The 115,663-nt window shown below is 34.8% G+C and overlaps 19 protein-coding genes and 1 long non-coding RNA gene across 52 annotated transcripts; 12 read left to right on the top strand and 8 right to left on the bottom strand.

The window, feature by feature from the left end:
- Nucleotides 1–3,589: 3,589 nt before the first annotated feature.
- Nucleotides 3,590–4,636, top strand: LOC126866679 (uncharacterized). The gene is made up of 2 exons (XM_050620594.1): nt 3,590–3,814; nt 3,917–4,636. Exons 1-2 carry the CDS (start codon nt 3,798–3,800, stop codon nt 4,254–4,256), a joined length of 357 nt encoding a protein of 118 aa, XP_050476551.1. The 5' UTR covers nt 3,590–3,797; the 3' UTR covers nt 4,257–4,636.
- A 263-nt stretch (nt 4,637–4,899) lies between these two features.
- On the top strand, nt 4,900–12,791 carry LOC126863968 (zinc finger protein 384-like). Of its 6 annotated transcripts, none has more exons than XM_050614990.1 (4): nt 4,900–6,050; nt 8,661–8,838; nt 9,237–9,724; nt 9,874–12,791. In XM_050614990.1, the coding sequence occupies exons 3-4, from the start codon at nt 9,255–9,257 to the stop codon at nt 11,192–11,194; spliced, it is 1,791 nt and encodes a 596-aa protein (XP_050470947.1). In that variant the 5' UTR covers nt 4,900–6,050; nt 8,661–8,838; nt 9,237–9,254; the 3' UTR covers nt 11,195–12,791. The 6 variants fall into 6 exon arrangements, with proteins under 6 accessions (XP_050470947.1, XP_050470860.1, XP_050470763.1 ...); XM_050614806.1 differs by having other exon boundaries at nt 4,910–7,238; XM_050615062.1 differs by lacking the exon at nt 4,900–6,050 and adding an exon at nt 7,245–7,438.
- A 344-nt stretch (nt 12,792–13,135) lies between these two features.
- Nucleotides 13,136–24,265, top strand: LOC126865190 (zinc finger and BTB domain-containing protein 49-like). 4 transcript variants are annotated; one of them, XM_050617546.1, is made up of 4 exons: nt 13,136–13,661; nt 14,785–15,132; nt 15,215–16,064; nt 16,153–24,265. In XM_050617546.1, exons 2-4 carry the CDS (start codon nt 14,806–14,808, stop codon nt 16,257–16,259), a joined length of 1,284 nt encoding a protein of 427 aa, XP_050473503.1. In that variant the 5' UTR covers nt 13,136–13,661; nt 14,785–14,805; the 3' UTR covers nt 16,260–24,265. The 4 variants fall into 4 exon arrangements, with proteins under 4 accessions (XP_050473503.1, XP_050473683.1, XP_050473411.1 ...); XM_050617726.1 differs by lacking the exon at nt 13,136–13,661 and adding an exon at nt 13,673–14,378 and having other exon boundaries at nt 15,263–16,064; XM_050617454.1 differs by lacking the exon at nt 13,136–13,661 and adding an exon at nt 13,676–14,378.
- On the bottom strand, nt 24,050–27,707 carry LOC126866273 (zinc finger protein 880-like). 2 transcript variants are annotated; one of them, XM_050619774.1, is made up of 3 exons: nt 27,418–27,707; nt 26,519–26,978; nt 24,050–26,444 (listed from the first exon to the last, which is right to left on the bottom strand). In XM_050619774.1, exons 2-3 carry the CDS (start codon nt 26,919–26,921, stop codon nt 25,978–25,980), a joined length of 870 nt encoding a protein of 289 aa, XP_050475731.1. In that variant the 5' UTR covers nt 26,922–26,978; nt 27,418–27,707; the 3' UTR covers nt 24,050–25,977. The 2 variants fall into 2 exon arrangements, with proteins under 2 accessions (XP_050475731.1, XP_050475646.1); XM_050619689.1 differs by having other exon boundaries at nt 26,519–26,961; nt 27,418–27,706.
- Nucleotides 27,708–27,968: 261 nt separating this feature from the next.
- LOC126865470 (uncharacterized) lies at nt 27,969–42,686 on the top strand. Its single transcript, XM_050618032.1, has 8 exons — nt 27,969–28,666; nt 40,769–40,985; nt 41,053–41,215; nt 41,270–41,591; nt 41,655–41,860; nt 41,947–42,128; nt 42,184–42,339; nt 42,416–42,686. Exons 2-8 carry the CDS (start codon nt 40,939–40,941, stop codon nt 42,585–42,587), a joined length of 1,248 nt encoding a protein of 415 aa, XP_050473989.1. The 5' UTR covers nt 27,969–28,666; nt 40,769–40,938; the 3' UTR covers nt 42,588–42,686.
- LOC126875165 (epidermal growth factor receptor substrate 15-like 1) lies at nt 28,697–44,973 on the bottom strand. Of its 4 annotated transcripts, none has more exons than XM_050638786.1 (14): nt 44,713–44,973; nt 44,171–44,215; nt 43,829–44,062; nt 43,490–43,762; nt 43,169–43,381; nt 42,940–43,085; nt 42,697–42,856; nt 39,489–39,734; nt 38,858–38,920; nt 37,589–37,932; nt 37,340–37,511; nt 37,121–37,264; nt 36,736–37,041; nt 28,697–35,740 (listed from the first exon to the last, which is right to left on the bottom strand). In XM_050638786.1, the coding sequence occupies exons 1-14, from the start codon at nt 44,737–44,739 to the stop codon at nt 35,012–35,014; spliced, it is 3,102 nt and encodes a 1,033-aa protein (XP_050494743.1). In that variant the 5' UTR covers nt 44,740–44,973; the 3' UTR covers nt 28,697–35,011. The 4 variants fall into 4 exon arrangements, with proteins under 4 accessions (XP_050494743.1, XP_050494207.1, XP_050495207.1 ...); XM_050638250.1 differs by having other exon boundaries at nt 42,940–43,097; nt 44,713–44,971; XM_050639752.1 differs by having other exon boundaries at nt 35,632–35,777; nt 42,940–43,097; nt 44,713–44,971.
- Nucleotides 44,974–45,117: 144 nt separating this feature from the next.
- LOC126864305 (alpha-1,3-mannosyl-glycoprotein 4-beta-N-acetylglucosaminyltransferase B) lies at nt 45,118–49,277 on the top strand. Of its 5 annotated transcripts, XM_050615597.1 has the most exons (11): nt 45,260–45,543; nt 45,656–45,832; nt 46,188–46,819; nt 46,910–46,956; nt 47,035–47,345; nt 47,420–47,550; nt 47,654–47,761; nt 47,850–48,043; nt 48,108–48,244; nt 48,328–48,443; nt 49,004–49,277. In XM_050615597.1, the coding sequence occupies exons 3-11, from the start codon at nt 46,286–46,288 to the stop codon at nt 49,100–49,102; spliced, it is 1,677 nt and encodes a 558-aa protein (XP_050471554.1). In that variant the 5' UTR covers nt 45,260–45,543; nt 45,656–45,832; nt 46,188–46,285; the 3' UTR covers nt 49,103–49,277. The 5 variants fall into 5 exon arrangements, with proteins under 5 accessions (XP_050471788.1, XP_050471554.1, XP_050471703.1 ...); XM_050615831.1 differs by lacking the exons at nt 45,260–45,543; nt 45,656–45,832 and adding an exon at nt 45,118–45,253; XM_050615746.1 differs by lacking the exon at nt 45,656–45,832.
- Nucleotides 49,278–49,425: 148 nt separating this feature from the next.
- LOC126864217 (probable cytochrome P450 303a1) lies at nt 49,426–55,116 on the bottom strand. 2 transcript variants are annotated; one of them, XM_050615456.1, is made up of 11 exons: nt 54,722–55,116; nt 54,403–54,579; nt 52,124–52,209; nt 51,698–51,949; nt 51,130–51,571; nt 50,826–51,006; nt 50,652–50,760; nt 50,393–50,573; nt 50,163–50,280; nt 49,942–50,080; nt 49,426–49,855 (listed from the first exon to the last, which is right to left on the bottom strand). In XM_050615456.1, exons 2-11 carry the CDS (start codon nt 54,429–54,431, stop codon nt 49,674–49,676), a joined length of 1,719 nt encoding a protein of 572 aa, XP_050471413.1. In that variant the 5' UTR covers nt 54,432–54,579; nt 54,722–55,116; the 3' UTR covers nt 49,426–49,673. The 2 variants fall into 2 exon arrangements, with proteins under 2 accessions (XP_050471413.1, XP_050471327.1); XM_050615370.1 differs by having other exon boundaries at nt 54,403–55,116.
- Nucleotides 55,117–55,252: 136 nt separating this feature from the next.
- On the bottom strand, nt 55,253–57,618 carry LOC126864707 (methyltransferase-like protein 17, mitochondrial). Its single transcript, XM_050616338.1, has 9 exons — nt 57,470–57,618; nt 57,137–57,290; nt 56,656–57,040; nt 56,406–56,565; nt 56,194–56,337; nt 56,003–56,071; nt 55,798–55,936; nt 55,544–55,682; nt 55,253–55,466 (listed from the first exon to the last, which is right to left on the bottom strand). Exons 1-9 carry the CDS (start codon nt 57,512–57,514, stop codon nt 55,304–55,306), a joined length of 1,398 nt encoding a protein of 465 aa, XP_050472295.1. The 5' UTR covers nt 57,515–57,618; the 3' UTR covers nt 55,253–55,303.
- A 207-nt stretch (nt 57,619–57,825) lies between these two features.
- On the top strand, nt 57,826–61,924 carry LOC126863831 (xenotropic and polytropic retrovirus receptor 1-like). 3 transcript variants are annotated; one of them, XR_007688997.1, is made up of 12 exons: nt 57,826–57,944; nt 58,056–58,209; nt 58,294–58,553; nt 58,623–58,884; nt 58,945–59,120; nt 59,180–59,281; nt 59,337–59,574; nt 59,656–59,850; nt 59,922–60,091; nt 60,165–60,298; nt 60,744–60,952; nt 61,264–61,411. XR_007688997.1 is itself a non-coding variant. In XM_050614465.1 (11 exons), the coding sequence occupies exons 1-11, from the start codon at nt 57,876–57,878 to the stop codon at nt 61,502–61,504; spliced, it is 2,001 nt and encodes a 666-aa protein (XP_050470422.1). In that variant the 5' UTR covers nt 57,826–57,875; the 3' UTR covers nt 61,505–61,924. The 3 variants fall into 3 exon arrangements, 1 of the variants encoding a protein (XP_050470422.1); XR_007688993.1 differs by having other exon boundaries at nt 60,165–60,952; XM_050614465.1 differs by lacking the exon at nt 60,744–60,952 and having other exon boundaries at nt 61,264–61,924.
- Nucleotides 61,925–62,362: 438 nt separating this feature from the next.
- Nucleotides 62,363–67,670, top strand: LOC126864754 (uncharacterized). Of its 2 annotated transcripts, none has more exons than XM_050616563.1 (7): nt 62,363–63,182; nt 64,110–64,745; nt 64,861–65,094; nt 65,164–65,230; nt 65,321–65,482; nt 65,695–65,782; nt 65,858–67,670. In XM_050616563.1, the coding sequence occupies exons 1-7, from the start codon at nt 63,089–63,091 to the stop codon at nt 65,948–65,950; spliced, it is 1,374 nt and encodes a 457-aa protein (XP_050472520.1). In that variant the 5' UTR covers nt 62,363–63,088; the 3' UTR covers nt 65,951–67,670. The 2 variants fall into 2 exon arrangements, with proteins under 2 accessions (XP_050472520.1, XP_050472430.1); XM_050616473.1 differs by having other exon boundaries at nt 65,677–65,782.
- A 135-nt stretch (nt 67,671–67,805) lies between these two features.
- Nucleotides 67,806–73,223, bottom strand: LOC126863586 (peptide transporter family 1). Of its 5 annotated transcripts, XR_007688934.1 has the most exons (10): nt 72,907–73,223; nt 71,587–71,665; nt 71,206–71,434; nt 70,706–70,980; nt 70,537–70,619; nt 70,034–70,447; nt 69,648–69,879; nt 68,999–69,585; nt 68,476–68,711; nt 67,806–68,403 (listed from the first exon to the last, which is right to left on the bottom strand). XR_007688934.1 is itself a non-coding variant. In XM_050613899.1 (9 exons), exons 1-9 carry the CDS (start codon nt 72,934–72,936, stop codon nt 68,541–68,543), a joined length of 2,100 nt encoding a protein of 699 aa, XP_050469856.1. In that variant the 5' UTR covers nt 72,937–73,223; the 3' UTR covers nt 67,806–68,540. The 5 variants fall into 5 exon arrangements, 4 of the variants coding, with proteins under 4 accessions (XP_050469856.1, XP_050470070.1, XP_050469995.1 ...); XM_050613899.1 differs by having other exon boundaries at nt 67,806–68,711; XM_050614113.1 differs by having other exon boundaries at nt 67,806–68,711; nt 73,044–73,223.
- Nucleotides 73,224–76,908: 3,685 nt separating this feature from the next.
- Nucleotides 76,909–79,622, top strand: LOC126865772 (E3 ubiquitin-protein ligase NRDP1). Of its 4 annotated transcripts, XM_050618755.1 has the most exons (4): nt 76,909–77,310; nt 77,760–78,365; nt 78,436–78,719; nt 78,795–79,622. In XM_050618755.1, exons 1-3 carry the CDS (start codon nt 77,221–77,223, stop codon nt 78,703–78,705), a joined length of 966 nt encoding a protein of 321 aa, XP_050474712.1. In that variant the 5' UTR covers nt 76,909–77,220; the 3' UTR covers nt 78,706–78,719; nt 78,795–79,622. The 4 variants fall into 4 exon arrangements, with proteins under 4 accessions (XP_050474712.1, XP_050474649.1, XP_050474798.1 ...); XM_050618692.1 differs by having other exon boundaries at nt 76,913–77,310; nt 78,436–79,622; XM_050618841.1 differs by having other exon boundaries at nt 76,915–77,310; nt 77,778–78,365; nt 78,436–79,622.
- Nucleotides 79,623–80,368: 746 nt separating this feature from the next.
- LOC126866491 (laminin subunit alpha) lies at nt 80,369–97,548 on the bottom strand. The gene is made up of 20 exons (XM_050620515.1): nt 97,145–97,548; nt 94,857–95,003; nt 93,475–93,882; nt 93,183–93,396; nt 92,864–93,073; nt 92,504–92,776; nt 92,281–92,418; nt 91,899–92,171; nt 91,206–91,505; nt 90,958–91,116; nt 87,795–90,877; nt 83,962–87,639; nt 83,237–83,774; nt 83,049–83,144; nt 82,752–82,952; nt 82,511–82,677; nt 82,050–82,292; nt 81,802–81,961; nt 81,487–81,714; nt 80,369–81,412 (listed from the first exon to the last, which is right to left on the bottom strand). The coding sequence occupies exons 1-20, from the start codon at nt 97,358–97,360 to the stop codon at nt 81,144–81,146; spliced, it is 11,001 nt and encodes a 3,666-aa protein (XP_050476472.1). The 5' UTR covers nt 97,361–97,548; the 3' UTR covers nt 80,369–81,143.
- A 476-nt stretch (nt 97,549–98,024) lies between these two features.
- Nucleotides 98,025–100,587, bottom strand: LOC126870431 (mannose-P-dolichol utilization defect 1 protein homolog). 2 transcript variants are annotated; one of them, XM_050628156.1, is made up of 6 exons: nt 100,254–100,587; nt 99,725–99,895; nt 99,382–99,604; nt 99,177–99,297; nt 98,892–99,071; nt 98,025–98,821 (listed from the first exon to the last, which is right to left on the bottom strand). In XM_050628156.1, the coding sequence occupies exons 2-5, from the start codon at nt 99,868–99,870 to the stop codon at nt 98,938–98,940; spliced, it is 624 nt and encodes a 207-aa protein (XP_050484113.1). In that variant the 5' UTR covers nt 99,871–99,895; nt 100,254–100,587; the 3' UTR covers nt 98,025–98,821; nt 98,892–98,937. The 2 variants fall into 2 exon arrangements, with proteins under 2 accessions (XP_050484113.1, XP_050484103.1); XM_050628146.1 differs by having other exon boundaries at nt 98,025–99,071.
- A 358-nt stretch (nt 100,588–100,945) lies between these two features.
- LOC126870416 (putative uncharacterized protein DDB_G0277255) lies at nt 100,946–105,659 on the top strand. Of its 2 annotated transcripts, none has more exons than XM_050628110.1 (6): nt 100,946–101,265; nt 101,913–102,009; nt 102,130–102,320; nt 102,427–104,232; nt 104,327–104,495; nt 104,586–105,659. In XM_050628110.1, exons 3-6 carry the CDS (start codon nt 102,204–102,206, stop codon nt 104,978–104,980), a joined length of 2,487 nt encoding a protein of 828 aa, XP_050484067.1. In that variant the 5' UTR covers nt 100,946–101,265; nt 101,913–102,009; nt 102,130–102,203; the 3' UTR covers nt 104,981–105,659. The 2 variants fall into 2 exon arrangements, with proteins under 2 accessions (XP_050484067.1, XP_050484077.1); XM_050628120.1 differs by lacking the exon at nt 100,946–101,265 and adding an exon at nt 101,273–101,470.
- Nucleotides 105,660–109,235: 3,576 nt separating this feature from the next.
- On the bottom strand, nt 109,236–111,701 carry LOC126870442 (ubiquitin-conjugating enzyme E2 G2). 3 transcript variants are annotated; one of them, XM_050628172.1, is made up of 4 exons: nt 111,602–111,701; nt 109,983–110,064; nt 109,688–109,843; nt 109,236–109,601 (listed from the first exon to the last, which is right to left on the bottom strand). In XM_050628172.1, exons 3-4 carry the CDS (start codon nt 109,818–109,820, stop codon nt 109,342–109,344), a joined length of 393 nt encoding a protein of 130 aa, XP_050484129.1. In that variant the 5' UTR covers nt 109,821–109,843; nt 109,983–110,064; nt 111,602–111,701; the 3' UTR covers nt 109,236–109,341. The 3 variants fall into 3 exon arrangements, with proteins under 3 accessions (XP_050484129.1, XP_050484141.1, XP_050484123.1); XM_050628184.1 differs by having other exon boundaries at nt 109,688–109,806; XM_050628166.1 differs by lacking the exon at nt 111,602–111,701 and adding an exon at nt 110,190–110,338 and having other exon boundaries at nt 109,688–109,806.
- On the top strand, nt 110,443–112,278 carry LOC126870421 (S-adenosylmethionine sensor upstream of mTORC1). 2 transcript variants are annotated; one of them, XR_007691326.1, is made up of 4 exons: nt 110,443–110,593; nt 110,686–111,635; nt 111,754–111,792; nt 112,181–112,278. XR_007691326.1 is itself a non-coding variant. In XM_050628133.1 (2 exons), the coding sequence occupies exons 1-2, from the start codon at nt 110,462–110,464 to the stop codon at nt 111,616–111,618; spliced, it is 1,065 nt and encodes a 354-aa protein (XP_050484090.1). In that variant the 5' UTR covers nt 110,443–110,461; the 3' UTR covers nt 111,619–111,724. The 2 variants fall into 2 exon arrangements, 1 of the variants encoding a protein (XP_050484090.1); XM_050628133.1 differs by lacking the exons at nt 111,754–111,792; nt 112,181–112,278 and having other exon boundaries at nt 110,686–111,724.
- Nucleotides 112,181–112,823, top strand: LOC126870452 (60S ribosomal protein L28). The gene is made up of 3 exons (XM_050628199.1): nt 112,181–112,277; nt 112,380–112,622; nt 112,701–112,823. The coding sequence occupies exons 1-3, from the start codon at nt 112,191–112,193 to the stop codon at nt 112,785–112,787; spliced, it is 417 nt and encodes a 138-aa protein (XP_050484156.1). The 5' UTR covers nt 112,181–112,190; the 3' UTR covers nt 112,788–112,823.
- Nucleotides 112,824–113,892: 1,069 nt separating this feature from the next.
- Nucleotides 113,893–115,118, top strand: LOC126870460 (uncharacterized). The gene is made up of 5 exons (XR_007691342.1): nt 113,893–114,038; nt 114,264–114,307; nt 114,489–114,532; nt 114,728–114,777; nt 114,978–115,118. It is a non-coding gene; the product is annotated as an uncharacterized LOC126870460 (long non-coding RNA).
- The last annotated feature ends 545 nt before the right edge of the window (nt 115,119–115,663 follow it).

Here is a 115,663-nt window from a genome sequence, read left to right as displayed (position 1 = left end):
GATGGAAATAAAAGTGATACGATATAGCAAGAAATTTCGTTATCGTAGAAATCTTGGCAATTGCATACGAGCCTGGGTGCTCCTCCTTCGTTAAGGGAGTGGCTTCATTTCCTGTTGTATCTCGTTGACGTGTGTAGCTTTGACGAATAAACGTGCCAAATAAACCGAAATCTTACTCACCCGCTGAATAATCGTTTTCTCTCGTACGTGAATGACCATAAATGGAATTGGTGATTTTTCGCTTCGTATCTTCTCAACCTACTATATATCGTAGTAAGCTACTACAACCCTGCCTATGATAAAACGCGATTAGATTACGATCGCGATTTATCGTCGATCATCGTACCAACAAAATAGGCAGTGACAAACATTTCCGATATTTTAATAATTCGATATTTTAATAAAAATTGAAAATGAAATAACTGGAAGACATTAATTAGCATGAAATGGAAAGATTTTTATTCGTTCGCGGTTGTCTTGTTTATTATCCGTTTATTATCTTGTTTATTAATTGAATATAGCATATATTCATGGGAAAATTAATGCGAGCGTTAATTAAATCGACTTATCGTTCGTTCGAGCGTATTGTTGCCATATAGCTTCATTGGAATAATCGGTATTCGAGAAGATAGCCGAAAATAACCGAGTATATATTCTACGAGCGCAAGGTTGCTCTGGGATTATTCTTGACGCGAAGCTTTTTGGGACGCGCTATATTACGGACTGTCGAAGAGAAATTGGCCGTGCACCCAAAGTCAATGACTTCGTGGCTTGGTTTAATTGACCCGACGACGGGATCTTTTCACGGCTTTAGGAATCAAGGCCACCGCGTATACGTATTTAACGAAGCTCGACGTGTGCGTCTCGTAGGTGTTGGACGTCTTTTTGCAGACGCATCGGATGTACGCGTAAAAGAAACACCAGAATACATTGAACGTGTCTAATTTAGTGCTGCCACAAAATGAACGTTACAATTATGAAAATTAGACTAAAATAACGGTTCGCCTAAAATCGCATACGTTCCAACGATTAATAGCGAATCGCACGATGTATCGACTATGCGTCCTCTTTTTAGAAAGTATTCTGACCCACTATCGATCAAGGAATTTCGTGAATCTTTCAAATGCAAAATTTCACGGTCCAAGCTCTTCCGTAATATCCCGAGAATTGCCACGTTTTCAATTTTTACCATGTTAACGTAACTCTGACTCGTTAATCACGATAAGGGACGATCGATTGTCTCGTTAATCACACGAAAGCTGACAAGAATCAAAAACCGAGATGATTCGATCGTCTTCGAGAAAATATATCTACAGCCCGACATTTTTAGAAAATTTTACTTAATCGCCAACCGAGGAGAAGAAAGATTTTATTAATTTGTTAGTTTATTAATTCACTATATATCCTACACTAACGCTATAATAATAATACGCTACACCGGTACATAATAAATTTAACTTAGGCGAGAAAATTTTCAGAAACGGAAAGCAGATGCGAAGAGAACAGAACGGTAGGCAACGCAAGGAGGCGTTTTCCTTTCCTGTGGTAGAATCCTCGTTATCCTACGGATGCCGGTATCTTACGAGATAAACGTTTCCCAGACGACAAATGTGTTTCCCATTTCCTAATAATAACGGCGAGTATTCCGCGACTCTCTTTCTCGGCAGGTCTTCTGAAATTAATTAAGCTCATCAACATGCGTATCACGGTGTAATTGGAGCGACTCGTTCGGAGTAACAACTAACGAGGGTCCGCGTTCACACCCACGTATCAAGCGGAGCATGTGTAAAAGCGCCAAATATGGATCGTTTATACGGCTCTTTAAATCTTTTACTATAAACAGCCCCGATACGATTACAAGTACACGTACTTCGCTTCTCCTCATCTTTCGCAAATTATTTTCTATGAAAAAAATCTCACACGAGAAACGATATTTTTCTATGCTCTTAATTTGTTCTCGTACTTGTACTTAACCGCGTTAAGTGGTATAAGAACGAAGCGTAGGATAAAAATTATTCGATAATTTTAACTCAAATTGTCTTTATGTCCTTGACACCATGATACATGTATTTAGCACGTAATATTAAAATGTACAATTATTTACCTTTTTATTTCATTTCTCGATATTGTTCGTCATTATGTTGCAAACTATAATAATTTCTTATTGTACATATACGATTATGTGTCAGGATTTTGAAATAAGATATCGTTTTAATAACTGTGTTTCATTAATACGTGGATTATCAAGAAAAATATTTGAGAAATTCGATATCAGATAAGAAACATGTCCGAAAATCTTTTGAAATTTCAATGTGAAATCGGTATTGATGAGGAATGCGAAAGTGTTTTTTTAAATATTACATTTCTCGTGTAATTAAGTCGTTTGAATTTTTTTTCTTTGCTTTGCGAGCAAGATTTTATGGTGTCTAAGTAGATATGTGTTAATGAAACTGTCATGAATATTCTCCTAAGTACGTAATTTAAATATTTGAATTACGAATTCAAACTTAAATACAAATTTAAATATCAATGTATCATACTCAGGAGGATTAAACAATTGATTGTAAAAGATTCTATATGATAAATAAAAATTTAGTATCTATTATTAAATGTTACTCGATCATGTTGTCATATCAACAGAAATATTACAAGTTTAAAAGGTTAAAACGTCGGAACAAATAACACGTGCATTACGTACACACGTACCGACCGATCTTGAAATTAGCTCTGCCGCGAAGGAAAATAAGTTTGAAATTCACTGACTATGTTGAAAACTATACCTCTAGGAAGAATATTTAATTCAGTGGAATCTAATGCGCTCTAATTATGGAAATATAATACTCGTTATCAAATAATTTCAGTTGACTAATTTATTGCAAAAAGACGCACCAAGGTAATTACATTAAATTGGTTAAAATTTAGGTATATAGGCCACAATATCTTACAATGAATGATATGTTAATGTCATACGCATAGTCAGTTTTAACAAGAGTAACTTATATTATTTTCTTATGTGCACTGATATATGTTTCGCTTCCGGTCGGTAACTAAATGATCGATGGTTATATCGTGGGTCGTAAGTCACGAAATTCTGCCAATACCAATTAGAAATTGTAGGTAATAGATTCGAGATATCAGGAATCTAATAGACATGCTCTATGGGAAAAACGAATCACAACTATGTGTAATATCTGAATACAAGATATTCTTACTCGTTACAATAAAAAAATTTTCTGCGCATTTTTTATTTTTTATTTTATTTATTCCCTTCCTTATCGCTCGACTTATAGATTCGTGTGACTAATGCATTTTAAATAAAAAGATAGCGATATCGAAGCTTTCAAATTATTTAAACTATAAATTAAGATGGTTCATCTTTTTTTGCTATTAGATAATATATCTAACATTTTTCATACAGATAAATATATTGTATATTATAGTATAAAAAAATGTATAGTTGTCTTAATATAAAATATTCTTTCTCATACCTGTTTTATTTATCTTTCTCGATCGTTTTATTTTTATCTAAAGTTTAGAACATTTTGCTTAAAAACATGTCACTTACGCACTCTACCATCTGGAGGTTGAACTATAGAGCAATAAAAATATCGCAGTGCACTGCTGATTTGTATAATCAAGCTTTGTTTTTTTCACAAACGTATATGACTTACACGTAAGCTCAACAGTATACGACGTTAATTGTTTCGACGAAAAAAAGTTATAAATATCATAATATGCAGTGGTTAAGAATATATTTGTATTAAAATCTTCTGCTAAAAGTTTAGATTAGTTCAAGGATGACTCGGGCTAACAGGTTAGTTTTTGTTGATGTATGTGTGCATTGACACTCTACCATTTAACATATATAAATGGTTGGATCTCATTCTGCTAATTCATCCTCTCTTCTGATATTTAGAAAAAGGGGTCGTGATGCGGAAGAAGAATTTAGTGAATTTATGCCATTAAGTAAAAGAATAAATAATCTTCATATTAATGGTTTATCGGGCATGCATGAGAATGTTACTGAAAATATGGATACAGACTGCTGCGGCAGAACCTTTATGCCATCGCCAAATTATTCAGAGCTTTCTCAAGAATCGCCGTTATACGACGGATGCAGTTCTAGCCAAAGTAGTTACATAACAGAATATAAACCTGATCTGGATGCAGCTGAAAATCCATTTTATTACGAAAGTAACAAGCTGCTATTTTCCTTGTATATGGAACGTGTTCAGAGAGCATCTGATTCATTTTGATATCGCTATTTTCAAATTATAATTCCTAATCATTAAGCATTTCTTGCATATCATTTTCTTCATTCCTTTTCAATGTATTTCTACTCGAATTTGAATTTTCTTAAATCGAATCAATGGAAATCTTGAAAAATTTAATGTTCGGAGCATTGTAAACAACAATCTATTATTTATTATCAAGATATTATATCTATATTAATGTAATTGTATATATCAAAAGAGTATTTAAAATTTTTTGTCAAGCGACAGTTTGCTTGGAAAGACAAAATTAAAATTTGCATAATTATGAATAACGAATTTAGAATTTGAATGATCTGTATTTTGTTATTATTATAATATAATATAGCAATAGCAATTGAATTAAATTGATGTTTCTATATTAATGACGTGTCGATCAATTGTATTTTTCTTATAAATATATATTAGATCGTAAAGTATTTTGAGATTGTGAAAGTATGAAATAGCATGTTTGTAATAAAAATATCTATAAAAGAAAAAAGAAAAAGACATTAGGCTTTTAATTTACTTTTATTATGTACCTATATCGTGTTGCCAGTGCATATACATACCAGTATATATATATATATATTTATTTATTTATTTATTTATTTATTTATTTATTTACAATAAAGGATTAGACGATCGAATAGTTGTATCAGAAAAGAATTTCCTCTCTGGCTATATCGAGTGATTCATATAACGCGCGCAATAATATAGAAATATGGCGGCCATCGAAGTATCTTCGTAATATCGATTCTCGACCTAACCTCACTTCAGTCTCCGCTAGGTGCGCACAGAGTTAGTGTCGCTTTGTAGTGGTAGAGGAAACGAAGTAACTGAGAGTAAGACAGAGCGACGGACAGGTGTTTTTTGCGCTGTTAAAAATTTCTTTTTCGAAAGTTCGGGACTCCTGTAAAACTACAAAGATCATCTGTAATATCTGTAAATAGAACGGTTCTATTACGAGTTGACTTGTTTAATCTAGAAGCGCGCACGCGCCGCTTTCCCCTCGCTCTCACAATATACTCCGCGCGTAACCGCCGCCATAGTTGATATTTCTCCGATAGAATATTAATAGCAGCAGTAAGTTTTCGCGGTTAAACGTATTTTTATTTACTTGACTGAGGAAAACAAGAATGCGTTCGACGAGGGCGGTGAGACGAGGTCGTTCAAGATAAAGCCTGGGATCCGTAGGAAGAAGGAGGGTGTCTACTTTCACAGCTCGTGGTTTTTAGGAGAGTGGCCTGGCATCACGGCGCTTCGAGTTAACGTGTGGCCACCGTCGGGTGGCTATGTACCGTTAGCTCGAATTCATTCCCCGTTGGCCGGCCCAAGACCCACGCTTACCTACCGACCGGGGGCCATACTCGATCGAGCTCGACTGTCGTATACCCGGAAATGAGTGCGCGTCGTGGCTTGTGCCGTTAACGCAGGAAGACTGCCAGTAGTGCGCGAATTTATCACGAGTCACGACTCGTCACGATCATCTTGAAAGACCCACGTACAATTTCGACGTACGTCTCTCTTTTTCTCTCTTTCTGTCTCTTTCTCTCTTTCTCTTTCGTATGACGTGTGCACCGTAAGCAAAGTAGCCGTGGCTAGCCAAGAGAGCCGTGGCACAGCGGCGAATGTATACGTAGAAATGAGAAAGTTGCTGCCGCCACGGTGAAGATTGAGAACGACGCAGGCGAGCCAGCCAGGCGGACGGTCTCTGTACTACGCGAAGCTTCCGACGCGGCGACAGTAGTAGCAGTACAACGTTTGGAGTGCACAAGGGAGAGACACAGCTGCTTGTGGGTGAGTAGGACACGCATTTTCCTCGTGGATGATGATCGTCTTGTTCTACCCAGGTAACTCGCGTGCACCTATATACGTGTGTTTCCGTACGGTAAACTAAAGGTACGAGTCGGAGGAATCCGCGGACGGATGCCGCCCCACGAATCTTTACGCGTTTTACTCCTAATGCGAAACGTGCACGAGAAACCGCGAAACGGTGGCCACAGAGCACCCACCCCAAGACACTAAAATCGTCGCGGGGCCCTCGTCGTGGCTCACGGCTTGGCTCGAGCTGGCTTTGGTGGGGTGGTTGGAGGTGCGGACAGTGGTTGAGAGGCTGGTGGGGTTGGAAATTGCGTGGTGGTGGGTGCCCACCGAGGTCTCGGAGGCCCCTCCGTGGCATCTCGCTGCCTCTAACCCGTCGAGGTGGGGGTGTAAACAACAGCCCTGCCTGTGCCTCTGTTGGCTCTACTCTGTCCTCCGTTTCGCCTCTGCCCTGCTCTCGCCTCTGCCAACTCGCCCGATCTTTTTCCTACTTCCTCTCCACGTAACGTCTCCCGATGCGCGATCGAAAGAGCACTGAAGGGAGGGAGAGACGCAGGGCGAAAGGGAGAAGAGAGGGAATAACCATCGAGAGAACAAAGCATCGGGCTTCGCGGACCTGTGCTATTTTCTCGCGTCACCGTGTACTCAATTCCATCATGGCCGATGTATCACCGAATCTGCTGACGTGGTAACCTTGTCCATCAGTTTACCTAACAGCCGCGGCGCCGTCTATATGCGCGCGCGCGCACTTGCCTTCGATGTTTACACAACTGCGATGTTGCCTTAACTACACCCGTTCAACGTTAGATATAGAGTACCCGTCGTAATCTGTATCGTATATAGCGTATCTTTCTCTCTCTCTCTATTACAGTTTTACCCTATCTTATTACTTGTGTGCGAAATTTACGTATTTTCCTTAGCCTGGGTGCTAGTAAGAAAGCATATCTGATTGCACAATGCCCGAGAGCCGTTCCATTCAACGTACGCTGCCCCCGATATCATACGAGACACTAGAATTCCTCTAGAAACCGCGAATGCTCAGACATGCTCTCTTCGATACGTGTACGCGAGGGAGACGGTTATGTAGTGTGAGAGAGATATGTTGAACCTTAAGAGAATCGGCGCCATTACGACATGCGCGTCTTGCAAAAGCGTCCAACAACGGTACGTCGGCGAGGCTGACCGGTCAGTCGCACACGCCATTCCGCGAAAGTCGAAAAACGCATCCCGCGGTGCGTCCTGTTTATGCGTGTGTGTTCACGTTTACGGTAGTTTCTTCTTGTTTCTCTAACTAAGCCGTGCAACCACCCGCAACGACTTGCTGGCACGAAATAATCGTCCATTCGACACGGCACCCTCCTCGGGTACGTCGAAAGGAGGAGAGGTGCACGGGTAACCTAACCTCTTCTCTCTCTTTCTCTATCCCTCACCCGTTTTCTACTACTCCTTCCCTACCCACCGGGTGGATCAAGGGCGAGAGTCATCGGTGTGTCCCACTTCGTCTGCCGCGATGTCTGCTTCGTATGTTCTCTCCCGATATTTCGCGTTCCCCTCCCCGGGGAGTTCCCGGTATGTCGAGGATCGTCTCCCTTCTTTCTTGACATGCCCCTACCCTTTCGAGCTTGCGGCACACGCTTACGCACCTACACACCGATCTATCCGTTCCTTCCCGTCCTATTCTCGCGATATTCCGTGTGTTAGTACGAGAAAGAGAGTGAGTCTCGGGCTCTATTTCGCGGTGGGTTCCCGTTTTCCCACCTATGGGTTCCCCCCTACCCTCTGTCGAGTGCTCCTAACCCCTACCCCCGTGGGGGGCACCATCATGGTGGAGTGGGGTGCAATCCTGGGCCACTTCGACGACTATCCTCCCTGCTCCCGGATCCCTTTGAGGTGGGGAAGGGGGTGAAGTGGGGGATCTTTCACCCCACCCCCACATACCAACACATGGTCAAGAGGTTCGAAGTTAAGACTACGACGGTAGGAGGTAGCGCGGGACACTCTCGACGTTTAACTTCTCACCACTTTCGCGGTTAAATGCTTCGGGTGCTGTTACCAAATGCACCGCGTTTCAAACGCAGGAAGAACAAGGGTAGCGGTGGTAACGGTGGTGTGAAAGCCCGATCCAAATTGCTAAACACCGTATCTTTAGAGCAAATAGATTTGCTGTTTACCTTCGTCCGATGCATGCTATTCCACTCAACCTTGATCTTGATTTAATACGATACGAACATTACGAACGAATAGGGTAACGTACACATACATTGCTCGGGGAGGCGGCTTCTTTTTTTTTTTTTTTTTTTCTTTGTGGTAATCGTACTCTACTGTATGAACACATATAGCGCGGAACTTTTCAACAGCGGGTCGTGTACAAGTTCTCCAACCACCTGTAGCTAGTATCGAGTACGGGACACGAACATAGAAAATGGAATACAATAGAGTTAATAGTATTGACACCGAACGATGGATAAAATTAAACGAGAAATAAAATATCTTTAGATTCGATGTTTGCGATATATGACAACTGATGTTCAGATTAATTGGTTTTTATGCATGTTTATTGACTTGCAATTTGTTTTTCGTATTTAGCAACATGATCGATGTACAGACATGATGTATTCTTGACTTTACTTCGGAATATGTCTGCTGAAGGAACGTTACGGGATTAGAGAATATCTGTGAATTCTATGAAAACACGGAATATGTTTTGAAACAGTTTCAAGTATCGAAGGTCGATGAACTTCGACAGCAATACTCATACGTCAAAGTGAGTGTAGTTGTGTAATACGATATGTAAATACGTATCTGTTATCAAGTGTTTGATACTCTGTTTGTTTCGTAACACGCAAATACGTTTCATTTGAGCAAAGAAACGATAATTTAAAAAAACACGTATATTTTCAACTTTGTAAGACGTTATAGCGATATAATATGATTTTTTATATGTTTATAGAATTTGATAATTAACAAACAAATAACGCAATATCTTCAGTTTTGACAATTTTCATAGTTTATTATTATTATTAACATTTTGACTGCTTTATTCAGTGTTAAAATTTGCATAGCTGAAAAAATATTATATTTCGTTTCGGACGTTCAATAACCGATCAATTTCATGCTCATTATTTATATCCTAATGCTAACAACGTTCTGTTTGGTTTTCAGATTTAATTATCGTGAAAGATGAATTTCACGCCCTTCCCTGGGTTCACAACAGGCTCGCTACCGACGGGCACAGTTCATCAGTTCGCAACCGCTAAATTCGCGCAAAACCTACCCACTGGTGGTCAGGTGGTTGGCGTTTTATCCGGTGGCGAAGGTGGGGTTCATTATCTGAGGCCGGTCGATCCGAACGGGTTCGCGGTGGCTCAAGGGGGCAACAATCAGCAGCAGCAAATTATCACGCTGCCAATTACCGTACCTGGAAAAGATGGCACGCAACAGCAGCAAACCGTCCAAATCCAGGTGGTCAATCCCAGCGTTTCGCAAAGTGGAAACAGCGGTGATCAGCCCAAATATCATTTGGCTCCAATATCTTTGGGACAGTTCCCCCAAGGTGCCGCAACAGTTCTTACCGTTGCATATAGTCAACAAGGCGCAGATGGGGTACAAATTCAAGTTCAACCACAAAACACCGTGGCTACGACGCAAACGTAAGAACCATCGTTTTGTCTAAATTACTTTTAGCACATTTTACATAGGATTGTTTATAGTAAATGTATCCTATTTCGTATTTTTTTAAATTGTATGTTTATGTTAGAATATAAACAATTAACACGAATATATATTGCCCTTATTTTAGGTCTGATCAAACAACCCAAAGTACATCCACAGCAGTCACTACTACATCCCAACAAACCATTCAACAGACAGTGCAGCTACCAGGGGCACCTGAAGGATTAACCGTCGTCGCACAGATTCCACAAGATTTAATTTTACGCGAAGGTATGGAAGAGTCGAAGGAAGATGTGAAGGAAGGTACGACACCGGTCGCTCTCATTAAGAGAGGTAACATTAAGAATCAAGGGAATCAGAGCGGAGAGGAATATATTACATCTATGCCTGCGAGTTGGCAAAGTCTGGCAACCCCAGGGTCAACTGTGGCTGATTATCTCTCTAGATTGCCTGCTAGTACCTTGCCTCTTAGTTTGCAGCACTTCTTGAAATTTTCGGCAGAAACGATAAAGAGAGAAGCCACTATCGAGTCGAGTCCTCTAGGAGCTGATGGCTTAGACGCATCTGGAAGCACTGCGTCCGGTGAACAAGCAGTACAGATTACCGTGGCAAGCGGTGAAACCGCTATTATTCCCGATGTCGTTGAGGAACAAGAATCTGGTACAAAACCTAAGAGAAAAAAGAAATATAAGAAAAAGCCTCCAAAGCCAAAAAAGCCAAAACCAGGTCAAGTGAGCATAGTTACTGCTCTTGATGGGACAACACTGTTCTGTTGTCCTCAATGTAACATGGCTTATCCTGAAAAGGAACTCTTGGAACAGCATCTTATCGGGCATAAAATAGAAAGAAGGTTTATTTGTGACATTTGTGGTGCAGGTTTGAAACGTAAAGAACATTTAGAACGGCACAAATTGGGTCATAATCCGGATAGACCTTTTATTTGTTCAGTTTGCATGAAAGGCTTCAAACGAAAAGAGCACTTGAATCTTCATTTTGTTATACATTCTGGACAGAAAACAGAGGTTTGCAGTGAATGCGGTAAAGCATTCTATCGCAAAGATCACTTGAGAAAACATGCCAGATCCCATTTGGCAAAACGTATCAAAGAAGATCCTTCGAATATTGCTGATACTTCCCAAAATTCACAACAGCAAACGGATCAACAACAACAGGCGGAACAATTGCAACAGCAAGCAGATCAATTACAGCAACAATCTTCGGTATCTGAGTTGCAGCAGATTCAAATACAAGTAGGTCAAGGATCTCAGGCACAGATCCACCAGATAGCTGTTAGTGAGCAGTCTACGGTTGTTCTTCCAACTGCTGCGGAAACTGGTGCAATGGCCATGCTCCATCATCAACAACAACAGCAGCAGCAACAGCAGCAGCAGCAGCAGCAACAACAGCAGCAGCAGCCGCAGCAACAGCAGCAGCAGCAGCAGCATTAGCAGCAGCATACCGCCCCGAGTCAGCCTGGGCGGTTCTTCCGATTTAATCATCAACAAGCTAGAGGTCGTGCAAGGCAAGGTGTTCTTGCCGATTGAATTCTATAATCTCATAGTCAAATTGGTATTGTGTTAAAAAAAATTCGTTGATGGTGGTTATCGTTGCCTAGTAGTGGTGTTACAAAATTGAGACATTCGCTGTATCTTTAAATAAAGATACTTTTACTGACGAGCCGTCGCATTTCGAAGTTTGTACACCATCAGCTTCTTAAGGAAGTTGTAGGCCAGATTAATCTATGATTATAATTACACTGCTGAGCTGACTGACAAATGATGTTCATACGTATGATTTTTCATTTTTGCGTACACGTTATAGCGTACGTGTAGAAAAGCAAAAAAGAAAAAAAAGAATTATGAAGGACGAGTTAATTTGCTCGTTTAATTCAAAATGTTTTTGTCGCTAATCCAGTTCCATGACGCAAGTTAGAATTAAATAAAGAAGTTTATATATACATATATTATATATATATATAAATATATAAATATGAAAATATATTTTTGAAAGCGCGAACTGGATTCGTCACACAGAATGCAATCGAGTTTTCGGCTAAAGTTAATTTTTTTTCTTTTTTTTTTTCACAATAAATATAGGACGAGAAAAATACGTAATGCGTAAGAAACTAAACTAAAATAATACACAAGGCAGGGCTGTAAATACAACCAATTTACTGTTCACAAAAAGGGAAGAAACTGTCGCGCAGATATAAAATGAATCCATTTATTTATTCCACTTGTTCTTTACGTGATTATAAAGACACGAAACAAGAGTGTATCGTAAAAACTGTTGGACGATGATTAAAAGAAAACTACGTTTTGCGATATAAATTGTAAAGTTTTATATTTGTATCTGCATCTACACATTGATTAGCTAATGTTTGCTTTTATGAAAATAGATACATTTTTTACTTTATCAATATAAATCAGTCTGAGAAAAATACATTTATTATTACAAAAATTTCAAAATAACTAAATGTAAGTACATCTGTTATTTTTGAATTAATTTAAGATTATCACAAAATACGAGTGGCTAACTAAAACCGTGTATTTAAATTCAGCAAAAAGTAGTTTTACAGCCACTAATACATCTAGAGATTCTAAGCTAGTGTAATTTATTTTGTATAGTATTTAAATCGTTTTATTTACTAAACTAATAGTTTTTATGAGAAAACTTTTTAATTCTCTTCTTTCAGTTGAATATACATATTTGAAAAAAAGATTTTGTATTATCATAAAATGCACATTTCAGAGCTACAGCAAATAATTGTTGGGAATGAACCATCATCCAATTTATTAATCAATCATGATACACTCTCAAGATCATTTGAGAAAAAGATGTATGTATACAAAAAGAATAATTTTTATTGCAAGTATCATTATCAAAGGCAATGGGTATAACTGTACAAGAAATATAATTATTATTTTATTATCATATTATTATAGCTATTATCATAATCAGTATGGATAGTCTATAAGTCATTTTCATTGTTACTTACATAAATATTGGAGAAAATAGCTAAAATAAAACATTTAATATAAACAATTTTCTATTGATTAACCAATTATAAAAATTTTTGTATTATTGATTCGCGTACTTTTAATTTATCAACTACCGAGCATGAGATGTTAATGTCTAAAAGATATTGATGCATTTTAAATAAACAAACTATTAACCGATAATCTATATACAGGAGAATCTATTAATCTTTGAAATCATTTGTATATTTGTATTGTTATTATTCTATTAATGGATGTAAGGATTATATATTTTTTTATGTTACTATATATATAAGTACACGCACACACACACACACACACACACACACACACACACACACACACACACAATTTTAATTTTTATTAATTTTAATAAAATATTCATTTGCAAATAAATTATTCGTTACAACAATTTTCATACACATTAGCTACAAATTCTTATATTATTAAATTCTATTTCACATTCTGCAATAATAAAGATTATTAATTAACTGTTAATTACAAAAATATAACATTATAAGACACAAGATATTCCTCGTCAAGTTTCGCTCCGTACTTTTCTCTTTCTGATTGGTGGTATTCCTCGACGACCGTGGAGTATATATCTCGAACTTGTTCCTACTCCCATGGACGGAGAGAAAGAGAGAGAAAATAATGGCAGGTCGCCGGGAGCAATTCGAAGTTAAAACCCCGATGGATTCGGGCATTTTCGCCGGCGCGGTCGCGAGGAGGGTCGGGAGAGAGAAAAAATAGTTAAGAGGCTGGCACAGTAGAGGGCGGACGGATGGGGTGGGGGCACCGACTTGAGGGACAGGTGTCAACGGCACACACATAGAGCGGGGGATCTTTTTTCGGAGATTCTCGGCTTCGTGAAAATTTTTGTACCAGGCGAGCGCAAGCTGCTAAGTACTAAATGGTAAGGTGGATTTTCTACTAAATTTTTTCGAATTAAGTTAGAGCTTAACGTTCGTGATGTTCCGTATTCGGTACGGCCATTTTCTGCTGAATTTCGTGCGAATTCGGCCCCCGCGTATCGACTAGGTGCCGAGAGGGGGAAGTCTCCGGGTCTCTCCCCTCACACTTCATCCCACTGCACGCATACTGTACCCATCCCTCTGCCACCAGATCATCCCCCCTGCGTCCTCCCCCGTTCTCCTTCATTCTTCCCGTCCTCTGATTCCCGTTCTCCGCGCCGCCGTCCCTCTACGGCCACCCTTCCCCCGCATCGCGACGATCCTCCGCCGCTTACAATATTCGTTTTTTAACGTCTTTTTCCGTCTTCTACCCTTTTCTATAATCAGTGTATATCCTTCGTAATCCTTATTAAAAGAACGCGTGCAATATCCTAGTATATGCACCAGTGAAGATTTACGTGTTTTTTTTTTTTTTTGTACAACAATCGTGCGGTTTAAGAAGGGAAACGCGACTGTTTCCCCTGTGTGTATTTCCTCGTGACAGAAGGCTGACGCAGCAGCGGCGGTGGCGGTGGCGTGCTGTGTTCTCTTGCTTCTTATGCTTGTGTCTCTCGTGTTGTAAAAATCTGCCCCTACGCTCGCTCTCACCTCTCGGAGACCCCCCTCCGAGGAAAGGATTCGATTCCACGGCGAAGAAACATGGGGAGAGGGACGTTGCTGTGAGTAAATACTCGGGCGTCATTTAAGTTGGACGTACCAGATATCTTCGTCTCGGTGTGTCATGTACCCGCGAAACGTCTCTCCCGTTGTTATCGCCGATGTCGCTGACAACTTATTTTCCGAGTTTTCTCTCCCCGAGTTTTTCCCACGGACGATGGCATAATTTTTGTTTAAGGCGGTTGCAATGTATTTCATAGGCACATATCATTGTCTAATGTCGACGAGTTGTTCAATGTTTATTAGTATGTTAATGATAACGCGTCGTGATTGTAAATTTTGGGAAAATGTTGAAAGATGTTGGTTGACCGACGAACTTCTTCCGCGAAACCATCCTGTAACTCGTAGTATGTAAAGTGTCGATAAGTATCATTTTATATCGGTTCTAATTCGTTTACAATTTTTCAGGTATTTGATTGACGGTTTGCAATGAATTTCCCGCCGTTCGGAAGCCATTTTCCCGGTACTATTCCTAGTATTCATCAGTTCGCAACCGACGGCTCCGGCGGTGCGGGCGGACGTTACGCCAATCATTTTCCCAACCAGCCTCCGATTGGAGTGCCGGTTATGGGAAAGTACCGTCCTGAAAGCAACGGCGTGCAATCTGCTCAGTCACAAGTGATGATGAACAATAAAGCAAGTTATCCTAACAGCAATGTTCATCATTACCCAAACGTACCATATTCCCAAGCTCAACCAGTTCAGCAGCGGCCCTCTAATTCGCCTGGAATGCCAGAAAAGCGTTCTTATCATCAGGTCAGCTACTTTGTCTTTCTGTATTAAAATTTAAAGCATAGGATAATATAGAAGTACTTAATAGAGAATGGAAACTTTTCAGCAAGCGACCGAAACTATAAATCAACAAGATGTTTGCAATCTCCTGCAGGATAAAGATAAAAATAAAGAAAAGAAGGGAGACGAGCAACAGCGCAATGGAGAAACTACGACAAATGGTAGCCAACAAGATTATACGATGCATCAACATCATCAGCAGCACGCTCATACTCAAACTCCTGCAACTATGCCTGCTACGTGGCAGTCTTTGGCTACTCCTGGATCCACAGTGGCAGATTACCTCAGTCATTTACCAGCTAGTACTTTACCGTTAAGTTTACATCATTTCTTAAAATATTCTGCAGAAAGTATTAAGAAAGAATCAGAAATGGCACAAACCACTTCTGTAGCTGTAGCAACTACAACAACGCCTAACATAATGATGTCCCCGAATAATAAAAAGAAGAAAAAGAAGAAGGCTCCCAAGGAGAAAAAGCCACGTCCAAAACCTGGAGAAATTCGCTTAACAACGGCTCTAGATGGCTCTACATTGTATTGCTGTCCAGAATGTCATATGGCATACCCAGAACGTGAATTGTTGGAACAACATCTTCTGGGACATACTTTAGAACGAAGATTCGTGTGCGATATTTGTGGGGCGGGCCTGAAAAGAAAGGATCATCTTACACGTCACAAACAGAGTCACAACCCCGAACGTCCATACGTTTGTACCGTTTGTTTAAAAGCTTTCAAAAGGAAAGAGCAATTGACATTACACTTTGTTATACATTCTGGCGAGAAACGACACGTATGCACAGAGTGTGGAAAAGGATTTTATCGTAAAGATCATTTAAGAAAGCATACCAGAAGCCACATTGCAAGAAGGGTAAAAGCTGAGCTCAGTCAAAATGCTGGTAAGGAGATAGAAGTATTTTTTGTCTGTGTAATGATAAACACAAATAAAGCATTTTTGTTATGGTAACGAGATTCTTTTATCTCTAGGTACACAGCAAAATCAACAACAAAATAATGTTTCAAACATGCAGACAACAGCTGTTACAGCATCGTCTGTTCTTTCTGGTGGACATCCGGGACCTCTCCTGTCCTGAGCCCCGCCACCAGGGAACTTCCAAGTTCCCCATCCTAATAATATTCTTCACTCGCATACTTCTCATCATTCGTTGCATCATCATCATTTGACGGCCGTTAACGTGGCGCACCAATCGAGTGTCACGCCACTTGCTACATCCAGCCACTATCAAACGCACGACCTCAGTTTTTTGGGACACGTTAAAGATTTCTGAGAGCAGGGGAAGACCTCGATCAAGAGGTAACAAAACTGACAAATTATACGAGTACTCTTAGCCAGTGAGAGTTAATTCGACCGCTTTTCTTCGTTTCGACTTTAGTAAGTTTTCTACGATAACAAACAATTATCCGTGATTCTGCTGACTCTCTATGTCCTAGTACAATAACGCAAAAGCTGTGACAGTTGCATAAGTTTTTCAACGGTATGCACAGTTTTTATCACCTGTGTGTCGGGTATTGTTTTTGAGATATGTACGCATAGATCTTATCTTGAAAAAGTGTGCCATATGTGTATGTACATGATCAAAAAAAAAAAAAAAAAAAAAAAGAAAAAATGAAGAAAGAGACATAGAGAGTGTTTCCATGCACACGGAAAAGAGACACCATAATTTTCTCTAGGAGCGTTAGATTAGAGCCTGATATAAAAGTCTTGCCATACTACTGTATGTATGAGAAAAAAAACATATTTTTATGAAGGCTTGATGTAAAACACAAAGAAGCTACTTATTATCAAGCTAAGCTTATTATCAAGAGAGAGAAATATTATAAATTTTTTCCAAATGAGTTGAACCGAACGATTCAATTTAGTTTACAAATTTATTTTCAATTAGTCAACCGAAAATCGTTGAACACAAACAAAAGTTTGGAATTTGTGCGAATGAAGACATGTATATAAGGATGCAAACGAGTCATCCCACCGATTAATATGTAACGTCTTTCAATTTCTTAATAACCTGAAAAGTATGTTTCTTTTAATCATCGACTCAGTGATACTTTGATCGTATCTTGATCTAAAGAATTAAATATGTTTACAATCTTTTCGACGAAGTTAGAAAATATTTTATTTTTAGAGTCGAGTTATTTAATGTTTTAACGAAACATTACAAAGCAGTAGCTAAAAGAACACGTGGCAATACTTTAGTCGATAAAGGAACGAAAGAACATTATTTCGCTTTTGTTTTTATAAATTTATTTCGTATATATACAAAGTTGACAGTATTTTATATTTTACAATATATAGTTCCAAATTTTTGCTTGTATGTATACATTTATACATAATTGCGTATATATACATATGTATGTATTTATGTACACGTATATATTTTGCGATATCGCCGAGAATCGTACTATATCTCACTTTTTTTATATACGTAAGTTCTTTAGGAGTTTACATCGTTTTTTATATCGTTTTTACATTGTTTTTTATACATATTTTTTTCGTTAAATCCCTTTAACTTTCGTTGAATACTGATCGTGTTAGTGAACGTTTTTCGTTAGACTTCATGTACTTTTGATTTTCTTTGTTTATTATTATTATTATAATTTTTATACGTATATATTATAGTAAATATTCAAGTAATCGTCGTTAAAAAGAATGCTAGTTTTATAATCTTTTTTTATGTCTTATTTATCCGCATCGTGGAAGTGAAATACCCTCGCGGACTGTGATCGTTTCGGACAAAACTGACATTTGTTCCAATTGTCTCACTTTGTCTGATATGTTTTTTTCAACCATTTCTTCCTCGTTTTAGTATTATTCAGTGTGCCATTTTCTTCGAACTCTCTACGCCGATACTTTCTTGCCACAGGCATTAATTCAGTCTACCAGATCGTCGACGCTATCCTTTCGTCCTGTTTTTTTTTTTTTTTTTTTTTTTTTTTTTTAATTCTTAAAAGTAAACGTCCCATATCCTTGAACATTACACGCAACAGCTGCTTAATACGTTTACGTTCTGATGTAAACCGTATGAGGAAAACAAAATGCAAGAATATAACGTATGAAAAAAGTAGTTAGGAATGTGATGCGCTATTATAAAAAGGAAAGAGAGGAAGGAAAGGGAAAATATTGAAAGCATCGTATTCGTTGGGAGGACGACGCGTTTCGGCGATCCATTACTGCTTACGAGAATGAACTATAAAGTATTTTGTAAAGAACTTAGGGTATGCAAATAGAATAGACGTACAAATTCATCGTTGATATACATATATTTTAATTATTTCCTACGTTTGACCGTAAATATACACACAGTTATTTTCTAACGTTCTCTTAAGTTTTGTTCCAGTAATCATAAATTTTTGGTCTTCTTCCAATCGATCCTCACCGACTGTTTTGCATCATATTTCTAGCAAAAGTCGTATATACGTTCTATAGCAGGTAATATGAAAAATTCAGGATTCGTCAGACCTCAAATATAAGGATGTACTAAAAATATTATATACAAATATATATGTATATATATATATATATATATATATATACTAAAAGTTATATATATATATACATTTAAAAAAAGTATAAAAGAACGAGCTGTATTAAAATACTCCACCGCCATGTACTTGTAATCATGAAAAAAAGAGAAGAGAAGAAAGAGAACAGAGAGTACACTTTAGGTTATATGTTTTAGCGAGTAAGTTTGTATACAAGATGAAGAAAAAAAAAATAAGATTACTACGATATGTAAGTGAAAGACGAGAGGAGAAAAGTATAAAAGATGCGTATGCCTGCGTGTGTTGTATGCGTGTACATGCACGCGCGCGCCGAATCGGAGAGAAAAATATGTCGGGACGTGTGTGCTTGTTTGCGTGCGTTTTATGCGTGCATATAATAATCCGAAAAGTATAAGGGAAAGAGAGAAAGAGCCTGTGAAAGAATTAAACAAAAGGAAAGAGAGGAAAGAAGAAAGAACGTTGACATGTGGGTAGTTATATATATAAAAGTATATAATATAATATAAAAATATATATAATGTGTGTGTGAGAGAGAGAGAGAGAAAGAGAGAGAGAGAGAGAGAGAGAGAGTCAGAGAGAGAGATCAAATTTTTCCGGAACAGGAAGTCGGTGGACTAAATGAAGAGGAAAAGTGAGATGAAAATAATGACAAATAGCTTTACGATTTATAAAAAGAAAAAATAAAACAGCGAGCGCGCGCGAAAAAGAGCGAGCGAGAGAGAGAGAGAGAGAGAGGGAGAGAAACATTTTTCAGAAGTTCGACGTATGATTTTTTTTTTGAGAGATTAAACAAATGAGAGGCTCAAGAAGCGGTCTATTTTCAAGGGTAGCCAAAAAGAAAAATGAATAAAAAAATGGAGAAAGAACCTGATATTTCCGCGCTCGACGAGGCGGACAGTTTGTCTTTGATATTTCAGAAAACCGACCACTTCGTCGAGGTATAATAGGCATAGTTGGTGTTCCTAGAGAAAAAAAAGATGAGAAGGAGAGAAAGGAAAGGGAGGAATAAGAATAGTTAACGCGTCTGTAAAAACGGAAGAGAAGAAAGAAAAATAACAATTCTCCGGTGCCTTTGCATAGCGCTGGACTTTAACCGCACCTGCATACTTTTTCCACCTTATGAGTAAAAGTCCATGGATATGGCCTCGTGCATAGCTCTTTTTCGGGACACCCTGTGTATGCTCCTTTCCTCTTTCGTCCCCCGTTCGCAACTTTTTTGTCGTTTTCGTCGCCATCCGACACTCTTTTTGCGCCGCGAGCAAGCTAACAAAAAAGATATGAACAAAAAGCGGTTCAACGGGCGATCGAGAGAGGAAGAAGATGAAATATTTTTTAATAATGTGAAAATGATTATTGAAAGAGAAGAAAAAGTAAGATGTGTGTTTTTTAGAAAAAAAGAAAAAAAAAAGAGGATCCAGAGACGAGAGTTATTGACGAAAGGGGAGCGAACAGAACGAAGAAACACGTTTTTTCTGTACTTTTCAATTATGATTTCTTCAATTTTCCTTTTTAGCAATCTTTTTTGTGTTTCGTTAAATGGCAAAAGCCAAGTATAAAAGAACGTGGAAAATTTGTTACTCGGATGGGATGGGAAATATTTATTTGCATTTTTCAAGATTAGAATTTCGCTGGTAGAGCTATGTATACGTTTTGTACTTATTCCTTCCTGTGTATCAAGCGTATAGATATTTTACTTTATACCATGAATCGAACGAAGCGAAACTACAGCTTCGTTACAGAAGATACCGAGGGACTCTGTTTCGCGAACTCAGCGGTTGGAAATGATTTAATTTGTCTTGTGCCCCTAGATACATACGTTTTCCGTTCTTGTAATCGATATAGTAGTGTCTAATGATTAAACGAGCATAAGTATCGCGTTTTATAGAGCATAAGTAGTAATAAGGTATAGGCCTTTATTGCCTAAGTTGCACGAGCTAAGAGAGTGAAAGGGAGAGACTGCGAGTGAAACCGAGAGCGAGAGAATGGGAAAAATGACAAAATGATAATAACAGATTGAATTTGCGTACATCTGGTTTTACAGTTTTACTAGAAACTGTAAGGAAGAAGACATAAGAAAGAAAGATCTTAAATCTTGAGAAAACAAATTCACGGAAACTCGTAGAATTCCTTTTTTCGTATGGTAAAAGCGTTTCGTACTGGTGTTTACTTAATCCTCTATGAACTATTCGTAGTAATGCGCGTGAGTATGTAATGGCTTTTAACTTAAAGCATTAAACATTTTCTCTTGGAACAAGAAACAAATTTATAAAAAGGTCTCCAAAATTTTTGAAAATGGGAACTTTTCCTCAAAGCATCGAATGCTTTGTTTAGATTATAGAGGATTAATATCACGAAATACCGTTATTGTTATTACTATTACATTTTTGCGTTATTCGTATACTATCATTTACAGCGATACGATTAGACATTTGAATGCTATTTCTGTAGTAAGTTCGAAAGTAATCGTTGCTCGAAACGGGACATCGTGTTCGGTAACGACGAGTCTTCGCGTCTATCGATCTCAACCTCGTCGAAACGAGTAAGGAGAAAAATTGAATAACCAGAAAGAACGACGACGATGGAAAACACAGTTTCGAGCATTGATTTCTCGTTAATTTACCGTGTAGTTATTGTAAAACCGATTGTTTTCGACGAGCGATCAGACGTAAAGGTAATTGATCGAACAGGGAAGAAGAAAAAAAACTAAAAGTTTAAAAGGTAACAGTTTGTTGTAAATCAAACGCAATTCACTGAGAGATATGAGGGTGACAATGAAAACCATATTTTTCTACGCAGTGTCGAAAAAAAAAAAACTCTTAATCGTACTAATGCAGAATAGAGCCGAAAATGAATTCGATTTAAAAAAAATGGCTTCGTCGCGTGAAGCGTAATAATTTGCTTCGCGCGCGAGCTACGGATTTTAGTTGGTTCATGCAAAAATGAAAGAAAAGAAGAACGCAAAAGGGAGGGGAGAAAGTACAATAACGAAACTTGAGATTCGCGCTAATATATTTAGAGACACCGAAGCGTTCTCCCGCGCACTTTTTTCCTTGTAAATAGAACGAAACCGAAGAAGAGAGAAAGAAGGGATAGACTTAAGACGAACACCAAGTAAAAATGCATCGTTTTCGAATGGAGCAAGATAATGATTTCTCGATCGAGAGGCGAATAATTTTTTATAAAGTTCATCGGATAGCTGTTGGTTTTTTAAGTAACCTTAGACGTAAGACGCAGTTAGTACACGTGTACTTACACGATCCTTTACAGTCTAACTTTATCAGTTTTTCCACACACAAACAAACGAAAGAAGAATAGAAATTTTTAGCAAAGGAAAGAAAAATTAATTTCTGCAACTTAAATTACCGTTACATTTCGATATCTTGTTTTATCTATTTTGGGAATTAGTTAAAAAACCAAAAAGTCCGGTTAACCGATTCTTCTATCGTAATAAGTCCTTTGGAAAAAGTTATAGATTAAAATGAAATTAGTAGAGGAGCTAGACCGTAAAGGATTCGAATGAAAGAGGAGAAGTTTTGCATGAACCAACGGGCGCTGTTCTTACGTGTATATTTTATCGGAGTATCCAGCTGCCGCGGTTCAGTTTCTCGGCTTGTCCAGTCGGCGTGGTATGTGTGCTTGCGTTTTTTGCGTGCGTCCTCTGTGCGCGTGTGCGTAAATGTGATTACCGGTTTTTCAAACAGAGACGTCAGCACAACAGGCGAGTAACGACGGAAGGGAAATATGGAAAGATATACAAATTCCTCGACATAGTACAAAGCATTTAAACTCCTCTTTTTCCAATAGCCTAGGGAATATGATAAGTACGCATTGCACATAAGTCATTACGCGTAAAATAGACATCTACCGAGTAGCCGGAGAGTCCGCGACGCAACGAGGCAATTTATTTTCTTTTTTCTGTTCTTCTCTCTTCCATTAGTTTTGTCTCGATAATATAGTAGAAAAGTTACGACAGTGATTTTATTTGAACCCTTTGCACTCATGAATCGCTTCTTCCACGCGACAAAAGAAACTCACATTCGATTCATAACTTTGGAGAACATTTTTGGAAATTAAAAAGAATATGTAGTAAAAACATAAAAATATGAAAACTTTGATAGTTTGGTAATTTATTTCGTTTTCTTGTTGTTCATTTTGCTTTTTAATACGGTAGCATTTTACTCGAAAACGTAAGTGCAGAGGGTGCCAACAAATCGTACATGCAATTTGTCTAAATAGATCTGTAAAAGATTTTTTAAGGAACTCTTCTTATTGGACACACAAACGCAATACTAAAGATCCGTAAGAAAGATATTCTTACAAACTTTTTACGAGACTGCAAAGGCTGACGTTTTATAGATTACTCGAAATAGCGCGAAGGTACTTACATTGCGACCGATCAAATGTTTAGCAAGGTATATACTTTTGTAATAGACTAGCCAAATTGTGAATGGTGAATATTTTATATAAACCGTATAGAACTCTCTGAGAATTAATTTCGACGCACCGCTGAATGCACACAATAGGATATATCGTTTAGAAAACTTGAAGTTTCGGTAGCTATATCTCGAGTTGAATCGTATTTGTCTTGTCTCGAAAAACTGTATTTCTTGAACTTCTCGATTTGTTCACCACCGTTTAGTGTATCACGATAAACCGTATGCCTAAAGAGCGCATAGATACTGCCATAATTGCGATTATTAGTAGCTTCGGATTAAAAAGAAAAAAAAAAAAAAAAGAAATACGAAAAAGAAGTATTAAACATCGATAAACGATGTACTTCCTTCGAAAAAGAAATTTACTCATTACTCATTTTTCGAATCTAAGATTGCGTTTCCGGTTGTGGATTTTCCGGACATCCGATAGATAATAAAGGAGAAAGAAAGGGAAATAGTGAAATTTTCAAGCTCGGAATATAGGAAATACGAGCCTTTTGTTTGAATCCACCATGTTTTCATTTTCTTCATTTCCGTTTGTTCCTCACCGAAACATTTGTACCACAGTCTTCCAGGGTACAAAGGAAAGAGTAAAATAATACCGTTCGTTCGTCATGGTGCGTAAATCAAAAAGGGAAAGAACAGACGAGTAGTAAAAAGGGATGAAGAAGAAAGAGAGAGAGAGAGAGAGAGAGAGAGCAGAAAGCGGGAAAAGAGAGAAGAAGAAAAGGAAGAAAGATAAGGTGAAACAAAAAAAAAAAGAAAGAAAGGACTAATAAGAGAAATTGTGTATAACTATGCGAACCCTCTGATGATCTCAGCGTTTTATTTTTGTATAGAGTGCATAAAAAACATGTAATCTTCAGGAATGTAAGGACGAGGAAAGAGGTACGCAGTTTGAGACAAACAAAAAAGCAAGACTTATGTAGTAGATGAGAAGACGAAACGTATAAAAGGGAGATGTAGGTATAAAAAAAAAAAAAAAAATACAGACAGACGAATTTAGGTTGCGAGGATAGAAGTTTAAAGTTTGTGAACGTTTTTTCGGACATTTCCCAGTGCTGCTTTATGTAATACCCTATATATATAATATATATATCTATATATATATATATAAAAATTGTATGAAAAGTCATCTAAGAAAATATGCTAATTTTTATTATTCATAATTCCTTCGTTCTCCATATCCTGATGCTAAAACAAACAAACAAACAAACACACACACACACAAATGGGTTATAAAATATGATTTAATTTAAAACGACTTATAATTTTATGTAATAATGATTTATTAGTTTAATTGTAACTACTACAACCGATAACAAAACGTTGATCTTTTTTTAACCATATTTCACGTAATATGTCCGATTATGTACACTTTGGAAGCGTTATATAGTAAAGCCGATATATGGTCGGTTCTTCTTAATAAATATAAATACATAATTTACAGGGGTAATTTGACGTAACATTTCACGTGTAAATACGCGTATAACATATAACATATTAATATAATACAATACATATTACTACATATTATACGCGTATCTATATATTTCTATATAGCACACGTACAAACATACTGACACGCTCGCACAATGTAAACTGCAGTATTGAATTATTTAACATGACATATCCTTACATTCATCGCTGTTTCAACTTTAAACATTAAGGAACATTGCTCTTACTCTAACATGGATCAAAGTTTCTTTAATCCTACATATTTACAATGTACAACATGAAAGAAGGTAAAGGCATATAAATAAAAAGTAACGGAGAAATTAATATCGATAAAAACCGTACTTTGTGCAATGTTCCTTTCCAGTTAGGGCTACAAAATGTATTCCATTGATTACAGACTATTCTTAACGTTGATTTTATATTCCTTTTTCATAATTACGTGCAAAGATAGGTGTTATTATGCTGTTTCTTTTAGGCACATGATCCAAGATGATTGATACCGTTATCTTAGCAGAAAACAAAATCATGTATTTTCGTTCCACTTTTACACATCATATATAACAAATACGCATCTTCTTTCAGTATCTTGAGCATAACAAGAATCGTTTGTGCACGGTATTATAGAGTATTTGCATCTCTATTTGCTTAAAGATGAAAGTATTTAAAAGCTGGTCTTACAAAGGCTGCTTTAATTTAGAATACACAGTAAGATACATCTAATTAATATATTAACATTTTTTTATTAAATTTGAAACTAAAAATTTTATTGCTAAGCTAGCATTATTCTTGTTCTTTCCATACATTTCGAACATCATATCAAATGTAAGATTTAAAGAAAAAAATTCAACGATACTAGGGCTTATACCCAGTTGTAATTTATATAAAAGCTTGAATAATTTATATAAATATCTTTCCTAAATAAAATTATTTAAAGTATCTAAATATATATATTACATCTCAAAAAACTGCCCTTAACAGGTACGTTCTTACTTTAAGAATATTGTGCATATTAGAGGCATATTAAAAAGAGAAATATAAAATTTGCAGAATTAATTTAGAGCCTGTTTGTTTTTCAGCTACGTTATAAGTAGCATTTCCAGACTAATACATATATATATAATATATATATATATATATGTCGGAGATGAAAGAACACCGGAGCCTTTGGAATTTTGGATAATCCCGCAATTGTAACCTAGAGTCTACTATAGCTGTAATTGAACAATTGTAGTTATTCAATCCGATTGTAATTGGTTCGAAACTGCAAAATTTGGAACCATCAACAACTATTCTGTTACTTCATGAAAGTGTCTCTGATAAAGCTCGCTGTATCAATCTCTCAAATTTAAATTGCCTAAATTACAAAACAACTTTGTTTTAAGATTAAGATAAAAATGTATTAAGTTCTCAAAATAGAAAATGGAGGTGGCCCAGTCTGCCTCATCATCATTGCAAAACTACTTAATCCTTCTTCGCCGTTATTATGGCTATTCTGATTATTCTGCGAACTGTTTAGATTTTTGCTTCTGCTACTATTATGACTTTGCAAATGTTTTTTTAAGTGATCCTTTCTATAAAAAGCTTTGCCACATTCTGTACAAACTTGATTTTTGCTACCTGAGTGTATAATCATGTGACGTGCAAGATGTTCATTGCGTTTAAATGCTTTGCAGCACATATTACACTGATAAGGCCTATCTTTATTGTGTCCTTGTTTGTGACGATCTAGATGTTCCTTGCGTTTTAAACTTGCGCCACAAATATCACAAATGTGAGGTCGTTGCCTGTGATCTTCCAGATGTTCGTGTAACGCCTCTCTGTCTTCAAATCTGAATGCACATTCTGGACAACGATATATTAACATACCTGAAACAATAAAGTTTATCATTTACAAAAAAGAACATTCTCAATTTCTGTTATATCTTTTTTCATGTGTTTACCATTGATATGTTGTGGCTCAACTTCAAATTCAATTTTTGGTCTAATTTCTTGGCAATTATGCGTCGAATTGTTGCTATTTTCTTCATACTTAGTTACATATGGTAAACCTAATGTACTAGAACATCGTGCTAAGTACTCTGAAGTAAGTCTAAAGTCTATTTGTAACGGATCGGTCATAGTTGCTGCATCTACTTTTTGAATAGTCTGTGTACCCGAAGATTGATGAGATATCTGAGGGCATGTCTCCTTATTTCCACAATTATTCTCATTTCTATTTTCATCCGTTTGTTGAACATGAGTTACCGGATGCCCAGAGTATGTATATCCAGTGATATTAGGCTGATTATGTTGATGGTTGTGCATATCAGATGGATATTTTATATTACGTGGATCATAAGCCATCTTTCAACGTATGATAAAAGTAAGTATCCTTATCGTTTGTCTATAAATATAAAAATACTGTAATAAAAAGTTAACGAGACTTAAAAGATTACACATAATTACAAATACAAAAATTATCAATCGAGACTAACAACCGAAGATCATTTTTAGAAAAGTTGCATTAATAATTTAAGAGATTGAATTTCAATTTTTATGTTAAAAAAGCGAAACTAAAAAATACTTTACTTTTTACATTTTATCAACAATAAAAAAAAAACTTGATAAAACTGTGAACGACACATCAGTTCGAATACAAGGATTAGTTAGCAAAAATTTACATATGAAGACAACGCTGTCGTAAATTTGACGTAAATGAGAAGTTTTATTGAGCAGGTCAGGAAAGATGTCATTTGCTATTCAATATTTTTGAAAATTCGAAATATTCTTAGAAAATATCGCAGTTACTGCAGAATAAAACTATTTATCTACATTATTCGCGTGAATCAAATTTACTCACCCCTTAGTGCACAGTCAGTTGTGAAATCAGCACATAACTGATCACTATTTGTTTGTATTGAGCTTGGCCATCTTTACACATCAGCTGCTGTAGAAATTCCGAGTCCTTCTTCTAACAGGCTATTTATTTTACAAAACTATACACTCTGATTATGTATTAATGATTCGTTTATTAACAAGATATTATTAAACAAACTAAGTACTCGATTAATCTCTCTCAATCATGATCACTTTTGTACAGTGCAGTTTCGTTTCGAAATACGTAACGATGCGATGATCACACAATAGAAAAGGTATAACGCATTTAAAAGAGGCGGCTATTTAAGGCATTCGTCGAAAAAAAATAACGATTTGTATCAATATATATTCCGATGAAATCAATAAATATTAGACAAATATGTTATAATTTTAGTAATATTTTTAACGATTCTAATCAATGTCTTCCAATGATTTCAAATTTATTATATATTCCTATCATAAAAATATTGCATTTATTTAGTTAGCATTGTTTCTGTATCTTAAAATATATATCGTACTCTTGTACTTTATAATCATTTTCTAATAACGTTAAGAATATAATATTCATTCATCTTTATGTATTTATGTGTGTGTATTATTAATTAATATTTTATTTATTGATATGTCATACATATTTCATATATATGACGAAATTTTATTTTAACTTTTTCTTTTATTTGCTAGAAAAGCTCGTAATATTCAATGGGTACTGGTTATAATGCATATCTACGATAATAACGCTATTTTTATTTAAATTTAAAACCGGTATGACTAGATAAGAATGCATTTTCGCAATGATGACATCTTGCGGTAAATAAATCCACGTTTCAGGACCGTAACTTCTTCTTTGTGTGACAATTGAATATATTTATATTATTATCTTAGTGAAAATAGCTTCGATATTTCGATCAAATTTAAATAAACCTATTAATCCGATTTATTAAATTCTGTTTTTTTTTATACTGGATTTTACACTGATAGGAAAGTATAAACAGTTTACGAAATGTAAATTCAAGAAATTAACAATGAGATTAAATATTTTTTCTTAACGAGGGTGTAGTTTTAACAAATCGTAAAAAGTAACTTAATCAAAATAAATTCCAATGTTACTATCGATATAATTGTACGGTTCCTTAAAAGCAGAATGTTGAAAGTAGTAAAAATTAACAAAAAAAATAAGTTTAAAATTCATTTCCTCTTCGAAGAATATCGAAAATAAAAAATGGAGAGAAGTAAGTATACGTAGGTTAATGTACACATAGTGAACCAGATGTTTGTATATTTAAACTTATTATGTACAAGGGGTTATATTATATTAAACAACGATTTGCTATATAGGTATTTGCCTATAAGAACTCGTAACATCGGTACAATATATTTGTTAATCACATGACCACGGAGTGGACACGTAACAAAACTTGATTATAAACTTGGTATTTTTTTATCAAGAAAAATGAGACGAAGGATATAAGCGTGTATATCGAATTCGTAAAAGTTAATTGGCTTGAGTATTCTTTTGTCCAGTTGCAAATACATGTTTATAATCGATTAAAAAGATACCATTGAAGTTCTCCGATATTTGCAAAAATATAGAAACGATGTGTTATAAATTAATAAGAATCGATAATGTGAAAGAAGTTTGGAAAATACGACTGAATACGAATGAACAGCCGTTTCCTTGCGTTTCAGGAAACTTCTTTGATATAATTATCGAAATATGTATACTCCCACTCAAAAGTCTTAGGGCATTCACCGTTTTTAATAAAACCTTGGTATCCGATGTAAATTATAAATTTTAAATCGCATGCATGTTTCAATAACATTTACTTTCTTTATCATATAACTAACAATTTTTGATATCTTTATTGTATACATAGTGTTATCCAATTTTTAACCTAATATAATAATAATTGTCTTAAGATTTTTGAGCGAGGAAGTAGTTTCTACGATACTCGTGAAATATTCATGTTTGTAATGATTCGATGAAAGATCATCAATTACGTCCACTTGAGAATCACGACGAGCGTTGTACGATGTCTATTTAACGCGAGTTCCAACGAGCGATAATAATAAATTACTATTCGCATGCACTTTTGGCAGACGCTTGGCGAACAACAGATTATCTTTGTTACCAGCTAAATAGCGAGCATTCAGGAATATTTAGAGCGTACAACAGCGTGTCTCGAACGATCAGACTTCTAATTGATTTTTCAACTTGTAGCACAAAAACCGATAAATCATATCTTTCTTGATACATTTTACGAAATAGAAATAGATATCTTACGAGATACTTAGACGTTGAGCAAAGATACTTAACACGTACGACACCGTAAGAAATGTAACATTTCGAATGACATCGTCGAATCGTATTAACATATTAAATTACAATATCTAATTATATAGATATTGCGAATATATAATAAAATGTTTTTTTTTTTTTATTTTAGTTTAATATTAAACAGAAGAACATTTCTATTAAACAAACGTTTTCGATCGATGTTTATATTATTAACATCATCTCATACGGCATGGGACATGTCAGTGAAATTATTTAAAATCAGGTAGGACATAAGCAACGAAGAAGGAACATAATACCTCTCGTACAGGTTGCAATTCGCCAACGAATAATTTCAACAAGAAGAGTTTATGATTTCGTTACGTTGGTTGTATCAAAGAATACTACACTGTTCTATCATTTTTCTTTCGAAGAGTATTGTTTCATACAACAGAATCTCGCTCTTACTCAAATTTTAGAGACACTGGAATGCACGTGGGTAGCAATAAAGTATATCAGTAATACAGTCTCAACATCTTCTACTTTCGCGATACATGAAAAATTGAGAAAATTGTCGGCGTGCGTTTCACCTACATGTACACATGTGCAACAGCATTCTTTCGATGTTAAACAAATAGCAAACAAATTTCGATAACTCTTACGCAATTACGTATACATGTGGATCTCGTTTGTCCATGATAGACACTTTCGAGGTCCCACTAACTGTTTTTCGGTCTCGTGGAGAAATTTGAAGTTGACGAATATTTGTTTCTAATTTCTAGAATACTTTTCAATCACGTCCTTGACAGCGAAGATTTCTCCGGTGAGCTTTCAAACGCTGCCTCGAGAGTAACTCTTACTTCTTTCTTTATTTTCATTTTTTCTTTTCTTTTTTTTTCTTTTTTTTTTTTTTTGTTACTTCTTCTGATTGATCGATAGAGCAACATTTTTTCAGGCTTTTTGCATCTTGCCGCATTTTGTTATTTTATGATTCGAAAATAATGTCGACAAGATTAATTGCCATGTGGTAAGATACCTAACAGAGGCAACACCTAAAACGAGAACCTTGTTCTCGGAAATATAAAAGTCGCGCGCGAAGAAACCTCTAATCGAAATTCCTGTCTTTCGAAGGACGATCTTCTACGATGTTCAGTCTCTCGGAGAAATTTGTTTACCGAAAATACATACATTTATGTATATTTGTATATAGTCAATGTAACATCGTGAGTATCTTTTTGCTGATTACACACAAAGAACAAAAGTGATATACGCGACATCTTTCTCTTATTTATTACTACGCGAGGGAGTCGCGGACATAAAATTAACAAAGCATCGCTACAACTCCCTTTTCTTTCTTTTACGTCGCTTTTATGTTTCTCGAATCGCTAAATGTATGTATATATTTATATATATATATATATATATATGTATGTAAAAAAAACCAGCATTCTTTGTGCACAGTACACCGTATATAGTCGACTTTCGTTACCGCGCACCAGTTGAAGGATTAATAACTTGAATTAGTTAATTATACATAGTTCAAGTACATTTACATACACATCTTTATCACATACTATTCGAAAACTCATGTTATTTGCACGTGAACTATAACAATTTCGATATGGATTGTACATATATTAATGTTCTTTAGTCAGGTATGCCTGTGTGACCCCCTGAACGATGTTATCCTCATTCTCGACGCAATGATACTGAAATCTCTTTGAAATTTTTTTTCGTGTTATTTTTATAAGATATATATTTCGATAATAGTATAGAAATATATTTTTTCACGGACAAAGGTGTAGAAAAGATTAAATTTCATTTTATAGAAGATACGAAGATGACAAAAGAAAGGAAAACATATTCAGAGAGAACATTTGTTGCTGAAATAATGTTCAAATACCGAAATAATAAAATATAGAAAATGAATGAGAAAATAACGCTTCTAACGATACGTAATATAATAATTTATGTTATTTCGATCGTTTTGACTATGTTAGAGATAAAGGATATCGTCGAGAATATTGAAACACCGTACAGGAGCACGATGATATCGATAAATAAACTCATATTCGACATTTATATTTTGCAACTTTCCACGGGTGGTGTCCTGTTGCATCGAATAAATTAGCAATAAACAAATGTAGCATGAACGAAAGAGATTTTAACAATTTCGCACATCTGTTCACTTAGCACACCTGCACATTGGTAACAACGATATCAACGTCTTTTCTTATCAATAACGATATTAATAATTTCATCCTACTTGTATCATTGTAACGTAACTTTATTGTTAAAACTTAATGGACAAGTACGTTCATCATTCCAATTTCACTAACAATTCTCTGTATAATTTAAGTATCATTACAAAGTATAATTTAATTGAAACGAGGCATAGAATAATTTTTTAGATACCTTTTTTAAATTTGCCAATGAAAAGAAAATTACAGACGTTTTTCGCATTTAAATACAAATTTCTATAGATATTGAATCACTGAAATCAAATGTATTGTTACAATGTTCGTTCTAACTTAGTAGCACTTGTATATGCTCATCGTCCTTTAAGTATTAACAAAAACAAAATGGAATAAAGCGTTTTCTATTTATACATAGTCTAAACATGTCGCAGTCAGGTTTCCTAAACGCATTTTAAATACGCTATTCAGTAGTGCTTGCGTATATGTATATACTTCGATTTATCTCATGTATACATATGTATGCTCTTCATTGAAGTGTATTATTTTTTCTTCCAGTACATTCATCTTGTGGTATATGCAACAGAATGTGTTAAACAGATCTGCGGAAAAAATACAAAGTTCATCGAATTTTATTTCTTCTATTGTTCCAACTTTCTTGCATTGTAATTATCAAATAAATATCTTGTAGAAATCTAAAGGCTACACAATTTACACATGAGATTTACAGAAGGAATAGGAATTACTTTTAAAAAATAAATCATTTTAAACGATATAATAAATTGAAAGCATTCTAGAATAATATTCGTATTTTGAATGAAAATCACAAATTCATACATGGAAAATCTAATCATTCAATTAATAGCAAGAAAAGAATAATATCATCTTGTAAAATAATTATAGAAATATCGTTGTTAAATATTAAACATGGAAATAGATGGAAATAGATATAACGAAATTTCGTCAAACGATGTATCATTCGTTATTGCTAGTAAAATATGGTTCGTACAACTGAATATTAATCCGACTCTTTGGACGAGGCCCTCTAAATTATTGCGTGGAATTAAGCGTGGCATTAGGTCATTTGGTTTATTCCGATAAATATTCATTCTGGCACACACGTCTTCAATTCCCGCGAGTTACTACTTATTTGCCACCGTGTGATGTATGTATGTATACTCTCGAAGCATCCAAAACAGCAACGATATTGATACACAATAATACCATATTTATGTTAGTAACACATAATATAATACGATTTTACAGTCATTTACTTCTTCTTCTTCTTCCTTTCTTGTTTACTGGTAAATGATATATTGACAACGCTTGGTATTTTTATGATATAGTTATTACACTATCAATGATGATGATGATGATAATAATGATGATGATGATGATGATGATGATGATAATAATAATAATAATAATAATAATAATAATAATAATAATAATAATAATAATAATAATAATAGTAATCATAATAATAATCGTAATAGCGGTATAACAATAACATAATTATTATAATAATTACCATGAAATAATACAGATAGAAATATATACAGCATGCGTAATACATTGTCGTTGTAAAGTTATACGATTATAATAGTAAAAGTAAAGATACACGCGGCTCTTTGTGTTTGATTCGAACGATTCCTTGCTACGCGAGATTATTCGGGGACAAACACGGAGCTACGCTTTATCTGAACACCTTATTTCTTTGGGACGTACTAAGACCGAAGGCTGAATCAGACGGCATTCTCACAAACATTATTGGAACGGTTCACTTACACTACTACAACATAACAAATACCATTGTTTACTATTCGCACCTTCTATTCGCATCATCTGTTCGTTAAGTCCAGAGTCTATTAAAAAAAAAAAAAAAATAAAAATTTCATTTGGATTTTATTACAGTTTTAGTATATAGTATTTAGAGCGAAACACAAAATTTTTATGTTAATCAGTAACTGATCTTTCTTATACAGAATAATAACACGTCGAAAAGGATACTAATATGTAATAGTATTTTTTTAATGATCTTTATATATCGTATGTTTTGTGTATTTCTACCTAGTAACGTTTATATAGCCAGAATGATTTTTTTATGTCGTTTATTCAATGCCTTCGGGTAAATATTGACGAAGACATGTACCGAGTTAGAGTATCATGCATAAGACATCATTAATAGTGCAGATCAAACAAACAAAAATGTTACACTCTGCTGTTATTCGCAAATGTACAGATGTATATTATATATATTAAAGTGTACTTCGTATAACGATGTTGAGAATCTTTTATCTGCTCAAATGCGGATAACCATTTATATTACTAATCCGCTCACTTTGAACTCACTGAATACGTGTACATAACATTTTTTTTTTTTTTATTGTCAATCCAATAATCTGCCATTATATTTTGCCTTTATACATGCTAATTTAACGTTAGCGATAGTGTACAACCAACTACGAGTATATAAGTGTCATTATCTTAGAATTCGATATTGCAAGGCAATGATTAATCTTTCCTTTCCTTTTACTTTTTTACAAAATCGATCGATTCCTCTGTGGTAAACCAGAGTATCGAAAAGAGCGCGCGGTTCGATATAATTTTTTTTATGTTCAAATAGTATTCAATGCATCAAGAGATTTGTTTGTAACTATATAGTTGAATACTTAAATGTATCCTGTATCGGACGAAAACCAAGAAGATCACATCCAAAACTGACTTCATACGCAGTGAAATGTTTCTTGATGTTACATAATTAATGTTTCTATAAATTGTTGGATGCATGTATGCTTGATTCAATTTCTGTTTTCGTGCCACCGTGATTATGATATGCTAAGTAGTATTAAAAATAAGCATTACGCGATTATCCTTCATAGCCTTTCATTAGCACAGATCTCATAGTCATTAATAATAAGTTAACACATCATATATCTTTCAGTTCTGATTTCATTATGAAGATTCGTAAAGTCGTTGTGCCCGAAAATATATGTATATATATATGTGTATATATATATATATATATATATATATATATATATATATATGTATATGTTTCAATTCAATCAAATAAATCAAACAGAAAGTGCTTTTACCGATAAAATTTACAATTTCCCGGATTTTTCTTGTTTACTTAGTTCAAGGGCTAAAGCTAATTCAGCCTCTTCTTGCTGTTTACGCTTACGCCTTTCCTCCTCGGTCTTTAAGCTTTGCTGAGATGCCCAAACAAATTGCTCTTCTTCGCTTAACGAGAGAGGTGGTGCTGCATTGTTACCGTTCCAAATTTTACCCATGTCATTTTTCGATTTTTTATCGTTAAAAGTAGTTTTAGATCTATTGTGTGCTAAATCTTGTCCGTGCCTTCTGGCAGATTTTTCATTCTTGGTGGAAAATGCTTCATCTATGTCTACCGTTTTTATCTTGAAGTTTGAAAACGCAGAGTCGATGGCCTTTATATTTCTGTTGTCGTCAGAGAATGCTTTCACGAAATCAGTATCGAATTTAGCATTGTCTTTCTCAAACTTGCTTTTAGTCAGAGGAAAAGTATTTGAGAAATCAATATCGAAGCTTTTGGTGAACGAATTTTTACGAGAGAGTACCGAGGTTGTTCCGTAACTAAATGGATCCACGTTGCCAGCCGTTGTTTCACTCTTATTCGCGTTATGATCTTCTGCATCATCGGCGAAAGGATCTGGTATGTTAAAGGGATCTTCGTATCGATAGTCTCTGAAGGGATCTTCCGTGAAATCCGGCAGCTTTGGAGTTACCGTTGATACTGTATGTGTTCTGCTGGTTGGTCTGGGTGGTGCCGTTCGAGTCAGTGTTGGTTCCGGCTGAAGCAGGTTTTTTTCAGTGGTCAATTTTCGTTTACTGAAAAGGTAGAAAGAATAGCGCAAGAACCGCTGGTTATCGTCAGGCTGCTGGACCATACGTGGCTGTTGTTGAATACTAGAATATACTCAATTGCAAGCGAGTCAAAATATTCGAGTTCGTTCGTTTTGATTCTGTTACAAATAAAAAACTCTAACACGCAGTAATCTGTAGTATGTTACTAAATTAATCAATTAGTAGTCAACTGATAATCAACTTTCAGCGAAATATAAAAGAAACAACAAATGATAGATAAAAATGATAAGTGAACGCTTTTTAAAACATTCACGAATAAATAAACATGTGTTTAAAGATTCTATGACGTTAAATTGGTCGAATTAACTCGAACATTTTATTTAAATAATGTAAAAATTTCCATGCAATATTATAAAAAGAAAATAGAATACTGGAACAAAGAGAACAAATTAATTAATTTGTAGACAGCATGCTCCAGGAGTCGGATCAATGAATAAACTGAAAATTGTGCAGCTTCTACCTAAATATAAAACAAAAAATATAATTAATCTTTTTTTTAATATAAATATATTTTACAAAATAATATTGTAATATATTAAAATGACGTATTATATAGCAATATTAAGTAACTCGTAGTTTAGAAATGTGAGTTAAGAATCGTATTTATGTAAAATAGCTACTATTTATGTAAAATAGCATTGTACTTTAAGTAATGTTTAAGTCATTATCAATATATTACACCTTCGTTAAAAATAACTGTACTTAAAACGTGAAGTAACAGCATACGACGTACTGGACATTGATAAAAATGAGGAAGGAAGGGATATGCCCAGGAAGATATATTGGAACACTTAAACAGAACGAAAGGAGATTGGTTAATACAATTCAGAGTGCCAAGAAAATAATTGTTCTACCAACTGATAAAATAGGAGCATAATTTTCAACGATATTATATGACACTTAAAAACGTGAAAGTACATACCTTAGAATCAAAATTAGCAAAATCTGCAAATCCAGTAGACGTATTAAAATTATTACTGTTGTTGTTATCTATTATGCCTTGTTGAGCAGAGAAAGCATTTGCAAAGGGATCAGGTGTAGGAGAAGGTGTAGGCGGTGCCGGTGCTGCTCGTAGAGGACCGGTAGGTCCTTGAGACGGTCGAGGAGGTGCTGGTCGTGGTGGAGGTTGTTTTGCTTTTTTAGGAGGGAGAGCAGGACTAGGACTTTCTGGTCGAGGTGGTGCATGAAGATTTGCGAATGGATCATCTCCAAATGGATCTTTTGTCGCCTAGGAGAAAAAGAACTAATAAATAAACCAAATAACAGCTGTATTCTTGAAAGAATTTATTATTCCTATAATGACTTACCGATGTTGTAGTGGTAGCTTTAGTATCATTTCTTTTTCCATCTCCAAATGGATCAAATGGATCTTGTTTCACAACAGCATTGCTATCATCAAATACACTAAATGGGTCAGATGTGAATCCCCCTGCTCCTCCTCCTCCTCCTCCCTGTAATTGTAAATATATTGCTACGTTAGGAATTATATAATAATATAAGTAATTATTTCAATTGAAAGATCTTACAGTAGTATTTGGAGATGAAAATGCACTTCCAAATGGATCCGGTGTTGATGCATTATTAAATGGTTCTGCAAAAGGATCTTGTTCAAACCCATCCATTGTTGCTCCATTTGTATTAGAAAATTGAACGTTTTTCTTATTTTGAATCTTATCTTCTTCGCTTGTTTTCTCGTATCTATAGATTTTTACACAGAAATAATAAAGTAATATTATTATAAAGACAATTAAGGAATGTACATATTAAATACTTACTCTAAGTTTTCAATTTCGGGATTAAATTGCAGACTAGTATCAGGTACAAGTGTGGCATCCCCAGTTGCAAGTGCAGAGTCATAAAGTGCAATTGCATCACTCATTTGCCGTTGTTGTTCTTGTAAATGAGTGATTTTTGCTTTTGCTTGACAAATTTGCAACTGTGTATCCTGCAAATTTTTAGTGAGTTCATTTAATTGGTCCCTGCTTTTATTTTGTTGCTGTTCTAACTGCTGTTCTTCTTGTCTCAAGCCTTCCAATTCTTGTCGTTTAAAATTCAGTTCTTCTTCTTGAGCACGCAACACCGATTCTTGCTCTTCTGCTTGTTGACGCAATTTATCAACCTATTATTAATGGTAATAAAGTATTATATATAATAATTCATCTATTATGACATAAGTATAAAAGTATATTTCTGTAATATGTTAAGTATATTTGTAGATACACATATACATATATATGTAACTTATAGACTATATACACAGACTAAATATGTAATTTAATAAAGTTTATAGTCACTCAATAATATATTAATTACGTCACTCAATAATATATACAATAATTAATTAATTATATTGTTAATAACGTATGGTGTTATATCTACACTTAATTATTTGCAATTATCAACGTATATTTTTAAATACAGAAAAATATTATATACAATTATACAAATTTAAGACTCAAATCCAGATTAAAAATACTTGTATTTTTATCAATCTTGAAAAAAATTAAATTTAGCATATAGATTTATATGAAATGCTTTTATAAAGTTAAAACATGATTTCATAATTTTTACTAGACTGGAGTCTCAAACACAAAGTTGTAAGCAAATATAATTCTTTTGATGGCAATCTATGCTACAACCAGTTTATCATGCAATGCAGCAGCAAAGCACTAGCATTAACTATGCAGATGTAACGGAAACAAATAAAGCTTTTTCTAAAATAATGTGTGGTGTATATATATTAAAACGTTAGTTTATATATTTATATCTTATACATATGCTTATATAGATATAAATAAAGTCCCATATAATTATTTTCTGAATATAATTAATACGCAAAATGAAATCATAAATGTTTCTATTTTTAAATTTTTGTAGGTTTATCATTATTCTTGTAAAAAGCTATCCCGATTTTTATCATTTTATAGTATTATACTTGACGAAGTACTAAAGAATTGTAGCCAGTATCTCATAGTAGTGAGAAATAGAATCTGTATTTCGCAACCGTACCTGCCCTTCATTAAAAGTAGAAATTTTTGATGTACCTTTTTCTGTTCTTCACGTATCTTCTGCTCGACCTCACTCAAATCTTTATCTACTTCTGTCTTCTATAAGCCAAACATAATAAAACATAATAAAACTAAATCATAATGAAGGATCTAAACACATTGTAAAATAAAACAATAAAATGAATTGATAAATATTCTATTATATAAAGTATAAATTATATTCATTGAAAAAAAAGTAATCAGAGAAAGATCATAAATAAATAAATCAGTCAATATATATGTATAAAAATGATTTTAAGTATCGTATAACTTATACTATGAAATATGCGAAAATGTTAAAAAAGATAATATTAAATACAGGAAAAGACTCTTACACTTTATACCTCTTTCCTTCATTGATAACTATTTTGTACGCAAAAAAATAATTTGTGAAACATATAATAGTGTAATAATACAATATGCAGTGTTAAATTATATTATTAAAACTTAATTTGTATCAAATAATAATTTCTAAATTGTAGAAATTGTAGTACACTTAATTATTTACATATCTTAACAAAAGCATTATATACAATTCACAAATCCATGTTTGTAATTTCATATGTAAGCAAAGCTGTACATTCAACAAGCAAATCATCCAAATATATCAAATTAAAATGTTATTTACCTGAGCTTTTAAATCATTCAATCGCTTTTGTGCTTCACCTTTCTGATTTTCTAATTGTTTTAATGTAGCAGCAAGTGTATCCAGTTCGCTCTGTAAACTTTTAATTTCACCATTCTTTATCTTAATATCAGCTTCCTTTTGTGCTATATCTTGTTCCATACTTTGCCTCTCTTTTACAAGTTCCGCTATGTCTTTACTTATCATGTCCAATTCTGGGTTTGAATAACCAGAGACATTATTGTTTTCCTAAAAATGAAAATACATTTTATTGAAAATAGAAAAGGGAAATAAGTTATATGAAATGATGATTTAATTATATAGTGACAGTACAAATATTTTGTGTGTGCGTATAATAATATATAAAAACATATGTCAAGTTAGAACTTAAATATCATATTTAATTTGAAAATATATTTCCCTTTGGATAATCATATTCCATGTAACAAAATTAATACATTCTATACTTCAACTATCTAAATATTTTAAATAACTTTAAACAGTTCTAAAATATTTTTTATTGGGATATAATTCTTTATAATAAGTAAAATTTCATATCATTTACAGAAAACTACCAAATAATTTAACAATTTTTATACAATTCAATTCAACACATTTTTTTGTCAGTACAGGGTATAAAAAATTAATTCCTTCTTGCTACCGCTATCCATTGGAGAAAGCATTGCAATTTTTCAATGAATTATATACCTCATATTAAATCAGTTTATAGAAATAAAGGTGCTGTCATTTATTGTGTTAATTATGAATTCTTCTATGTATTCACGACGAGTTTTAGGTTTGATTTTTTCCGGATCATTTGTATCATACAAAGATATTAATTTTGCTTTTCTCGCTTCTATTTGTAACTGTTTTGCAAACATAACATTTCTCGCCTTTTCTCTTTTCAAGGTAACTATTGGTGTTTTATTATGTATTAAGACAGGCACAATTGTTATACAACTTGCCATATCCAAATTGTTTCCCTTTTTACATAATGAACATATTTCCAATGCATTTAAATTACATTTACTACATTTTGACATGTTTGTTGATTTCAATGTAAAGAAATAAATTTCCAATGGATAAAAAATTGAAAAACGTATGTCAAGTTTCGTAAAACTATAAGATGCGGTTAAAATTGTTGCTATATCTTTATTTCTTATTAAATATAGTTTCTAATTTTATAATAGGAATAAATTTATGGAAAAAATATAATGAACTTCGTAAGAAAATAAACGAAAAATTGAATAAACAAAAAGGTAATAATTTTTGCCATTTTTCAGCAAAAATATAGTAGCTTTTTATTTTCCATTAAGAGAGTGAACTTCTTCTTGATATTAATGAATATGAATATCCAAGAGCAAATGAAACACTTAGAAAGATACACAAAGAGTTATGGCAGGAATATTATGAATGTTTAAAAAAGACATATAACGAAATTGGATCAGAGAAGATGATGTATCCAATAGCGTTTCAAGCCTTAGAAGGAACACTTGTCACGTATGATGAAAGGAATACTCTTATTACTTATTTTATAATAATAATATTACTAATACACCAATTTCAGATTAAAATGTCAAATATGTATCTCTCCAATAGAAATATATGTTAGTGATGATGTAGAATGGTATTTCAATAATACAGTTAGCAATGATACAAGTAGGCTTATAGAATCAGATAATGTGTTCATTTCCCCAGAAGACAGATCATTAATAATACATAACATTAAGGTACAATTTAGTAAATAAATATTTTTTGCCATAATAATACAGCAGTCTTTACAGTCTGAACAAGCTGGTCAATATTGGTGTAAATTTGGGGATACATTATCAATATATTACTATATATCCATTGACACTGATCTTGAAGGAGTAAAAACTGTATATCCTACAACAGCACCCAATATGCCTCATGCAATACCACAAAATATTGTATCAGAATATAATTTAAATATCTATACAACATGGACTAAATGGTCCTTATGTTCTAACTGTAATGTAGTTGGCAAGAAAGTTCGGTATGGATATTGTACTGTTTCTTCACGTGCAGATATCAACAAGAAAAGTATAATAGAAGAAAAACTACTTGCAAATTATAAACGGCAAAGTATACTTTTTTTTTTGTGCTATGCATTATCTATCTTAAAATTTCAAAATGTGTAACATTTAGCTGCAGAGAATGAACAAAATGGAACAATAGAAACTACAACCACAATTCAGGATCAAATTATAGATAAAAGTATGAATGATAAAATCAAAATGGTTTTACGTTTATTTAGAAACAAAATACCTTGTAAAAGTAAATATTTGCCAAAAGCTTTGGACATTTTGAATATTAAAGATAGAAAAACAGAAATTATGGTGCGCTATTGTAAGGTATTATTAAATATTATGCAAATAAGAATATTTCGTGTAGTGCTTAATATTCAATATACAATTAAATTTACATAACTTCCTTGTAGATAAAGTGTCCAGAAAATATAATATTCGAAGTACGAGATAAGAAGGGAAATGTACTTGAAAGTGCAAATAATAGTGCTGGTATATATTCTATGGTTCAAGGAATGCCTGCTCCATCACCGCCAGTTATACGCACAACAATTTATCAAAAACATGATAAAAAAGCAGTTCTTGTGTGTCCAGGGTAAAATAACATTGAAAATTGAAGAAATACGTTCAAACTTTTTTTACTTTTCCAGAAATTTAAATACAGATGTACCAATTAATTGGAAAATAGATGACAAAATCTTAAATCCGTCTATTGTAAAAGACCAATCTGAAGGAAGAATTTATTTTAATTCGCAAATGCATATAATCTTCAAATCATTAAAATTTCAAGATGCAAATATATATAGGTAAATAGTTATTTAGTTATTAAATCGAATTAAACAATAATACTTGAAATACAATTCATAATGACTCTGTTTATAGTTGCTGGCAAAGAAATGAAATCGTTGGTGTAATAAAATTGAATGTAACTGGAGAAATGGAACTACAAACAAATTACAGTGTTATTATGATTGGTGGAATGTTAATAATTGTTGTATTCATGATTGTGTTTTGGAGGGCATTTCAAACTCGTAAACGTTTTACGATACATTGACTGTATCATGCATTATTTCTTTGAAATAAAACAACATACGATGTTGCAAAAAAGGTATAAATAACTAAGAAAGAAGGAAAGAGTTATTTTGATACAATGAGATATTTACCACAACAGATTCAGTTGGTTTCCGCATGGATGGTGGTATCATATCAGGGCTCAAAGCTGTGGGTGGTTCAACACCCCTCAGTTTTTGTTTAATAAGCCACATAGCTAGAGCAAATTGTTCTTTATTTAACTTTCCACTTTGACATGTGTCGCAAAGACTCCTGAAAAATAAATAAGAAATTTCTTTCATTTTTTCCTTATTTTCTATTAACCAGTAAACAGTATAATTAAAATATATATGTACCATATATGAGCTAAGACAGTCTGTGGAAGTCCACTTTGAAGGAAGACATCTTTGATTTCAATACCTGAGACATACCCATCCATATCTAGATCAGCTTGCAAAAATAGTTTGTCTGCTACTATTTGATCCTCAGATGAAACTACCCACTGTACATTCGTCTATATTATATATTTTTATATTAGGATTAGAATATTTAATTTTTATTTTTATTTAACAATCGAAATATTACCTTTACTGTATCCAAACCAACCATGCTCTTCACTGGAGGTACATTAGGTAGAGGTGGAATAGATGGTGGAACTGTTGTAATTACAGCAATTGGCGCAGGAGATTTTGGTACTGGTGTTGTAGAATCTTTCCTTTTTGCCGGTGGCATTAATTCTGGTGGAAGTACACTTGGTATAGCATATTTCTCTAAAGCTTTATACACTAAATGCACAGCCTGTATTAAATAAATAATACATCAAATTATATTATAGAAATAAAACATTAATTTGTATATTATATATTACATATTTGTATATTGTATATTATAGAGTAAGCTACTTACAACAACAAATTCATGTCTATCCAGCATACCATCTTTATCCATATCTGCAAGATCCCAAATTTTTCCAAGTGTATCTAAAGGAAGTTTACTATCCATAAGAACATCCTTTACTTTATTCCCAGGTATATATCCATTTGAAGGTTGCAAGCTGTCAAAAAGTTGATCATATTTGGCTCTTTCTGAAGGTTTAATAGACCAATCTCCGTTACTGACAGATGTTATTACTGGTACAGTATTTACTATATTTTTTTGAGATATTACAGGAATATCACCCTAAAAATATATAATGGCGATAAGTAAAATAATTTATTTCGTGTATTAAATAATGTAACAGTTTACCATTTTTGGAGGTGGCAATTCTATATTTAAATTTGACATACTAAGGTCTCTTCCTGCTTGGGCTAATGCACAAAGTTTGAGAGCAACAAAAAGACCAGATTTGTCTAATGATCCACGTGATTGTGGATCTGCCATATCCCATATCTTACTTAGTACAACATCACTCAGCTGGGATTTCTTAAGAAATCTTGCAGCTTCCATTGCACCAATTCGTCCATATCCATTTGGATCCACCTTCATATGTCATGCGTCATATAACATATTAATCAAATATTTAATTTTAAACCATCTAGATACATAAACATATAAGATATTACTATATGAAAATACATAAAACTATACCTGGTTATAATAAGCTTCATATATAGCAGTATGGCTTCCAGCCACCTGTATAAAAACAAATTTGTTAAATGTATGTATATATATATATATATATATATGTATATCTTCACTCCTATTATATCATAAATTGTATCATATGACAAACTGTTAATAGTATTATGCATAAATAACTCACATAAATTACCGCAAATATAATTGCCGCAAATGTATAATGTATTAACATTAACAAATATATGAATAAAAGCTTCAAATTATTAAGTTTTATGATATGTAAGTTATAACTATTTTATCAAGAAGTTTATCAAGAAGTACATAGAGGAGATAATGTATTTAATGTAGATTTATCGAAAGATTATTTGTATGTACTGTCAAAGAAGTTTAAGTAACTGACGACACAAGTATGGTTGTATTTATAATGTGTATGGCAAAAGGTGGTATCCCTTTACACGGAAGAAAGATGAATCTTTCAAAAAATCTAATTAATAATAGATCTAGTATATTGAATATTATAGCCTGATAAAATTATAAAAATTATAATATACCTGCGTGGGTGATGGCAGGGCGGCCATACTTGCATTGAACACTGGCTTAACCAATCAGACTATGAATCGATAGTATGTCATATTAACTATTTTACTTAACATTTTGTAGAACAATTGTTATTGTCAGATACATTAACGAAACGCAGAACAGCGATTATATTTCTCCTGTCAAATTATTTGGACGAACGAAAGAAAGTAAATGAAATTTATCAACAATATGAAACACTTCTGCCGCTTGTAGCGCTCGATTGCCGTCTTATATCACCCGTGCCTTATATTCTCATATTCCACCCTCTTTTCATCAACCGATAATCATGCAAACTAGACTTCATGCGCACGATGTAAACTTACGATTCAAATTGAGTATCTATGTAACTTGAATATCTATATATCTATATTATTTTATAGATAATTTGTATCGAAATGAATTATTTCAAATTTGAATACAATTTTCGATTAACTGTTCTGTAGTGTATTGAAAATTATTCATGTATTGTTTTCTAAAATTATAAACAAGTTTGTTTTCCCAATCAATTGAAAAGTATGCTGTAAAAAGAGTACATTTTAATTTACATTTTTAGTCGTTTTATCATTTTATTAAAAATTTACAAGTATCACTACTATTGGTGCAGCTACTCTCCAATTTGTATTGTTGTAGTAAAATAGGTTATGCTATAATTTGCCATAATATATAATTTATACGATTTTTATATAAAAATACGTGATATACATTAGAAAGAGAATGAAAAAATCGAATGTCGCGTTAGTGATAAAATGAATCAGAACGAATTGAAACGATCGACCAAAATTTTTTCCCCTGAGCAATTTCGAGTAAGAAAATTGTCTTTATCGAGATTATATTGGACATCAATTGAAAATAGCACAATATAATCAAATCTCTGATCAAATAAAGTATAATATTTAGAAAAAGTCAAGTTTACAGGTTATTAACAAAATGCTACTGTCGATTAAAAGAAAATAATACTGGTTTTCATCGAAGAAAACTGCCGGTCTAAAATGAACACTTTATAATCGATAATGATATTCGTTAAATCTAGTAAGTCTCATAAGTTTTGCTTTGTCATTATCCGAAGAATTCAAGACTATATGATGTTTCATGGTAAATATTAATTTTCGGAAAACAAAACACTAAACGCATAGTAGATATATTCCTGTCATGATCTTTTCTTTCCTGTTTTTGGTGCAGATGATGCTTTCCTTTTCAATGTACAATTTTGGAAATGATCGTATATCTGTAAACAATTTGTTTACCTTTTGCATATTTCATACATAATTTTTATAGATAATAATAAATATATAATTTTTAATTTATTATCTGCTCTTTTGTGTTATCTGAAATTTGATGTTACTTTAATCTTTCATTTCTAATGTCATTTACATTTTCATGATTTTCTATTTTTTCAGTTTTCATGTTGTTTAATTACAATGCATTTACATATATCAATATATTTTAGGTTCCCCATGGTGTGAACTTATAATGTGATATCATTGAGAATTTGTTTTTATTCCACAAGATAATGACTATAACCATGTAGAATTTAGTATCAAGAAGATGACGCCTCATTTTGTAGCTCTGACACCCATAAGAAGACGATGTTTGATCATACTCTCAATAGTATTAATACCATGCGCCATTCTAAACCTTTTATCACCATCAGAGTTGCATGAAGAAACAGTCTTGCAAAATAGTATCGCAGAATTACAAGCTAAATTGGAACATTTACATGCTAAATATATTACAAGTCAAGAAGAGATAAATTTATTGTCACATCAGTTATTGCAATTAATAGAGAACAATCACATTTTGCCAGATCTTCAATTTTTACTTAACAATACCACATCAAATGTGACCAACATAAAATTGCCATCTATATATAATTTTCTTCCTCATTTTTTGAATGATCCTACTAGTCTACGTCCAGCATTTGTACAGAGTAAAGGTCGCACTGGAGTTAGCATGGTACTTGGTGTACCAACAGTTAAAAGAGAAGTACAAAGTTATTTAATGGCAACACTTAAAAATTTATTAGATCGCATGAATTCTGTGGAGACAGCAGATACTTTAATCATCGTGTTAATTGCAGAAGTAAGTGTTTGTAAGATAATAACAAAGTTGCCTTGAAATATTGCACTATAGCTATTTTTATCTATATATCATTCATATATATTTTTACAGACAGATTTGGAATATGTAACATATGTTGCAAAACAAATTGAAGTTCAGTAAGTTATATGTAAAAAATAGCAATGTTTGATGCTATCCATTTCTTAATATGTCTAATTTATTTGTTTATATCTCAGGTTCCCAACTGAATTTGAAGCTGGTGTAATCGATGTAATATCTCCATCTGCATCTTATTACCCAGATTTATCCAAATTGCATGATACTTTAGGTGATGACCACCAAAGAGTTGTTTGGAGGTCAAAGCAAAATTTAGATTTTGCATTTCTTATGTCATACGCTCAGACAAAAGGAACATTTTACGTACAACTGGAAGATGATATTTTAGCTAAAAAGAATTTTATAACAACAATGAAATCTTTTGCACTACAAAAGATAGCAACTAAAGAAAATTGGTTTGTTTTGGACTTTTGTCAATTAGGATTTATTGGTATGTTATATTGATATCGATATGTTAATTGCTAAAATTAATTGCTTTGTTTTATATTCATAATTTTTTATCAGGAAAGTTATTTAAATGTGCAGAACTGCCATGGTTGATACAATTTTTTTTAATGTTTCATAACGATAAACCAGTCGACTGGTTATTAGATCATTTGGTATCGACTAAAGTTTGTAGTCTTGACAAAGATAGTGTAAGTGTATACACTTAATAGCGAATTAGGAAAAAATATATTTTAAAGACACTTATGTTCGTATGTAATATATTTATGTTAATCAATGTTTTGTATATTTTAGAAACATTGTAAAATGGCTAAAGCAGAATTATGGGTTCACTACAAACCTTCGCTTTTTCAACATATAGGAACGCACTCCTCGCTGAAAGGGAAAGTACAGAAATTGAAGGTACATATATTAAAAGGAAAACAATTACACATATGGTATTTCTGTTTTTCTTTCCATATTCTATAGTTATTATAAATGTTATGTTTAGGATAAACAATTTGGAAAAATAACATTATATTACGCGCACGAAAATCCAGAAGCGATAGTAGAAACACAAATTAAACCTTACAAACAATATACATTACAAAAGGCCTATAAAGGTGAATCATTCTTTTGGGGTCTTTTGCCGCAACCTGGAGACCATTTAAAATTCAAATTCTCCCATCCTATTTTTATAAAAAGGTATTTTAAACATGTATCATATTTTATGCAACAAGTAATTATGACGTTAACTTTTGTAATGCAGGTACTTATTTAGAAGTGGAAATCCTGAGCATCCATCTGATAGATTTTATAACACTACAGTAGAGGTCTTTACAAAGATATCTGCATCCATGAATAGAAACAGTAATGACATTACCGAGGATGGTTATGTTATTATAGGTATTGTACAATATTATATGAATAGGCATATGTAATTAATAATATATATATATATATATATATATAACGTTGTTTATAATTAGGAAAGTTTGATGCACTTGGGATTGCTCAAGGAACGGTAGATCCAAAATTAGGGAAAATATTGATACTTCGTTTGACAGTACACAGCGAAAGTGAAAATTGGGCTATCTTATCTGAGGTAACATTTGTCAGTAAAGAATGTCGTTATATTTATAAATGTTATATAAGTAAAATTTACACAGATTTTCACATTTATTTTTCATTTTTTATATTAACAGATTCATATAGTCGAAGATCATCCTAGTTGACCTTCGGAAAAAATATTTCGAAAATTTTTTCGGCATCATTTACAGGGATAATATAAGTTAATTATTAAATTATTTTTAATTTTATTTTCGTGTCATCATATCTTGATAGATAATAGATTAAAGATTATTTTCCACCGTCCACCATGAGAGATAGCTTATACGATATTTTAGTAGATCTGATTTTAATTTAGAAAGTGAGTTTAACAAAATTTTATTTTTAAAAGATGAATCATCATTACGTATAACGGGACGATATAAATATAAGTCCTTTATTAGCAAAAATATTTAATTCTTTTTCTGAGATACGTTTTCGAGCAACTTGCGAAATTTTTGACCAATTTTACCAATTCTCTAATCGAAACAGTACCTGCGTAGTCAATATGTTATTTCATTTATCAAAGATCGAAACACCACTTATAATTTTATGTAGGTATTTCTAGTATGTGAGCAAGGAAGTTTCTGTGACTTGAATCTCTCGCACAATACTATTAATGCGAATAGGAATGTCATATACTTAACATCGCGATAAAAATAAGTGCCAGACTATTTTAAGAAATGTTAAGGTCAGTGGAACAAACAAGTAATTTATCTTTTCGTAAAACAAGGAAAAACCGTTGAACAAATATACATTTGTAATATGTGTAATTATGTGCAATTTATATTCTTTCTGTAATATATTATTAAAGAAATATTATTAATGTCTAGAGATTCGAATACTTGTTATATATTAAAAAGTGAACGGTGATTTGAAGTTTGTATGGTTCTCGCATATGTATTATTTATTTCGTATAGCTTCTTATATAAATATATATTATTATAAAAAAAATATATATATATACATACATACATAAATATATACATACACATGTATTTTCATATAAAATAAAATATATTTTTTTGAACATTAAAATATACGCTTACTTAGAACTATTGTAATTACTGTACGCTATTTGCTACATATACTGCATTATAAGTTTACATTAACAAAGATATTATTTTCATAATAATCTTTTGATATCAATTAAACCGTATAAGGATTAAGTCGATTAAAAATTGCCATTACTTTTGAGTGAAATTATTTTAAACGCTTTCGTACTTAATTACGTCCTTAAAGAAACCATTACCCTGAATGGTTTAGGACTAATGGTGACTCCATCGACAAAATCTTCTGTCGATGGTTCTTCTCCAGGTACTGTGGAAAATGTGAATGCTTGTAACAGAGTAGTAGCTATAATAAATGTATTGCTTCTAGCTAAATTCTCCCCCATACAACGACGTCTGCCTATTGTAAAAAAAATAACAGTGTTAAACGTATGATTATTAAAAAAAAAAGAAAATGATTACGTCTCTTAATGTTGAAATACGTACCCAAGCCAAATGGCAAGTACGTGGGTGGCGTAATGATATTACCACTTTCGTCTATAAATCTTTCTGGTCGGAAGTTTTCGGGATCGCCCCATGATTCATCCATTAATACTCTATTGAAATTTACCAAAAGCATCGTATTCTAAAATAGCGTTAGCTATATTATTTGCTTAAAGATTTTAATCGCTTCGTACTCGATACCCTTCGTCGCATCAGATACTTACTTTTGGTATCGTATGACCCAATATCGTAGTATCTCTTTGTGCTCTATGTGGAACATTTAACGTTCGTCCTGCGAAGAATCTCAGTGATTCCAAGACGATGGCGTTCATATATGTCATTCTAAAGTGAGATAATTAATTACATTTTATACAGACGATCAATAAAAAATATTAAATTTTCTAATAGCAATCTTAGAATCGAATTTTTGTCAAATTTTGTCTTTCTGAATCACCTCGTCCGATCTTCTAGAGTTGGAAGTCTGTTACGTCCAATTACTCTATCTATTTCTTCGTGTGCCTTTTTCTGTACTTTCGGGAATAGCACTAAATATAAAAAACAAAAGCAAAGACCTTTGGACGTAGTTTCTGAACCTGCTGTAAATAAATCCATACAAATGGCAAGCAATTGAGATTCTGAAACATAATTCGGTATAATTACGATCGATTTAAATGAAATATTACTCTTAAGGCGTATATCTAATATTCAAATACCTGAAAACGTGTTGTTATAATTTTTAGAGTTCAAAACAGTTAGATATACGTCCATTAAATCTCGCGGCGAGTCTGGTGCAAAGTCGTTCTTATGAGTATCCAGTTCATCCTATAATTATATTACTTAGCTTCTCCTATAATTGACATTCGATATTCAAATGGTATTTTGTTTACCTTCAAGTACTCCCAAAGTTGTCGATGAACCTCCACGAACGATTTGTAACCGGACATTTCTGGCGCGATAAATCTCAGTAGCGGAAAATGACCAAACGGTGCTCCTAACATATCGATTTTCGTTAAAGCCTGTGTCAGAATCCGTTGGAAATAAGTTAGCTCCTCGTCACCGATATTAAACCTGAATTAGATATCTCGAATATAAATTTTGTTATTGAAAAACTGTTTGATCTTTCAATGAGACCAGATTGATATTTCAACTATCAAATAAGATAATACGTGGAAGTAACAGAGAATGAACAACCTTTTACCAGCTATCATTCTCCACAAAGTATTGAGTACTGTAATTCCAAACACGTCGTTCATTGGAATTATCGTTCCAGGATGGGATTGAGCCATCTTGATCTCCACGTATTCGTAAGCATTTACGTACAAATCCGAGGCTTTTACTTGCTTTTCACTCGTTGTATGCTTCTCCATTAATTCTGACTCGTTCGCCTTATCTTTTTCAATTAATCGATATATCTGTCCATTGTCATACTCGTTATTGTTGCAATACATTTTAGATTCGTTAATTCGATTATTATGTTCGTCGCTGATTAACTTTTTGATGTGTTCAACGAGCGATCGGCACTCTTCTTGTATTATTACAGCCATGTCTTGCCGACCGAAGCCGAGGTCACGGAGATGTTTCAACACGAATCTTCTTTGCTCGATCCACAAATTTCCATCCACGAGAATTAATCCTTGAATCGAAAAGATCCAAATTCATGAATAAAAGATAAATAAAAAAACGGATCGAATAAGATTAAACGTTTAAAATGAATCTTTAATTAGATAACTAAAGAAAAAGTTGATGCTGATGAAGTTACCTCTCCTACAACCGGAAGTTCGCACATCGTAAAGTAGACCAAGCGGTCTTCCATCGCAATCTTCATTAGCGAACATTGTCCGAATGCTCTCATAATCATTTAGTATGACGATACGGTCCACGCCGACTTTCAGACCGACCACCGGCCCATATTTCTTACATAAAGTGAAACAGGTCTTGAACATGTAACCAGTTTTCTTGCGAAGACGAGTCAGTTCGATGGCGCAGCCCAAAATTGGCCACCATTTTGGACCTAAAATCCTCAAAAATTAGACATACACCGACCGCGTTTTTCTTAATATTTATCAAATTGTTAAAAATAATTTTTTTATTCCATTTCTTTTTTTACTAATTGATAATCGGTTTGGGGGAGGAAGTTAAAAATGTATAAATTAAGGGAAATATAAGCTAGAGAATATAACAGCACCTGGTGGGTATCCTTTCGGTTTCCGCGATCCTAGATATAGTAGCAGTAAGAGTAGTATTATACATAACACCACCGTGGAAAACATACTGCGAACACAATAAATACCGTTATAAGTTTACTTTACGCGGTACTCGATATTTTAACGCGAATGTATTTGTTCATTTATTTAGAAAATCCCTACCCCAAGCCTAAGAAAAGCCCAAACCCTACGGCACAAGGAAGAAAAGTAGTTGGAATAATGAATAATGAATGTACAACAAAGGAAGTAAAGATGAAAAAGGAATATAAATATATGAGAGAAAAGATGTAGAAGAAAAGACGGGCAAAGGAAGTTACGTTATAAGAACAACGCTGATTGCCTTAACTTGTGAAACCAGCTCCTTTGGAGATATTATTTGCGTAGTAAGTTGCCTATTCTAGTAACGGGGCAACAAAATCTAAGATCACTCGAGAACAAAAAGAAATCAACCCGAAAGACCAAAGTATTGCATAAATAAATTCTAGACTGGATATACTATATCGATAATATGGTATCTTAAGCGGAATATAATCTTTCATATCGATACGTTCTCATGAAAAAAACTTTTAGAAATACACGCTTGCAACAGTTTCGGTAAGGGAAAGTGATTAAACGAGATGCGGAATTCGACTCTCACCTCGATTGCCGTTTTCGACTATTTTGAAACGTGGGTTTGCGCCGCGCTTTTGAGGAAGAAAGTGGACATACACGCGGACTCGTGAGAGAAAGTTACACGGAAGGGCCGAAACATGCTCTCACTTTCATTATTTCATAACTCTTTGCGTAATCGGTGTATACGCTTAAGCGTTTTTTATTCTTTTTCCAAACGTGTCATCTTTTTCGATATATTCCAATTGCATCTTCGATCACTGATCCCATGTCTACGATACACAATACTATCAACAATATTATCGCGATCAGTTGTACTTTTTGTCCTCTTCCTCTCTTATTAAAGCAGCCTTTTTATCTTCACTATTTAAGTATTTCGTGAATCATACGACAATTAAATTTTCATTATTGTAAACTACATTCTAAAGTTTCCTATACAACTGTCTCCCTTTTCGACGTATTTTCTCGCGTCTTGTATTTTCTTCATAAATAATATTTTGCGAATGAATCAAAAAAATACAATCAAAACCTATGAATAATAAATTTATAGCGTTCAAATATTAGCGCAATAATTTATCAACGACTAATTTAGAAAATTTGTTTTAAAGTTAGATAAAATGCAAATCGATATAGAAACAATTTTTATTATTGGATTATTAAATTTAGAATTTGGATTATTAAAAATTACTAAAGCGATAATCTGTCTGATACATCTATCCGTATCCTTAAATCAATCTTACCTTACATCTGGAGAAATTTGCTGTTCTGTTGTGCACGCAAAACTGGCCGTGGTCCAGCCTGCAAACGGCTTTTAAATACCCCTCTTCGTATCCAACGATTTTTCATTTTGCGTACAGAAGATAACAGCCTTAAGTTGTATCTTCGGTTAAAACTTGTTGAATAACAGTTTTACGATACAGCTTAATACGGTTATCTTCTGTCCGCAAAATGAAAGATCGTTGGATACGAAGAGGGGTATTTAAAAGCAATCTTATACAATTTAAATACAGCTCAACCATTATACGCGCATCATGAGCAGAATAATTTATTAATATTAGTGAAAGTTATACATATTAACGATATCTAGCTGTAAATAATAAAATTAATTTTTAGAAGCACACTGAAGAAGCGGAAGTTGCTGGCATTTTTGTTTTCTTTTTATTTAAAATCGTTAATAATTACATTGACAGTCCTTCAGTTACTTCGACTTAGTAATTCCAATGCTTGTTCTTTATACCGCGGTCTTCCGAGTTGACTCCTTTTTTCCAACGATCTCAGAGTTCCCGAACTATGCAGGTATTGAAGTATTTTTGAACGAGTCGATATCTTCTCTAGATCTTACTATAAGTTCAGGCGATCAGCGTTGCAATTATTTGACTCTTAACGTGTTACTATAGTATAACTTGCTTTGTTCGTCTTTTTTCTTATATATTTATATTTCTTTTTTTTGTTTTCTTTGTCGTATATCTGTCATTCTTTATTACAAGTACTTCTCTTCATTGTACAAATATAGAGCTTGTGCCCGCGATTTATAAATAAATAAATTAACTAATCTTATCGGAATATTTTTTTTTTAGAAGTAAATTTTATTGCAATAAATAAAAGGAGCATCGAGCATGAAACTGAAAAGATCAAATAAATTGTTCCGTACCACGATCCAGTCATTAAACACTCGGCCATTTCTTCAGTCACAACACCGTTCGAGAATAACCGTTTCTAATTTTCTAAAGATGCCATGTATCTTCTCCAGTCTTATTTCTCCGTCTATGTTTCCCTTGACATATTCACTCGGACCAGCAATAATCCCCAAAAAATCGTTACTGCCGTGCTGAAAATTAGTCTTTATTACCACTAATTCTGCCTGTTCTGCCTAAAATCTGCCTGAAATAAGGTTTAATGTTTGCCGTCGAATCCCTTATTTTTACGATGCATTATCGAGGCGCTCCCCGGTTTTATTAACTGTAACTAACGATTAAATGTTGGGACACGCGCGATTTCCGCGTGCGTCGCTCGATGGTACGCTCCGTATCTACGTTTGGGGGCTTCAGTTTGGGGCGGTCAGTTCTCTTCTTTTCTTATCAGTTCTTCTAACCAATTAACAGCGATCACCGTTACCCTTACTTCTTCACCGAAATTTTTAATTGACTAATCCGCTTGTCCCATGTTCTAGGCTCGTCCATCTCAAGTTTTCATCTTTTCCACATATATCACTTACACTCAGCTTTCCGCGCAAGGTACGCAATAAAACAGTACCGTTCCGTATACACTGAACGAACATTCATTCGCACATTCAGTCTCCGAAGGTGTTCTCTGTGAAATATACAGTTATATTTAAACTTTAAAACCCTGTGTCAGATTCCATCTAAATATTCCTATAATTGTAATCGAAGTAGGGAATCGGCTTATTCGTAGTGTCGATACTAATCAAGACGAGAATTTATGATCCTCGTTGACGAGTCATGCCGCAGACGTGTCTCCCTGCGAACACAGTCAAACATAAATATAATAAAATATTTTTTATTGTGCAGTGACTAAATTACACATAAATTATTTTATATATGTTCTTTCTCTTTTTCTATTCCTTCTTCTTGCTCTACTTTTTCTTCTTCCTTTACTTTTTCTTCTTCCTCTACCTTTTCTTCTTCCTCTACTTCTACGAATTCGAAAGGTAGACGATCACCCCATTCGCTACTCCTTGCACAACGATATGTATTTCTAAAAATGCAAAACATTACATTAACGTCACTGAAATTCTTTTATAATACATTTTTTAAAACTTAGATAATACACACTTTCCATTTTTCCATGTGGTAAAAATTTGTTCTTCTAATTTTCCCGAAGATGTACACATACGGCATATAACATGTTTGGAACGTTTCAATACTTCTCTGACAATTCGAGGCCATTTACAATCATTTTCGGGACGGTTACCTAAAAAATTATACATTTTTAAAAAAGAAATATATACTGGGAAATTTATTTATTGTTCCTAGATTATTTTCATTACATATAACTGACATTACTATGTAATATCGTGCTAAAGTACCTTTTTTGAGTACCACATACGAGTAACGTTCACGTTTATACATCGAGGTTCCACCAATAGGTAATGTTGGATAAGTAATTTCAAAATTACAAGGAGTGTCATCCGTCGTATATCTAGGACACACTGTATCGTGAGGGCACTAAAATGTTAATATTATATGTTAAATTAATGTCTACCATAAGATGATGATTATATTAACACTTACAGGTGAAAATACATGAGCACCATGGGCTTTTTTAGAATTCAGTATAAATTCTCGTGCTTCGTTAACTAGCTATTTAAAATAAAGTGATTAGTTATAAATACATCATTTAAAATCAATTAATTAATCAATATATTAAATATCATTATTTAAAATACAATAAAAATCAATTTTTAAGAGTGTGTATAGCTTACTCTGAATCCAACATTCGTTCCTTGTTCTATAATAATCAAATATTGTTCTGTTTTACGCCATAATTTTGAAATTGTTTCAAGACGAGACATTTGATGTGGTAATTCCAATAAAGAGTAAGCACTCACTACAATATCGTAAGTTGGCTACGATAGAAACAACATCTTTAAACTCTGTTTTAGATACTTTAATACGATATAAGTTATATTCTTACAATTGGAGACGCAGGAAAAAATTGTCGATAGAAAATATGCATTGGTTTAACTTGTGGTATAGCTCTTTTCATAAGGTATTCAGATAATTCATGCATATCTTTAGAAATATCAACACAATAATACTCCTTAATAGAATTAACCCAGAATTTTGAGGCTGCCCTAGTGAAATTAGATTTATATTCCCCTAATATTTTTACTTCAATACCTTTAGAAGAAAGAAAAATAATTTTTATGTATATTATATCTTACCACATAACTGTTCCAGTACCCGAACCAAAATCAAATAATGTCTTCGGCGTGAAATTTTTATCGTTATTAACAATTTCGTTGAAAATTTTATACAAAACAGAATATTCAGGCATACTTCTATTAACTAAATATGATAAGCTTGTGTAGGTATCATAATGAATTGGCGCCCAATTATAAAGAATAGTTTTAAGAAGCCTTTTAGCTTCTGGGTTTTCAAATTTATCATCGTTATTTAAATCTTGCATTTCATGTTGGTTAAGTCTTGACTGAACTTCTTTCATTTTCAAACGAACATCTTTCTTTTCTGGTGGAGGCTGTCGATTATATAGATGCGCTGCTAATTTTTGACTGCTTGCACATATGCCTTGTAATGAAATGGTTCTATCTGTAAAAATATAAAATTAATACTTGAAATATTTAAACATAACAATCATGAAATCTCATATTAATGATATACAACATATTTTTTTAAGCTTGTTACCATATAGAATGTCTCGAACTGCATCTGCAAGCCAACTTGGTTGCTCTACTTGTCTAGGTTTTAATATACCTGGATGTTGTTTATGTTTAAGTCTATCATTTGAAATTAATTCATTCACAGCATCTATAACTTTCATTCTTTGTTTTGTTGAGAACTAATAAAACGAAAGCAATGTCTAAATTTGTGCTTTCATATATATTCTTAGTAATATAAAATGATAATTAATATAAAATAAAAAAATAAGGCATAAACTTATATTACTTAGTAATAGAAAATAATAAGCTATGATTATTCCTATAAGAACAATCTATTAATATAAATGTTCTTAATTACCCATCGCATTTGTTTATATCCCGAAAAAGCTAGTCTTGTTGACATGATGATAATCTTATTTCTTAATTTTGGTTTTTTATCAGTTAAAGAACTGTATATAAAATATTAACATTTATAATATAAGGACGTACTAACTTTAATGCCATTAATTAAAACAACAATATGAATGTTCAAAATTCGATGAGGCGTATAAAATATAATAATATTATTATAATATAATGCAGTATATGTGTATTCTATAACCTCAAAGAAATTCTGCGTAAAGGTATCTATCATATGCTTAACATGTTTTTTCTAAGATAATTTATGAATCTCCTTCATATACAATTAATCGTGATATATGTGTACTGGTACAGTCGGTGAAATTCGAACACTACAGTTGTCGAATTAATTAATTCATAAAAAAATGAAATTCACAGAGCACTTAAGTGCTCATATTACACCAGAATGGAGAAAACAATATATAAATTACGAGGTAAAAGAATTAGAAATATTTATTTTCGATCTAATGTCAACTTTACAAGTTTGTAGTTAATGATCAAACGTTTTAAGAAATGTATATTAAAATAAAAATACTATTTTATAGGAAATGAAAGCATTGCTCTATGCTGCGGTAGAACAAGCACCAGCTGCAGACATAACGGAATCCCACATATTAGAACGTTATTTTAGCAAATTTGACGAACAATTTTTTCACTATTGTGATAAGGAATTGGCAAAGATAAATACGTTTTATTCAGGTAAATTTTTCATCTTACAATAATTATTTAATTTACTTACAATATTAATTAAAAAGTATATTAATTATTTGCCTATTTCATTAGAAAAATTAGCAGAAGCAACACGTAGATTTGCAACCCTCAACAATGAATTAAGTGAAATTCTGTCAGTTTCTGAGCAGGTACAGGGAAGTCGTAAAATCCGTTACCGTAACAATATTCTGCACAAAAAGCCAGTCTCAGCACGAAAACTTCAAGAACTGAAATTAGCTTTTTCTGAATTTTATCTTTTTCTCATTTTACTTCAAAATTACCAGAATCTTAATTTTACTGGATTTAGAAAGATATTAAAAAAACACGATAAAGTGAGTAAAAACAATTAATGTATATAAAAGTTTGTATTTACAATAACTAATAGAAAATTGTTACGTTAGCTTTTAAATATAGATCTTGGAGCAAAATGGAGAGCGGAGCATGTAGATACAGCGTTATTTCACACGCACAAAGACATAGACAGACTTATTGCAGAAACAGAAGCATTGGTTACCAGAGATTTAGAACATGGAGACAGACAACGTGCTATGAAACGTTTAAGAGTCCCTCCACTTGGAGAACAGCTTTCTCCATGGATTACATTCAAAGTGGGACTTTTTTCAGGAGCCTTTGTGGTTCTTCTTATAGCAGTGGTACTTTCAGGTAGCTAAACACATGCAATGCACGTATAAAGAAGTTTTTAATATTTGTATCATTTGATAGGTGCACGTTATAGCGACAACAATAATTGGCGAGTTTTGTGTAGATTATATCGTGGACCACTTCTTATGATTCAGTTCCTTTTTCTCATGGGAATTAATGTATATGGATGGAGATCTTCTGGCGTAAATCACGTTTTAATATTTGAACTGGATCCCCGTAATCACTTATCGGAACAGGTTGTATACTTTGTAAATGTTATGTATGTAAGTCACTGACATGTATAATGTATTTTTAGCACATTATTGAAATGGCTAGTGTATTTGGATTGGTTTGGTCTCTATCAATTTTGGGATTTTTATACAGTGAAACGTTAGGAATACCACCATTTGTTCAGCCTGTAAGTCTTTGTAATATATAAAGTTATTAAAAGATATATGTAAGTTATGTTTCAGATGTTGTTGTATATATTACTGGTTTTGTTTTTGTTCAATCCAACAAAAACATTACGTTATGAAGCTAGATTTTGGGCACTCCGTGTCTTGGGTAGAATATTTTGCGCTCCATTTTTCTATGTCGGATTTGCTGACTTCTGGCTTGCCGATCAACTTAATTCGCTAAATACTGTTTTCTTAGATTTTCAATATTTCGTTTGCTTTTATGTGCAAAATTCTTCGTGGACCGACGTCACTGGTTCGTAATTAGATATTGTAAATTATAGCTTTGCAGCTCAACAGAAGTTAGTAATTACCTAATTGATGTATTTTTTGGTAGATGCAGAAACTTGTATAATGCGCGAATTATCAATGAGATTATTTGTAGCTTGTTTGCCAGCATGGTTTCGATTTGCACAGTGTCTACGACGATATAGAGATACAAAGGAAGCCTTTCCTCACCTTGTAAATGCTGGGAAATATGCTACTAGTTTCTTCGTTGTAGTATTTTCTTATTTATATTTAACTAATGCTAGTAAGTATCTTTAAGAATAGTTAACATAACGAAAGAATTATAATACGTCTAGAGTAATTACTACCTTGCAGAGTATTACGTGATGTCTACCGAAAATCCCTATTTTTATTTATGGATAATCGTAAGTATTATGAGTTCTTGTTTCACGTACACATGGGATATAAAATTAGATTGGGGATTGTTTGACAATAATGCAGGAGAAAATAAATTTTTAAGGGAAGAAATTGTTTATTCTTCTCCGGTAAGATTGATTGTTTATATAAATTAAGATAGTAATTTTATATCTATGCAGTAATATTTATATTATGTTGTAGTACTATTATTATTTTGCAATAATCGAAGATTTTATACTCCGTTTTGGTTGGGCATTTTCGTTGTCTCTCACCGAAATGGGATACGTACATGCAGATTTAATGGTTTCTATAATTGCGCCATTGGAAGTGTTCAGGTAAGTTAGAAGTAAGTTGATATCGTTAGCAACATAGGTATATTTTTAGAAATTGTGATTTTGGCTGTACATCCATGTATGATCTATTTCATACTGCACATCGTTATGTAGTCTCATTTTTAGACAAGCTTGATGACATTTTTCGTTTGCATGAAATTTAAAATTATTTTATATTTCAGTCACGCAAAATTTATAAAGCGATGTTGACTAAGTGAAACAACTAATAAATCATAATAAACAACAAAATAAAATTTTTGTTTATTTTTCATTTTTATCCTTGTTTTATTTATTCCATCGTGTATTTCATTAATCGCATTAATCTTTTCTTCCGTCTTCGTTAAATGTTTAAGTAATATTTTATTATTGTCGATTTATCATCAGTAACTACGTAAACGTTTTTATTTACCATAAGAAATATTATGTATCAATTCGCCTTACTAATCAGTTGATAGAAGGTACATATGGAATTATTTTCGTCTGGAAAACGAACACCTATACAATGTAGGCAAATTTCGAGCTGTCCGAGATATCTCCATAGGGCCTTACAGACGCAATGAACACGATGAACCGAAGGCTGCTATACATCTTATGGATCGTACGAACAGCGACGATGATGAAAGGACGGCGTTTCGTGATAATTGAAATTGTCATCTTGTAATTGCATCTTTTATTCTTGTATACTTTAATTTGTAAACATAATCATTTTCATGTATATATATATATATATATATGTATATATATATACAATGTATAGCCTCCATTTATCAATGAAATGAATTCTTTTTTCCTTATTTGTATATTGTATACTAACTTGCATGTTTCGCATGTTAAGTTAACCAATGGTTTAATTTATGCTTTCAAGCTCGTATTTATCCATCATTTTATTACATTCGAAATTGTCACGTATAAAGATTGATTACACGTACAATTTTGATTTCGAAGTAATTGCTGCTCCTTCCTAATAGGAGATTTGTATGGAATTTTTTCCGTTTGGAAAACGAACACCTGAATAATTGCGGCAAGTTCAGAGCTGTCAGAGACATATCTGTTGCACCGGTTGATTGCTCTGATCAAACTCAAATCTTGAGGATGATGGATGCAGCGGATGGGGTGATCAACCGGAAGAGAAAGGAAAACGTAGGGGATAAAAAGCCATCACGCACATTTTCTAGAGGTGAATCCCTAATTTGTGATCTTGATACATAAACGTACTCAAGTACAACAAGCGATTTACAAAAGTTGGATATTAATCGATTTCTCCCTGTAAATGTAAAGAAAATAATAGTTTTATTCGTATCGTTAAAGTACAGGTATACATGATTCTACGAATTAGACTATATGTGGTAAATGTACAAATCTCGCGAGTGTATTATCAAGTTGTTACACAACATCCATAGCTATGCTTGTATTCTTGCCACAATATCGTGTATGAATATTCCCGCGCAGTCTCGTTCACGAGAATCAATTTTTCGAGAGTTTCGAGATATTCGCTGAATATGTCAGAATCTTAAATTCAAAATGTGGCGGTAAATACATCACGCATAAACACGAATTTTTCTTAATCATACAAAATATCAATTACAAATTGTAATTAAAATAAAGTATTTTGATGTTTTTAGTAAGTTATTGGAATTCTTTCTCTTAATAAATAAGCTATTCTACCTCCTTCTTCGTAATTATCGTTTTTTTTTATCGTTTCAACGTTAATTTTCGTTTATTTTGATAGAAAATAATAATGTTATTTTCCTTCGAGTTAACCCGAGCATAATTCAAAATACTTCTATCGAGCTCGAAGAGCTGAGCTGAATAAAATGAAGTATTAAATGCCGACTGGTATCGTGTGTGATTTGAGTCAGATATACATAGACATAATGTTAATACCCGTTGAACAGTTGTTGCGATTAGCAGTGCATTGATGGTACAGTGATGAAAACGCTCACAAGGCATTGTGATGGAATTTCTTTTTTTATAGTGCTGAAGGTATTATTAATCGCATCACGTTACGAAAGAAAATATCGTTCGAACAACGAGGAAAGGATCAACGATTTACTTTTAAAGGATTGTATTTCATTTCTAGTACAATTGTTCGTAAGTATATATTCTTATACTTTAAGCGTCGTTTATTTCTCGTCGCAGATTTTAAAGTGTTTTACGAGTCGATATTATTGACTTTTTCGAATGCCTTTCGCATGTATCGAGACATAAGCGGATAAAGGTATTAAGTAATCTTACTTTTGTTATAGAAGATATAGATCATCGTTGTCATAACATATAGATCGTTTAAAAAAGCAATTGAAATACTCTAAAAGCTTTAAAAGAAGACAAGTTGACCGTTAGAAACAATATAAAACTTTCAATTAACACGTATATCGATGCATTGGCAATTCGAAAATGTCATCGTACTTACAATTTCTTCAAATATTCGATTAGATCGGAATTTTAAGAGCATCGCGCCATATCCGATACATAGGTTCATGGTGGCTACCGTGGTAAATGTTATTTCCAGATATAGGTAGTATTTGCAATAGGACCGAGCTCGAGGGTAAAACTACAGACGCGGGGCATCGAACACGGAAACAAGTCTGCAGAAGGGCAAGTGTCGGTTTCATCGACGACGATATCGTGGTGGAAAGGGTAATAGCGGTATTGATTGCAGCGGAACTTGACCGCGCAAACTCTCTGTCTGCCCTCAATGAAATGACGTGCTTACATATGGAACCACGACGGACGGAACGACGATAAAAACCTGTGGATACCACACCTGGCTGACACCTGCCAGTTGAAACGGTGATGATGACATCGACCCTCTGCACCTGCACATGGCTACTGCTACCCTGCTGCGTTCTCGTCACCCTCTCCACCGGTGAACTGAATTTTTATCGAGGTGAGCATATCGTCCGTTCGCCCGAAAACACTGCTCTTTTCGAGGGTAATGACACCACGGTGTAGCATTGCTCTCGATTCAAGGTTCACGATCTTTCGCTTCTTTTTATTACGTTTTCGCTATTGTCTTGCCATAGGTTCGTTGAATTCGTGATAACGTTCGAACATGATTCGAAGAGATGATACCTTGCAAGATAGCACGAATGTCATCGTCACGACGCAATCGATAGTTTTCGCGTTGCTTTTTCTTTCAATTTTCTGCCACACTAGTCCCATTTCTTGTCAATGTTTCATCTGTTTTTCACGAAACGAAGCGAAAGTTTTAAATTTCAAGTTTTATAAGGAATGTTTGGGTTCGTTCAAAGTTTGCATATGTTTTCGTGTGGACGACCTCAACGTTAAACAGTTGTTGCACGTTCCTCTTTAATTTGGATTTAATTTTTCTTTCGGAACACGGTTCCATCGAATAATCTACCCGTTCATCGTCGAATATATGATTTCTTTAGAAAGAAGAAATCTAGTTAGACGATATACGTGTACTTGGGCGTACGTACGTATGTACGACAAAGAGGATTTGTCTTGTAGACGACTATACGGTCCGCGTGCCATAGTTTCCAACGGAATAGAAATATGTTTATCAAAGTTGCGGCAATGCACGCGTCGCGTCGTGCGTTAAACGACGTGGCTGTTAACCGCAGAAACTTCCTGTACAAGTTCCTACGATATCATTAGGAAGTAAACCGATAACTGTGAGTGTTGTATAGTTTGTTGAAACGTCGTTTCGCTTGAGTTTATTACATTTAATAAGTAATAAAAATAGCTGCGAAATCAGACACCGAGGCCTACTAACTAAGACGCAACAAGTTGCACGTAGGAAAATGAATTTCTACACGATTGGATAGAAACAATAACGTGATCATTTTTCCAGATGGAATCGCTTTTAGGCAATTGATGAAGTACCTCGAGGGGCAGAGAACGCATTTTCTCTCACTGTTGGCGAATCAAGCTCACAAGAAGCATCATTTGGGCTTGGATCGTCAAAAGGAGAGGGATATTCTGGAAGCGTTGATCAACAAAGGCAGCTTGGCGGATATTCAAAGAAAGGAGAAAGCAAAAGGATGGAACTATCGGCAAACGCGATACAACGAGCCGATCAACGAGTTGCCGCGAGAAAGGGAGCATTATTTTTCGTTATACGAGCTAAACCCGCTCGAAAGTCCTTTGGAGTATCCAAACTTTAAGTTGCCTTATCTTCCCCGTGAAACGGATGGCGAAGATACGAATTTTCAAGACGATGACTACGGATACGATCGGAATCCACTATCGAAACATTTGCCTTTCGACGAGACCAACTTGGACAGGGGAATGAAGGAGGAACCGTTGGAATTTCACGGAAGGTACAGTAGTGGATCGATTAACGAGTACGGGAAAAATGATATACAGATACAAAAGCTGGAAGCGACCACTCCGGATTTTACTTTCGACTCGAATTTACACGATAGACAACCGTTCGCTGTAAAGCCCAATGATCCCAGATATTATCAGGATGCTCCTTTTTTCTTAGGTACGTCGAACTTAATAAATATACATATTTTACTAATTTCTTTTCATACGCGTACAATATTTTGCAAATTTTCCTATTTCTCTCTGTTATCCGCCATATCCCTTGTGATTAACAGATAACAAAGATAACTCGGATTTTGAGCAATCGATGAAAAATAACACGAAGTGGGAACGAGAGAATACAGCGATTGGAAAAGGACACACGATGCAACAGGAGAAGGCGAGAGACATGGAGTCGAAATTTAAGGATACGTCGGTGATCGTGATACCGGAGTTGGAACGACGTATGGAGTACAACCCGATGTTCGTACCTGTAAACCAGGATTTGAATAACGATATATATTTTATTGGTAAGTCAATGGATTCTCTTTATCGCTTGGAATTATGTGAAATGCCAAATTTGCCCCGTTTCCTTCTAGCTGTCGTTGCTGGCTGCAGCGCAGCGGCGATGTTTGCTCTCGTATTAATCGCTTTGACATGGTGCAGGTAATATAATAAACAATATTTCACGTTAATAAACGATCGTACAACCGATTTCTAAAGGTGTACTTAACGTTATCGTTTGATTTTTAACAGGTTAAAACGGGGTGCTAAAGCGGCTGCTGATATAGAATATCCAGCTTACGGTGTAACTGGTCCAAACAAAGAGATATCACCATCTGGAGATCAAAGACTCGCGCAGTCTGCCCAGATGTATCACTTCCAACATCAGAAACAACAAATCATCGCTATGGAAAAGTAAGTCATTTAAATAACGCATTTGAAGCAACAACTATCCTTGTTTCATGTCTTCGATTTATTGCGATGTTTAAAAGAAAATGGGTATAGGAAATGCTCAGTGAGAATTTTTGTCCAACCTTTGCAAGTGTCAAAGCGGTTTTTAAAAGTTTTATTCTAATTAGAGAGTATTGTTTGGATAATGATTTGTGTAGTCGTGTTTCTGCAACCAGAGACCCAGGCTCTGTATCCGAAGCAGAGAGCGAGGAGGAAAACGAGGAAGGAGACTACACCGTTTACGAATGCCCAGGACTGGCTTCTGTAAGTTACATTTATACTTAGTTAGATCGCCAGAATCGTATAACGATGTTACATCGCCAATGTGTTTTTGTTAAGACTGGTGAAATGGAAGTAAAGAATCCGTTATTCCACGACGATCCAACACCGGCGACACCGGCAAAAACTAACAAAGAAGAGGACCATATATAGTTTGACTAAATTCCGAATATATTTGATTTTAATATTTTTTCTGGTGCTTAGCTCACTGTTAACGTACCATATCGGAAACATTTATCTATATATCGAATGTACGCAACTTTAATATTTGTACGACGCGGGAAGTCGAGATAGAAAATTAAGCAAAAGATCTGACACGAGACCATTTTTGCGTTTTGTGAAAGAGTTTACCACGTGAAACGATGAACATTCTACCGTCGTTAAAACCTATCGTGTTTATTTGAAAACACATATTTTTTAACTCCATGATGTACTATAGTTTGTACTTTCATAGCAAGTACGGTTAGCCATATGATTGACATTATTTTTCTACTCACCGTTAGACTTGCAACATAGAGTACGGATTGGAGATTATAACTACGTATAACGTTTAATATCACTTTATACCTGATTATAATTTTTCAATATAGTAATAACGTTTATCGCATGTTTTCACCAACTCTTCCTTTCTCTACGTATCGATAACTATTGTTCGTCCACCGAAGAAATTTATTATTCCTCTATGATTTGAAAGTGTCTAGTAATAACTTAAAAGTAGATAAACGTTCTAAATCAGAATTTCGGTTTAGGCTTATGGAATTATCGTGGCTGTTAATGGTACATTTTGGATTCAGTTGTTCGTTGACGTTCGTAAAAATATATACATATATACATATATACATACATATAATGTGTAACCACATTAAATTTGATATTTTCTCAAGGCAAAAAAAATATTTAATGTCACAATAATCGAAAGAATTTCGTGTATCGTAGTACACAGAAAGTTTATTTTACGTGTAATTCGTGACTCGACGTATAAAAGTACGTAACACTTTGTGTTAACATAGTTGTACCAACGTTTAGCACATTTCGTGCGCGCGCGTATAAAGTAACGACGAAAATGATAGAACAAGTTGCATTTTGCATGTGCTGTTGCTTTTGGCATTACTCCTGTGATTTATATCACCTAAATGAAAATTCTGTACATATATTATATATTTGTTACGAAGAAGCTGTTCCTTTAATATTGGCTACTATACAACGCTCTATATATATACATATATAATTTATTGGCTTGAAGCAGTGATAATACGTATTTTATTTTTCTATGATACCTATAATACTGTTAATCTTAAAACAGTTTTAAGATAAAAGAGCCTATTATCGTACCCAACACAAGATATAGAAACGACTATTTATTTTGGCAAATTTTAAGCACTACGTGTAATTAGCGCCGACTATGTAATTTTACTCAGAGTTACTATTTACATCCCCGTTACATGTATATGTATCATATAATAGAACGAAAGACGAAACATCTCCTACAGATTCGTCCCTTTAATGACATTCGATCGTAGATCGAAAATTAAAACACAACAGCATGAATTTATTGTTAGCCTTTCAATGCCTTTACAGCACTGCATCGTCGACTATATAAATTCGTTAAATTTTATAGAAAGGACACTATGAAAGGACAATCTGTGTACAAATAGACTATTATATAGTGATTTGTAGCGTGATTGTACGTATTGTGAGCTGTAGCATAGAAATGCAATGAAAACATTGCGATTCATGTTCGCGATATGTTTCGTATATTATATCGTTATCATTATTATTTTTGTCCTTCCATTAATTAAAAAGGTGGTGTAAAATACAAATAACAAATGATGTATTATTATTTTACTAAATAAATTGTTTATTTTATAAGGAATTGCCAATTCTTTCTTCGATGCGCAGAACAAATAAAAATAATGATTTACGCAATATATCAAATTACGAAGAGTAAAGAATTGTTTCAGAGAATAGGATAAAGTAGCGGATAGATCGTTATCAAACGATGATCGAATGTTTAGAAAAATATGTACATTTATTCATAGGTTTATGTACAAGTTTCACAAGTGTCGCAAAAATAAGTCGCGCAGAAAATATGATACGAATATTTGTACGTAGTAGATTTTTATGCTATCTCGAAACTTGAGACTTGAATCTTTGCGGTATAATAAATACTATAAGCGACATAGGCTAATACGTTCGGCTAATTAATAGCTATCTTTATATTATAAAACATCGTTACCTTTTACGTCATATAAAGCTCCATTTCGTTTCTACAAATATGAATATTATAATTTTCTATCACTTATGTAAAGAAATTATTGGAATTAGTCGAGTAGAAGTAGTTTATTTTACGCGAAAACGATACAAAAGAATTATTCGTTGTACTTTTCGTATTTTATGAGAAACAATTTGCCAACTCGTGATCTGAAATTTTCTTTCTATTTTTCAGGAAAACATTCTCTTACCTTTGAGGTAAGATAGAAATCGACGTAAAAGATACGCGCCGTTCGCAGTGATTATGTACAAATCTTGCGATCGATGCATATTTTAGATTTTAGACATTAAGAAAACATTCACGATGTTAAGTCTGAACTCGCAACGTAATTGTCCTAAAACGTCGCAGTTACGTACATACATACATGCATATACATGCACATGTGTGTATACATATATGTACTTACTCACAAGTACTTGAGACGCAGAAGTCGTAAAGTGTAAAGCGTACACGTAGTTTCACAACGATAGATCACTTCTCATCTTGATGATAAGATGCATTAAATGCTCCAGTTTCTTGGCTCATTTGAATGGTTTCTTCGGTAGTTTCGCCTTCGTCTACGTACTTGTAAAATTTCGCCATTACAGCGAAAATAATTATATCGATGAACATTAATCCCGCGAACAAAAGGAATTCATAAGCCTAAATAACAAGAACAAAGAAAATATTATGTTGGATATTGGAAAGAATTTTAGTAGGTATCGAGGTTAAGGTAATGTAACTTTTCGAGAAGTTTAATGTTGTGGACGTTGAATAATGCATGATTCGTAGTGACCGTAACGCAAAAGCGATTGGGTAATCACGACTGTCGCCGATCTGGCCTTGAATCGTTTAAAAAAACTCTAGTATCGAGTACATGTACGTTTGTTTTTACCAAGGGCTGATGCATAGGCGCATTTAAACATAAAATTATGTCAACTCGTACTTACCTGACGATCGAAAATCGAGATTTCCGCCACAATGACTACAATGAGATTGCCAAAAGCTACTGTCAACAGCCAAGAAGCCTGTAAAAGGGACTTCATACTGGCAGGGGCTTGCGTGAATGCAAACTCTAAGCCAGTCACCGAGAACATGACTTCGCCCATCGTGAGAATAACATATTGAGGAATCAACCACAATATATGCATGGAATTTGGTTCGGTTACAGTTACAACGTTAGCCATCGGTTTTTCTCCAATAACAGATCCGACCACCGTGTAAACTCCACCAAGTTTGAGACGTACGTCTTTCTTTACTAATGTACCGTTCAAATGAATATCGTATGTGTCAGGTTTGAGTTCAGCTAGCCTGGTTTCCTGAAGCGAAGTACCATTTATCTTGAATTCAAAGACTGTTGCGTCGCCCTTCATAAATTTCAGAGAGACAGGGTCCCACGATGAATTTACGTAGACGAGCCCGCGTATCAAAGGTTCGCCAGAGGTCGATTTATCCACCGAATCCGTGTAACTATAAAGTTCATTTCTCTGCGTTACAACGTAAGAAGTCGCATTGCCTTCGGGTAACACGATCGTTCCTAAAAATACACACGATCGTTAAATATCGTTAAATAAATCATACGAAAGAACTTTAATATACCAGCTGTTTCATTGAATTTCGTGATATCGGCTCTATTGCATTTTGAAAAATCTGCCCTATACCGCCATACTGCTTCGCCACTCGCTTCGATATACTTGTCTTCCCACATATCCATACTTTCGAGGACAAAAGATAATTCAGGATTATGCGTCGTTATAGTTACGGGACAATCCAGAGTATTGAAAAGGCGCAATTGTGCGAAATTTTTCGAAGGCAAAACCGGATACGTTTTCTGCAAGTAAAACGAAAGTAAAAAGAGAACGTTCAACGTGAATTAAGATATTCCTAGTAAAATTATTTGAACGTAACTAGAGATACTATCGTATTTTGTATGCCGTAATGGGGCATTGTACGTCGTGTTGCTTATTTTTAATTTAACCACGTACCTCGAGCTGAAATTCAACCATGGCCGCTACTACGAACGACAAAGAAGCTAAGAAACCGCCGATAGACAAGATTCTCAGCGGAGTTCGTAAGCCGATCTTCCTCATAAGAGGATAGAGACAAGTCTCGAACAAAGGTATAAAGGCGAGCACCAAAAAAGGATTGAACACTTGCATCTGATCTGGTTGAAGCAGGAAGTTTCCGATTTCGCCGGTCATTCGGGTTGCTTGAAACGTCCATCGAGAGCCTTGCTGATCGAAAAGTGCCCAAAATATCGGTATCGGGATAAACAGTTTCATCACCTGCAGGGCTGCTTTAATATCGTCTATCAGTGATTTCTCGTACTTGTCATCCGCATACTCGAGCCAATTCTCCCTTTTCTCATTCTTTGACGTAAACTTTTTGTAGACAGCGTACTGAAATTTCAAACACGAATCTCACGTATTCGAAAATCTGAATTATGCCTGAATTAGTCGGTTTTAAATAGAAACATGGTTGAACTTACAGAAACGCACTTAGAAACATTCAAAACGACGTTGCCCGTCGGCTTGGTTATTCTGTACAAAGGTTTCCCAAGGAGGAATATCACTGAAACAGAAGATTCGGGATGATCGAACAGTTTCGTCGTTTTAGGATCGTTCACATTTTCGTATACGACTGTTCTCGGAACTTACCGACGGATAACGTCATAAGAACGGCTGGCACAAAAAATGCCAGAGAATAACAGGTATTTTCGCCGAAACACGTGACCTCGCTACGAAGCACGGGCGTGAGGAAGCTCGAGATCAGAGATCCGAAGTTGATAGAAAAGTAAAACAGGGAGAAGAATGTGGACAAGTATCGCTCCTGTAGCGGTAGTATGAATTGATCGCCGCCGAATGCAGCCACGCAAGGTTTTATACCGCCTGTGCCAAGGGCTATAAGAAGTAGGCCAAGCAATGAAAATTCTCTGCAAAGTTACACGTTTGACAAACCTAATTAGACCTCGATCGATGTTTGATATAGTACTTCATTGACTCTACTACTTATTTAAAACAGAGAAAACGTTGAACATTAAGATAACACAGATGATAATCTACGAGACAAAGACAACGATTCAATCGGTTGATCCGTTTGGAACAATTAACGATAGAGATTAAGACATTAAAACATTAAAACGAAATATTAATCTTACCTAGGAGGTATATGTAATGGGGGCGCAGCGCTTAAAGATAGCAGAAGTTGGCCTAGAGCATAAATGATACTCAAGTATAAGATGGTGTGAAATTTTCCCATTAAGGAATCCGCCAGCATCGCTCCGAATATAGGGAAAAAGTATACGAACATCGTGAACACATGATATATGACGGTAGATGTGTTATCGTCGTAGTTTAATTGATTCCTTAGATAAAGCGTCAGTACAGCTAAATAAAAGAATTGTTTAATATTACACGATATTCACGAACTAACGTATAAGATCGTATAAATACTTTTTCAACTAAAACAATTAATACGTAAATTAAGCGCCAACAGGAAAAAATACCAAAAACTTTATCGCTATTGCATTTCTACATACTACGCATTCCATAGAAAGAGAATCTCTCGCAGAATTCATTGGACACGATAAAAAATATCGACTTGGGATACGTCAGCTTCTGCAAAATTACAAAAAAATTTTATTATAAAATCTGATTTGTGCGAATCGAGTTGAAAGAACCGGATGCGAAACGAACGCTAGTAGCACGTTTCGCGTGACTCGATTAATTTCGTTATCATCACTGCTGATTGAAAGGAATTATTCCTTGTTGTAAATACAATAGATTGTGTCGTAAAATGCGAAGGCCACGCACGATTCGCAGAATTATATACAGCGATTTACGCTATCGGTACTATTTGGCTTAAACGCTGGCATTCAATGACCAGTTTCACCAGTAACGGATACATCGTTTTGTTACATATGAGTTCCGTACCAACGTATAATCGAGTATGTAAAATGTAAATTCTTATTAAAAAATATATTAAATTAAAAATATGCTAAAGAAAGCTACAAAACGAACGTCTTTTTTTACTTATTGAAAAGTTTATTGCTTTACTGGATCTAACCGAGTTTTAACAGGACAATTGGAAGTGATAAGAAGTTAACTACTTTTTTAATGAATTGCGACTTCAAATTAGACGCGATGAACGACTCGCACTTAGATTAGATTTGTCGTTATCCTTTTACAAGGAAAAAGAAAAACTAACTTAATCAATTGGCGAAAAAAACAATACGTTCGATAATGAAAATAAATGTTACGTTAACAACAATGACTTAGCCAGTTTAATTTTCATTAATCGCGCTAGTTTACGCACTACATAAGATAAAGAAAATTCTTGAAGATTTGTGTCATTACGATAACATTGATAAGAGGACCGCGAATTCTGAATTGCGAAAATACGTATTCCATATACTGTAGTCACGCCAGTAGTATCGCTTACTTGTACTCATTGTTGAATAACCGATAACATCTGTTACTATCTTTATTATTCGTAACATATTATGCATCGAAAACTATGTGGCTGATAAAAATGTTATAGCAAACTATATAAATCTTTCTACGTTGTTTCGTTATATTAACGATTTTCTATGTACTAATGAAAAGTATTAATGAAAGGAGCAAGTTTCTTTTTCACAAGGTTACAAAAGGTTACATATGGTTTAATACTAGTGCGAAAAATATCGCGGAGAGTGATCCAAGTAAAACTGCAATTTATTCAGCGGTCGATATGTTGCTTCATCGTCAAATTTCTATCAATTCCAGTCAACTCGTTAAAACTATATCAACTATATCTTCTATATATAAATCCTCGTAATCTTGTCGAAATAAAATAAGCAATATTCACGTAAAATTTCTACCTTCGCTTTCTCCTCCTTTTCAGTAGTCATCGTGATGGTCGAGTTAATGATCTACGTTAACTACGTGAATTCTGCTAAAATTTGAACCAGACACTCGAGTAAGTTTTACGCTCAAATAGCATATTGAGACACGTTACATGACAGCCGAAGAATTCTGGAAAGCAGTATCGATTGAAAACACCTTTCCATTCGCGAGGGACACGAATCACAGTGTGTAGATCACCAGTGAACCGTGATACCTAGATCGATATTTCTCAGCACGATCAACGTACGACGCGGTTGGTAGTTGAAGCTGCACTGTTGATTTTGTCGCGTATCTACAATATGTAGGCACTACGATTAAGTCCGACGATGGCATTGACGAACATTGTTAGGTAGTGGTATACTCGCCGTCTCGCATACTTGGAACAATGTGAAAGTCTTCTCTTGATGCGCGGTTAACATCTTACGCTACACCTTAACGGTATCGCGTACAAATAACATTTCCAACGATACACTGCAATGGTACATTTATTTTCGCAAACTTGTTAGAACAGTGACAGGAAACGTCGTAACAGGAATAACAGCAAGCACGACGTACGCAATTTTTTATTACCATCGAGCATTAAACGGCCACGTTGTGAACTAATTATATATAAAACATTGATTTATTAAAACATTTATCCACTACTACGCATCGGTAAGATATCATTAATTGGGTAGATTAAATGCTTAATCTTCTTTATCGTATCGTAAAGTAAAAGAAGTTTTTCGTGTAATACGTCAAACTAAGGAACGCGCAACAACAGCAGTATTAGCGCAAAAACGGCGTAAGACAATTTTTTCCAACGTCTGATTTTCATTCTTCGAGATAAACGATAAATAAAAAGTGATCTATACGTTTAAACGTAAATTTAATTATCAAGATTACTAATCAGCGATATCTCGACCGAGAAACAATTATACACTTTTGCTACTTTAGGCGATAACAACGAGTTTCTTAGGAATTTAAGTAAGAAAAATACTTAAATTAACGAATTTTGACGGACGGAAGGCAAACGTTTCGATACAAAAGAAAAGTGAAATCTGATCTCGATTTCTGTTTAAGATACCATGACATTATTTCACTAAACTGGTCCATTTTGCAGAGGCGTGTCTTACGATATTGGACAAGTTTATCTCGCGATGCGTTTACTTTAAAGTCACAATCCCCGTCATTGACCGACATTATGCCAAGTTCTTTTCTTCGAATAAAGTACTGGTAAGTAACGGTTAAACGTAATGTTTTGCCACAAAGGAATTTTAATTCTCTGTGATATCCCTCCCTATATGTATAAAGTTCAATTAACTCGGTGAAAGTATTCGCAGTTGGGCAAGTGTACATAATTTACGCGCAGATTATTCTTAGTCCTTGCCGATTTTATTACTTAAGTGATTTTTCGTATTGCCGGTGAAACAGAACACGAAGCACGGTTTCCGAAGAACGGGTTTATCGCTTAAGGAAATTCCCACTTAAACTTGCGTTTCCGTTTTTCAATGTTACGCAAGGGTGATCACTGGTACTCCACGCGAGTGAAAGCGTAATAATAACAATCGATCGACACAATGTACGTCGTCGGAATTTGAATATAACCTGCTGGTTAATTAAGACGAATCGTATAATCTATCGTTAGGACCATTGAGCAATCGAACATCCTAATTTACCGCGACCCGATTTTATCTTCTACTGTATAACAAACGAATTGTACAAAAGTAATTACGTATTAACTTTGAATTATAGATAATTGTGGTCTACTAAATACTAACGATTTATCATGGGTATAAATCAGTGATTCGTAACGATATTCAATTATATCGTTAATTCATCACTATACTATATCAAATAGGAAGATGATACTTTTATCGTTTCTCGATGTCGATAAGCAACAACATTCGATATTTACCTTTTGATTTTCCTCCGTGTTACTCTCATTGTCCGGATAATCTGAAAACCATAAATGGTGGAAAAAAATAAAGTTGATAACACTCGTACGACACAATTACACGTTTCTTCTACTACCCATCCCGATTTCAGCGTACCACCATTCACGTGCGTTTCTAGCTGTATCCATTTATTTTTCCCAGCAAAAATTATCCTTTTACTGGTATTTCTTTTTCCATTTCATCTACTCTCTTTCAATTTCAATAATCTGATAGCGTAATTCCCTCTACAGTTACTCGTTTTATAACACGTCGTCCTTCGCGTGTAGAAGTGAAGTTTCTACCACTGCGGACGACACTTCTTGAAAATCGCATTTTTTAATACGACGATGCAACAACTTTATACGTAAATAATGTTGACACTTTGACGCACATTGAATTTAATTAAACAAGCAGAAAGGATCGAAGGATCGCCTTCAGAGAGAATCGATCATCCACTTGTTAACATTTTGCGTTACGACGATTTAACGAGATTTAAATACTGCTTATTGTTAGCATATCGCGAACAACGCCAATGAAATATAATCTGTTATACCAATCTGTTATATTAATATTTAAGGGCCGCTGTAGTAATTTATCGTTCTCGAATTGGGTCACGCTTTAATCAAACATTCAACCAAATCAAAAGTAAAACGATTTGACCTAGTTGTCCTGTCAAATATCGCATTACGGCTTGTCAATTGTTTCATAATTTTGAGGAAAATATAACTACATATGTAACATGTTTAATTCAAGGTGGAAAAATTTAATTCATAATCAAATTCATGATCGAATTTTATCATCATATTTTCTACATATTCATACAATATAATTAAACAACACTCGAGTCAGTTTTTAATTAGTCCGCGTACTTGAGCTATCGAAGTTTAAATTGCTTCGATATGTATAAGTTGGATATATTTTTTTACTACTTACTCGATGGGTGCAGAAACGTTTAGACGTTAAAATTAAACTGCTGTCATTCCAAAAATTAAATTAGATTAAAATAAATCTAGGACATTTTTGTAATTTGCGCCCTTAAGAGTGATCTCTTTTCTTTTTTTTTTTTTTTTTTTTTTCGGAAAAAAGATTCAAGCTAATTGTATTTAGCAATTTATGGAATAATATCGAAGATAAACAAACAGATTTTCAAAATGTGAACCAAATACCTTGTATCTCCTTGATAGAGCGTTTCCTCTCGCCCATGTCTGCTTCGCGATTTCTTAAAGTTCTTAAAGCGAACCTGTTCCTACGCTCTTAACTGCAATACTGATCCGCTTTTCCAATTCTGTTATCTCTTTGCGACTATCTGGCCTTATCAATCAAAATATACACGCTAATGATTAATTCTGGAAGCATTTATCATGTTCGATAGAATCGAAATTTTTTAAGATACAAATGTGCTTTATAAATTTCACAAATTAGATTCTTCGTGTCTAGAAAAAAGACGCGATAAAGTATGGATAGTAATGAATATGATACAACGTATAAAAGATTTATTTCCTGTTTAATCAAAATATTTAATAACGTATAAGTAGATTGCTGATTCATTGAGATAATTTGGAATCTCATTGTAGATAATAAGAAATATCGTAGGATTAAAGCGCGCGACTGAAAAATGACCACTTCAAAGCTGTAATATATTATATCTATAATCATTATATATCATTATGTATTAACCTACACTTGCGAGGATTTTGTACGTTAATTGTACGTTATCAGGAATATTTTATTTGCAGATAAGCGTAAATTACCTTCTGATAGAAATCTTTCAAAAAATAATGGGGATGTGTTCAACTTATGAAGCGCGATGCAATGTACCTAAATAAAATCCGAGAACATAATCAATTATAATTTGAGATTTTTCATTTTTTATTTTAATTACAATTATAATGTCTTGTTATGTCATGTTGTATAACAAAATTCATTATGTGAAATAAGTTAATGTTTGTTCGATTTTATAAGACTTAATAAATTCATAATCTTGCATTACTTGTTGTTTCTTACGATTAATTTAATCATTCAAACTGTGAAACCTCGAAATTTGCCGCATTGAAAAAGCGAGTTTGCTTCTGTGACCGAATGAAAGGTTCGATCCAGCTCTATGGTGATTTATAATAATGATTAATCGTATATCGTGAAATCATCAAATTTCAGGCAAATAAAACCATAATATGCATTGATACTGTGATACATTTACATTAATTGCAAGCGACTATTGTCATGTTGCGCGATGCTTGTGGAAAGTAACGGTATACTTCTGAAGCTTTCACATCGTACGCCATCGAATTTCTGATTCTGGATTCTGGATCCACAGTTTTACAGGAGAGGCTCGTCGCTACATACAAAGACGAGTTACTGTACTTAGTTCACATTATGGGGTTCGATGTGAACCGCTTTCAGGGCGAAGTTGACGAGGAACTTGTTTGTCCGATATGCTCTGGTGTTCTGGAGGATCCTGTCCAGGTATTATTTCTGTTTCGTTCGTTTACGATAGAATGCTTCCAATAAGCAAACTTTTGCGTTTACGGAAAACTAACCTAACATTTCTGTCGTCTTTCTTTCATCTTTTTCATAATTATTCTCCTCTCCATTGTTTAGTACGACCATCTGATGATTGTTTTCACACACCGTATTATTTACAACGATCGAGTTAATGGAAAGTATTCCTTAAAGTTTGATATTTTATAATATCAGTCATTTGTATTTTTTGTAATTTTCGTTCTGTCAAAGTGTTTATAACTGTTATCAGTTTCGGATCGTTTCCGTTTTTCTTTTAACGAATAAGATTAACATATATAATGATATTTTGTAAATTTTTGTAAGTGTTTAGTACATTATTTAGTATTCATTATATATTTTTATATATAGTACTAAGTCTTACGAAGTGTGTAGTTTGGCTTAAAGACTGGTAGGTGAGCAATATGTTGCAGGCACCTGTATGTGAACATGCCTTTTGTCGTACATGCATTAATGAATGGATAAATAGACAGCCCACCTGTCCATTGGATCGTACACCAATTACATCTGCTCAGCTTAGAGCAGTTCCAAGAATTCTTCGGAATCTGTTGGCCCGCCTTTGTATTAGTTGTGATAACATTATGTACGGATGTCAAGTAATAGTTAAGCTCGATAGTTTAGTGTCACACTTGGAGCAATGTGAATATAATCCCAAGAGACCGATGCTTTGTGAACAAGGATGTAGTCTTATTATTCCTAAAAATGAGCTAAAAGATCATAATTGTGTGAGAGAACTCAGAAATATTATACATTCGCAACAACAAAAGCTTGCCGATATGAAACGTGAATTAGGTGAACAACAACTTCAAATAAATGAACACAAGAGGGAAATACATCTTTTAAAAGACTTTATGAGAGCATTGAGAGTTTCAAATCCAGCAATGCGCGCTATCGCTGACCAAATGGAAAGAGACGAAGTTGTAAGATGGTCTGCTACCCTTCCTAGAGCAAGAGTAACAAGATGGGGAGGAATGATTTCCACCCCGGATGAACTGTTGCAGGTACTGTAATCCATAAATTAGTGTTAATCAATCAATTCTGGTAAACGAATAAATGAACGTAATTTTGTAGACGATGATAAAGAGAACTTTATCGGAATATAATTGCCCGCCTCATGTGATCGACGAATTAATGGAAAATTGTCACGAAAGGAAATGGCCTCCAGGCTTAAACTCCCTTGAGACCAGACAGAATTCCAGAAGGCAATATGACAATTATGTTTGTAAAAGAGTCCCTGGTAAACAAGCAGTGTTAGTTCTTTATTGTGATAATACTCATATGCCGGAAGACATGATGGTTGAACCTGGACTAGTGATGATTTTTGCACATGGCATAGAATAAAATCTCATACCAATGTACTGTGCATGCCCAGATAATTTGATGTTCATCTATTCTGTTGTTTGTTATATTCACTGTGACTAACTTTCAAGGTGCATGGAATATCTTCGTACTTATGTGCAAATATTGGGATATTTGCATAATTCATCTTGCAATTACTGCAGGATATCTTTCAAAATGTACTGAAAAGAACAAACGACATGCCTTTTGTGATAAACAATTGTACAGACGCAATTGCCACATACAAAAATCTAATTGAATGTCTGGATCATTACACTGTGATATAATATTTCATTGAGAATGTTCCTGAAATTGCATGATAAATAGTAAATCATTTTTAGTTATTCTAAGTAATCTCATGTACATTTCTATAAAATCGATTCTTTGTTTAACATCTGATAAACCAACTATTTGTCAACTATTTCAGGGAATTTTTTACATATATAGAAGTCTTTAAGTGTTTTATGATAATGCTTTAGACAAGTAAGAAACAAAAAGTATAGAAATTATCGATATGGTAATTGCTACTATTAAGATTTAAATGTGTTCTAAAAGATTAATATCAAATGTCAGAATGAAGAATAATTTCTTCTCTTCTCTCAACATTATTTATATGATTTTAATAAAACATCTAAAAGTGCGTACGATGAAATAAACATGCTATACAACGATCGCTTAAATAAATTATTATACTCTAAGCGAACACGGTCGTATACATATATCGTTTACAACTTACAAGATAAGAATGCTATTTTCACAGAATAATTCACAGATAATAGTTTAAACTAACGGTATACGATACTTAACAGTTTCGAATTTCCTCAGTATTGTTCTCTTTTGAAATTGATTTTGTAATAACCAGTGTATGAAGAGCATTCGATCCCTTAGCTATTTTTAAATAAATACATAATAAAATTTTAGCTTCTTGTCTTTGCACAAATATTTACAAAATAAGATAGTTATCTGCCATCAAATGTAAGACCTTTGTATAACTCGGCTTCTCATCTCGATGCGTTTATCTTCGATACAGCAAGAAATACTGCATATTTTACTTTGGACGTTTAACGTGTCAATCATGAGTTATGTTTTACATATAAATTCTTTTTACCCTCTATTTTACCCTCTATACATAACACATTTTCCAATAGCCTAAAAAACTTACGATTTTAATATATTGAGTAATACAAGTGATTAGCATATCCTTTAATAATTTTGTAATAAAACTTTCGATTTCCACGGAACCTTTCCTTTTTACTTTTTTAAATATGTTTAATCATTAAATCCGAACACTGAAAAAAAGAAAACGTATTATAAAATAAGAATATAATATGCTGAAGTATCTTTACAATACATTAACGTTTTACACGGTCAACGCTCAACGGATTAAATGTTGAAAATCATTCTTTTCTCAGTCTTCTTCAACGTGTGTACTCAGGGATTGTGAGAAATTTTATACACAGTTTGGTAGTTGTCATAATAAATTTCGTTTTACGTATTTCAAGTTATTTGGTATAGTATCGTTTATTTGATAGTATGTTCGCGCGTATTACAATGCTATAGAATCTTCGGGCTCCACTGTCGGCATATCGTCGAGGAGAATGCGACAGAATTTAAAAGGCGAATTAAAAGGAGCACTTAAAGAGTAGAAAATTATTTTGCAAATATATTTCTTAATCATGTTATTTTCTTTATTTAGCGTCTTCATTTTTCTAAATGTCTTTATGTTTACAGAAAAGTCACAAAGTTTCTTTATCAATAGCACAGAACTTTTTATAATTTTCATTATGGTATAAAATAGTTTTCTTTGGTTGTGTATTACAATACCTTCTGTATAAGTATATCGTTATCACTTCGTTTTCTTCGTTTTCTTTTTTTTTTTTTTTTCTTTTCTTGTAGGAAACTTGTAATTCGCCTAATATGAATTATGGTAAAATAGCTTACTCGGATGTTTAAATAAACGTCGATGGATGCGTAGTGGGGAATACGTAGCTTTATTTACCACCGTAAAAAAGTGGAAAAAACGACGTTCAGTCTTATGTGTATTCGAACGAGATTGTACGCTTATTGAAAATTTTATTCTTTTGCATGATATTTCTCGAGAATCTGTATTAGAAGGCATATTACGATTGTTCAGTAGTACCCTCGAAAATTTGAATACATCGGTGGTGGCTAGGCCCTGAGATATGGCTGTTTATGTCCGATGATCTTTAATTTATTCCCCATTATTCTCGAACAATTATCTTAAATACTTAAAATTCTAGAATAAACATTTCTTATTTAAAAAATGAACTGGCATCATATAACGTTGTATATATAAGTCATTCTTTTTTTGGTTAAAAAACAACATTTGAAAATTGATTGGCAGATGGTTGCAAAAAAAGAGTGGCAACGTTACGTTAATTGATTTTAAGTGCACTTTTAAACGACGTTCTTGGAGATTCTTATATCGTTGGGCATACTCCCGCGAGGACTTGTCCGTAAGCACGTTCGGGGCTCATTTGGATAGCTCTCATATTGATTTGAATGTTTCTAATACACCCCACGTATTGTGCTTGCGAGCTACTTCCACGTAATCTTTTTCCAAGCATCGGATGACCACCGATGAAGATCGGATGCTTCGATAGAACTCCCGCCACATTTTTCCCGCCGATTCCTGGCTCAGCTGCTTTGTAGTCAACCGATAAGAGCACGGCATTCTTCTGTTTAACAGCTGTGCAAAAGAAACGACAAAAAGTTATTCACTTTCTTTATCCTTTTTTTATCGAGATAAAAATGAAATATTACCTCGAATATTGTGCCAATTGCCATCGCACAAGGAATTCGGCTTCGTTGGTTCAAACGAAGTTTCTATCGAACCTTTTGCCGTTTTAACAAGGAACTTCACCGTTCCGTTAATCATTTCTAGGACCAAGTAATCCCGTTTTCCATGGACAGATAGCAGGTGACCAGAAGTGGAACGTGGTTTAATGTCCATTTGGATGTCGACTGTTCTGCCAACTGTGAACCTGTCCACTAAAATTGTATTGTAGAATTAGAATTCGTTCTACAAAATTTCATCAATGTCGTATAGTCGATTATTTAAAACTGTACTATATGTACCTGCTCTGAACAGATTACTACCATTACCCGGATAGAAGAACAATCCAGGTTCGATTCGTTTTGAACATGGAATTACACCCACTTTATTTATAGGCTCACCAACTGGTTGACCATTTACCATGAAGTTTCCTAGGCATCCATTGAAGGTGTGATTCATACTCTGAAATTAATAACCAAACTCTCATTAAAGAGGAAAGAAATCAAGTAAAATAGGTTCAACGTCTATCAGGTAGATGATATTTACTTACGATCGTATTAAGAACTTTGTTGGACATGTCCTGTGACACCCCTCCTACGTAGAACGGCGGGCTAACATTCATGGTTTCCGTTGTTCCTTGAGAAGATCCGGTAACTGCATCATCTTCGTCTACGATAAGTTGTCCATGGTTTCCTTGTCTTTTAAATATTACGATGTGCCATTCATCGTCGTTTATTTTTCTATTGCTGACTAATATAGCTGGTCCGCTTCCACAATCAAATTTGTAATAAATCTTAAAAAAAATATATGAAGATTAGACACAATGTAATTCAAATTGCGATCGATTCGAATTTTCTAAACTTGTTTACACGTAAAAGAAGCTGATAAAAATTGTTATTGATGTTGCAATAGAGAAAAACGGCTTTATCTCGAGTATATGTTTCCGAATCAATACCAATTACCTGACATTGCGATCGATGTCAGATATTTTATCGAACATCGACACTTTACCTTTCCTTCGTTGATATACACAGCGATCAAATTCTGATTGGCAAGGTCCGACGTATAGAAAATGATTCCTTCGTCGGCCATCGTTTTGATAGCGATTTGGAAATCGTAGTCGTTCTTGTATCTGCCGTTTAGAGATCTGTATTCTAATCTGCTGTTTCTCGCAGTACCTGAAAACGATGCCATTCTTTCACCGAAATTCCTCGTTTCGTATATTTTTCAAAATCACGCGGAAATATCGTACCGAAACGCCAGGCATTTTCCATGTCAGGATCTATAGCCGGGTAATACGGTAATCGACATTCGTCGATGTGCAACGGTGTGGTTCTTTGAGTGGAAGTAGTAGCCTCTGTGGTTGTAACGAAATCATCGTGATGATGGCCGCGTCCCTCTATCGTAGGTTCTTCCTCGTCCGTTTCCTTATCGATATCAACGTCGATGATGTCTAACAATATCGAGTAGTAAGTTACAGATTAGATTCCTTGACTAGACTCCTCGTCGTACTTATTATTCATGTTATTACTTGTAACATCGTACTCACTAATCTGGGTAGATACTTCGACGTTGTCGTCTGGACTTTCCGTGGGCAACAGAGGAGGCGGGACGTTCGGTTCTGGTTCGGGTTTAGATGGTGCAGCTGTACCATGTATGTAGATATATTTATGTGTATTAGTTTAACGCTTCGAAAGTTTCGGCTTATTTATCATTTTAAAAACGTCAATTGCTTACACGATGGATCACCCAGCTTGCACTTTCCAAGGAGAGCGTGAGGCCTTTCTGTCGTGTTGGCGAAATTAACGATGACACCGTTCAACGTTGCATCTCCGATACAACCGATAAACGGCGTCATCGCGCCAGTCGGAGGGATACCAAAGGCAGCCGGTAAACCACCGATATACAAACTGCCATAAGGTATGTTCAGTAGGGGTGCATCTAGATCGGTACTGTAATTCTTAATATCGTCGATGTCGAGCTTGAGAGAATCGGTCGAGTGCGTAGCCGTGACTACGTGCCACTCGTTGTCGTTGAACTTGATGCCCGTGGATGTTGTTCGTAGTTCCTGGCCCTGACTATTGAAGACGAGAACACCGTCGATCAGCGACAAATAGCTAACTACACCTTTCTCATGATCGGTCACGTAGAAGATCAAGCCGTCGTTTGCCAAAGTCTTGAACTTTAGGTTCACTTGAAGACTGTTCGGCACGGAGATGTTGTGCCATCTTACATAGCCGGATACGTTCTCCTCGAAAGATACCAAGCTTACGAACTAAAGAAAAAAGCAAAATATCATGTAACCAAAGCAAAACGACTGCTAGGTTTTCAATTAACACGGCCAGACAGCACGGAACATTAAACAACGATAAACAAATTCATCGCTTTACGCATCGTTTTATAAATTTGTTAAACTAACCGCAAGATCATCGATTCGAATAGTTTTACAAATGTTACATTACCCGTACTGGACAGGCAGGAACCACACCAAATGCCTGAATGTTGCGAGTCAGATCGACTATGGTATCTAGAATAACCACATCGTCGATGCAACCTTCGAAACCTTCGTTAGTCACAGGCTCATAGGGATGTTTAGCATTCGGTGGATATCCTCCGAAATAAATGTTATCCGAAGACACCAAGTTCTTAGTATTTCCTTCCGCTTTGCCTTTCACCACATCCACGCCGTCCATCTTTAGAACGCCGGTCTTCTCGAACCTGAGAGCTTCCAGGTTGTGCCAGTTTCCATCGTTGTACTTGTTCCAGGATTTCAAGCTGGTTCCACCTTCCCCGAGATCGTACTGATAGATTACGTGGCCGTCTCTCATTTCCAAAGCCAGGAACTGTTTGCCTTTACCCATTAGGTAAATCAGCCCATTTTCCGCGAACGTCTTCAAGTTTAATTTAATGCTGAATTTTCTGCTGTCCGGTGAAATCTGGAAATCTCTCTTGCTTAAGATAGCGTATCCGTGTTTGTCGAATCTGTAACCGGTACTGGGTTGGAAGTTGATCAATTTGTCCCTTTCCATGGCAATCTTGTCGTTATTTTCGCCGTCGATGAAATTCCAGAAGGAGACCGGCGTATCTTCTCCTATTACAAGCTCTTCCATTTCACCTTCGAACGAGGACGCAGTGACGGCGTTCTGCATGTTAAAGGACGGTGGATAACCACCTACGAACAATTTCGATTGTTCCTGGTCCAAATCGAATATCGTGTGCGAGCCAGGTAACACGTATCCTTTCTCATAAAGTCGATCTTTACCTTCTCCGATATCTTCTCGCACAATTAGCTTTACGTTATTTCCGGTTCTCTCGACGATTATTTGACGCCACTTATTGTCCGATACGAATTTATTGTTGATGATCTTCTCGGGACCGGATCCGAAATCGACGATGAGTACCGGATAACCGCTTTCGATCAGCAGTGCCATGAAATCGTGAGTTTTCGAGCGTGGTAATTTGGCGTTCTCCTCGTTTCCTAGATATAGTAGAAAGCCGTTTGTCGTGTTCGTTCTGAAGTACAGAGATATCTTGGAAGACGTGGCAAGCAGAGGAAGATTTTCGGGATTCTTCAATTCCAGTGTGGTATTCCTATAGAAGGTCAGGCCGACCTTGTAACGATCCGCAAGTTCCCTGGCGTTCGCAATTTTGTTCTTCAACGCCTCGATCTTGCTCTTCAAATCGTTTCCATTGGTATCTATCGACCTTTGATTCGCGTTCAAGTCGCTTAACAATTTGGCAATGTTCGGCAGATACTTATCGACGATGTCAAGTACTTGCTTCTTCGCCTGGGATATGTCGCGAGTCGATTCCGAAATGTTTTTCGATAGCTGTTTCGTTTTCTTCAGATCTTCCGGAATTTGATCGACGGCATTCGTGTTATCGACGGAAAGCTTGATATTTTTCTCCACCTCTATCACCTGATTCATAGCGTCTTGGGCCACCGTCGAGGAAGGGGCTTCGATATTACCGAGAATCTTGTCGATGTAATCCAACAGCTCACTGTTGCGTTTATTCTGCTCGGAGATCATGGCGGAATGCGTTTGAGCGTCGCTCAAATCCACCTCGGGTTTGCCCGTTGTCTTCGACAGTGTATTCTGCGCCGATTCTAGCAAATTCACAGCCACGTTTCGCGAATCCAGCAACCTTTGCTCGATACCGTCCGAGAGAGTAGTCGCGTTATTCGCCGCAACAATCGCGTCGTCTGCAGCTTCGCGAGCAGCTTCGATCGCCGTTCCTATATTTCTGTAGGCGGAAACGGCTTTCACCGCATCGGTATTCCTCGTATCCGTCAAAATACTATCCAGATCCAAGGAACGATTATAAAGACGTTCGGCATGGTAGTGCGCGTTTTGCACGGGATTAGTTAGATCTAACAGCAGTTTGTCGTTTTCTTCGATCGTTCTATTTAACGTATCCGTAGAATCGTCTATCACGTTTTCCCTTAATAGTTTCGTGTTACGATCCGCGTCGCGGAGATATTCGCTGGCGTTTCCGTTCAATTCCTCTCCGGCCATTAGATCTTCCTTCGCCTCTGCGGTAGAGTTTTTCACCGTGTCGAAGTTGCCGGTCTCAGCTGCGATTCTGTTTTCCTGATTCAATCTATCCACGACACTGGCCAGCTCTTGAGCCTTCCACGTGATTTCGAGAAGATCGTCCATTTTGTCCGACACGTTCCTCACCTTGTCGCTCAGATTATCCGCGATGGAGGATAAATTGCTGACTGGTACGTTGTACTCGTTCATTTCCGACACGAGAATGTTGGCCTGGTCCGCTTGATCCGTTGCACGGTCCCGGAAACCGACGAACGATACCCCTTTGATCTTTTTCAGAATGTCTGTAGCCTCTTTTAAGGCGCTGTCCACTTTCGCTCCAGTGCCCAATTCAATGTTCAAGGCTAACGATTCTACCTCGGAAACGGTCGATCTCACTAGGTCTATCTCCTTGATTACATCTTCCTCCAGAAGATTCATGTTTTCCAACGTATTCTCCGCCGCGAGCTTCCATTTCTCGCTGTCCTCCGCGGTATAATCGATCTCGCGTTTCTGATTCGAAACCTCCGTTTCCAATCTCTTCACTTCTTGCTGCAACGGCAGGAAGTTTACTCTGTTGGGGTCCAGAAGTTTCACTTTAGGATACAAGTCGTTTACCGTGTCATTGATGAACTTCAGTCTTTGATTGGTGAAGTAGCTCTCAGCCACTGTGCTGAACTCCGTGAAAACAGGATTCAACAAATCCGATAATTCATCCGTGACGTCCAGCAAGTTTCCGGTACAGGAGTCGCAAGCGAAGCAACCTTGCCCCGGAATCAACACGTTCCTATACGGGCAATGATCACATTTCTCCCCGATGACACCCGGTAGACAACTACACTGGCCAGTGGTAGTGTTGCAAGACACCCCAACAGAGTAGCCGATGTTACATTCGCAAGAGGTACACCCTTCCGGCCCGTAATTCCAGTAACCAGAAATACATTGATCGCATCTGCGTCCAGTGACGCCAGGTTTGCATCGACATTGGCCCGTCGCATCGTCGCACTGACTACTTTCAGAGGCAATTCCACAATCGCACGCTTTGCAACCTTCGCACGTGTCGTAGCCATAGTGATCGTCCGCGCAATGATCGCATTGCTCTCCGACCACGTTTTCGTGACAGTAGCATTGACCGGTGTAACTGTCGCAGTGTTTCATTCCGCATTCTTTGCACGAACAGGTGCGGCAATCTTTTCTTTCAACGGCGTCGCCGAAAAATCCTGGCGCGCACAGATTACAAGCTTCCCCGTAAGTGTTGTTCAAACAACGTAAACACTCTCCGGTCCTGGAATCGCAGGAACCGACTTGGTTGGTATCGATGTTGCCGGAACACTTGCACGGCTTGCAATAGTCGCCGTAAACTTCGGGGTTTCCGTAGAAACCGGAAACGCAGGACTCGCAGCGAGCGCCATAATAACCGGCAAGACAGTCGCAGCTTATTTTATTTCCTTCCTCGTTCACCTCGCAACCGGTGGCGAAATTGTTGGATGGGAAGGGCAGAGGACAGGCACAAATCAGACAATCGGTTGGAGTTCCTCCGGTAGCGTTGCCGTAGTAGCCTTGCTTGCAGAGTTCGCAATGGTCACCCGTCGTGCCGTCTTTGCAGTCCTACGGTAAACGGAAAGTTGTTTAAAGATCTCGACACTCGTAAATGTAAATAGATAGATCGTACATAATAACCATTATCTAGAGGTTAGCAAAACGTTCGTGGAATTTAGCTAGATCCTTTATCAATATATCTTTCAATCGCCGAATCAACTTACCAAACATACGCCGGTTTCCACGTCGCAAGTATCTGCGTGTCCGTTGCACTCGCAACTAACGCAATAACCCCCATGGGGTCCAGAATCTACTCTGTAATATCCTGGGGCACATTCTTCGCACGAAAGTCCTTCGTAGTTCGGCGGACACTGGCACTGCTCGACGCCACTGGCTGGAACGTTATACTGCGGCGAATAGGTCTCTGTAGCTACGTCCATAATCACGTGCGACAAAGAGGCTGTAATACTGGGGTTCCAGTAGGTAGCACGGATGTATATTCCTCGAAGGTCCTCCAGCACCACCATCAGCTGTTCCCTCGTAGCGCTTAAACGATTCTCGGTTATAAAGTTCGTTTCGATCAATTCCAAAGACGCTTCGAAATTCGTGAACGACGGTGGCTGCTCCTCGGCGTAATGAAGCAACGTTGTGTCGGCACCTTGAAGAATCACGTCGGCCGCGCTAACCGCCTCGCCAAACGGTCCGGTACTATAATACACGGTATAATTCAGGAAACCTCCATAGGAAGTCAACTTTTTCCACAAATAAGTCTCTGGCGCCGAGAAATAGACGACTTTTTCGAAAGTGTCGTTAGTGGTGAGACCAATAGCGATACTCGTCAAATTGAACTCTTGCGGTATGGTTGTCAAGTACGTGATATTTCCACTCTTCTCGTTAGACAGAGACAATTCCCAATTAGTCATATCGGACACCTGCACCCTGTACAAGTTCGCTGACGCACATCTGGTGGTTTTTCCGAAACAGAAACACTTGGTACAACCTTCCTGATTGTTCTCCTGAATATTAAAGGTACCCTCCTTGCACACGTCGCACGCTGATCCTTGGACATTTTCCTTACAGAAGCATTCTGCCGTGTATTGATCGCAGATATTCGCAGTGGTCCCGCGGATGTCGCAGTCGCATTTCTCACAGTGCGGGAACTGGGAATATCCAGATCGACACTTGTCGCATTGTCTTCCTACCACGTTCTCCTTACATTTGCAGTTGCCATTCAAGAAGTCGCATTGCAAATCTCCGTCGATTACACCGAGAGGCGAACAGTTGCATTCTTCGCAGCCGATGATCGGATGGAATCCATAGGTTCCCACCTCGCATTGATCGCAACGTTCACCGATAACCCTCGGTGGACAACTACAAGCACCTGTTTCTGGCTCACAGAGGGCTGTGCTGGGACAGCTGCAAGGTTTGCAGTTGGGGAAACCATAGAATCCGGTTTTGCAGATCTCGCATCGTCTTCCAATAATGTTTGCCCTGCACGGACATTGTCCACCGAACTTTTCACACTCGAGGCTTATGGATCCATTGATGTTACAGTTACATGGTAGAGCACGATTGTTGTAATTGGCCGTTAAGGAGAAGATCGAGTCGCGACAGAAACCCTCCTCGGTGATGTTGATATGGAAGTGGTTGTATCCGCACTTCTTGATAAACTCCTTCGTCTGATCGAACTGGATCTTCTTTAAGATCTTTTCGTTGTACTGTTCCGTTGGAATAACCAGGATATAATCCAGCCAGATACCTTTGCTGTCGCTCTCTTTGAAAGTGATCATAAAGTTTTCGATCAGTTGGAATCTGATGTTACCGTCTTCTTGTTTCACCACGCTGCGACATCCACTGTTGCTGGGACAGTGGGGAACGGACATCTTCGCTTCGTAGAATTTTCCATTTTGCACCAACACGTCGAGCTCGTATTCCGGATAGTTCGGTTGATAGTATTGCACGACGAAAGTGTAGTCTCCAGGCTGTAAAACTTTCGCGTGAATATCTACCATTGTATTCTTATCATCCAGATAAATTAACTTAGTATTATTATCGTAAATTCCGAATGGTCTATTCTCAGATTCGGCAATCGTGCTGCTGCTTTCGAATTCGATCTTCTTCGCGTCTGCTGCTCCGGGGAACTGACCTTTCACGCACTTTCCGTTCTTTCTAACGCATATAGATTTTGGTTTGACATAATCCAAGGACCACCGATTGTAAGGAATAGCAACGACGGAGTCGATGGCCACGTTCGACGTAGGATCTCCGGTTAAAATCAAGCTGATATAGTTCGAAGGGAAATTCATCGTAGCTACTCTGCCATAGGTGTCGGTCACCACCTGTCTGCAAACACTGGTGTACTTGCAAGGATACAGGGTAGCCTTTCCCTTTCCAACTGTATTTGCTTCTATCAAAAGGGTTGACGTGGCGTTCTCATCTTTCGGTGTCACGTACGTAACCAACAGGACGTGCAGACCGGGTTTCGAGATCCTCAAGTCGAAGTGTATCTCTTCTTGTCTCTCGTTGATCAATGGAACTTCCACTTTATCGATCTCACGCAGGATATCTCTGTCCATAAAATATTCGGTCAGGGGGATTCTGACGTCGTTTTCGTTCAAGAAACCGCCAGCTCCGTGAACAGAGTCAAATATCGTGAGATCGGGGTAACCGTAGTGTCTACAGAGTCCCTTGTGACCAACCTCGCAAGGAATATTCACGTTTTGAGTTAAAATAGTTGCCTCGTAATATTCGGATGGAAGCAGCACGAAGTAATCGAGGAAAAGGCTATTCTTGGTGGCGATACTGATGGACCAGTAGCCTGGATTCATAACCATGGCCGAAGGAAGATTACCTTGAGGTCCTGCGACGGTCACGAACGATGGTTTTACGGTTGGCTTGAAATTGACCTTGAACTGTTGCTCCACCTCCAGTGGATTTTCTGGGGTGATAGTGATTGTTCCAAGGATCGGCTCGTTATTCGGATTCACGTATTTCAAAACCATTCTATAGAGGGACGACTTTTGAATAAAGACATGCAGAATGATCTCGTCTTGAAGGGCAGAAAATACCGCGTATCCCTTCCAACTGTATCCTGGGAAGTGATCTTCGGTGAAACCGTAACGGACAGGGCTGTTGCTAGGTGTCCTTCCATCCTCTGCTTCGTATTGAAATTGATGAAGAGTCGGGAAATAGTGGGCTTTTAAGGGTTCCTTGCAAGTAAGACCAGTGACACGTGGCTGACACTGGCATTGGCCAGTTAGTTTATCGCACACCGAATTTACAGAACCACCAATGTCGCAAGCACAATCTAAAACGAAAGATTTACATAATTTGTATTCGTCGAAATAATTCTGGTTACTGGCGCGCAATATACGATTAATTACATACCTGTGCAGCCGAAGAAATTGCTCTCTTGAAGATTGTACGTACCATCCACGCACTGATTACAACTTCTGTCGGTTACTCCAGGTTTACAGATACATTGGCCATTCTTCGTGTCACACTCACCGATATTTCCAATGACACCCGGTATATTACACCGACATTCTTAGAACAAGATAAAACGACACGGAACAATTACTTTCGTCGCTTTATATTTGCCGATCGTATCTTGAAAATTTCGTCGTTCCATTTACCTTCGCAACCCTGAGGATTGTAAGGCTGTAAGTTCCAATAGAGCGGCTTACACTGGTTACAGATCCTACCCTCGACGCGATCCTTGCATTGACAAAGTTCACCGGCAGGCAAGGAGCCGCATCCCTGGAACGTTTCTACCACGCCCGCTGGATCACAGTTGCAACCCTCGCAGGTGGGGAAGTTATAAAAGCCCTCTTTACACTGGCTACACCTGCCGCCGTCGAAATTCTCCCGGCACTGACATTTACCCTCCGCGTCGCAAGACGCGCCGATCGAACCGTGGCTGTCACAGTTGCAGGCTACGATTGCGATAAAGGATTATCATCAGTTTCGATAACTTCTTCTTGCGGTTTTTTACTTGTACCCAGTATATTGCTTTGGCTTAATATGAGTTACTACAATCAAGTTTACGGATTTTGAACTTGACCATAGCTTTTTACTTTTCTTTAAGTTAGGAAAAGTTAGAAAAAGAGAAACGCAGGATGAATCGTCGTACAAAGAAAGATGGAGTTGCGTTTGCCATAAAGGGCGGCCTAAGAAACGACCTCCGACCATTGTGTAATACGTCTTGCGGATACTTGGCGCAACTAGACAGCGTTCCCTTACTACATCGTGAGGAGCAGAGTAGGGGAAATACCGTAAGCTCTTGAGCTTAACCGAACACGGTAGTTATAAATAGAAATCTCACGTACCTATACATTCTGGATACATGTAATATCCAGGGCTGCACTGATCGCAGGTTCGTCCAGCGAAATTAGCCAGACAAGAACATTTTCCTACGGCGTCACAGCTAATAGACGACGACCCTGTTAAGCTACAGTTGCAAGGCCTGCAATTTGGAAAGCCGTAATACCCATTGATACACTGATCACATCTGGGACCGCCGTATCCTTTCTTACACAGACACCAACCGTCCGTTTTATCGCAAACTCCAGGTTCGGTTCCACGTGCGTCACAATTACAAACTAGACAAACAACGGCAACATCAGATATTTATAATTAACTCGTTTTAAAATTCGTTTAAAGGCGCATTAACAATTAATACAGCACGGTTATCTTTTTGGATACGCTTACATGTACAGAGAGGGTAGTTATAGTAGCCATCTTCGCAGATGTTGCACGTCCTTCCGCCATAATTATTCTTGCAGGTACAATTGCCAGAAATTACGTCGCAGTTGTCGTTGAGGGAACCCAAGGAATTGCATTCGCAGGCTACAAATTTTGTGATCGATTATAACACAAATTACGTTATATAATGAAATTCGTCGCGGATAGAAACGCTCCGCGGTTTACTCACGTAAACATTCGGGGAATTTATAGTAGCCCTGCGCGCAGAGGTTGCAATAATGACCGGCGTAATTCGACTTGCACGGACAAGATCCGTCTATAGCCTTGCAATGATCTCCGTGTGTCCCATTGCTATAACACTGGCAAGGAACACAATTCGGATAACCATAATATCCATAGCTGCAACTGTCGCAATTAGGCGAAGTATATTCTTTTCGACATTCGCATTTGCCGGTGGCATCCGCGCAATTTCCAGTCAGATTAAATCCGTTACATTGACACGCTATTGAAAAACGAAAACTAACGATGTAAATGATATTTTCTAGTAACGTTTTAACAAAATCGTTGGCCGAATGGAGCTACGACTCACGTTGACAAACGTCGGTTGCGTTCAAAGGTTTGTTCCGCGGCCTGTAGAACATCGGTTTACAACGATTGCAGTTAATTCCTTCGGTGTTGTCCCGACAGTTTTTACACACACCGCCACCCTCGTAGTTACCGTGAATATCCAATGACAAGTGTTTCTCGTCCACTTCCGTGTCGTATTCACACTCGTCCGAATGGCCGAAACAATTGCAAGCTACAAGAAGTAAAAGATCTTTTGCTTCGTGGAACAAAGTGACTTTCGGTTTAAAGCGAACGAAAAAACGGACGAGTAGTACGTAAGGAAGAGAAAAAATTATTCTCACGTTCGCAAGTGAACTTCTTAAACGCCGTGGACTGCCGCCATTTCTTCTGCTCAAATCCTTTGCAACAAGTCGCACATTGCGCCCCACAAGTGTTATGTTGGCATCTGCAAACGAGTTTCTTCGGCATTTTTGGATCCAGTATATCGCAAGTATCCGCATGGCCATTGCACATGCACCGACCCCCGATACTGATATCTTTGATGGAGTAAAAGTACTGAAATACAACAAATTTAGCTGTAATCGTTCGTTTCGGTTATCGCGATGAGATTCGTCGAATTTCGGGAACACTTACTCTTCTGGTCACGGTCGGATCCTCCCGCACTAAAGACATCAAATGCCCCAGTAAATTTTTTGTTCTTAAAAAACGAAAACGAACATTCGTCGCTCGTGTCCATTCTTGCAACAAGGTGGAATTGAAGTAATGTTTCGCGGATGGACGATTATTCAGAATCGAAATCGGTATCTCGCCACCCTCCAGTGGCACGATTTGAGAATATTCCGTGGTACAGACGACACTATCGTCCCTGGTGATCGGTTTATAGCTATCCACGCCGAAGTAAGTCAAACAATCGTTAGCGGTATCGGAAAAGTATTGCCAAGGCGTATAGCTCTTTCCATAATCTGTTGATTTTTCAAGTACCCAGAGTCCGGGTCTCGGCGAATTAGCCATTTTGACGTACACGTATGCCACGTGAAATTCCTATGAAAGACGTTTTACCAATTTTTATTCGAATCTAGGTCAATTGGAAATTGATAGGATTAATTTCTATCTTGTAGAAAAGTAACGAAAGAAAGGCATGAGTAAGTTAGAGTTCCCGCTACTCTGTGAAAGATGATGGCGTTTAATATCGATATAATACGACCCTTGTTTTCTCGCTACCTAGAAACACTACGAAAGCATAGGACTTTTGTAGCAAGAACTGGGGAACATGTGTGTCGAACTCCGTAGCTTTTGGAACGTTAAATTCGTGCCTCCCCCCGTTTCCGGACACGTGGTCGAGAGTATACGAGAAGAGAAAAGAGAGAAAGAGAGAAAGAGAGAGAGAGAGAGAGAGAGAGAGAGAGCACACGTTAACGCAGCGTAAACGAGTCCTAAGAAGTTGTTTAACGAAAAGACAATAACCCCGTGTCTACGACAAGAACACGTATCCATAGCCTATCGAAATTCTAATCTCTCTTATTAGCTACCAATTTTTTAGCATATCGTGAATTTAACTTTTCCCGGTTTTCTTTCTATTTAGATTTAGAAGTTGGATAATCGGATATCGAACAGATTGAACGAACGTAAAGAACGTCTATTCGCTGTACCATTTACCCTGCTCCCTGAAACCCGTGTTTTCTATTGTCCTCAGGAAATGACGCGAAGATAATTCTTTCCCGTTTCGCAGGAAAACGCCTACTACGTGATAAAGCAATTTGTTACAGATAAAATACTTATTCCACCATTATTTCAGGCTCATAATTTCCTGTTGGTGTCAATTCTCTTACTTTCTGCTTACTCATTTTTATTTCTCGATATCTGGTCGCTCGATTCGATAAAAATGGGAAAGAATAACTTGTCGAACATATCGCCCTTGGAATCCGTTATCCGTATTTCGTCGATCTCAGGTTCGCTAATTCGGACACTTATCCATAAAATATTGTGTTGAAATTTGCAATTTTGTTTACACTTACTTGTTCAAAATTGATCGTCAGATTCACTTCGTTGTACTTCATTCCTCTGGAAAGCGGTGGCGATTGCCACCAGGTTTCCATTCCATCGACCGCATATTCCGGTGGATGCTTTTTCTCTGGGTTGTCCGCATCGCAGTAATCGCATACCTAGACATCGACAACGCTATTATCGTGCTTCCTCGAATTTTTAAACTACGTTCGAACGTAGAGCGGACATCGAAACGAAAGGAAAATCCTCGCTCGACCATGACATCTCGATAGTCGACAAACATACTTGCTGTTCGTTTGGAGTAATTTTTTATTCGCACCTACACTCTCGTATGCACGTATGTCGAACATATGTGTATTTATTAATATAAAGTTCAACGATCTAACATGTCCGAGATCTCAACGATACATAGAAATCGTGCGATCTCGAAATTTGAATAAAAATACTCTGATTTAATCCTCGATGTAACAACAGGTTCGATTTTTAAACGCGACTAATATCAAATCATTTTTACGGAGGTTTCTACGAACAGATTAGATTTTTTTTAAGAATCTTTGTGGGACATCCGTGTCAGTTCGACCGTTCGGAATTTGAAAAGACAAGATGGTCAAGTGTTATCGAGAGGTCACTCTTATCGGTAACTCCTTATCGGCCCTCTCACTTCTAGTCTACATGGCATTTTCTTTCGCCCGCATAAATAGATACATACACGTAATGCCATAGAACCGAGTGGCCACTGACCCATTCGGGAATCCCGAATTTATGAATTGTCTAATAATATCAATTGCTCTACGATCAGCGTAAGAAGCAGTCCGCTATTAGAACGGAACGAACCTAGAACGTAGAATGAGCACGCAGAGAAAGAAAAAGTAACCTTTTACGGTTAATGTAAAGACAATCTATCGTTTTAAATATTGCGCGACTACGAAATCGGTCATCTGATTTATTATTTCCTGCTTGATAAGGAGAACTCGGTTTTGCGATATACTACTACCAAGAAATACAAAGCCATTAACAGCGATAAAGATAAAATAATCGTGGCAAGTTCTTCATTCACTACAGACCTGTATACATTTTTTAACGAATCTTTAAAAATATTTACAATTTGCTAGGAAACTGTTCTCTCGCGTTAAAGTTCATATTACGATTATCCCCTCGCATGCATTACACCGATTCCAAGAAACCCTGCTAAAGAGCAGAGCATCGTCAAAGGTACTTAGATATACCGATAAAATAAGATTCGTTTGATAATTGGACAATTGCAAGCAATAATATTGAAATTGCTATGATATACAGCAATTTACAGTATATATAGCACGCATTTAAAAGGTAACGTAAGTAAAGAATTACGAAATAGATTCTACTAGATTCGCTAATGTAGCATTTTAGTAGCATCAAATATTTCGAATCTTGATCTTAAAGGGAACAAAAAGTTGTAACACGTAGTTTGTACTAATTATTCTTAGTGTCGGTAAATAGATGAATAAAATGCATCACTTGTGTATAATTTCACTGACATTTCTTCGTGCAAATAATTTGTATGAACTTCCCTTATCGCAATTCCAACAACGATAAGTTGATACGTGCATACTAAGACTAACATCTATATTAAATTACATATAACGATGATAAACCTTCATGCGTTAAAAAAAAATATGTATAAAAAAATATGTACTCTCACACACACACACATACACACACACAATATAGATAGATAGATATATACTATATAATATATATTATATTATATAGCATCAAGAATGACGATTTACAAAGATTAGAATTCTCTTTTGTTAGAACGCTCAATTTCTTTTTAGGGCTACAATCCTTTTTGCTCGCAATTTATAAAACCCTATATAGATATTTTCATTCCATAAAGATGGAAAAAAGTAGTTGAGTAAGCGGATGGTTGCCTAAAGAGTGATAAACTCTTGCACTCAAAGGACCAAATATAGATAAAAATTGGTTCGAGACCGCGACATAGCCTATTTCAACTAAACGATCCAAAGCAAACGTCATGCGTTCTTAGATAAATATCAAATATCTTTCGTTCCGGTAAGAAACGAACAAAGTACGTCGAAATTTACGAAATATTTGCAATAACTAGTCTAGATTCTCTCGGGACTCGGTGATTAAAATTTAAGTCCTTATTCGGTATGTCTTTTTATACATTTTCCGATACCTTAAGGTATCTTCTCATTCGCGATTTAGATCTAACTAACTAAAAGAAAAATAGAACAAAAGCGGTTGTTAAGTAAAAATCAAAGATATAGAGAAGAGAACGCAGATGTATACCAACCTGACCCTGTATCAGATTAATGTCCTCGTGCTGATCAGCGTTCGCGCCGACGAGCTTGCAATAGAGTTCCGGGCCGGGGGTGTCGACGCCACACGTGGCTGACGCGATAATCTCCTTGCCCTCGGCTAGATTGAAATACGGCGGCGTCAGGATTTCGTTTCTCGTTTGGTGGACCAGCAAGCTGGCCAACGAAGCGACCAGCAACCACCTCGCCATCCTGACGGTGGACTGATTGAGCCCGCCACTGTCGGCACCTCTGGTGTTTCGTCCTTTAACGCGGCGTGTTTTCTTGAAACTATCGCGGCCCCTTTTCTCTCTTTCTCTGTCCCCCCTCTCACTCTCGTTCCTTCTTCGAGGAGAATGCGGCGAGAGAGACGCGAAGAAGTTGATGAAGCCCGGGCAGCTTCTCGGTGTAGACTGACAGGCCGGAGGTCATCGAGGACCGCCGATCTGTGGTAGAGGGGCAGTGGGGGTGGCGACTCTAGAAGGATGGTCCACACACTTCGAAACCATATGCCATTCCGTACCCCTACACATGTGCATGCTGTTTCTGCCCAGCAGTACGAACTATTGTGTCTACTCTTTCTCTCGATCGCCGAATCACTTTGATCGCCACTGTACGTCTATTCGCGAACAAACCAGAGGAATAACCTTCTTCAAGATACCCATTTCAAGATACATAGTACATAATTATTCAGAACGATTAAATCTATCGGTCGAAAACGCTTGTATTTATCCTTGGACTTGCAGTTTTAGGAAGACGTCTAGGCGATTAAAAATTCTTCCCTCGAGAATTAGTTGCATAATATTTTTCAAAGAAGTCTAAATCGGAGGAGCAGTACGTGGTTGAGAAGGAAGTCGTAAGAATCTTAGATTATGATTGATCTATTCATAACATTCTTTATTCATTTTCAGCATTCGTCTATATACAATATCTCGTTACGTACAAATGACGGTTTTACGGAATTAGTGTTCGTTTAACGGGCGAAAGAATTAAATGATATAAGTACAGGGTGCAAAAAAAAAAAAAAATTAGTGTAAAAATCACCATAAATAGCGTGATTCTACACCTTCGAATCGGTGGAAATTCGTAAAAAAGGTTTGTGCAAAGTTCATCTTAACCTTGAAATTCAAGATCAAAGATCTTTTATTACATCATATTTTACTCGTCATGAGGATCAGAAATCTTAAACAGGCCCCATGAGTCGCGATCCAACCGCATTTCTCTTGGCAAAAATTGTTAAAGTTTCGACAATTTTCAACCTTCTCGATACGGCGCTCGTCCGTAGTTACTTCACGGCTAAGAGCGATTACATAGTACTCATAGAGGTTAAACTGATTTTATTCGCAATACCCTATAATTGCAAATATATTGCATTTATTATCGGCGCAAACAAATAAATGGGGCCAAATAATATGGTTCCTAGTAATTCCTGCTCATACGTTGATAGCAATTAAATCTTTCCATCGTTGCATGGAGATTTCTGTCAGACCTCCTCTCATTCTGTTGATTGAGGATGCTGCTACTTCAAAAACTATTTGCATCTGTAAATAACACACGTTCCAAAAAAGCGTGCTTCGCGCTGTAATTCATGTAGTAATTTCTAACGGCAAAAACTTCGTCGAGCGTAGAATCATGCCACTATGGTGGCTTGCACATTTACTTTTTTTTACGCCCTGTACATAGTGTTATAGGGTTGTATTGCCTTTCATTTATAAATAATTGAGCAAGAAAGATGGCACGTACTTTTGACTAGATTGGTTTTCATAACATCGCGCCACTGTCGAACTTCTTAATTTTGTTTTACTCGATGCCGTCTATAATAAATGGCGGAAAACATAATACTCGAACTTAAAATCACAGAGATAATAAAATTTCCTAGTAGCAGAATGTCTGCCGAATCCATCCATATGGTAAATACCCTTGCTGTAAACAGAAATCAATGTTTTTATTGGGAACCATCGGTAGAGAAATAGATAGAGCAAATATTTCTATAGAGAGATCAACATTTTTTTGTTATCTATAACTTACTTAAATTAGTAAATGCGGAAATAAACCAGGTAATCGGCGACACTGTATCCGCATTTTTCGCTCGAAAAATGGCCACTAATTGAACGACTTTACTTGAGACAGAAATTGGAGTGCACAGTGGCTGTCAATTACAAAAAAAATTAATAGATGACCGAAGAGTTATCGATTACATTTTTTTAAATTTATTATTAATTAGTTAACTAACCGCCAAAATCGTAAGAACGACTTTCGGGATAAGTTGCATTGCGAAAGAGATACTTATGGCAATATAGAGTATTGAGACCAAAATTGAGAACGTATTTATTTTATTTAAGTACTTCAGCACTAGGAAGATTAGTATGTATTCTTGCAATAGAATAACAGGATACTCCAAATAAGATAGTATCGAGTAACCATTTGTAAAATTATAACTAGCCATCACGGTATAGCTGTAAGAAATTCAATGTCAAATTAAGCTTACTTGTAAAAAGCATTCAAAGTTTTTTAAACATATTTTCTAGCTAAGTTAAAATACAAACATCGATGCACGATATACAAGATAAACTTACCTAGTTAATTCTAGCAGAAGGCCTACAACTGAGATTTGATCTGCTGATTTAGCAGTCAATAAATTCAAAATTTGAGGAATCTTTAATACAAAGCACATGCCTATTGTTATAAGGCTCAAAAAATCTGCTAATAGTTGGAGTAACATATTTTCATTTGTTTAATTTCTGTACCTGCGATCGAACATTACGTAAGAACTTCAGTTGTACTTTCAAATTTATTTGTTTGTTACATAAAATTTACATTTTATTACTTACATAAAATAATAAATAACAGATAAAAATATTAAAACAAAAATTCACAAAAAAAAAAAAAAATATAAAATACGCAATAATAATACTATTTCGAACTAATTGATAAACTGCTATTCGCACTAAACGTATGATTTTAAAGCATCTATAATACAATTTTTGACAGTTTTTACAAATTGTTTTATACAATTGCATTACCTTATACTTTTTACTTAACACGTTACGAACATGTTGATATAAATTTAACAAATTATAAATTAATACTAATTTTTTAACTTACTTTTTAATATTTAATCTCTATTTACACTTTGCCTCACAAGTGTATGTGATTGTACCGATACATATCTTATAATTACTTTGGCAATTGTTCATGCACACCTGTGCCATGCTTGCATACCTTTTACACTTGCGCAATTACACATAGTTGCAAGAAATACACACACGTAAATTAGAAATTAGAATTCATAATTATCAGTCGAAACAGAGATTTCTCTTCTGGTTGAGCGATCGAAGATACATTTACTCGACACGACAGCACCATCGATATCGTGTTTATCCTATACCGTGATAGAGGTTTCCTCTCTGTCTGCGTTTAGTAGATTTTCATCTAGGAACTTTTTAAAACGGTTCATGTGCAACAACTTTAAAAAGATTAACAAAAAGATAGGAGTAATGTAAAATAACTTGAAAATTAGAGAAAAATTTGTAAATAATGATAATAAAATGAATAATCAACACGTGACATTTAAGCAATAGAATATGCTAAATGCTTTACATATTTTTATCGACGCGTTGGAATGTCTCCAAAATTATTAGTTCGAGAGAATGTTCGCTTTAAATTTGTTTTAAATTTACTTTAAAATAATTGTAAAAGAAAGTAATAGGTTTTTGTATTCTTATTCTTATAAATTGTATAAATAAGTATGGTTTTGCATTAAACAAATTATATTTTATTTGCGAATGTTGGCCATTTGAAAATGTATGACTAACTACGTACATAAAACCATTTCGAATTGTGCAACCACATTGGTGGCTGCAGTTCCTCCTTTTGTGAAATGCATCGTCGATCCCGGAAAGTACTCGAATAGAAGTCTTCCTCAGCATGACAGACGGAATGTGGGAACGGAACCGACATGGAGTAAACTGTAACGTGAAGGACTTGCGTTTGTCTTTTAAATATTGATTTGTCTGTCGAACGAACGTTATGTGACAACGATGAACGTTTTTCTGATACTTTGCTTCGTTGACAAATATTACGTGAATGCGAACGAGTTGCAAGTAACCTAGCATAAGTACGTAAAATCCACTTCTAACTTTCGAAACGTCAAACGTAGTCCACTACTATCTACGATGCAAACATCAACCTTGCCGGGATATTAAAGTGCTCATTGTACGGCATGTACCTTGATCAAGATATTTCGAATATTTTGCACAATAGACAGCTAAAAGATGAATCATACCGAAGGATATCCCAATTTCAGTCTGTACTACGCTAACGTGGGTCTAAATTTCTTTATGAAGTGATATCAAGACATATTGTTTTTTTATGTCATATATCTTTTGACAGTACTAATGCTTTTCGTAAGAATATGTTTCTCCATGGATTCTTTCTGTTTCACGTACACTCGTACTATTCAATTTGCTCAAGAAAAATTTATATGATTTACATAATCGAAGGTTAAATGTTAAAAATTTATGAAACGTGAATGTGTATGCGTGCGCGCGCGCGCGCGCGCTACATGCGTTTGCGTGTAAAATACATTTTTTCAAAAGTCAAATTTTTCGATTTTTTCTTTAAATAATGTAATAACATTAAACAAGTATATTAAATAAATATAATTATTTCTTTTGAATCACGGAAGAAAGATTTTTGTAACTGTTGCGTGGAGATGTAAATTTAAATTACTCTAACATAAATCTGTTTTAAATATCCTTTCAGTTTCTTATTCATAATGGACCATATAAAAAGTACAAGTACTTATATAAACATGAAGATCACGAGACACTCGCGTATTGCTTGTAATTGCTATTTTCAGGTAAGGATTCTAATTTAACTGAGAAACCAAATTTAATTCATCGATTAGGCTGATTTATACAATTAACCAGTAATATTTAAAATATTAATAGTAATATTGAATTCTGCTATAATATTATAGGGGACAATGTGGAACTTCCAAAAATTTTGGCTATTATAAATCCTTTAACAAACAAATAAACTAAAAGTATTGAGATGGACTCTCCACCGTCATGTTCACTAAGCGCTACTGGACCTCTCAGTGATCTTGGTAGCAGTGGAATTGGAGGGTCCATTTCTAGCGATTCAGTTCGAGCACATCTTGCAATCGAGGTATAGCTTATTGCAGTATGATGTTCATATTCGTACAAGATGTAAAGTACATATTAAAAGTATGTAATACTTTTCAAGTTGAGCGAATAATTTACTTTTGTTTTAGATGCAAGAAAGCGATATAGAAAGTAAATCTTTATCGCAAGATTCTTTTGATTATTCAGATGGTATGTGTGGTGAAAATTTTAATACATTGAAAAAAGGACCAGGATGGACTGATGCTGATGGAAAACTAGAAGTTGAAGTGGTCGATGTAGCTATTAAACCTCCACCAGAATTTCAAGATAGCCCTTCTCCTCCTAACTCTGAATCTTCATCTGCACCGATCCTTAGCTATGCACGATTAATGAGACAAAAAGTTCCACAATTAATAGACGATTATGCCGAAAATTTAGTACAGTCGATGATTGAAGAAGCGCTAATAATATCTTGTAGAATATCATGGCCAGAAGGAAGAATAGCGCCTGCAACAAATCATGTACCGGTGGTAACTCGTAGTGTATATAATCCAAAACGTCTTTGGGCAACAGATTTGTTGACACCTTCATCGTGTCAGGGAGCTACCACTTTAATTACCCCATATAGCACTTTGAATCGTCCAAATTCACGATGTTCTTTAGCTTCTTCTCGTTTGTCCAGTTCTCATAATTCAATAAATACCTCAGGACTGAGTCATAAAGTGGATGACAGCAGTTTTATCACCTCTGCTATGTCACATGATGTTTTAACGACCAGTGAGATTAGTGATATGTACAATGTGCCCTTTGATTCTGACATTTATACTGTACCAATAGATGTAGTTAGACCTTTGCATGATCTTAGAACGCCGCAAAGGCCCAAACGTCATAGACATCATCGTAAAAGGAGAAGAAATGTGTCTGCTAGTTCACAGAGTGAATTAGAAGCCCATATTCAGCAAGCAAGGCATTATTGTGGAAAACCTCGAGCTATTACACACGTCATAAAATCACAGAGACTATTATCCGATGTATGCTGCAATGAAACTGGGAACGGAAAGCGTCATAGCGTTCCGGGCACATCTGGTCGACATACGTCTCGAACATCTAATGGTCACATGCATAATATTGGTGAACCAATTCACATGACTTTACATGAAGTGCGTCAATATTTGCAAACACTATACTCAAGCTCCAGTGATTCTAGTGAAAATAAAATTAAACGCGATAATAAAGCTCCAATAAGTCATACACCTGTACACCTTGCAATGCCAAAAGGTATTAGTGTAAATAATAACAATAGATATAGTAACCCGCATACAGATTCAGCGATGGATACTCCGATTTCAAACAAAAATAGCAATGGACTGATTCACAATAACAATAATAATAATAATAATAATAATAACAATAATCATAATGGTAATGTTAAGAAGCATAAAAAAAATTCGTTTGTTAGCATTAAACATAAAAAGGTAAAAGATGAGCCACATAAAGAGAAGGTCGATTCTGAAAGAGAAAAGATTAAGAAGAGCCAACGAAACTTCTCATTAAATTTGAAACAAACACTTTGCAATATCTTTAGATTCAGGCGTTTGGGTTCTCCGGACCATTTCGTAGAGAAAAGAAATAGCATTGTACAGGGTGAAATTGTAGAAGAAGAAGAGGGTGTTGATTCTGACCAACATGCTAATAATAATAATACTACCTCAGAGGTAGATTCCTCTGTACAAAAGCTACCTTTTTTTAAGCGTGCATTACCGCCATTGCCGAAAAGCAATGGGCATGTAGGATGTGTCGAACAAGCGGAAGATGCGCTTACAACGATGGTATCTAAGTGTGAAAGTCCAACTTCTATACCACCACAAATGCCTCTACCTGCGCCAAAAGTCGAGGACGAACCAGCAGAAGATACCAGCATGGATTTTGCTGCTAGTATTGAGAAAGTAAAGGATGTATGTAACTTATACATTTTATTTCCTTTTTAAAGTCATTATATTATGTTGGGCATTAAGGTATATTATAATTATTAAATTTTATTTATAATAGTATGGATGGTATTGGGGCCCAATATCTGGTGAAGCTGCAGAGAAAATACTGTCGAATGAACCAGACGGATCATTCATTGTACGAGACAGTAGCGATGATCATTATATTTTTTCCTTATCATTTAGGCTTAACAGCTGTGTGCGACATGTAAGAATTGAGCACGATCAGGGTAAGTTTTATGTTTTTATCGATACAGTTTTTCTATACACCGTCATTTTTTTAATACAATTTTAATGTCGTGTGCGCATTGTATATGTAGGTAATTTCAGCTTTGGAAGTTGCACAAAATTCAAGTCTCATACAATTGTCGACTTTATCGAGAATGCGGTAGAACATTCACGTAGTGGACGATATTTGTTTTTTCTTCATCGACGGCCAGTGTTAGGTCCAATGCGTGTGCAACTTCTTCACCCAGTGTCAAGATTTAAACAGGTTCAAAGTTTACAGCATACATGCAGATTTGTTATTTTGAAGATGGTACGCAGGGATCTTATTCCCACTCTACCTCTGCCTCGGCGGCTCATTGATTACCTGAGCACGCCTCATTACTACAGTGAACAGTTAGCTGAACAGGACGATAGAGCTGAATCTCCTGTTAGTTCTTCAACTGGTGAATTAGAGAAGATTTGTTTCACACCACAAGGCCTATCGTGAGGTACAAATATATAATCTTTTGTCCTTCATTTTTGTGAAATACTTGCCAAATGTTTAGTATGTATGGTTTAAGATTTAAGATTTCACACAATTTCGTTCCATATGATTTTGTTAAAGAATATTACGATTAAATATGGGAATAACCTATTTTTACATATATTATACGTTAAATTAAATTTGAAATATACAATTTTTATATCTGTTTGAAAAGAAGGGTAATCCGTTCCACGCAGTTCGTATATAGAAAAATATAGTTAATCGCATAAAAGTACTAAACGAATTGGAAAGCAAAAGGTAAAATTACTTCGAAGATAATTTTCAATCAGAATTCATATTGACACGATTAAAAATGCACAAGTAGATTGATATCAGATCTTGAATTTATGATTTTCTCATTTTGTCATAAAATGATTTCCAGAGCACTTATACAGTAATCTCAACAAATTCTATGTTATCAGTTTTAATATAAGTTCCTGTCTTTTATTTTAAAATACCTTTACGAGTTCATACGATGCAATGAATGTATAATATTCATATATGTATAATGATGCAAAACGGTGATCGAATAACTCCTTCTTGCGTGCCATATATCTCGTACTACTCTGTTCATATAGACATTAAAATCATAATGTTCTTTATTCATTGGTTTTTAGTTAATAAATTATGCTTTTGCCAGAGATTATTCAGTTATGCATTTCATTACTTTCTGTAAAAGTTTAAAATACGTTTTTTAACGTAAATAGAAAGAATATGAATATAGTTAATCTACATCCTACATTTGACGTTCCACTTTATTGAATGATCAATATAGAGTCAATAAATAATTTTAAATATGATGCACATGCAAGCAATTATGGAAAGATGCTGTAGAGTAACACATTATATTAAGGTATAATCTGGCATATATAAATATCAGTTATATCTGTCAACTGTAGAATATTCTCAATATTAATCAGTTCAACATGTTGTTATATCGTGTTTTAAGTTTAGAAGTAGCTGCCACAGACTGATTAACTTAGACAAAATATTCAACGAATTAATGGAATCATAATATAGTATAAATATTTTCATTCAAGCATCAATCGTATTTTTCCGCAAATTATTATCATAATCATTTCCAAGAATAATCTTTGGATGGGACATGTTATTTTAGATTGCTTTATAATGTAAATATTTTTGTGTACATTACTTGATTTTATAGAATAATTAAATCGCCAGGAATTTATTAATATCTGGCACATTAGATATACATATATTTTGTGATTCTTTAAGTCTATAAAGGATAATTAATATATGATGTGCAATCTTTTAAATGTATTACACTTGTTTGCATTCTTTATAGCCAATTTTAAAATAAGGTTTAATGATATTTACCTTGAAAGGGTAAGAGCTTCTTTGTTAAAACTGATTAGCGACTGGTGCTATATAAAATTATAAATTATAGAATTCTGATTCCTTAAATTATACAGTTGAATCAAGATAATCGAAGTCACTGTTTATTCTTGTGCTCAGATAAACTTAGCAAGATTACATCGTGCAATGCACTTGATCGAATTTAGTTATATTATATATTTAATTTTTGGTAAGTGGTAGTTTTACCTATGTAAATGATTTTTTTTTAATTCGGATAAAGTTCCCGAAACTTACATTCTCGAATTATATTTGATTTGCAATTATTATATAGATTTTAGATTGTAGCTTAATACTAAGAATTTATATAAGTCAAGTGAAAAGTTTTCAATTTACAATTTCGACTAACCAAATCGAAAAGTAGAAAGGAGCTTCAGATAAGATTTAGTAAATTGTAATGATACATATTTTTATTTTTGTCCCTTACCTCTGAAGAGATGTATAAACTCATCTTCAGAAACAGAGACATTACTTTGATAAATTTTGTATTGTGTAATGTTATACAGAGCTCGCTATGAAGCATTGATATAAAGATAGATTTTTCAAGAAAGGAGAAAGTTTTTATACAAAATATGTACTAACTGTTACTAGAAAAATTTATTAACGAATCTTTGTTTTATTTTATCTTTAAATTGCTTTTCCTGTGCAGCTTCATCAATCATGGAATAGCAAGGGCCACATATACATACATATTGCTCAGAAGTTTTTGTTGCACTTTCGTGAACTTTGCAGTACTAAATAAACAAATTTTATACTCAATATTCACGTGGTAGATTTTGCAATATAATTACTATTACCAGATTGTCTGACAAGACTATGTCTAAGGATAAATCTAAACATATGTGAAGCATGTGCGTATAATTAATGGTTAAAGGCACCATGATACCTCAGCCACAGTGGCAGGTATATAGAGCAGAATTAGTACCATTTTATAACAAATGTATTTTACATTAATATAAGTTGCACATACGTATTCTTGTGAAGAAATTAGCATTATTGAAAAATATCAATACTTTATTCGATTATGTTTCACTACTATTAACATCAATATTGAAAAAAAAAAAAAAAATACGAAAATTCTATGCCAAGTGCTATTGGACGATATAATATATGTTCAAAAGATATTTCTTTTATGTGATTATATATAAGTAAGCGTGGCATTGAATAACAGCTTCGTATTTTTATAATGTCTCTCCAATGAGGATATGTAGAAAGTAACAAATTTAATTCTACATTTTTGATACCAAAATGTGATATTATCGTTAATGTAAAAGTTTGCAATTGACCGTACATTTTCAAGACAAAGTGTTCTTTCATGGTATTAAAATATTCTTGAAGGAGTATCCTTTTAAATAGAAAATCTTTAAATCTGATTACGAAAATGTATGGTTCAATTTAATATTTAATTAGAAAATTATTATAACAAATCTTTTATAAAAAAGAAGGGAAATGCACTTGGCATAGAACAATAATTTATTTCTTATATGCCAAAGTTTATAATTGTATTCAAAGTATAACATTAATTTATCAATTAAGATATTGTGTTAAAATACACGTTATTTATGTATTGTTCTAGAACGCTATTTTAGCCCACTATATATACATATATTTGTATATGTATATTCGGTTTTGCAGAATTGTATAAAAATAAGTAAATGTATGCAAAGGGTACCATAACAAAAGTAGAAAAGTTAAAGGTTACTTGTACGAGTTATATTTCTGAGACACGCGATGTCGTACTTTGATTATAATGTTCCGATATATACAATTTTTTATTATTGTTTATTATAAATAATTGACAAGTGCTAGTCATAAACATTGCGTCTTAAGTTGGAGTTCAGTATTGTTTACTAATAAATATCAATTTACTTCCAAATATTTGTATTTATTTTTTTATCTTTTTCAAAGATATAATCCAAACATATTTTCAATAGAAGGGAGCGCTAAAACTATGTAAGTTCTTTGTTGTTATTTTAATAATTATTCTTTCTTAAATTATGATTTTATATTCTTCAATTTATTTATTCTAGTCTAATATAATTTATCACCAAGTTCGATGGCTATTAGAGTGAAGGATGCATGATAATCAGAAACCTATCACAAATCTTTCAATTTTGTAAATATTTAAAGTAATATGAGGTATGCTTTCCAACATGCACAACAGAAGTGTGCATGACTTATTGAAACATTAACAGATGTATTACACTACAAAAAAGAAAAAAAAAAGAGAAAGAAAAAGAAAGAAAAAAAAGGACAATCTTCGTTTGCTTTTATGATAAAAGAACTTTAAGTTTAAATTCAAAAAAATATCCTACTTTTATAAGCCTTTTTCATCTACAATTAAGTTTCTATAATTTTGTAATGGTAACATTAATTTTACTATAAGTTTTGAATGTACAAATTTCGTTACACTCCACAAATATCTATAATGTACTCATCCAAAATGTTATTTCAGCTTCTTTTTGTAAATATTTTTCAATATCGCAATAAAATGATTTAACAGAGAATTGTTTACTAATGAATACTTAGTACTATGTTCGTAATTGTAATACATTCATTATTTACATAGTTTAATTATACGTAATTTGTAATTCATTTGCACAACTCAGATTTCCCATATCTTTGAGCACAAGAAAAAATTTTGTTCATTACTTCATTAACTAATTCAGTCAAAGGTACTCTAAGTGTAAACAAATGCATATGTATTTGATTACCCATGTTTGTACGGCAATGTTGAAAATAAAATACATTTTTTAAGACTAATATCCTGAGTTGTTAATTCGTTTTTAATTCAATACTTTTACCACTATTACACATGACCGTAAAACATGTTTGTAAGTACATATCACATTCCAATAAAATTTTAATTCAAACATAATATGTATTTTACACTGGATCGTATGATATTTTAATTACAATTTTGTTTCCAATAAAGTATTAAACATCTTAATTTAAGGTGGAATACCAAGTGTTTTTCTAACTAGCTTTTGGGCGATTTTTTCAAATTCTGCGCGATCTTCTCTCCACATTTTAGCTGCATCAACATTTGCTCCACTTTCATCATTTGGCTCTGCTAACATACTTACCACACTTAACAATATCTTTTCTACACTTTGAACCGGACTCCACCTTTCTGCACTGCTTTCATAGCCCATAGGATCGTCACCGGGTGCATGTAATATACTTATACATACTCTACCATCTACATAAACTAAAGAAAGGTAAATTCTTGTTAATTTTTGGGGATTCATGATGAATCAACATAGTAATTTGATATTTCAGTAAAAAAAATCTTACTATTTGGATGGAACATTTCACAAGTGAATTGCATCTTTGGCGGACTTAGTGGGTAATCTGGTGGAAATATAAGTTTTGCTGGAAAAACACCACCTTCAAAGCATGTTCCTTCTGGTCCACTGTAAACATGCATGCATGACGCATGTTGACGTTCAACTTGTAAAATTCAAAAGAAGATGGAAATATGGGGCAGACATTTTATTATGAACACGTTATGCATAAAAACGAATTTTTGCGGGTGAAGAAAAGATTTTTATAAATAAAAAAAACAAATTTTTATTGCTTAAATACGTACGTGATTAAGGCTTCCCATTCGAAAAAATTTTCTTCATTTATTGGACCAGCGATAATACCTTCAGGTGGATTTAAGGTTAACTCTGCAAGTTATGCAGTACTTGTTACATTATCGTTTAAAATCAAATAGAAAGAATAGCAAAAGGAAAAGTTTTATACGATTTCTTTAGTGTAGTGTCAACTGCAAGAAATTAAATTTGATTCTCACGTTTGTACTCTGCCATCAATCGTCTCAGTGCAGAACCCGCCATTGTTTTGGTCATAGGGGTTAATAACGGCGATTTAATGAAACGTCAAAAATTGAATATTAGGTTAAAACTGGTTAAAGTAACAGACAGACAGAGAGAGAGAGAGAGAGAGAGAGAGAGAGAGAGAGAGAGAGAGAATCATTGACGCATTTATACGTAATTAAAGAAACAATTAATCGTTTTATATCTTATATTGTTCTTAAACTGGAACAATGACAATGTAATGTTTTAAATGGCGACAGAAGAACATAAATATTTAGCAGATATTATAAAAAATACACATGCCACGTTGCGACAAGAAGCTCAGGATTACGGTCCTGAGATTGCATGGAAACGACACATATGTCGTAAAGACATTCTGCAGGTTTGTTTAATTTTTTTTATAAATATTAAGATAAAATAATAGTGGTATTCGCGCGTAAGATATTGCAAGATAACCTTATGTATGTGTTTTAGAAATATGCTTCTTGTATGGTAAAATTGGCAACTATCCACTGGATGGAAAATAACTTAAACACCAAGAGTTCAACGTATTCGAGAATAGAATGGATCAAATATCAATGTGAAGAATATTTTTTAAACGAAGGAAGACAGAAATATGATTTGAGAGAAGAAGATATTAAACTGAAAATAGACACAAATTTGTCAAAAACTGAAGTTGCCATAAATTGTACTGTAAATATTAAATGTCAGGAAAATCAAATATTGGAAAACTTCGATAACGATCTTCAGAAGTCAGTTCAAAAGATATTATTATTGGATGTAGGCAGTTGTTATAATCCATTTGAAGCTCTAGATATATTTGAAGTAACTGCAATAGATCTAAGTGGTATACCAGATAAAGTTTTTTGTTGTGACTTTTTAAATGTTCAAATCGGACAAGACACATTATATTCAAACGATAAAGAAGAAATTTTGCAATTGCCTGAAAACTATTTTCAGGTAGTTGTATTTTCTTTATTTTTGGAATATTTACCCTGCCCAAAACAAAGATATTTATGTTGTAAAAAAGCCTATGATTTATTGCAACCAGGTGGTATACTTTTTATCATAAGCCCTGATTCAAAACATGTTAATGCAAATGCCAAGATCATAAAATCATGGAGATACGTCCTGAGTAAATTAGGATTTATGAGAATAAAATACGAAAAATTGCAACATATACATTGCATAATATTCAGAAAATGTGTGTTTAAACATGTTGCATCAAGGTGGGCGAATTTACAAGTACTGCCGCAGGATGATCCTTTATTTTTAGATGATACTTCAATTTATATTCCGCAAGATTTCCGAGATGTATCTAACAAAATTAAAGAACGAGATAAACAAGAGTACGATACGAATGAAGTAATGACTATGTTCAATGAATTACCTTTTGAGCAAATGTAACACAAGCAAGATTAACGGTTAATTTTTATTTCTTAAAATTGTAAACATAGATAAAACTCTGATAAAGAATTGCGGCAAAAAATAAATATTGACATTTTTAACTAGTTTTGATGAATCTTATTTTTATTTTTTCAGATTGTGTCATGTTAATTCTAGCGACGGAAATATTTTATGGTAATTTTTTTTTATGTTATATCTGGTTACGTATAGGGACATACTTTCATATAGTTTCCTAGAATTCATCTTATTCATTATACACGCCATTTTGAATGTTCTTTTCTAACTTCTGTTCGTTAGGTGCACACGTGGTGAGATTACTTTTACCGTTTATGATATTTGGATATCGTATTTTTTATTAGCTGTAACGTCTAATAAGGTAGATCGATCAAGTATTTCGTTAAAAGAAACCGAAGAATTTAGCAAATTTTTAATAAATTGAATAGAAAATACTTTATTTTCTTTGATCACTGTATAGGTTATCATGCAGATGCCAATTTTCATATTTATGCATGTACATAGGTAAGATTAATACAAAATTTTAATATATATATAATTCTTTCAGATCGTTCAAAATGTCGTCCCATTTAAATTGGATGATTATTCGCAATAATAATGCATTCCTTTTGAAGAAACGTAACATTAATAAACCATTTTCTACGGTTTGTATTACATATACACTGTTGTATGATCGAACGATTTTCTTTTCGCAGCTAATGACTTTCATGAGAATTTATAGTTTGACGTGTGATATAAACTTTCAGGAACCAAATAATTTGAACAATTTGAGTAGCTACCGTTATTCTGGTTTGATTCATAGGAAAAGCGTAGGTGTTGTTGATACGGCTGATAAAAAAGGATTTACTGTAGTATATAAAAAAGCTAAAGCTATGAACAAGCCTGCAAAAGCTACGGTTAGGTGTACAATGAAAGCCGGAGCTCGTCGTTCTCTATATAAGTTGAAGCGATTGCTTACAAAGAACAAGTATCGTGTAGACCTTACAAAGGTAAATTAATTTGGAATAAGAAGTAGAATATATTTATAACCTATTTAAAAGAAGTTTTAATACACGTAATATTTTCAGGCTGCCTTGCGTCGCGCTAGTGCTGTGTTACGTTCTCAGAAGCCTTTACCTGCTAAGAAGACCCGTACAACCAAAAAGGCTGATTAATTTGTGTACATTAATAAATATACATTTTAATGTAAATTTACAGACATGACATATACTGTGAAGAAGATTTATTAACTTACTTATTAATTATTTCACCAAGATGTAACTAATTTAGTTGCCTACGATAATTGTCATTTATCGGGAGAAACATAGATACTTTAATTTTAATTGTAGTATTTCTTCTTTACAGTTATATTCAATATATTTATTTAAAAATTCCTATTAAATAGATTGCACATAGATAAGCGTAGAAGATCGTACATACATTGTGAAAGGTGAGTTATCTAATCCGATATTCGATTTGGAAAATATGTTTAAGTTGATATTATTTATTTCAATTACAGAATTAGTATATTGCTAGGATATTAGGAAGGCACTTTTACTTAGGTGAGTTGCATCGTTCTTTTTGGCTCTGACGACGATGATTCTTTTAACCAGCAAGATCGATGATTGACATGGTTAAATTTTGTATTTGCTATCTGTAATAGCAATATCTGTAAAATCGTGGATATTATTTATATGTAAGCTTGAATAGAGCAATATCATTAATATTAACAATATTTCTAGGTTTAAATGCAAATGTACTTGGTTGTTCCGCAGCGTCTAAATCGAGCGAGTACAATTTTTTAATATTATGTTAATTAGTTTTCTCCGTGAGGTAATGTTACGACGAAACTTTTTAACCACCAAGATCTATGAGTGCCGTGATTAGTTATAGTATTTGCTAACTGAAATATATAAATGACAATGTTACTTTACAAAGATAAGAATATTGTTATCGTTAAATATAAATCATTTCAGGTCCATAGACTAAAAACGCTTGCGGAAGGCAATTATAGTAAAATGTAAGTATAATGTTTTATTAATTACATTATCTATTATTAAACTATAAATGATGAGATCTCGAACCACCAAGATCTATGAATGCCATGATTAGTCACAGTATTTGCTAACTGAAATGTATAAACGACAATATTACTTTACAAAGATAAGAACATTATTATTATTAAACATAAATCATTTCAGGTCCATAGACTAAAAACGCTTGCGGAAGGCAATTATAGTAATATGTAAGTATAATGTTTTATTAATTAGATTATCTCTTATTAAACTATATATGATGAGATCTCGAACCACCAAGATCTATGAATGCCATGATTAGTCACAGTATTTGCTAACTGAATCGTATAAATGACAATATTACTTTACAAAGATAAGAACATTATTATTGTTAAATATAAATCATTTCAGGTTCATAGACTAACAACGCTTGCGGAAGACAATTATAGTAAAATGTAAGCATTATGTTTTATTAATCAGATTATCTATTATTAAACTACAAATGATGAGATCCCGAACCACCAAGATCTATGAATGCCATGATTAGTCACAGTATTTGCTAACTGAAATGTATAAACGACAATATTACTTTACAAAGATAAGAACATTATTATTATTAAACATAAATCATTTCAGGTTCATAGACAAACAACGCTTGCGGAAGACAATTATAGTAAAATGTAAGCATTATGTTTTATTAATCAGATTATCTATTATTAAACTACAAATGATGAGATCCCGAACCACCAAGATCTATGAATGCCATGATTAGTCACAGTATTTGCTAACTGAATCGTATAAATGACAATATTACTTTACAAAGATAAGAACATTATTATTATTAAATATAAATCATTTCAGGTTCATAGACAAACAACGCTTGCGGAAGGCAATTATAGTAAAATGTAAGTATAATGTTTTATTAATTAGATTATCTCTTATTAAACTACAAATGATGAGATCTCGAACCACCAAGATCTATGAATGCCATGATTAGTCACAGTATTTGCTAAACTGATTAATTCGTGCGAAAAAGTAATTGATAGAAAATGAGAAGTACAGTTAATATAGTTTGTGTTTTGTCTTTTTTTTTTGTATAGACGATTGGGATCTAAGGATGATGCTTAAAAGTTAACGCTTCGCAAGAGAGGTAAGGAATTTACTTATCGATGTCCAAAATTAAATGATTTTCGCCTTACATGTCTATGCCGTCGTGATGATTCGATCACCAAGATCTATGAGAGCCATGATTTTGAATTTGCTACTTCTGAACATAGCGTATTTGACTTAATTATTGTACTTGTATAAAAGAAACAGTAGAAGTATATGTATTTTTTATATTTTGTGCAGGTTAATGATCGTAGGAGGACGACGGATACTTTTGGACTGAACTGAGAATACGAAAAAGAATAGCATAATAATGTAGTAGTACGATATAGCAATTCGATATATGTTTATTTTACATATGCTAATAAAAACATGGATGATAAATACGGCTTTCTTTTTACTTTTTCCTCTTTTAGAATCGTTACACGTAGTTGTATCAACATTTGTCGCAGCAATTTATTGAAAGTGATATGGTTTCTTCTTCAGAATTATACATTTAGAGAGATCGCGATACGATACGACGGCCATCAACTTCTTCGGTACGACGCTCGTCTGCCGCGCAGTGTCGTTTGACACCAATCGTGACATTTATCTAAATTAAGCGAAATCCAATAACTATTTAAATTGGGAAATTGCACATTAGTCGAAAGACAGTTATGACGAAGTTTGCAGAAAGGCGAAGCAGAAGGACATAAACAGTCGATTAAAGACGACAGTGTGTATGTACGGTTTTTACGATTGCCGATTTTAGTCGACGCTCGACCGTGAGCATATATTCAGGAGGATATATTCGGCGGCAGTCGATTCTCGTACCGACGAGGTTAACAAGATTATAATGCACGAGGTCATTGATAGTTCATTTTTGTCCCTTATTTTTACTATAAAACTCTTGCGTCTTTTATTACTGGACACATTTGAAATTCCATAAA

The sequence above is a fragment of the Bombus huntii genome, chromosome 1 (assembly GCF_024542735.1).
Source record: "Bombus huntii isolate Logan2020A chromosome 1, iyBomHunt1.1, whole genome shotgun sequence".
In the NCBI taxonomy this organism is placed as follows: Eukaryota; Metazoa; Arthropoda; class Insecta; order Hymenoptera; family Apidae; genus Bombus; species Bombus huntii.
Note: the sequence above shows the minus strand (reverse complement) of the source record. Positions and strands in the feature narration are given on the sequence as shown.

What these genes read in the sequence shown, in the direction of transcription:
- LOC126863968 (XM_050614903.1), top strand. Translation starts at nt 9,255, where the DNA reads ATGAATTTCACGCCCTTCCCTGGGTTCACAACAGGCTCGCTACCGACG. An exon ending in ACCGTGGCTACGACGCAAAC is followed by an intron (nt 9,725 to 9,873) that starts GTAAGAACCATC and finishes CCCTTATTTTAG; the next exon opens with GTCTGATCAAACAACCCAAA.
- LOC126865190 (XM_050617546.1), top strand. Translation starts at nt 14,806, where the DNA reads ATGAATTTCCCGCCGTTCGGAAGCCATTTTCCCGGTACTATTCCTAGT. An exon ending in AAAAGCGTTCTTATCATCAG is followed by an intron (nt 15,133 to 15,214) that starts GTCAGCTACTTT and finishes GAAACTTTTCAG; the next exon opens with CAAGCGACCGAAACTATAAA. An exon ending in TGAGCTCAGTCAAAATGCTG is followed by an intron (nt 16,065 to 16,152) that starts GTAAGGAGATAG and finishes TTTTATCTCTAG; the next exon opens with GTACACAGCAAAATCAACAA.
- LOC126866273 (XM_050619774.1), bottom strand. Translation starts at nt 26,921, where the DNA reads ATGGCTTATGATCCACGTAATATAAAATATCCATCTGATATGCACAAC. An exon ending in TGAGCCACAACATATCAATG is followed by an intron (nt 26,445 to 26,518) that starts GTAAACACATGA and finishes TTATTGTTTCAG; the next exon opens with GTATGTTAATATATCGTTGT.
- LOC126865470 (XM_050618032.1), top strand. Translation starts at nt 40,939, where the DNA reads ATGATGTATCCAATAGCGTTTCAAGCCTTAGAAGGAACACTTGTCAC. An exon ending in TTATGGTGCGCTATTGTAAG is followed by an intron (nt 41,861 to 41,946) that starts GTATTATTAAAT and finishes ACTTCCTTGTAG; the next exon opens with ATAAAGTGTCCAGAAAATAT. An exon ending in GCAGTTCTTGTGTGTCCAGG is followed by an intron (nt 42,129 to 42,183) that starts GTAAAATAACAT and finishes TTACTTTTCCAG; the next exon opens with AAATTTAAATACAGATGTAC.
- LOC126875165 (XM_050638250.1), bottom strand. Translation starts at nt 44,739, where the DNA reads ATGGCCGCCCTGCCATCACCCACGCAG. An exon ending in TTGGTTTGGATACAGTAAAG is followed by an intron (nt 43,098 to 43,168) that starts GTAATATTTCGA and finishes TATATAATATAG; the next exon opens with ACGAATGTACAGTGGGTAGT. An exon ending in TTTCATCTCCAAATACTACT is followed by an intron (nt 37,265 to 37,339) that starts GTAAGATCTTTC and finishes TTACAATTACAG; the next exon opens with GGAGGAGGAGGAGGAGGAGC.
- LOC126864305 (XM_050615831.1), top strand. Translation starts at nt 46,286, where the DNA reads ATGACGCCTCATTTTGTAGCTCTGACACCCATAAGAAGACGATGTTTG. An exon ending in GTAGTCTTGACAAAGATAGT is followed by an intron (nt 47,551 to 47,653) that starts GTAAGTGTATAC and finishes TGTATATTTTAG; the next exon opens with AAACATTGTAAAATGGCTAA. An exon ending in CATCCTATTTTTATAAAAAG is followed by an intron (nt 48,044 to 48,107) that starts GTATTTTAAACA and finishes TTTGTAATGCAG; the next exon opens with GTACTTATTTAGAAGTGGAA.
- LOC126864217 (XM_050615370.1), bottom strand. Translation starts at nt 54,431, where the DNA reads ATGGCCGAGTGTTTAATGACTGGATCGTG. An exon ending in TGTTTAATGACTGGATCGTG is followed by an intron (nt 52,210 to 54,402) that starts GTACGGAACAAT and finishes TTGTGTTCGCAG; the next exon opens with TATGTTTTCCACGGTGGTGT. An exon ending in AGAATGATAGCTGGTAAAAG is followed by an intron (nt 51,007 to 51,129) that starts GTTGTTCATTCT and finishes TATCTAATTCAG; the next exon opens with GTTTAATATCGGTGACGAGG.
- LOC126864707 (XM_050616338.1), bottom strand. Translation starts at nt 57,514, where the DNA reads ATGTCAACAAGACTAGCTTTTTCGGGATATAAACAAATGCGATGG. An exon ending in GATATAAACAAATGCGATGG is followed by an intron (nt 57,291 to 57,469) that starts GTAATTAAGAAC and finishes TCGTTTTATTAG; the next exon opens with TTCTCAACAAAACAAAGAAT. An exon ending in TTTTTCCTGCGTCTCCAATT is followed by an intron (nt 56,338 to 56,405) that starts GTAAGAATATAA and finishes TTTCTATCGTAG; the next exon opens with CCAACTTACGATATTGTAGT.
- LOC126863831 (XM_050614465.1), top strand. Translation starts at nt 57,876, where the DNA reads ATGAAATTCACAGAGCACTTAAGTGCTCATATTACACCAGAATGGAGA. An exon ending in TACCACCATTTGTTCAGCCT is followed by an intron (nt 59,282 to 59,336) that starts GTAAGTCTTTGT and finishes GTTATGTTTCAG; the next exon opens with ATGTTGTTGTATATATTACT. An exon ending in GCGCCATTGGAAGTGTTCAG is followed by an intron (nt 60,299 to 61,263) that starts GTAAGTTAGAAG and finishes CCTTCCTAATAG; the next exon opens with GAGATTTGTATGGAATTTTT.
- LOC126864754 (XM_050616473.1), top strand. Translation starts at nt 63,089, where the DNA reads ATGATGACATCGACCCTCTGCACCTGCACATGGCTACTGCTACCCTGC. An exon ending in TGAACTGAATTTTTATCGAG is followed by an intron (nt 63,183 to 64,109) that starts GTGAGCATATCG and finishes TCATTTTTCCAG; the next exon opens with ATGGAATCGCTTTTAGGCAA. An exon ending in TAACGATATATATTTTATTG is followed by an intron (nt 65,095 to 65,163) that starts GTAAGTCAATGG and finishes GTTTCCTTCTAG; the next exon opens with CTGTCGTTGCTGGCTGCAGC.
- LOC126863586 (XM_050613899.1), bottom strand. Translation starts at nt 72,936, where the DNA reads ATGACTACTGAAAAGGAGGAGAAAGCGAAG. An exon ending in CCATTACATATACCTCCTAG is followed by an intron (nt 70,981 to 71,205) that starts GTAAGATTAATA and finishes GTAACTTTGCAG; the next exon opens with AGAATTTTCATTGCTTGGCC. An exon ending in GAAATTCAATGAAACAGCTG is followed by an intron (nt 69,586 to 69,647) that starts GTATATTAAAGT and finishes GTGTATTTTTAG; the next exon opens with GAACGATCGTGTTACCCGAA.
- LOC126865772 (XM_050618755.1), top strand. Translation starts at nt 77,221, where the DNA reads ATGGGGTTCGATGTGAACCGCTTTCAGGGCGAAGTTGACGAGGAACTT. An exon ending in TTCTGGAGGATCCTGTCCAG is followed by an intron (nt 77,311 to 77,759) that starts GTATTATTTCTG and finishes AAAGACTGGTAG; the next exon opens with GTGAGCAATATGTTGCAGGC. An exon ending in CCCCGGATGAACTGTTGCAG is followed by an intron (nt 78,366 to 78,435) that starts GTACTGTAATCC and finishes GTAATTTTGTAG; the next exon opens with ACGATGATAAAGAGAACTTT.
- LOC126866491 (XM_050620515.1), bottom strand. Translation starts at nt 97,360, where the DNA reads ATGGCGAGGTGGTTGCTGGTCGCTTCGTTGGCCAGCTTGCTGGTCCAC. An exon ending in TAAATTCCCCGAATGTTTAC is followed by an intron (nt 92,419 to 92,503) that starts GTGAGTAAACCG and finishes CAAAATTTGTAG; the next exon opens with CCTGCGAATGCAATTCCTTG. An exon ending in CAATCCTCAGGGTTGCGAAG is followed by an intron (nt 91,117 to 91,205) that starts GTAAATGGAACG and finishes TCTTGTTCTAAG; the next exon opens with AATGTCGGTGTAATATACCG.
- LOC126870431 (XM_050628146.1), bottom strand. Translation starts at nt 99,870, where the DNA reads ATGTTACTCCAACTATTAGCAGATTTTTTGAGCCTTATAACAATAGGC. An exon ending in CTTCTGCTAGAATTAACTAG is followed by an intron (nt 99,605 to 99,724) that starts GTAAGTTTATCT and finishes AATTTCTTACAG; the next exon opens with CTATACCGTGATGGCTAGTT. An exon ending in TCGTTCTTACGATTTTGGCG is followed by an intron (nt 99,298 to 99,381) that starts GTTAGTTAACTA and finishes TGTAATTGACAG; the next exon opens with CCACTGTGCACTCCAATTTC.
- LOC126870416 (XM_050628110.1), top strand. Translation starts at nt 102,204, where the DNA reads ATGGACTCTCCACCGTCATGTTCACTAAGCGCTACTGGACCTCTCAGT. An exon ending in GAGCACATCTTGCAATCGAG is followed by an intron (nt 102,321 to 102,426) that starts GTATAGCTTATT and finishes CTTTTGTTTTAG; the next exon opens with ATGCAAGAAAGCGATATAGA. An exon ending in GTATTGAGAAAGTAAAGGAT is followed by an intron (nt 104,233 to 104,326) that starts GTATGTAACTTA and finishes TATTTATAATAG; the next exon opens with TATGGATGGTATTGGGGCCC.
- LOC126870442 (XM_050628166.1), bottom strand. Translation starts at nt 110,244, where the DNA reads ATGACCAAAACAATGGCGGGTTCTGCACTGAGACGATTGATGGCAGAG. An exon ending in ATTGATGGCAGAGTACAAAC is followed by an intron (nt 110,065 to 110,189) that starts GTGAGAATCAAA and finishes CATAACTTGCAG; the next exon opens with AGTTAACCTTAAATCCACCT. An exon ending in GAATGGGAAGCCTTAATCAC is followed by an intron (nt 109,807 to 109,982) that starts GTACGTATTTAA and finishes GCATGTTTACAG; the next exon opens with TGGACCAGAAGGAACATGCT.
- LOC126870421 (XM_050628133.1), top strand. Translation starts at nt 110,462, where the DNA reads ATGGCGACAGAAGAACATAAATATTTAGCAGATATTATAAAAAATACA. An exon ending in GTCGTAAAGACATTCTGCAG is followed by an intron (nt 110,594 to 110,685) that starts GTTTGTTTAATT and finishes TATGTGTTTTAG; the next exon opens with AAATATGCTTCTTGTATGGT.
- LOC126870452 (XM_050628199.1), top strand. Translation starts at nt 112,191, where the DNA reads ATGTCGTCCCATTTAAATTGGATGATTATTCGCAATAATAATGCATTC. An exon ending in TTAATAAACCATTTTCTACG is followed by an intron (nt 112,278 to 112,379) that starts GTTTGTATTACA and finishes ATAAACTTTCAG; the next exon opens with GAACCAAATAATTTGAACAA. An exon ending in ATCGTGTAGACCTTACAAAG is followed by an intron (nt 112,623 to 112,700) that starts GTAAATTAATTT and finishes TAATATTTTCAG; the next exon opens with GCTGCCTTGCGTCGCGCTAG.